This window comes from Passer montanus, unplaced genomic scaffold, assembly GCF_014805655.1.
Source record: "Passer montanus isolate IOZ18808 unplaced genomic scaffold, ASM1480565v1 scaffold42, whole genome shotgun sequence".
Taxonomy (NCBI): domain Eukaryota; kingdom Metazoa; phylum Chordata; class Aves; order Passeriformes; family Passeridae; genus Passer; species Passer montanus.
Window position 1 is genome coordinate 1,774,508 of NW_024369041.1, and position 121,896 is coordinate 1,896,403.

Genomic DNA, 121,896 nt, shown 5'->3' on the forward strand with positions numbered 1-121,896 from the left:
GCATGGCCCCACAGAGGGGCCCTGAGCAATAACTGCAGGCAGATTCCATGGGACAGCTTCTCCAGGGGTGCTCTTCAGTTTTGGCCAGTGCCAGGCCATGGTGTGCCAGGAGAGGCCAAGCCCTGGTGCTTCCCTGCAGCTGCACCTTGCTAACAAACACTGAGCTGGTTCCTCCTCGCTCAGGAGAGTCAGCCCAGTAAGCACAGCTTGTGAAAAGAAAATCTGCCTGCAGGATTAGTTGTATCTTGTGAAATCAAGCACTTGTGATGGTTGTTCCTTTTAAAGCCAATTCTCATCCCTAAAAGGATTCTGAGATGCAGTTTCTTGCCAGGCACTTGTGCTCCCATTTGCAGACCGAACCTCAAGGGCTGGCATCAGAAATAACTCCATGGCCCATGGCCTAAAGCAAACCTGTACTGAATCCTGTTAAAAACGCAGGATGTGTGCAGCTCCTCTGGAGTTGCAGTTGTTTTCCTGCCTCTGGGTGACTCGTGGTGAAGAGCAGCTTCTCTTTCAGGAGTTGTGCAGCCTGTTCCTGCAGCTGAGGGAAGTTGGGGAGAGGTGGCAGCAAAACACACCTGAGTGCACATCAGGGCCCCCAAAGCCTCTCCTGAGGCTCCAGGAGATCAGAAAGCCTAGAGAGAGATCAAAATCTGTGACAGCAATGTCAGTGTTGAGAGGGCAAGAGAAGCATGAGAGGTTGTGTGATTCCATCTGAGAGGCTTCAGGACTTTGTGGTTCTCTTTCCACACCTTTCTATCCCCTGCTAGGTGCATGTTTCCCCTCCATGGCACTAGAAAGTTGCAGGCAGGAACTTCAGGGATGGGGAAAAAAATGGAAACACAAACCTGTCCTGCAACCACAGTCTTTTTTTCCTTTTTTCTGTTGGCAGCATCCTACTACTGCCTTGCTGGGCTGTTTTCCCTTTGGGACTTCTGGGGTTTTCACTGTTTTTACTCGTCTGTCATCTATGTCTTAGGCATAGTCCATTTTAACTCTAGAGAATTGTTTAAGACAATGCCCTGAGGAATTAGTTCATCCAAGTCATTCCTGAGCACAGCCAAAGAGCCTTGAAAGTGCTTTCCATCCCCTGCTAGGTGCATGTTTCCCCTACATGGCAGTAGAAAGTTGCAAGCAGGAACTTAAGGGATGGGGGAAAAAATGGAAACACAAACCTATCTTGCAACCACAGTCTTTATTTCCTTTTTTTCTGATGGCAGTATCCTACTACTGCCTTGCTGGGCTGTTTTCCCTTTGGGACTTCTGGGGTTTTCACTGTTTTTACTCGTCTGTCATCTATGTCTTAGGCATAGTCCATTTTAACTCTAGAGAATTGTTTAAGACAATGCCCTGAGGAATTAGTTCATCCAAGTCATTCCTGAGCACAGCCAAAGAGCCTTGAAAGTGATGAAATGTGTTTGTGTCATCTGTGAATGCACTGATATTTATCCCTATTATCCTTCACATTTTCAATTCAAGCAGCACATAATTTATCAGCTCTGTTGTCAAATGCTGCATGTAATTGTGTTAAGTAGAAAGCTTGGTGGGAGAGGAGAGAGCAGATGGGGGGACATAACCATTCACTTTTTCCCAGGAGAATTGCAGAGCAGACCTTACTTTGAATTTGGTGGCCATCTACTCTTTTCAAGTACTCCCATGGCACATGTTGTAAAAGTGGAGCAGTATATCAAATGTAAGAGTGTAGTTCAGCAGGGGCAGCACAGGTAAATGTCTCACTAAATGATGCAGAGCATGAGACTGGAAATGCTTCAAGGGTTTGCCAAGCTCAACAGTTGCACAGCAGCCCCTTGCTCATTGACATCACTCTGAAAATGAGGTCCCTTGGATACAAGATGGCAGTGCACTGCAGTGGTCTTCTTCTTTCAGTATCAATATTATGCTACTTTGAGTAGAATTTAGTTTAGTTCTTTTAGTCTCCTTCATGAAAACATGTATACAACAAAGTTAACAGATGGCACCACTTAGAGTGGGGATGTCAGCTGCAAAAGAAGCTGGAAAAAAGCTACTGACATGCTTTAATTTCTGTAGGAAGACAGGGCTCTGTCTATGTTCCCTGGTTGTTCTGTATTCAACAGCTGTGGAACCACAGCAAAGACCTGACAGTCAGATCCCTTAATGTGCTTTGCAGAGCTGCTGACACACAGGGAGCACACCAATAAAGTATGTCTATGAAAGTAGCAAAGGGGACAACTTGTGGACAAGGGCCTCTGCTTTATTCCCCACATTAAGGCTATTGCAGCCTGTGTGACAGTTGATTCTTCTGTGGCTTCTCCCCTTCTCCATTTGTCATTGTGACCTCTGGTGTGTTAACAGAACAGTCCTTTGGAAAGTGTTCTTGCTTATGTCTTTGTCAAAGACGCATGGACAGATTCTCACCAAGATTTTTTGCATCTTGTAGGCCTAAAAAATGTCATTGAAAACATGTAGATCTTCCTGTTAGCTGTTCTCTTTCACTCTGGAGGAGCTGCAGTGCAGGGAGCGTGTTAGGAACTGACAGACATCTTGATGGGTTTCCCTGGACCTGGTAAACCTGGTGAGGAGAGAGCCCTTCTGCAATTCTCTTTTTCCAGCACGCTTAGTAAAGTACTGAGGAAGTACACTGCTGTTGGAAGGAACAGACTCATTGCCTGCAGTGTGGGGCAGTCTAGGGTAATAGGGAAATAAATCCTTTTTCTTTCTCTTTTTTATTCTTTTGATCATGAATGGAGATATGGAAATTGCAATAAAACTCTGTGCTCCCCCAAGGTGCTTTGCTCTTAGGAGGAGGGAATGTTGTCATCTGGAACCTCAGCACCTTAAGAACTTTACCATTAAGCCAGGTCTATGAGTGGGATGTGTTTAAAAAGAGGAGATTTCTTCAGTTTGGTTTGGTGTCTGCCAAATGGACAGACACCAAACCAAACTGAAGATGTTGCTCCAGTGCAGAACAGTGCTGTGCTATTACTCCATTGGTAGAAACTTCTAAGGCTTTGCCTTTTCCTCTGTTGAATGCTGAATCTGCGCTGTGAACCTTAGCTGGCATTGCCTGCTTGAACAGGACAAAACAAGGCAGCTACTGAGCTGTCACAGGTTTGGGAGACACCAGCTCCTACCACCCACAGAACCCTTCAGCCAGCCTGGCAGGGAAAAGCTTTTCCTGCTGTGATGAAACCGTGCCCCATGCACTGACAGCCCTGTGAGGGAGAAGTTGTGTGCTGTGGCTTGAAAAGAAAAAAGGGAAATAGGCTGTGGTCTGCTCTGGTGTGTCAGCCATTTGGGAGCACTAACAGTGACACGTGCCTGTCTCAGGCAGAACAGGGGGTGTGAGGGATTTGAGCAATAAGGGTTGTCAGACTGGTAGCTGGATGTCAGCCCTCACTCTGCCAGAAGAGTAGCTTGTCCCCTGTTAATAGATTAGCAGAAATTTCTGTGCCTCTCTAGCATATTAACAGCAGTTTGCCTCTGTTTTTCTACACAAATAGATTAAGCTTTAGCTGTGCTCCTATCAGACAAATTTTCTTTGCCTTTTTTTTTTAAATAATCATCAGATATTCTCATCAGTTTTGTCCTACAAGCAAAGCTTTGAAAAAACCCTGAAGAGCTGACTGAACAGTTGCTTTTCTTTCAGCATCTGTAGCTGTTTAATATTTTGCTTGTCTGTCTCTTCAGGTGCACAGGGGAGAGGGAGCTGCTCTCTCCAGTCTGTATCAAGACAAGCAGAACTTGATCAGCTGGGGAGAGAGGACGAACTGCCACAGCAGTGCCAGAATTTCTGGCTCATGTTCTCGAGCTCTGCTGTTCATGTGTCAAAAATTGAAAGTGTAACTGGGTGAATAATCCTCAGGCCATGAAATTCGTAAGTGTTTGGGTTTCAGCCAGGTATTTAATGGGGGTTTTGTGAGTCTGGTTTTAAGTCTTCCTTCCATTTGACATGGGAATAGTGTCATTTATGCAATTCTGCAAGTGTGGAACCAGGCAGTGCTTTCTATCATTGCTACTTTATTTATTAATTTATTTAAGTGTTATGGTGACCTGTTACGTTTTTTGTAAAATCAGAGTTTTGTAAGTATTTAAAGCAAACTGACATGCGAAGGAGCATTGTATATTGTTCTGGATACTCACTACCACAAGCTAAATGGACTTACATTTGCTGAAACAAAAAAAATCCTGATACTGCTGTTGTAATATAAACACCTGCTATGGTGAGGTCAGGCATCAGTGACCCCAGTGACAGAGTTTTCTTTAAGCAATTTTGCAAAGAGTGACTGTTTCTTTCATGCACAAATTGCTTTTTGTGTTAAATTTCTGCTTAAGAGCCTCATCTAAAGTCAAATCACTACAATGCCACTACATTGGCATTGTCTCACAAACTGAATCCTTTGTTGGATTTAGTATCTCCTATAACTTTAGCCTAATACTTACCTCTTGGCAGACCCTTCAGGCATAGCCAGTAATGAATTCAAGAGATATTTCATGCCTGAGCCAGGAATTTATTTATCTCATTTCTGTGCATCCACAGAGTGGAAAGACAGGGTACCAACAGGGTTTCTGGCTGGCATGTACTGAGAATGCTGTTGAAAACATATCCCTAACTATTTTATACATCTGAATCATGTGCAACAACTTACTCTAATTGTGTCTCAAAATGTGTCTGACCTTCTGTGGTGAAACTGTATCAGCATGAAATGAATCTTCCTTGGACAATGGTGACAGGAGTTAACTGTGCTTGGATCTTTTTCTTTTTTTTTTCTTTTTTTTCTTTTTTTGACAGACTTGCGTACCTGGATTGAGGTTCTGGTGACGCTGTAGGCTTTTTGTGTGATGTTGCAGAAATATATTAGTATTCATGACCTAACCTAGAATGTTATTAATGCTCTCCTGCACTCTGCTTGCAGTGTGAGCATGTAGACAACTGTCACTAATTCTCCAGAGCCAGTAACCCAGATTTAGTCTTGCAGAATTTGCTCTTGCACATGGTAATAAAGCATGGGAATGATATCTGGCTGTGGTCATCTTAGGTATAAAAGCAGTACCAGCTCTTGGAGTCTGAGCTACAAGTTATTTCCATGAGGTTGAAAAGGCTGCCTAATTTTATTCCTCCTTATATAGAAAAGAGGAATAATAAGAACAAAAGCTTTTGAAAGTAGCAGGTGAAGTTTATTGGACATTTTTTTCACCTAAATCAGTGACTTCTGTAGTAATCAGATGTTGCTCATTTGCTTTTTTCTTTTTTATTATTATAAAAGTATTGGTTTGGTGTTTGTTTGGTTGGGTTTTTTTTAATCACAGCTGTGTCAGCCCTACTTCCACCCCCTCGTTCTCTCAGCAGTGGATGAGAATTTGCTGCAGTGCATTCTGATAGCCTTAGTGCTTGTCCTTTAAGTCAGTTCTGTGGTTAAACAGATACTTTGAAAAAGCTGACAGACTCCAAAGAGGATGAAAAATCATCCCAGTTTTCCCTAGGGAAATAATATCCTTGATGTAGAGTCTGTGCTACTCAGTTTTAGTCCTGTATCATTTTTGTGCTGTCCTATTTTTCCCCTCTTAGAAAGACACAGGGATCTTGCCAGGCACACAAACTACAAAGGGCCCTAAAATGCATCTCCTGTGTGCCAGGAGAGCAGAGTAAAATACTGCAGCTTTCTGTGAGAGTCCATTTTGTACCACTGGATTACAAGAGAGTGTCACATAAAATTTATTTCTATTTTCTGACCTAGAAAGACAGATGAATAATGTAAGATTGTCATAAAAAAGAAAACTACCTCAAGATTTATTCTTTAAAAGAAACAAATACTATTAATTTCTTCCTCTCTGCTTCCTTCTTCTTGACTAGCTCCCTAGCAATCACTTCTAAATTTCAGATTTGCATTTCTGCCAACTTGGCATGCTATACAGAAACAAAGCTTTTCAATAATATATGTGCTGTGCCTGCTCTGAAAGCATATTTTGGCAAGGGCTTTTCTAACTCGAACTGGTATCCACTGTCAGAGATTACTTTTCTATTACTATTTTATTTCAATACAGCCTGAGAGAGGCTGCTATCCAAGGTCCTGGAGAGCAGGCAACTGCTTCCTGCTGGAATTTAGGGGCTGTCAAGGAGCCGAAGAAGCAGCCCTGAAAATTCAAACCCTGCATGCAAAGAGCAGAGCTTCTCACTTGACTGTACTCCAGTGAGGTTCGGAGCTGTTGTCCCTCGGGGCTTCTGGGGATTCATGAACTTGCTGCATCCCAGAGAAGCTCGGTGCTAAAGGTCTCTGCTGCTGCTGATCACCCCTAAGGGCAGGGCTGGACACTCAGGGCTCTTAGGACCGACATCAAGAACCTTTCCATTTCCAGCACTCCACAGGGAGGGTTTTTAAAGAAACAACAGGTTCCTATTGATTTCTGCCGAGCCAAAGACAGACTGTGGGCCAAAACTATTGGTAGTGAGAAATCAGTAACTAGGGCACCCTCACTTCACTTCTACAGGGAGCATACCCACAGATGTCAGTCCCATGGGTGTAGCCATGATATTTTATGAAAAATCCTTTGCTAGGATTTTTCTCCTGTTCTAGCTGAGAAGCCTCAGAAAAGAAATGTAAACAATAACCATGTGATAGCTGTGGAATGTGTTCAGGACATTGTTTACCAACAGGTGCATCTGTGATTGGTCCATGTGAGTTGCTTCTACTTAATAACCAATCAAAGATGCAGCTGCATCAGACTCTTAGAGCCACAAGCTTTTGTTATCATTCCTTGCTTTTTCTTTCTAGCCTTCGGATGGATCCTTTTCTCTCTATTCTTTCAGTATAGTTTTAGTATAGCATTTTAATATAATATATATCATAATATAATAAATCAGCTTTCTGAAACATGGAGTCAAGGTTCTCATCTCTTCACTCATCCTGGCACCCTCGAACACAACCATAAACGGGGAGGTTTTTAATATTTTCTCTGATCTGCTGGATCACAGAAAATGGACATGACATGGCTTTCTTGGGTTGTTTTCTTGGGTGGTTTTCTTGGGTAGTTCTCTTGGGTTTTCTTGGGTTTAAGTAATCTGAAATTATGATGCACTAACTGGTTCTTACCAGAATGAATACAAACTGTCTCTGGGATTTACTCCACCCTTAAAAGCTTACCATTCACAACATGCTTTAGGATATTCAATTGCTGAATCATTTATCCTAAAAAAATAGAACCATAGGTTCTACAGCCTTAGTATTAGTCATGGGTATAAAACTGTAAAAACCTATTTTAGAAAGTGTTTGCATCACAACATAAAATGAATTTTCTCGGTATATTGATATTTGTGCCTATGTAATTCTGTGAATAATTTTGTAGAAAGACGTGAGAGGGTGAGTGCTTTTTAGGAATTTGATGCTAAGAGATACAAAAACTGCATTTTGTTAAAAGTAAAACAATAATTAAAGCCTGTTCTTCCTACAATTCTCATGGCTTTGTTTCTGAAAGCCAACCAAAGTTAAGAATTTCTGAGGCATTAAATGCTGGCGGTTAAAATGTATATTTTTCTTCTATTGTAAAGAAATACATGTGAAAGAGAAACTTCAGAAGGATGAGTGTTTTTTAGTAAATCTTACTTCGGAATGAACATTCTTTCTTATTTTGAGGTTTGGGAATGTTTTTGTTTCCCCGTTAGATTGTTTTTTTACTTTTGTGACACTGACTGTGTACTAACACAAACTGATGATATTCCAAATGGCACATTTTTATTTAGAAAGCATTGGTAAAATACTTCCCATTTTAATATTTTTTTTCCTTCATTTTCATAAGATAGAATTGCAAATTTTTTTCAGGATTTTTACATAAAGTGATACAAGCTGCATCACAAAACAGCTTTCCACTGAAAATTTAGAGAAATTGGTGAAAAGCAATGCAATGTTTCAACTTCAGATTAAAACCCAGTATTTTTATAATTAGGAAAATAACAGTAAAAAATGTATGACCACCATCATTTACCAGGATCAGCAATCACTGTAGGTAGTTTTTTGATTTTCTGCTCCCTTACTCTATCAAATAGTTGCATTTGAATATTTAGCTCAGCTCCTTTGATCTCTTTCCTCTATTCATCTCATGTTTCTGTCTGTACTTCCTCACGTTGGCACATAATGAGGAATTATTTATAGATAATCTAATCTTTCTCAGTCTTGTAGCCACTGTGAGCCTGCTATATTGCATACATTTGTTGATAACCTACAATGTGATTTATTTCAATGCACCTAAAGCCATCTTCACAAATGCAATTCACTTACAAAAAGATGTTCACCTGCTTTGCAGAATTGTTCCTCTCAGGTACTTTTCTCATTTTGACAAGCTTGAACAACAAAACTAAAGCTAAAAAAGTAGCTGTAGCAGCCCCTCCATTGTGACTCTCCCTGAAATACCAGTGGTTCATGTTTTTAGAGTTGTGTTTTAGCTCCTCCACAGACATGCTCTTGTTGCATGCCTTCCTCAAAACTCCTTCGTTTCTCCATGTTTTCACCATATATTTGGATGGTATTTACAATACACTTGGTGCATTCTCAGTTGCAAGACTGTGGTTATGATCTGTGGCAATAAAATGGGATAAGCTTATGCACATTTGTGGAGCAACTTGGTATGGCTGGAACATATGCAGAGCACACGTGGAAGAATGAGACGAGTGTATGGGAAACCAAATGCAGCAAGGACTAATTTTGATATCTTGCTTATTTTCCTAAGCCCGCTGGCATCTATCTATCTTTCCCATAATGTTGGCCCCACTGACAGAGCATTCTCCTGTTAACTATACTGCTGTACAGTGAGTTTCCTGCTTATCCCAGCTGTCACATTGCTGAAGTGTCCTGGGATATGAAGCTGTCAACTTGCTGTGTGGAGCCAGACCCATGTCAAGCAGCTGCCACCCCATATTCATAACCTGTCTTGAATCAGTCTGAAGGCTGCTTGCCTAAAGGGATACTCAGAAAGTCCTTAAATACCCAGCTTTTCTTATCTAAAAAGAAGTTCTTGTAACTTAGAGGTATCCCCTCAGGTAGGTGTGTATTTAAGGGCCTTTTTTTCCCTTCTTCTAACATATCTCAAGTTTGCAGCAAAATCCGTATTTCACCAGGCATGCATACACCCAGTGCACATCCAATCTTTGACCGTCTGGGTGGATGCTGTTAACATTATTTATACATTACCAGACACAGGCTGGAAGCAGCAAGATAAAAGCTGTGTTTTATGAGTGCTCCCAGAAGCACAACCCTCAGTTGCATAATTACCTGTGGCATCTGCTGGGAGACGTGTGTTACGAAGCAGTGGGAGCTATTAATTTGCACACAACTGCTACTCTGGCTTTCCCCCATTTGTCAGCTGACCACGGCATGCTCAAGAGCCTCTTCCTCACCTAGAAATCATCCCTGCTTTCTTCTGCAGCCAGGCACAGGATGAGCAGCACCTGTTGGGAAGGCAGAGGAGGGAGGTGGAGGTGTCCCACCGCAGGTGTCCCACCGCACGTGTCTGTGTGTGCAGGAGGGTAACAGGGGTAAGAGGCTGCACAGCAGCACTTGGTGTGTGCCTGTGTGTGCAAGAGAGAGGCAGGAACAGGCTGAATGTATGCTGCAGGCTTCCTGTTGGCCTCCTGCAGTACTAGGAAGAATTGTACGTCTTTAATCAAGCACATAACGCTAATTAATAATGAGGAAGGCCATCCTGCCTAATTAGGGTTTCCCTGCTGACCCTGCAGGATGTTACTTATGAACCTCATCAAATCTGCATTCATTCACTCAACAAAACATTGTTCATAAATAACTTCTATTTTTGCCTGATGCTTCAGCTGCCTACCTTTCTCTTCCCAATGCATCTTTTCTTGCCCTCCTCTACAAATATAATGCCAAACAACACCTATTTCTTCCACTCTTCTAAAGTAAGCATTAGTCTAAACTAATGCACTTAATACATCATTTTTGTTTTTGCAATGGACAGGACAACAAGATTTGCATTTGAGAGGAAGAAAGGCTTTCTGACAGTGAGGATGATGAAATAGACATCTTTAGGTAGGTAGTCTCACCAGGACTAAAAGGCTTTAAGGACAGTTTAGATTATTTTTCCCCAAAAGTGCTGTAAGGTGTAGTTGAGTCTGTTTGGGGGCAGGAACTTAAACCCGGTGATCATTCAAGATCCCTTGCATAGTCATTATTCTTCAATTATTCTAGCACAATAAATTCTGCAAGCTCAACTCACTGCTTGCCACTGTTTCCAGTTAAGTTTTTTGGGGTTGGGGGACATAAATAATTAAGAAACCTGATGAAAATTTTAGTGACACTTTTAGGTACCTCCAGGCATGAGATGAGGTACTAAGCTGTAGCTCAGCTTGAGAACATAATTCTGCACCTCTGAGAGCCCTTCAGCCATCAGGGCATTCGATGTCTGAGCTTTCATGGCTCCTGGTAAGGAGCTGTTTCACTGGGGCTTTGCAATGGCAGTGCCAAGAAGCAGACAAGGCACACAGCTCTCACACCATCTCACTGCCCTGCAGGTAAAGGACTGAGGTCCCTAGTGTTCCTCTCATGCCCCTTAGATAATTAAAGATTTCAAGTATGTTAAGTTGTGTTAATTAGCAACCAGTCTTCCTGCTGCAGAAATCTCTTCAGGAGAGGCAGTGATTTCAGACTGCAGCACTTCAGACTGCTTGCTGTATGTGCTGTATGCAGAGCAGCACTTACAGCAGATGAATGTTATATCACCGTGAGTGTGATGTACTCCCCCTGTCAAATTTCAACCCTGGTAATTAAATTCTTTCCACCTACCTCCCCCTTCCCATTTCAATGGAGAGAGGTATACTTCAATTCTTTTTCTAAATATTTATGTAGGGTTACAGGGGAAAAACTAAATGCTTCTTGCTGTCCGTTCCTCCTCTGGTTACAGCTGAGCAGTGAGTGTGAGCCATCTGTATCACTGTATTTGAAAGGTAAAGTGCTTTGTGAACTTTGGGAGGTGAAAAGCATTTAATACCAAATCTCATCCCCAAATATGTTCAGTAACTTCTTAGAAAATAATGTCTGCTCTTAATCTTGGTGGAATAATATGCAGGTCTCTAATATACACTATAGGTCTGAAGCAAGACAAGATGCAGGTAACAAAAGGTGAGCCTGGGCAATCAAGCCCAGCAACTCATCAAAACTTGCATAATGCCACTGCCTCTCCAGGTTCAACTGGTTTTTCGTTGTTTCTGGATAATTTTTAACTGAATTTAAGGCTTTTCTTGAGTTTCTTCCAAGGTATTTCTAAAGCCACTGATGTTACGAATGAACAGAACGTGCTTTCAGTACTTACTTTTCTATATATTTTATGTTTGGGTTTTTTTTTTAATGAGCCCAAGTATCTACAAAAGGAGAAGCAGTCAAAACCTCACATCCAAAGGAATTACAAGAGAAGAAATCCATCTTATTCTTGTATAGAATAAGGCCTAGTATACGCCTATTCTAGGACAGAATGGTGGTGTTTCGTTTTTAAAGCTCTGTTTTTTTATGAAGAGCTAAAGCATGCAGTTAAGGAAAGAATATAAGCAGATTTGATTTACCAGAGAGCAGTTAGCAGGGATGCCAGCAGCTTTGCCCTGCAGGCTGCATCAGCTGGCACAGCAAGGGACACTGTGGTGACTGCAGGGACATGATGCTGACCTGCCCATGCCTGCAGCCCCTCTGTGCCACTGGCTGTGGCTCTGTGCTTTGGTGTCTGCTTCAAACTCTGCTTAATGCCTCAATGTTTCCCCAGCTGGTAGGACTCAGTGTAAAAGTGCTGGAGAGTTTCTAGAGTTGAATCAATAGTCGCTATTGCTGCTTTCTGCCAAGACTTTAACCTTTTTTTGAAGCAGTTGTGCACAACGTTAATGAGTCTCTGCAAATAGAAGCCTGTATTAAATTGGCACTGGAGTTTGTGCCCTGGAGTTTGTTCAGACACTAAACGCAGCTGAAGGGAAAGTCTGAGTATTATTCTAAAATGTTAAGTACCCAGAATTTCCTCTCTTCTTCAGCTGATGCACAGCAAGTCATCCCTTCTAAATGACCCTGTTATCTTGAGTTAGAGGCATTTAGTGTTATGACTCAGCCATTACAAGCTGTATCTTTCTAATTCATTTCTCATCTTCCCTTCCACTCTGAGGCCAGCTGATGGATGCAGAGACGGGCTTGGGTGAAATGCTGAAAGTGGCTCTCAGCATGCCATGGGCCCTGCAGGAACTAGTCTTTACCAGGATTGTGGGCTAAACTGACAGGCCATGTGCATGTTCTCTGTAGTGTGCACACACCTCACACATTGACCCCTGCTCAGTATGTCAGTCTTTCTGGTATTTCTGAGAATTGCTCGGGTTACTGAGCAAGATGCCTGAAATGATGCTTTGAGCAGTCTTCATACAAAAGGTTTGTTTAATAATCATTACATCTGAAGTCTTGAATGACATTTCAAGCCTTTCTTGCCACATCATCTGATTTTAGCTCTGTTTGCTTCACAGACATAAGATGCAAATCCCCACAATATGTCTCTACAATTAAATGGGAAGTTACCAGAATTTTATTGTTGATTTTCTTCTCTGCTACCTCCTGGACAAAAGCCACCCTCAAATTGTTTCTCTCATCTGGTTGGTATCAGCTAGGCTGACAAAGTAAAACCATCAAGATCAGAGAAAATTATAAAAGCTTAAGGGAAATCTGAAATGTGCACATTGCCTGGAAAAAAGACAAAGCACATTTTCCAGATCACTGAAACAAGTGAGCATATTCCATAGAGGTTTTGTTAAATTATGTATTTAAGAAAAAGATCCCCTCACCTTGTCAATTGGATGGAAGGAATCAAAAGGATTTTAGTCTGAATGTGGGGCATGGTATGTGGATTATTAAATGCAGAAAAATGTAAAAGACTTTGTAGGATGGAAAACCAAAATGTGACAGGCCTGATCCTCTGTGGCACTCAGGCTTCTGCAGGCACTCATGGTTGATTGGGAAGTGTCACAACAGGGTAGTGAGGGGACAGGCTCTGCTGGGCAAAGTGGACTGGGGTGAATATTTCAAAGGGTAGAGCAGAAGGAGGAACGGATCTTCCAGCATTGAGGTGGACATGGAAGGATCTGCTTCTATGGACCTACCAAATTTGTTCAGTACTGCCTCCATGAACACTGGGGCCTTCCTAGTGGGATGCTGCCTGCTTTTGGCTTCTCCCATCTTCCCTAGCAAGATGAAAGGGAAGGAACCTGATAATCCTGAGAGCAGAGGTGCTGGGAAAACAGAGGTTGTGCATTGTGCTGGCAGAGATTGGAGCTGTTGAAGATGGAGCCAGCATGCTGGCCATCAGCCTTGGGACTTCTGGGCTCCTGGATGTTTGGGGCCTCTCCAGCAGATGGCTTTCCTCAGTAATTGCAACATTAGGCACACTTAGTAGGGAAGGTGTCAGGCTGGAAAAGAGGACTGGAGTCTTCATATGCCTGGTTCCTGACTGCTGAGGGGACTGCCTGAATGAGCCAGAGGTGTGGGGGCAGCTCTGCCTCCTCCTGTTGGCAGGCTGGGGCTGAGCTGAGCAGCAGCTCTGTCCTGAGGGGCTGCTCTGTACCTGCATGGAGAGGGTAGCAGCCTGGCAGGGCCACACTAACAGGGGTGAGTGCTTGTGTCCACACCACTGGCTGAGTGAAGAGCAAATGTTAGCTCTTCCAAGGACACAGGAGACTTTTTGAGTTCATGAAACACAGGATTATAAAGCTATCAGTGTAAAATAGTACAGTTTAATTTTCTGAAATGCAACCAGGTAGGTGGGGAGATCAAATTTTGGTCCGTTTATTCTCTTACCACCTAAATCCCAGTATTTTAAAAATAATCACTTAAGTGACATTAAAATACACTTCCAGGAAAATATTGATAAAGTTTCTCACTTCATGTTTCAAGATTTTCTCATCAGGTTGGGTTGTTTTTTATAACGTATGCAGCCTGAAGCAGAGGTGGGATTTGTTACCTAAGACTTATTCCAATTGAAAAGGATTTGGCAGTGGTATGTGTTTGAACTTACTTGTTTTTCAGAGATTTCTCTACGTTGCACTTCCTCTGAGGTTAAGCTGCCAAATAGCACAGCTTGGGCTCTTTTGCTGGTTTAGGAAAGACAGGAAAAAGTTTCCCCTGAAGACCATTAGAGGTTAGATCTCTTCCTCTAGATTTAACTTGCTGAATTCCACTCGTACAGAAGGAAGGAGCTTTAGTACTCTTGGCAGACAACTGTATTGTCATTAACAGCTCCAAATAAGCAGTTATCTGATAACACTGATAAATGACTGCCTTGGAGGGAGTGTGTATTTAAGAGGCATTACCTCAACTGAATTAGAAGGTTGGTAAGAATGCCCCTCCTTCTGTGCCAGTGGGACAGAAGGGCACCCTGCATCTCAGCTCTGCTGTATGATTTATGCTGCTTCACTATAACATGTTAGAACAATCATAGAAATATCTCCATGCTGCTTGCAAACTGTTGGAAGGGGTACACGTGGGAAGGGGAAAAGGATGCACATTAGTAATGTTTTTATAATGTGTTTATTATTTTGCATATTTAGAAGTATGGGGTTTTAGAAGCTTGCCAAAGAAATTGCAAGCAGAGCTCCATGGTGATAATGTTTCAAAGCAATCAACATATAAAGCCCACTTCAAGTTTTACTTTGGTGTAATGTTGGCATAGGGTCACATCTGAATCCAGATACAGGTTTGGAACTTCCCTAAACTTCAGGGAAAATTAGATCTGAAATTTGCTTTTCTCATTCCTCACTATTTCTATTGGAGCAGTACCAGCAAGAGACAATTGCCAGTGGAGAGGAAGGAAGTGTGTCTGACTCCATGTGGCTAGATCTGAGCATAAAGAGCGTTAACATTTAAAATCAGCTCTTGAAATTTTTCCTCTCCTGCTGATAGTAGATGCTTGTCAAAACCAAAATTCTAGACTGGTGAAACTCTCCGCATCTCAATTGTGTGATGAGACAGTCTATGCAGTCAGGTTCAGATTGCTCTCACATTTGTGGCATGTTTTAGACACATATTTTTGCTGCAATCATGACTTGGCAACCAGTGCTATCTGACAGGTTATATGAGAATGAGATTGAAAGCTTTTTCATTTTGTATATGTTTACAAGAGCAGTTACACTTTAATAAAATAAAATGTTTTATTTTGCTTCTGTATTCACCTGTACAGACATTGAAACCCAGCAATTTAGTAAAACAGTCTGGAGGAAGATGGGTTATTGAATTTTATCATGGAACATTACATAGTTTTCTGCCTCTGAGGTCACTGGGTATGATGTGTAAAATTGGGGTCTCTCAGGACATCAGGCACTCTTTCTTCCATTCTTATACCTCATTTGTATAATGGGGGTTTTTCTGGCTTTGCTAAAGCATTAGTAATCCAGTTGAGTTCACTTAAAAGCTCAGACTTTCCCAGAAGAATATTCATCTTCTCAGATGCAGAAAATCCTGCATATCTTGTGTCATTAAACATCCTGGAGTACTTTCAGACAGAGTAGGACCATGGTCCTTTTGGTTTGGACAAAACATGGGTCTGACATCCAAATTTTTTCAAAGAATTCAAGGAGTTAACAGGGTTTCTTTTTGTATTTCCCCCTACAGAGTCTTGTTATCAGCAGAGACAAACATAATTCTTGTTCAGTGCTAGTCGCTGATTCTGAGAGGGCTTACACATATGATTAGATTTCAGTGGAGCAGCTTGTGTATAGATTTAAACTAGAATTTGTTGCAGGGCTGGAACTATTGTGAATAAGATGCATATTACCCCTGGGATCATTTGATGAAAGGTGTTGTTATCTGTATCACTCAGATCAGATATGTTGCTTTTACATGAGTGCTGTGGTGGTAGTCAATTCATTTCCTAACATTTAGAATAAAAGATACAAACCCTGGATGACCTGAAAAGAGAATCAGCATATCACAGGCACTGCATGTAGATTCCTCCCTGGCAGAGCTGGCTGATAGGTATTTCATGGAGTTAAATGTCATACATTTTTTTCTGTGTCAGGGTACGGTTTGCACACAGATCAGGTATTTTTGATGTTTGTATTCACATGCACTGCTTAAAAGTTCTGCCTGCTGACTGTTACAGAGCTGAGAATTAGCTGGCTGGCCAAATTCACACAACCTAATTTTTCTTTTGTGCTGCCCACCACCACTGGCTATTGCTAGATGTGGCAGAAGTGTCAAAATGCTCATAAGCAGCCACTGATTTGTGGCCAGAGCAGGAACACTATGGATAGGCTTGAAAAATGTCATCTGAATAAAAAAGCATCTGCTGCTTTCCTTGGGAGGTAGTGCAAAAATATTGATTTATTTTCTCTCCATGCATTACAGAGATGGAAGGAAGAGCTGCTTGCAGCTCTTTTCTCACTGGAGGATTGAAACTCTGAGAGCCCAGGACTGAGGCTCTCATTTGCCTCAGTCTGTGATCCCTGTTATATTCTGTGGGATGAACATCACAATCAGTGAGCTATCGAGATGGGCTTAAGGTTCTTGACATTCCTTGAAAGAGCACCCCAGAGTTTCCTTTGTGGTAGTTTTATTAGGAATATGCTATTTCTTCAGAAAAAGGCTGAAGTCCTGAGCTTATTCAGGATTGTATGTTTTGCATTTGGTTTCAGTTGAATCAGAATTTCACCCAAACTGGTCTATATGTGATGTCTTTGTAAAGCACCCACCACCTGAGTGATGTAAGGTGTGTGTTCCTCCAGGAGCATGTGCCACATTTTGTACAGATTTGCCTGGTTCCCTCCTCATTCCTGCTGAGATACTGCTGTTTGCCTTCACAGCCAGCCATTCTATATAGAGCTACAGAGAAGCTGTATTTAACATGCCCTACAAACAGCACCACCAGTGGGTTTCACCCTTTTCAAAACGATGCAGAACTCTGCCAGAGGCTGAGGCTGGATGTGTCTCAGGGCCAGTGTGTGCACACTCCCATAGGCAAGGGATAAAAGTAGCTGTTGCTGCAGCCTAACCCATCTGTGCTGGTTCAATCTCTACCTTAGGAGCAGATAAATCTGTTAATGGCTATTTCTCCCCATGGCTGAAATGAGAATGTAGCCAGAGAGTTCAGATGCAGCCACTTGTTTTGTAGACCTGTAATGTGCATGCACAAATCCCTGCTCATGTGTGCTGGGCAGGAATAAAGCCCTAGTGGCAAATAGGATAAGCAGGGCAAAGTCTCATAACCCTACACTTGAACAATTTTGTGGACAGAACACCTGTCTGTGAGGCACATCAGCACATAACTGTATTAAAAAGTCACCACCACACATCAATGACCTAGTTTTTCTTCATTTTCCCTCTAGTATAACTGTGTATATCAAACTGAAACAGTAAACTCTAGGAACTTTATCTGTGGGTTTAATATGGCATATATCAGTTTTGTGCTATGAAATTGGAGCATGCCATACATCTCAGTGAAGACCAATAAAATATCTTTTGTATCTAAGGTAGGAAAAAAATATGGAAAAAAATATCTCTGTAGTACAGTGAGCTCTGCTAGCTAGCTAAAGGATGTTGGGATAGTTTTGACTGCAACAATGAGATTATAAAAAACATTCTAAAGTAAAAACTTCTTACCACCACACACTGCATGCTAAGGGCCAGGAGTGAACTCTGAGAGCTGCAGAATTCTGTCTTTGTACTGCTCTGCCATTGATATGTATTCTCATTAGAGGGAAAGTGATTCACCCCAAGTAGGATGTCGACAACTTTGCTCTTTCCCACACACTTTCTTTGAACTAAGAGCTTTTTTATTGTCAGGGTCCCTCAGGATCATAGTTTATGAGAAATCTCATGCAAGTTCAAAACCTACTTGAGTCTTTTCTTGGTGCTGGTACTGAAGCAAGGCAGGTTTCTTCAATTATTTAATTTCTACTTTCTACTAGCAATGACTGACTTCATTTTTTCTTCAGCTGTTTGGCATTGTTGCACCACTGAAACCCTGGTATTGCAGGGTCTTGGTTTGGGGTTTGCTGTTTGGGGATTTTTTTCCAAGGGTCACATCAAGGATAGCTCAGCATCTTGAAAAGCAACGTACTTAGCAGTTTACCTTCCCCTCAGACACTGAATGAATAAAAACAAATCTAGAAAGACATTTAATTCTGACACCTAATGGCATGCCAGACACACACTACATACCTGATAAAGCAACAGCCACAATCAGGTGAAGGGGATGGGTTTCAAAATGAAGGTTATTTACTGTTCTTGATGTTGCAGAACATCACCAAATATTAATAGAGACCAGTAAAGAAACAGTATCACTTCCATCACGAAAATGAAAACCAAGTTCATTGCACAGTCACATGGCTCCCATTAAGGGCTTAATAGAGATTCCCTTTACTGCTGGATCATGCTATAAATAAGCAGATGGTGGTGATTTGGGGTCCAAATTATTGGATTTACATACAAAATGTCTTTGGATAGCAGGAAGAAGGTTGAATAGCTTTAAATTAAACAATAAAAGCATACTCTATTAAAAAAAAAAAGAAAAAAAGATGGAAGCAAGAGTAACAATACTATCAGTAAGAAAAGCTCAAAGCCTGCAAGCTTGCAGTTCTGGCAATGTTTTAAAGCTGAGTGAGATAATACATAGTTAAGATTACTCAAATATAGTAAATTGAAAAATCAGTGGAGTCTTGCTGATTTATAGCAATAGAGTTTTGCTCTTATGCTCTTACGATTTTATTTTCAAGTTAAGACTTCAAATATATTCATTCAAAAATATTTAATAAGCTCTAGCTATAAGCCTATTTTGGATGGTTTTGGTTACACAGCTTGCATCTGAAATTTTCTATAAGTAATATTTGCTTTTAACCTACTTTTCAGTCAAGCTAATGGAAACCTGCCTGCCTTGATTTACACCCTCTGAAAGATTTGTGCCATAAGATCACTCCTGCCTACTGTTGTAACATGGTCCTGCCCCAGCTCTTACAGCTCCTAAAAGCACACACAAATGGAAAAACTCATGGCAATGTTGCCTACCTGACTGACTTCAGTCCTGAGCAGCTGTGTACATACAAAGAGCTTTGTGGCAGTGAAAAACCATGTTACACCTATGCCTTTTGCTTCTCTGGATTAATTGTGTCCAGTGTGGATGTCTCCTGGATGCTTTTACACCTAGATACTGGTACAGTGTTTTGTGGTAGGCTTCAGTATGCCCTGTTTGAGAGCAGCATGGGCTGTAGCACATGGAGCACTTGCCCTGGAGCTCATGGACCCGTTCAGCTGCCCTTGAATGACAAACTGATCTTCCAAGAGGGACAAATGGGAAGACAGCCACACAACTGAGAGAGGATAAGCCTGCCCAGCATCCCTCTGCAGCTCATGGCTAAATACCACATGTTGTTATAGAGGAAGGTTGCTTGTAGCAGCTTATGTTCTCATACAGAGGATAAAACTACTTTGCCTGCTGCAAACGTCCTCCCAAGCATGAGCCTTGCGACCTCATGAGAAGGGACAGTGTTCCCTACAGCTGCTGTTTTCATTTGGGTGGTTAAATTCCAAATGAATGTAAACTACTGGAGGGGAGCAGAGAAGCTGGAGTTTGTCCAGGTAAATATTGGCATGTAATAATTGCAAGTGAGCTTGTGTTTGCTTCTCTGGGAACGGTTCACGAATTCGTGCACAGGCTTTGCTGTAGCCACAGCTTAAATGCAGCTGTCTCAGGGGAAATATGGAGGTTATTTAATAGTGCCCAGCAATGACACAAAACAACTTGGGGCAGGAGGAGAAGGCACCATATTAAATTAAAACTGCACAAAGCAAAATTTAGGGAGACAGAATGTAATTATCCAACTTGGACCCTGGCCAAGGCACTGATGCTAACACCTTTATTATTAAAAAAAAAGGAAAAAATGTCATGAGAGCCAGGAAAATCAAAAACACACAAGACCTTGCTTTCAGTCCCTTTTCTGAAAGATGGCACCTCAAGTATCATAGTGCCCATTAGCACTATGCCAGGGTATTGATTCAGTACCTACTAAGAAAGAAGAAGGCCACCCACTGAAGAACATGCATAATTAAAGCTGAAAAATGAGCTGATTCTCTGTGAAATACAGAGTTCTCCTAGCAGTATTTCCCCAGGAATACACCATCAGGGAGAAAAAATAGTTTGCACTTCACCTCCAAGAAATTTTGCAAAGGTCAAGCACTAGAGCCAGCTGGGTGCATTATTTAGTGACTTGGCCATTTTATAACTGAATATTTAATTGGGTTTGTTTTTACAATCAACTATTTCTGCTCATGTTAAAAGGAGTTATCACTAAATCCCATTTCTGCTGTGGTAGACAGTGAGACAGAGACAGCCAAAGGAAACAAATATAAGCAGTTGTCCTTGATGTTCAGCAGCTTCCAGCTCCTTTGGGTTCCTTTAGCAATTCCCAACTTCCAGTGATTTTCTCAGTGTTATTCTAGGAGATTGCCACAGAAATCAGTATCCTTATTGCTGCCCAGCAGTGTTCTGCACAAATACTCCAAATTACACTGGGAGGTCCTGAAGATACATCATCAAATACTTGCAAGGTTCCATGGGTTTATGGGACTAGGGAAAGGGAGAAAATGAGCTGAAGGCAGATGTGGTGGGAGCAGAGTTTTGTATTCTGTGACTGGAAGTGACCCATACATTTACCACAGTTATGATTTCAGCCATGGACTCAGATTCAATCTGGCTGCAGCCATTTACCCTTTACAGACTGGCTGTCTTCCTAAAGGAAAATCCAGAGAGTTCCCCTTGATCAGAAGTTCCACAGTTGATTGTGAAATCGTTTGAGATGTTAGGGTCTGTGTTGTACAGAAGTCCTTTTCAGGATGCAATTCAGTAAACATGTGTAAGATGGCTACTCAAATACATTTTTGACCTTCACCAGTCCATTGTGCTGTTTTGCTAATGGGTAGATCTAGAGTTTTAGGAAAACAGACACAGAAGGTATAGATAGCCTACCTAAAAGTAGCACATTGGCATTTATTTCATGTTCAAAAATATGGACATTATTTATCTCAATTCCTTGCATGTTTGCTTGGTTTCATTTGGGTTTTTTTGCTACTAGAATATTTCAGCTTTCCTGGGTGCATGCTGAATTATTTGTAAGATTGAAACTGCAGAGCAGAGTCTGCCTTTTATGAATGAAGACTATTAAGCACATTATCTAGTTATACTAAGTCTTCATGGGCAGCAGCTTCTACTGTATGGCTTTTCTATATAATATGCCCTTCAGAGCCTGTGCATTTACCAATATGATTTTATGGGTATCTGTAGTAAGCTGGAACATTTTAGATTAATAAATTACATAGCAGCATTATTATGTGCAGGTTGTGTTTGCTCCACAGTTACAGCAAAGAATGACTTTCCACTGCAAACCCAAAAAACACAGCTGCCTTTATATAATCAGAAAAGCTCTATCCACTTCAAGTAAGTAAAAAGTCATAGCACACAGGACAGGAGAATAAGAGGCTCTGTCCTTGGGCCTCATCTTAAATGCAGAAGTCTACACTGAGTTGAAAGAATTTCAGAATATCACAAATACAGCCAGAAAATACCACAATATCTGAAAAGAAAATTCTGAACTTAAAAGTATTTTTTGCAAGCATACATTTGCATGGGTCCTGCATGAGCAGGTCCTTAATACTATTAAGAAGTCTTGTTTGAAAAACCACTGCATGTTTCCAATATTTATGATTTATCATGGATGAAAGGTGTTTCTCTCCACAGGACTATTTCTCAACTTTTTGCAGCTCTTATTTTGATCAGTGTGGAGCACTTTGCAGATTCCTTACCTGTGGTGTCTGCATGAAAAGAAATATAAACTGTTAATCAATCTTCTTTACATAGAGTTTTCCTTTGTTAATGAGTAGAAAAGGCTAGAATGCTTTTCCCTTAATCATATAGTAATTTCACTAATTCCAGCCTTCTTAGTGATCATACTACAAACCACAAAAAAATGTACTTTAGATTTCTTATGAGACAAAGAGAATACTGCTCTTCATTAAGATCCCAGGCGCTACCCATTCTGAGCAAGGATCATTAAAAAATGAGTGAATATGTTTGTAACCTTCTTGGCCAGTAGCACGCAATTACTGCATGTGTATAAAAAGAAAATAATGATCTGATGCTGCAGCATCACCATCAGTGCCAGAGATATGGATGTACACAGTGAGTTAGGATCCATTTTACAAGTTGTCATTGCTCTGTTTGGAGCCTGGATGTGCAGGGGTTTCTGACAGCCAGTTACAAAAGCAAGCATTGGCTCATACCTCTGGATTGGGATAACTTAGCTGGAGTTTCATCCACAGTGGAGACTCACTCCAGTCCTCCACAGTGCCTCTGCTGTGGAGCTCTTCTGGCACACCCAAAGAGTGTGCAGGAAGCTCCCCAGCTATCAGTGCTTTTCACCCCACATTAGCACTGAAGGGTTGAGAGTCCCAAAACTGTACCTTTCCTCATCTGAGCTCCAAGCTATGCTCCAGCAGGTTCTAGCAAAGCCACCCACAGGGGGCTGAGCTTTGAACCACAGCCAGCCACTCCTGCTGCTATGTGGGATGGCCACAACGTGGCCTCTGAACTACAGAAGCAATGCTTTTACAGAGCTCCTATGTAAGAAGATAGTGACAAAAATGATACCAAACATTTATATATTGGGATTGCTGTAGAGGCTTCTTCAAGATTTTTTTTGTTTTATTAAGTTCTTTTGCAGAAGTATTCAATACTTCTTTTGTTGAAGAGGTACCATGTTGGAAAAGGAGATAGATGAGGGTACAGCCTCATTCACAGTTCTGAATGACTGCCTTGGCATCATGCTCAGTATTTAGAGTAGAGGGAAGAAGGAGGAATGGAGGGATATTTAGAATGATGGTGTTTGTCTTCCCACATGACTGCTGGGTGTGATGGAGCCCTGCCTCCCCAGGGATAGCTGATTACCTGCTTGACCATGGGAAGCGTTAAACTAATTCCATGTTCTTTCTTTCCTTGCTTGTGTGGCTTTTACTTTCCCTATTAAATTGCCTGTATCTCAATCCATGGGTTTTCCAGCTTTCACCCATCTTACTGTTTCCCCAGTCCTGCTATTCCAGAAGGGAGCAAGTGGCTGTGTGGTTCTTGGCTGACGGCTGGGGTAAAACCAGGACAAGGTTACTCCACACCCAAAGAATAGCCCTGATTCAGCTGAAGTTGTCACTCCCATAAAGAGGAAAATACTAGCTTTTCTCTGAGTCTTGGGATTTTGTTATTACTATTGATTTAATAATCACCTTTTCAGATACTGTGGTGACAAGAAAAAAATAATAAAGGGGTAGATAATAGGTAGTATCCAGCTCAGGATTTTATCTGAATTCTTTCAGTCTGTTCTAGAGTGATGCAGCAAGATAATAATACTGAGTTCAGTGCAACCCAGTGTAATAGGGTGGAGAGTCAGAGCCAGTAACCTTCTCATGGTAGCCCTAGTAAGTACTCCAGTACTCACTAAAACAGGAAATCCCTCCTTCCCTTCTTTCTGGTATTTTGTATCTTTTAGTTATGAGCAAAAATGTAAAGGGCTTTGGTTGTCTTATTTTCCCAAAAGGAATGATTCTATAGAAAACATCCATTACTGCTTACTCTTTAACTAGATGTTATTCCCAAGTGCTGTGTAATCATTAAGTGAGCTTTAATTTAACAAGTGTGCTGCTCTTAGCACATTTTCACTTATGTAGTAGTAAATTAACTATAACAGATTGTAACTGTTCTCCATCATTTAGCAATAAGTAAATCTTCCCATAAATATCTTTAAAACTAAAGATATTTAGTTGCACTTGCTCACCATTCGTTCTTATTTCTCATCACAGCTTAAGCAATATCCATTTCAAAGAAAAGATTATTTTTCATGCTGAGGTTCAAAATTTCAGTTCATTTGCTTTCTGGTTACTGGGAAGGAAACTGCAGCACCTGAGGTATGTCTCACTTGGCCACCTCTGGGAGATGAGCAATGCTTTGATAACAGGGATGGGGACACTTCAGTGGCCTAAGTGAATTCGCTGGATCAATGAGGCATCGTTGCATTTCCACAGTGATTTCTTTCAGTGTCTCACAGTTTCACACTTTTATAGCACAGCTTTTGCTTTGGTAGTAATCAGCAGCAAGTCTCTGAGTGAGGACAATGCTAAGGGCCAAATCCCAAAAACACAGTAACCAAACAAGAGCCTGATATTTAGAGGAGTTCTCACCTTTTTATCTGCAGCCTTCTGAGTCTGGATGTTAAGTCAAGCCTCTATGCTTGTGTCTAAAGGGGGAAAACTCCTTCTGAAAGACTGTCCTTATGTGACACCACTTCTCTCTGTCCCTATTCAGACAGGGAATGACCACGATTAATTAGAATAGCTACTAAAGTAATTTCTTGAGAACAATGATGATATTTAACTTCAATATTGTTTTCTCCAGGGCTTTGCCCTGATCCTTTAGGATTGTGCACTTCAAAGGGAAAAAAATGGATCTGGCACTTACATTTCTGCTAGGCTGACATTGTTGGTTTGCTGCCAAAGAGGCATATCACAGAGGCACCAGCTCAGGGATCTCAGCCACTGAACCTTGGTGCTAGCCTTACAAGAAATCACTTCAATGGTGACATGGACTATCTCTGTCCTATTTGTCCTTAAAGTTACAGAAATGCCATCCCAAGTTAAGTTAAATCAGAGCCTTCTCATGACCCTTCAGACTCAAACTGATGCCCTCAGCTTGTTTCACATTTCACAGCCTCAAGCAAAGTCTTAGAGGATGAAAATTTTGCTTATAAAAATCCTTCTCTATCCTTACTCTCCTATTGCCCCCTGGATATCACAGACCTCTTCACAGGACACTAGCCTTTCTCTGGAGTTTTCTGTATTGTGGCTTTCGGGTTTTTGGTGTTTTGGGCGTTTTTTTTAAGGGCAAAAACAAACATGGCATTAAAAATAACTGTTATTGTTCCGACCTCTGGAAAAAAATGGGTCTGCATCTTAAAATAACTGAATTTTCATTTGAAATCTGTTTAACCATAATGGCCTCTTGTCGGTATTCTCACTCAGAAATGTTCTTCCTGTTCTTTGACACTTCTTTTTCTCTCAGTTCATGGGGACTTCAGTCTCTAGCAGAAACCAGCAGAGAACAAAATAGTTAAAAGAGGCTAGTGGAATTTGAGTTGCACAGGGGTGTTACATTAATTATTTTTCCAGTGAGTCCATATGTTCTTCTAAATATACAGAGTGATGGCATTAGATGGGTAATAATCAGTGATTTCTCTCAGTAGTTTTAGCTGAATTGTGAAATAGAATTGTTCCCTGGAAGCTTATTTTCACTTGGCAAAAGCAAATACATTCATTAGTCATGCAACTGCAAAAGCAAAACAGAACAGGAATTCATCCAGCATTTTCAACACTACCATTTTTTAACATGTAGAAACTGATCTTTTCCTTTATATGCATCATCAAAACAAAGTCTTTCTTTTGGAATTTGAGAATTTTTTAAAGGGAGGGTGATTTGGAAGTGGCCACTGTCACAAGAAAATTCAATAAATATTGCTGAATTTAGAACCTGGATTTCTGTCTGCTTAAGGATTTTATTTTGTCAATCCATGTTCTTTAGATATTTATTATTTCAGTTCTTATGCTATTCTGAAAATGGAGAGAAATATTTGTAGAGCATCATATTTTTTCAAATGTAAACATTTTTTATTTGTAAACAATGCTCCTTAGAGTCTGTAGAGAAAGGCATGTGGGAGCAAGTCTAATACAAGTTATTTTACTCCTGCACCTCCATAGCATAACCTTGTTCTAGGTCATGTGAGGCCTCTGTTTGTCCTGTCCCAGTGTATTAAACTATGTCAGCAGAGGTTTGATCTCTATTATGTTTATGTGGCTCAGCTTAAACTTATATAAGGGCAAGCTCTTTAGGACAAGCTTCTCTCAGTAGTGGTGCTTGTTTTACAATATTATGAGAGCATGTGTTTCCCTCTCAGTCTTTTCGCTGACAGCCATATGTCAGGGAGTGCTGCAAGCAGATAGCCCAGAGTCACTGCAGGTGTCCTGGTGATAAGACTCTGTTATGACTCTGATTGTAAAAATATTTGAAATTTTCATCAGATGTGTAATATTAAAAGTGTGCTGCATAGATTATGAAAAGAAAAATGGAAAGTAGCTGAGTTGTTTAACACCTTAAATAAAAGGACAAAAAACAGGTGGATCAAAGAAGCCTAAAAAGCAAGTCAGTTCGCTCTTTTTTCATCAGATGTTGCTTGGTTCCCAGGGGGTTTCATTATCCAGATGGAAAGCACAGGGCTTGTTTATCAGAGAGCTGAGGCTTACACTGAAATGACAGCCTGTTCTGCAGTCCCCTGGGATGGTGTGGGCAGAGCCACGGGCACAGCTGAGCTCACTGCTGCCTCACCTTTGGCTGGGATCCTTGGAAACTCTGGGAGCACAAGTTCAAAACTTCACACTGAGCTTCCTCAGCCCTTCACTGAGAACAGGGCCTTTGACTGCAAACCCCTTTTGCCAGCCTTTGATTTCCTGTCTGCACCATGTGGCTGCTATCAGTTTACAAACAGATAAAAATTAAAATTGGTTTATGAACTGTTATTATTATAACTGAGCTCTGCTATTAGCTAGGTCGAAATGCTTTTATATATTCCACACCTCTGTTGCCCTTTGAGATTTTTAACTGTTGTTTTCTTGTACATTAATAATTTCCTTGTATAATTGTTCCCAAGAGAATGAGCTGAAAGAATTATGAATTAATTTGCATCTTTTAATGTACTAATAAACTTTGCAAGTGGAAAATTTCACTCCATCCAGGTGAAAACCAATCACTTTAAATCAAAGCTTACTGAATTTCAAATAGGTTTTTTTTCAAGAAGTTGGAGAAGAACAGTGCTCTGCATGTTAAAAGCAATTAGAAAGCACAAACAGCAATTTCAGACAAAGCCCTGGGTCATTTTTTGCTGCAGCATAGATGTTCACAGGCACTTAGGAAAATGAGTATTTGTTGTATTTAAACAAAATGAATAGCAATTTCTTGGAGGTTGAGAGGTCTCAGGCTGTAAATGTAGATTTCACCCTTTCATTGAAAAATATTTTTAAACTATTTTAGTGGTTTTTATTGTCTGATGTAAATAAATAATTCATGGTATAGCCTCTAAAACAGGGTTCAAGAAAAATAAATGTCCTTTTTATGTACAATTTATTCAAATAGAATTTTGAGTGAACAAAATGTTCTATCTCATGTATTCATTTATAGCCAAACAATGTCAGGTCCTTGTTCACCAAAGCACTCATCTTCATTTATCTCTGAGCACTTGAGAAACCAAAGCTCCTCTCCCGAGTAACTAAAGAAACAAGTTCTGAGCTTCTACTCTGAGTTTAATACATGGGAGTGTTACTCACATAGTTACTGACAAGCTTAAGCTATCTACTGAACTGGTGATTTGACATCCAAATTTATTTACCTTCATGTATTATAGCCTTGGTAAATCTGGGGATAGAAATGCATTCTCTAGCCCCCATTCTCCAAATGAGACACAAAATATATAATCAATGGAGAAGACAGGTCTTGATATCAAGCTTCTGATTTTGGAAGTTTATTTTAGTAGTTGATAAAGTTAAGCATTAACATTTGACAGGACAAAAGGCATTGGTTTAAATGGCTACAAACTGTAGAGGCCAGAATGAATCCCAGCTGGTTTGGGACACAAGGGACAGTGCAGAAGGGGAAGGGACTGAGGAAGGACAGAGTGAAAGCAAGGATGAAACATGGCAGGTTTGGCAGCGGGCAGAAGAGTGTTGGAACTGTGACCAAGGGGAGCCAAAGGAACATCACAAGAGGTGAGCAAAGGCCAGGTGGGCACGTGCTGGAAAAGATCCAGAGTAAGAGGAAATGGGGGTGCCAGGCCAAACAAGGGGTACTGCTAATAAGGCAAAGGGGGCTGCGCCTCTTCCCTGAGGGAGCAGATGCTGATTAGAGTCATAACTTCATCAGGATTATTGATATGGTCATAGAGAATTAAACCTACAAAAAATTGTTCAATGCAACCTGGGTGATGTTTCCTCTCAGAAAACAGAAAAACAAATTTCTAAAACATGGCCTAAATATGAACAATCAAAAAACTGAATGCAGGAGTTTTTCAGCAGATATGGATGTTTAGGCTTTTTATCCCCCTTAGGGCTTTGAAGAACATAAGCTTCTTTATCAACATAGCCTGATATGATGCTCCTTTCTTTAGCATGCCCAAGAAGGAAAACACTGTATCGACTGAAGAAACCCCCAACAGAACCTGTTCCTCCCACAAAGCTCCCAGGCACGCAGGTTTCCACACATTCTACCTGAAAGAGTTTTTCTGTTGTGAGTTTGAAGTTTGCAGAGTGCTTGCAAAGGAAACTTGTGTGTGCTCAGAGCACTGTTTGTCATGAAAACACTGACAACAGCAGAACACCCTAGCAGTATGAAAATACTCATTTTAAACAACTGCTGTTTTTATTATTTGAGATGCCTTGTTTGATTTTCAGTCCGATGCAGAGACTGCAAACAGTTTGTTTTCCATTCTTACATTATTTTTTTATACAAATGTATATATAAATTATTTTTTAAATGTCTGTAGTAATTAATGGATATTTTTCCTGTGCTCAAAACAGCATTTTTACACACAAAAATATCCAGCTATCCCTTAAATAGCCCAGAAGACACTATTTGACACCACAAGTTTCTGCCATGATGGATTCATTTTATTTTAGCAACAGATAAAACATGTAAAATTCTTTATAGCAGACAACCTTTCTCCAATTGCAGGCTTGAATTACTTTTGTTTAATGTAAATATATATTAAAGTCCTCAAAATACACAAGCTTAAACACAAATTTAAGTCCAATGCTTTTTAAAACAAACAAGGTGAAAAATTCACAACAGAAGGGAGGGAAGACACCTCAGAGCCAGCACAGTTCAGTACCACGGAAATGAGGGTGCTGTCTACTTGAGATGTTTTGAGATCTGGCCAAATAATCCAAGACCCTGAAAATTATCACACCTGTAGAAAAAACAGGCACTGCTTCGTTCCTGGCACTGCTCTTTGTGCACAGATTCCAGCACGGAAGGACTCATTCTTCCATGGTAAAGTAATACTCTATTTAATGGCTTTTTTTTCTTGCCAGGCTTTAAGAAAGTCATCAGTACTGTCTCCCCAAACTCCCTCCCCACTGCAGTGCTAAATGATATCTAATCTAAAGTGAGAACACGGTGCCTAATGAATATTCATTTGTCACATGAATACCAGGAACAGATTAAGTCCAAAAGTCCCCTGTAATCTGCTGGGAGGGATGTGGAGTGCTGGAGTCAGCACAGCCAGAAAACCTTCAAAATATTTTTCTTCAGAGCTAATTTAAAAACTTCAATGGCAAAGTTTACCCTAAGGAGAAATGGTGCTAAGCACAGATTTATTTCTTTCCTGCTGATAAACACAGCCATGTGAATGACTGAGATGTTTTTTCTGGCAGGAGGGTGCCAAGCTGCCAAGTTAAAAGCGTAAGCTTCAGAACTGACATTGACCCTATTTATTAGCACAAGAATGGGCTTGCTGCAGCTCCCGTGGCTTTCCAGGACTGCAGAGAGCTAAATGTAAGTTTGCTTTTGCTGTCCTAGTGCAGGTGGCTGGCAAGGCTGGGAGCAAGGTTGAACACACCCCGTGGTGTCTCCTGGAAGATGCCAGCATTATTGGGGTCCTCACTGTCAGGGCAAGGCAGCACAACCCCTTCAGAAACGATTTCCCTCTGAAACTTTATTTGTTGAAAACACATGATGTTTCTCCTACAGGACTTGGGGGGCAGAGATGGGATGAGTCTCTTTTGGAGTCAGGCAGTCAGACCAGCTCTCCCCTTGGGCACTGCAGCTGGAGACCACCCTCCCTTGAGCCCTGGCATCAGCCCTTTATGGGAAGGGCACTGCTGAGCACTGGCAGGGCTGGCAAGCAGGTGAAGAAGGGCTGTTCCTCACCTGCCTCCTGCCTGGAAGAGAGGCAGGCTTTGGAGCCTGGCTTCACCACACTTCCAGGATACTCAAGTCCCCTCATAATGGCATTTTCTGATCTTGCGGAATTCCTAATTAGAAGTTAACCCTCTAATATCAAACTCTATTTGACCTTCTCTAGAGAAAAGTAAGATTTCCAACACATGCAAAACATGGCCTATTAAAAAAAAAATTTACAAGATTTTTACATACAAGTAAAAATTTTCAGTACAAGTTTTCATGTTTATGCTTTTGATTACTGAGGAATTGTTCATCCATTTTCAAAAGCCAGCATCTTCACGAGGTTTCTTTTTTTTTACTGTTATTTTTGTTGCTTTGAAAATAACCTTTTTTTACAACTGTGTGCTGTTTTCCAAACACTTCTTATTGCTGCATATCAGTCCTAAAAAAGCCAAAAGTGCTTCAGATCTTTCAGGAATCATCAATACTTTGTAGAGACTCATAAAATAGCTGAGGCTGGCAGGGCCCTCTGGAGATGATCTAGGCCAGCCCTCCTGCACAAGCAGGTTGCTCAGGACTGTGTCCAGTCAGCTTTACAGGAGCTCACCACCGAGGAGAAAAGGAATACCTCTCAGCAGACAAACTTCTGTGAGAAGGTTTCTGCAGCTGAGTTTGCTGCAGGGTGGGCCGTGGGTAGATTTGGGTTGCTTCTGACAAAATTATCTATTTAAGAAACAGTTTGGGGGAAAGCTGGGATGAGTATCTTGTTTGAAAGTCTCAGGAGAGTTCTTTACATGATTATATGCTGTAGTAAAAGAGGTAAGTTTGATTCCTTGCATAAATTATTACTATTAATAACTTAATTATAAATTTAAATATTAATTATTATAATGAATCCTTTAGTACCTAACAATTATAGAGTGTTACAAACTTTGAAATAAGCACTACAAGTCTCTAAATAAACAACATATTCATGACCTGAAACCTGACTTTTTTTTTTCTTGTGTTGTAGGAGACCTCAATACGATAGACACCAAAGCTCTGGATTTTCACTTACACCAACTGAAAGCAAACAAGTCTCAGAGTAAGTAAGAATCAGATCTCAAACCCCAGTAGGTCTGGTCTCCTCTGATGGAATTTCCACCCTTCTGTCATGTATTCTTCTACGTATTGATTAAATTCAAATTCTTCCTCATGATCTTACATGCTGGCGCACTTTTCAGACCTCTTCATATCTGATCTCTGTTATTTTGACTTTCATTTTGTGAACTAGCAGGTCACTGTATTTCCTTTCTTATAGTTTAAACAAGGAGGCTCTGAGACACAGAAAGGCTAATCTCACATTTCTCAAAAGCTTATCTGTAACTCTTATTCTATTTCTGGACTTAATTCTATATTCAACACATCTTTTTATTATATTTGTCTTTGATCCTGCTCAAGACCCTTCACAGTCTGTTTTACTGGGCCGTGAAGAACCATGGCTATATGTAGTGTTAGGGTTGAAAGAAACTACACAGCTGTGGCTGGAGAGCAGAGCTGGAAAAGGGCTCACAAAACCAAATTTGCTATCAGCTTGAGGATTTGATAGTCCAGGGAAGTGCTGCTCTGTCCTTCCTAAGGCTCAGTTTAGGATTCTACTTGGAAAATATTTCAGAGGTCCGTTTGGAGTGAGGCTGGAAGGAAGCTGCTCAGCCCAAAACGCAATGTTTAGCCTGGGGACGGCTGTGGAGCACCCCTGCAAGGCCGGGATTAGAGCCGGCAGTGTCCACTTTTGTAATTTACGTACACAGGGCTGCTTTTTTGTAATTTACGTACACAGGGTGCTCATCCGGCACGTGAGCACCAGCCATAAGGCATGCACGATATTCACAAGGAAGAGAGGTGTGACTCCAGAGGGGTTACAGAGGGGTAGAGCGGTGCCCTAAGGGAGGACAGGCACAGCCCCTGAGCTGTCTGACACGCTGGGAAGGCCGAGACTGAAATGCCCAGGGGCAGAGGCCGTGAGCTGGGTGCAGGCACGGTCAGGGGGCGGGCAGGGTAAGGCTGCACCCCCGGAGCACCGAAGGCTGCCCGGTACGGCTCCATGCCCGCACTCCCCTCACGGCCTCGGGCGGGCCCGCCCCGCGCGCCCCCTGCCGGCGCGCCGCCCGCGCGCTTCCAGAACCATCGCCGCCCCGGCCGAAGATGGCGGCCGCGCAAAACAGCCGGGGAGGGCCCGGCCCGGGCTGAGGCGGGCGCCGCCCTGCCGGGGCTGGGAGGGGTCTGTGCGCGCTGCGGGGCGGCAGTGACTCCCCAGCGCTACGTTACGCTACTGCCAGTTAATGTGTGGGAGTGTTGTTCTGGTTTGAGCTCTCGGCTCTCCGCCCTCCTTGCTCTTGGGGAAACACTGAAGGTGCCTTGCTGTAAATGCCAGTTTCCAAAAAGGAGAGTTAGAGTCTCCGAGCTGGCCCCGTCGGTCCCCGCAGGCTGTGTCACCCCGTGGGAGAGCTGCGCTTGGCACGGTCCGGACGAACCTCGTGAATCCTTCCCGTTCCAAAAGCAGCATTTCATAACTGCTGCAGAGCAGAGGGGCTTGCTGGCAGCAGGGTGGTTGTATGCTCAGTCACCGCTCTGTGACTACTGCGAGCTGTGCTGTGCGTGCTTGCTCCTCACCCGTGTTTAAACCTGCCTTTCTTTAGAGTGCTCTTAGCCTATGTTGATCACTGCACACATAAGGTGTGACTGGGCATTTGAAACAGGACAGTGGTAGTTGGGGTGTCCCGTGATATCAGGGGTTGTATGCAATTGTAATTAAAGGTCGTTAAAGTGACCCAAGGCCATGGGGTTTTTTGTATGATGTGCACCATTTGTGGCAGTTTTCATGCCACCAGTGGGACACACAGGCTGGTTCTGCTGGTGCTGTCACTGTTTTCTGGTCACAGTTGCTTAGAATGATCTGAAGCTGTGTTCTGGGCTGTGACCTTGACTGAATGCTGTGCCCATAAAGCTAACTGATCCCTTAAAGGATGGCTTAAAATCTCTCTCTGACTATTTTCCACTATACATCTTGTGCCGTTTCCTCATTTGGATTTATACTTCTATGGAGTTTTAAGTAAATTTGGGGAGCAGAGTAGTCAGGCAGTGTTGTGACTCAAAATGCAAGTTAGTTGCTGAAGTAACTCAAACACAAGGTCTTGATTTAATTTGTGCATATGAAAAGTGGAATATGCTCCTGTTTTTGAGTAAATTGTGAGAGAGGAGTCTCTGATGGAAGACTTACACAGGTATAAATACAGGTAAAGCAAAGTTAAACTGTGTATTTAAGAAGGTTTTGCTTCCTATTACAGTGCCTCGGTGATAATACTGTTTTTACTACAGATTTTCTCTGGTTGGTTGGTTTTTATTATTTCTGTTGCAGTTGAGAGTAAGTAGTTAGTGTGCCTTGTCTGAAAACCATGTAACAAAACAGCAAAATACATTTTCTTGTGCATTGCAGGAGCAGAGTGTGTTAAGCTATCTCAGCAACCATGCTGGCTGCCAGGCTGGTGTGCCTGCGGGCACTGCCGTGCCAGACCATCCGCCCCACCATCACTCAGGCTTCCCCAGCCTTGAGGAGCTCCAGCATCAAAGCATACAGGCTCTGGCAGCCTAGCCAGGTAAGGCAGTGCTCTTTCTGATGGCCCTGACTGCACATGTTTTAAAGGGGTCAGTGCACTTTGCATGGAGTACCTGATGGGAATGAGCATGAGCGTTCTGCTTGTTTGAGGCACCTGCTCTAATTTACTGAAGGAAAAATGTTCTTCAGTCAAAACACAGCGGTTTTGGAGCAGAATAAGTGAAATCTTCTGTTTCAGTGACTGACTTATATCTTGAAATTAATGAGCAAAAGAGGTGGGATGGACAGGCCTCACTAGGTAAGGTGGGAGGAGCAGAGATTCTTGTCCTGACTCCCTGTTCCCAAGTTAGGGTCTTAAATGTAACATTAAAATAAACAGTTGCTTTTCAGTTATTTTAGTCCCAATATATTTTTGAAGCTGTAGTGTAGGTTAGAGCAGTTTCTGAGCCACGGCAGGACAGTGACAGATCTAAGCAGCATTTTTAAAAACCACACTGTCATTATCCTGAAACACTGTTTGCCCTTTATTAGAGAGGATGTCTGACCTGCAGCTCATAACTGTTAGGGGCTGTTGCTCTTCTGCCATCCTGATAAAAGTGCTAGTGGCAAATTCTTCACCCCTTTTGTATTTTTCTCTTAAGCTTTCTAAGTTTGTAGGTGCATGGTGGGTTTGTGTGTCTGGGTGAGTTTTCTAGCATTGGGCTGGATTTCATTACTGCCAAGCACAACCAAAGTGAAGGGCTCTGGTAAACCTCTTGAATTGCAGTGCTCTAGTGCCTGATGAGAGTAATGCTTGTAGGTTTTGTATTTTAGTGTTGAAACAAACTCACAGCTTGAGGTGAGTCCTTGACTGCTCAGATGCATTTTTAATTTAAAAATTCCTGTAAAAAATGCTAAGAAAACATAAAGTTGTTTTTGAACTTTAAATATGAGTGTGTGCTCTGTTGCTCTTGCAACTTACTAAGACTTTGAGCAGCATACTATAATTACTTGAAGCTTGTTGACCTTAAAAATCTTGAGTTTCTAGGCCTTCATTCAAGGTTTGTTCTATAAATCAGGGTTAGACTTGAAAGCAAGAAATTTGTGCTGCTTTTCCAGCTTTAGTGTCTGTAAAATAGCACAAAAGTATTGTGCAGAATTTTTTTTTTATATTGAAGTGTTTGTGCAGAGAGTTTTGGCGTAGAAAGCAAAAGGCTTTTTTACAAAACAAAAAAATAATGATGATGTTTTTATATCTAATAGAGAGGCTTGTGGCAGTGTTTAGTACAGTGGCACTGAAGTAGAAGAAATGCAGTCTGAATATTTCAGCATCTGGAATTCACTGCATTGGTGAATTTGGTTCTTTATGGTCAGTTGGTTCTTTACTTCTAGAATATGTGAATGTTTTTCACAAAGGCTCCTCATCTTTAATGCTTATTTGTTTTCCTTGGGCACGGTTGCTTCGTATGTATGAAGGTAAACACAGATTAATAAGAGATTAATTAACAATTTTAAGTGTAGCAAGTAGGTTGGTAAGACTATCTTCTATTTTGTTTCATTAAATATTTCTTATGTTATTTCTGAATTTAACAGAGTTATGCCACCAGAGCAAGAATGGGCACAAGGCGTGGAAAACTTGGCCAGGAAGTGAAAGAAGCAGCATTTGAGCCATCTGCAGATGCTGCACTTAAAGGTAGAGGAGCTCTGCTTAAAATACTGAGAATCTTTCAACCTGAAAGAAATATGTTTCTCACTACTGAAACTGGTAGTGAGCGGACTTGAAATGAAGTGAAGCATTTAGAAGGAGGGGTGAAGTGGAGCAGTTATTGCAGATACATCAAAATTCACGTGAGGATGTTGTTGACTGTCCAAGAAAAGGCATTAATGGGAGTGTGTGTTTTGATTTCTTTACACAGCTGATCGCCTGGGGAAGTTCATTCTTGCTGGAGGGGCTGCTGTTGGCCTGGGAGCCCTGTGCTACTATGGAATGGGCATGTCCAGCGAGACGGGGGCTATCGAACGGGCTGCGTAAGTAAGAGGCTTTGCCTCTTCAGTGAAGCAAATCTCCTCTTTAGCTGCTGTCACCCAGTGTACACTCAGCTTAGGTTTTTCTAAGCTCTGAAGAGTAAACCCCCACCTGTGTCTCTGCAGGTTTTTAAAGCAAAATTACAATTATTCATCCTTAAATGGATAGTAGTAACCTCAGTAAGTTTATTTTGCTAAATCTAATGTGAAGAGTATATAAACTTGTCTTATGAGGTGTGCTCCAGATAACTTAGGAAGTGTGGTCTTCTGGAAAGCATTGCTGAGACCAATTTCCCTGGTGCTCTTATGAGACTGTTCATTCAGCCTTAATACGGATGTAGAAAAAGTCTTCATTAAGCACAGTATCTTGACATAAGCTTTGATATAATAAACATGTTCTTAAAACTTTACTGACTTGCTTCTTGGTCAAAAAAAACCCTGGCTAATGGCAAAACTGTATAGTTAGACTTGAAAGATGAGTAGTAATAAGCATGGGTTTAGGAGAAATGTGTGGTGGGGACATTTTGCTTTATTTTGCATTTGTATTTGGAAGTTGCAGTCTGCATTTATGCTGAATGTGTGCCATTTGTATCTATGAGAAGTTTGTCATAGATAGAACTATGTCTATGAGATAGGTTTTTTTTTCTGCACAAGTCTTGAATAACAGGTCAAAAGAGCGAAGTGGGAAAAAAATCTATGCACTCTGTTCAAATTTAGTGTTAGTAGGGACAGTTTCCTTTCTATAGTGTGAGCAAATGATACTGCAGAAACTCACGTGTAGGTCTGTTGCTATTGTTAGAGCTCTCAAAATGACGTTTGTGTCCTGTGGTGTCAGATAACCATGTGCACTATGACTCAGCAATTTGTGAGCTGCACAGCAGGCTGCTCAGTGCCAGTACACAGTCTATAGACCTTTTACCTGAAACCAGCTTGTTGTATACACACACCATTCCTTTATTTTTTCTGTAGTTAAAAGCATTTTTACTCTGTTTTCCATGCATGCTTCCTGCTTAGAATTGAATTATAGTTAGCATTTGTAATTTTCAGTGTTTCTACTGAGTGAACATTAGATTAAATCAGCAAGATGTCAGTTCAGTCCCCGTTGTAAAGTAAACTGATGGCAGAAGTTGCTAGACCTCATCATTATAATGAAACCTCTTTCAGATCCATGGCTATGAATGCACTTAACAGCTTGGTTGTGTTTTTAGCTGCTCTATGTTCTGAACCTGGTAACTGCACAGCTCTGTGTGACTGCTTATTTTTCAGTATTTGGCCACAGTATGTGAAGGACAGAATTCATTCTACGTACATGTACTTTGCGGGCAGCATTGGCATGACAGCTCTGTCTGCTGCAGCAGTGAGCAGGACTCCTGCACTCATGAACCTCATGACAAAGGGCTCCTGGCTGGTAAGCTTTGTTGTAAAAATAAAAGTATTTGCTGAGGAATGCCACTAAATTATGGTTGATACTAAAAAAATCTGAAAAATTTAACTACTTGGTAGAAAGTAAGGCAAAACTTAACCTACCTTAGTGTCCTCATCCATAAAGACTATTCAGGTATCCTGATGATACTTTATGATGTAAGATTTGGTGGTGATTCTAGTCACATTCTGACCCTGACATGTGTTACTGTTTAGATGGTTTGTCAAAGATAAACTACATGATCAAAAACCACTATGTTTGCCTTACCAGCTATATATATGCAAGTGAGAACCTCTTAGAAATAGCTACCTAGAGAAAATGGCACAGTTTCTTTTGCTGTCTGTAAATAGAAACTGAGGTCCCTGTGCATTCTTACTCTGCCCTGTGCTCTGCCATGCAGCACTTCAAAAGCTGTCTCTGTTTGTCAGGGCTGAAGCAATACTGGTAGGCTTAGTATGCATTCAGTGTGTTAAGTAACAGTTAAATGCCAGTTTAGGGAGATGAATTTGATCAAGCATCGTTGGTGATAAAAGTTGTGCATTTCTGACCAGTTTGGTACATGTTGAATGATTCTGCTTGGAATCATGAGTAAGAAGAGGCACTGAGGTTAAAAAATCATTGGTAGCAAAAGCCAGTAAACTAGTGTTGGTTTTGGGTGGAGAAATGTACAAGAAAAGAAGGAGGGCTGACACATCTCAGGTACCTTAATGAGAGTGAGGGGCGGAACCATGGGTTTCCCTTCTCTTACTTTACACAGCGAAGAGAGTTACCAACTTCATCATTAAATTTGGATTTCTAGAAAACTGAATAAAAACAGATGAAAATTACTGCAAGCTAAGATCTGCAAAGATTTGACTGTAACATTGCAGGAGTATAATCGATGAATACTCCCTCCAGTTGTGAATTAGGTGCTGCTTTCAGAATCAGTGTTGACTTTTAGACTAGGAGATGAAAGCAGAGACCATATGTCCATCTGCTAACTTGAGCTCTGTAATGCTGTCTCTTCAGGCAATTGGTGCAACTTTTGCAGCCATGATTGGTGCTGGAATGTTGGTCAGGACCATATCCTATGAACATAATCCCATAGCTAAACATGCAGCGTGGATGTTGCATTCAGGTATGTGGTTTTAGTCTTTGTTGTAGAGATGTCTGTGCTTCAGTGTGACCAAATGCTTACTTTAACAAAACTCTGCCTTTAAAGTAAATTTTTGTATATTGCTGTAGGGAAGTTGAGGCTTTTCAGAGATCAGAGAGAACTCCTGAATGTCACGGAAAGATGTCTTAAGTGTCCTTAGCAGAACTCTGTTTTTTTTCATAGTCGTCTGAAAGTCATGCTCAGGTTAAACTTCAAGTATATATACTCCACACTGAAAATGGAACTAGATGGTTTCATGGCTGCTTTGGTTTTGTGACTGCTTTCTAACACTACCACTTCTGTAAGTGCTCTTGCCCACAGTAACCATTCTTCAGCTGTGCAGGATTGGAGGTATTTGAAACCTGACTAGAAAAATGAGATTTTATTATTAGTTTACTTTGGATCTGTACTCACAGCTAAAATACCTGATGGACACACATCTCAATTTCTCACTAAGGATACCTACTTCAAATAACAATGGCTCTCATTTTTCAAAACTGTTTTGATGGAAATATTTTGTAGTTCAGAAAAGGCATGTGGATATTGGGAGCTGGAATCATATTTGCCTCTCAAGAGCTAATATCTCTCCCAAGAAAAAAATATGTTTTATGGTAGTGATTGTTATTAAGTGGTACAACCTAATGAGATATTACTGCGCTAGATGCACGTTTCCTACAAACCTTTAGGAAAAAATCTGACTTACTTGCCTAAATAATTGTTGTATCAGAAATCTGTCCTGTTTTTCAGTGTTGCATGTTCCTAATGCTGTTGTGTAGTTGATAAGTCCATGCTAAATCTCTTCTTCGAGCTCTGTTATGAACCAATCAGTATGTTGACTTTTTTTAGTCTTTTTTCCCAAGATGAGTTCCCTGAAGTGTTCTAGTGCTAAATAAAAGTACATAATGGAATTTAGGTTTGCTAATTTATTGTGCTCCCTTTTAGAGAAGAGCACAGTCAAGTGCATTGGTGTTTTGTAGTATGTGGATTAGTTTGAGCCATGCCATCTGGCTGGAGATGAAAATCAAGTGAGTTTGGCATGTGGCATTCCAAGTCTTACAAGTGTTCTGTTTTGCTTTGCCTAGGTGTCATGGGTGCAGTGGTGGCTCCTCTGGCTTTCCTTGGTGGACCTCTGCTGATCAGAGCTGCCTGGTACACTGCTGGAATTGTTGGGGGACTCTCAACTGTGGCCATGTGTGCACCCAGTGAAAAATTCCTGAACATGGGAGCACCACTTGGCATAGGCTTGGGCTTTGTCATTGCTTCTTCAATTGGTAAGATACTGTTTCAGTACTGTCATACGGTGCAGCTCACAGTTGCAGGCTGGTCTGCCCAGTGAAGATTTGCCTTAAATACAGCCTTTGCAACTCCAGCACAGCAGAAAATGTTCTGTCTTATTTGGTCGTGAAAAGGAATGTGAAGTTACGGTTCTGGCACATGTTAGTCTGACAAACAGCCTTGTATTTTAGATACTGCCCATGAGTAGGGAAGGCAGTAAATGTGATCTTAGTTCTCGATCCACTTGTTTTCTTTCATGTGTTTTAGTCATTGTTGTAGTCATAGGTACTTTCACCTGAAGAAAAATGAACAGTTCCCTAGGGTGTTCAGAATGAACAGGTTGTACATGTGACATGTTCAGTGTGCATGCTAAAGCTCTTGGTATCAAACACACACCACAAAGTGAGAAATGAACACTTACTGGAAAACGTTTGCTCCAGTGAGTGGAGTTTGACCTACCTCAGAGTAGCAGATTTACCTTTAACCCCTTTGTCCATTCCTCTCCAGGATCCATGTTCTTGCCTCCCACCTCTGCTTTTGGCGCCGGGCTGTATTCGGTAGCGGTCTACGGCGGCCTGGTGCTGTTTGGCATGTTCCTGCTCTATGATACACAGCTGGTGATCAAACGGGCCGAAACTCTGCCCCTCTACGGAGTGGTTAAATACGACCCCATCAATGCGTAAGTGTTCCCTGTCTCAGGGCCAGTCTCAGTGTCTGGGCAAGAACTTGCCTCAAGTTAGATTGAAGTATGCTTTGAAAATAGCCTTTTGTTCATTGTTCAAAAGTGTGTTGCTGTTGAATGTGAAGAATCCCAGGGTTTGAAAACAACAGTGAGAAAATAGCTACTGAAGTTAAAACTGAAATCAGCGTGAGAAACAGAATTGAGCATGTGATGTCACATGCCTCCAGCAATACATTCTAAAATGTATTTTTGTTTCCTAAAGCATTGTTGGCAGAATTTATACCTGCTTTCTGAAAATAACTGTCAGTATCAGCTGAGACAAAAAAAAGTTAATCTTCCCATAGTCATTTAATAATTATTAGTTTTTGTCACTAAATAAGAAAGCTGCAGTGGTGTGTGATAGGGAAGGAAGGATTGACTCTTCAGTAAAGACCAAGTCTGACTGAGAAACAACTTTCTCGTAAATGTCTGTCTGATGCTAGGTGATTCTTACCTCCTTTGGTTCTGTTTTATTCTAATTAAAGTAGAGCAATACTGATGTTCTTGAAAATTCTTGGAGATAAACAGGTTGAAGTTCAATATAAAAGCAGAGGCTCCTGTATGAGAGCAGGATACTCTCTGTTAGGATTTCTGTGAATAGTTCTTGCTGGCAGAGGTGGTAGAACAAACCACAGGTGTTCTTTGACATACAAAGCACTGAGGGCAGTCATTGCTGGGTTTTGTAAAGGTAGTTCATGCAGGCTCTTAATATGAAGTATAATTGTGTGAAACCCAAATAATTCTGTGTCTGTTCAACAGCAGTAACTGTAATTTCTTGTTTCCTAGATGCCTGGGTATCTACACTGATACACTGAACATCTTCATTCGGGTGGCCACCATGCTTGCAGGTGGTGGTGGTGGCAGGAAAAAGTAAACAGAGACTCAACTTTGCAACTCTCTGACAGCCAACCTAGTGCACATATTAAATAAACATTCATGATTAAAGCAGTAATGCTCCAAGTCAGAATTTTAAAGCATTTCAGCATATTGGTTCAGTGCAATGTGATTCAGTCTTAGTTTTTCTTCAAACACTTTCCAGCTCTGTGTTTAAAATAGTCTGAACTGCTTCTTCTAATTGTACATTATATTGGGAAAGTAAATTATTTTTAATATATGAATAAAATAGTCCTATCTGCTTTTTAAGGGGTTTGATGGCAGTTCAACTCTTACTTTATTTTTTGTTTGGTTTTTTTTAACTGTTGTTGCATAGTAAAGAGTAATTTTTGAACTGGTATCCAGTAGGCAGATAGGGGTACAAGCTACTTCATGAAATGCTGCTTAGATGCATCAATTTTCTGTTAAAGTTCATAAATTTTCTTTTAGTGGCATCTTCAGAAGAAGTGAATAAATTGCGTATGGCCCTAACTGCAATCATGACTTTGACCTGGGCAGAAATTTCAGAAAAGATTAAGCAGGTTTTGACAGGTTAGATGACCAAAAAGTGTAAAGGAGATAAGATATGGGAACTATGCAGCATTTGTCCCATATGAACTTCAGTCTCCTTCTGAGTACACATGAGAATTCCTTGCTTTAATGTTGACTGGCTAGACTAGCTAGTTTATTTTGATACTAGATTTATAAGACTGTTAAATGGCAATATAGCTGTGTCTTTCTTCTGGTGGCTAAATTCCTGTACTGCAGATGAAGGTCTGTCCAGAAGAGCTCCTAGTGGTCATCTCTTGGAAGCTTGTACAATTGGCCCAGAAACTGGGAATTCAGGATGGCATGCTGTAAACCCCAGGATCATAATTTGTCCTACTGTTGTGTGCATTAGTCTGTTTAACTCTTCTCCAAATTGATTTATTAAATGTCAAAAAGAAATGTTCCCTAACAGTGAAATTGATTTACCAGTAAGAAATTTATACTTTCCAGACTCTGTTGCTTTATGTTGGAATAAAAGGGGAGTTCTTGGGCCATGAAAATTTTGACCTCATGTCAGTAGGTCATATTTTCAGTTTCTGGCAAATATGTTATGTTTATGTATTGACCTATGAACAATAAAATTCTAGCCTCACAAGTTGACTACTCTCACTTTTCCCCATGGTAATAGAAATATTTTAGTGCCCAGTTTGGTGAAGAGTACTATAAATATTTTTTGTTTATGGTTATAGTTTCCTTTGTAAGAGAGTACATATTCCTCTGTAAAAAGATCTGCAGAGATTATTCTCAGTTTCATTGGCTAGCACCTTTTTGGGAGTGTTTCCCAGCTGGAAGTTACTGGCTACACATAAAGTATTTCTGTTAGTGTAACCTGTTGGCCACTTATTGCAGCCAGTGCTGCTTTTATGTCTGTCACACACTGTAGTGTTTTTTGACTCTTCAAACAGAGGGAAGAAAGAGTGGATTGGGAAGAACCTTGTTGCAGCTCCTTTGTGCCCAAAGATTTAAAGGCACAGTCTAGTTCCTGGCACTGTTACAGCTGGAGGGACATCTGTAGTTCTTAGAAGGAAGAAATCTTTGGATCATGTAATTTGTAAGTAGCCTGTTCAGAGAGCTTTATATTTTTAAGCAATTTGATACCCTTAATTTCTTCTTTTACTGCAGCCAAAAATGGCACTGTGCTCGTCCTCAAAATCTGAAATGTACAGGGAGCTGTCTTAAAATTCTGACATTCATGCTTACTACAAAAGCAAACTCAGGCAAAAGACCTTTTGTCTAGATTCTGGGGCTGAAGTTTTAGAGCTTGACTATAACCCGAGGGATGGATTCTGGTCTGTTTGGAATAGTGAGGTGTGGAAACCAACACGCTGATTACGGGAGGTGTTTGCGTGAAAACGAGACCAAGAGGAAATTAATAACCTTTTGAGAAATACTGCTTGGAGAAACATGAGCATCACATGTGCTAAGTCTTGTGCAAAGGTGTGACTTGGCTTCTGTGGATGACATTACAGCACTAGCAGTATTTTCCTAGTGTTTGTCTCCAAATGAAGAAAAAAAAAATTGATTGAGTACTTTATGTTTGAAGTCTTAAGTCAAAAAGTAAGATCTGTCTTAATTAAGACAGCTCTGATTTGGTGGGAGATGGAAATCTAAAGCCAGCACTACTGTCAGTGACTCCTGGCAGACCTATTTACAATTAGGAAACTCTGGGATTTTTTGCAGGTCCAAGCGTGACTCATTGATAGGTAAATTGAATTTGCCTAAAAATTCCCCACCTTCTACATAGTAATGCCTTATTATGTGTCAGAGGATGTTAAACACATAAATACTGTGGTTAGTCCACAATTTAATTAAATTCTGATCTTTTCTACTGATTATAACTGGTTTCTACAGATTTTCATGATGTTTCAAGTAATTCTCCTTTTAAATTATGACCTAAATAAGCAGCTACATAATATTTAATCATTTACTTCAATTTTATCAAGAATATAAAGCAATTATTTTCTGAATAAAGTGTTCTTCACTGTGACGTAGTATAATTAAGGAGGCCAAGTCCAGCTGACATGTATTTTAAGTTTGCCTAGCAGACTGCAACATGAAATTTAGATCTCACCTAATGAAATTATTGAATGTAATTAACTTTTGCAACTTTCATCCATCTTGCCCCACCTCTGATGCTGCTAAAAGCTGTAAGGTAATACACATTTACCTTTGTGAAACCTCTATAATCGTTCACCTGTAATACAATAGCAGGGTGTGCCTGATGTTAATTGAATTTATGTTACTTGAATTGGTCCCAAGACAGATTATTCCTTCCTACTCCTGCTGTCATTAAAGAATAGAACATTTTTTTAAACTCTTCAATATTTGAAAATAATTTAAGAATACAGCATAATTTTGCTTGAACTTCAGTTTATAGCAAACTTGGAATTTAGAAATTGTTGCCATAAGTTCACTTCAAATTTTGAAGTAGACCATCTGGAAATAAAAAAAGGAGAATGCATTTAAATAACCCCTCAGCAGAGTATTTAAGCAAGAACTGGATTTTTATTTCAGTATTCAACCGTCTCGGTGACCTGCAGTCATCAAGAAAGAGAGATGGGGAAAGGAAGACAGGCTCTTGCAACACAGGAAACAATCCATCAGTCTGTGGCAGCCGTGGTGGGGGTGGCTGCTCAGACCTGGCACCTGGCACTGCAGGGCAGCTGCTGCAAGGGCACATCACCTTGTGGCGCAAGGATTGACATCAGGCTCTAGCCCAGCATTCACTCACCCCATTTTTCAAATACCACACAGAGCTGGCAAACACAAACCCAGCATGTCTGAGAGTGATGGCTTTTAGTTCTAGCCACCTCTCCTTTGCCAGTGATGAATAGGAGTAGGTCCAGAAAATACCATCTTTGCTAATTCCTTCACTCAGTTTTGACACCATTTGGTGTGTGCCTGCAGTCATCATTAAGCTTCTGAACAAATCTTTAGTACTGCTGTAAGGCATTTCTTTTATGAGCTTGTGCGCAGGAGCTAAACCTTTGCTGCAATATAGTGGTGTTTGTTTTTCTTTGTATGAATGAGCAACATTAATACATTATGTAGTACATAGTTACATTTTGTACTCTTGCTAGTGAAGAACACCAAAGAGAACTACTGAAACTGTTTTTTAATTATCAGTTTCCTTTAAAGAAAAAGCATGACATCACATTCTTGTAATGTTGGTCAACAAAAATTGAAGTGGGATAGGGAAGAAAACTAAAAGCTTCTAAGCACTATCAGAGAAAAAATTTAAATTTTAACTGGAAAGGTCAAGAGTAAATATAACTATGAAAAAGACTAACTTTACATTTTTATAAATTGTATCATGGTCTGCATATCTATGGAAGTACCAGACTTCTTCCTGGACACTAACTCAGCACCACTGCACTGGTGAGATAGCAGAGGCATGATAATGTACTTGTGTTGAGGTAATGGCTTTGGTGTTACAGGTCTTCCCTTACTACCTGCAAGTGTAAAATCAGCATCATCCCACCTAGATTGGACATGATATGTTGCACATCTACAGACCCTACCAAGTCACCTTATTCCTGACTGTTGTGAGATCCATTCAGAGATGAAGATCTCTTTTTTTTTTCCTAAGCAATGCAATACGTCCTCATCCTTCCCTGTCTTTTCTAAGAAAAATGATGCTACAAGTTAAAAAAACCCAGCAGGCTGAAAAACCAAATACAAATTGCATGCCTTGTAGCACTACATTCTTTAAGGACTTCTGAAGAACTTGTAGGAGCAAGAGCCACTGATCAGATTCCTCCTCCTGCCCAAGACAATGTAAGAAAACAAAATTCCCCATGTGTTTTACAAATTATATTTGAGTCCCAAGGGGATGAGAAGCTGAAATGCAGAAATCTCACTCTGTTTATGTCTCATACACAGATGGATTCATACAGAACTTGGGCTCTTAAAAAACTTCAGCAGAGTTCCCCTAGCCCATCAAATTTTCACCTGAAAGTAAAGCCATTGCTGCTGAAGTCTTTTTTCTTTTACTGCTTCCTAGTCACATAAAGTACAACTGAGGTGACCATAAATGCTTTAGTGGACAGACTGTGTTCAGTGCATTGAAGTGGTGCCCAGTAAACTGGATTGTGGGATTTTAGCAAGCTGACAACAATGGAACAGTCCATCAGCAATGGGACATTCTCCTCAAATGTCTCTCTGTTGGAGGCGGCAGGAAGAAAAGTTGAAATTCATACCATTTTAGAAATGAAAAGATCTTTAGCCTCTAAATTCCTTAGTTCAAGTTCTGGACTTTTTTACCAACTATGTAATAGTTTGTATGAAACAAACTTGTTTGTATGAGTTGATTAGCATATCTACAATGTACAGAATAACCAGAAAGAGGTGACAGTGGCCAAGTAACAGCATTAGGACAAAACATTCTGTTATCTCTGCAACCACCTCCTATCAGATAGCAGAGACAGGGTTTATTCATGTCTTTAAGAAAGAGATTAATATGCAGAACAATCTCAAAATCTTTCCAAATGCCTAGGGGCTGACATCTGCACAGTATTTTCGATTTTGGAGGCTTTCCAGCTGAAGTAAACACCTTATCTATTCAGGAGAAAGAGTGAGATGCCTGCCCAGACATCTGTCATTGTACCCTCTTCACTTCCTCTTACCAAGTTTTCTGGAATGAAGCATTGGGAGCATTGGGCAGCCAGACTAGTTGCTTTTGCAGAAGACCAGACAGACTTCATATTCTTCTGTCATCTTTCTGAAAAACAAAGTGCTGAGTGAAACAAGGACGAATCCTTTAGAGCCATGGTAAGTGGCAAGAGGGATAATCTTCCATGCTTAGGTGCCTGTTGTTTCCCTACTTCTGGGAGAAGTAACATGCAGTGGGAACAGATCTGCTTCATGGTGGGAAGGTTACACTCCATAATGAGAAGGTTACACAGCTCCTCTCATCACCCTGTCATGGAAGTGTGAGCTCTGGCAGATTACCTGTCAAAAACAGTCTCTTAAATCACATCTTGCCTGAACTAGAAGACTGGGCTACCACAAAGAAATGTTTCCATCACACATAGCACACTGAACACTGTGCCTAATGTAAGTTTTTCTGGCCTGAACCCTTGCCTCATTTCATTATCCTGTTTAGAAGCCTACAGCAACCAGATAAACCACATCTAAAGCTTGAAAAACTAGAGAGAGAACACATCAACTAAGCAGGGAGAAAAGGAGAACATCTGTTTTTTCACATTTGCCACATTCCCAGCAGGAGGAAGGTTAAAACTAAGCAAACGCAAAATAAAAACAGCTTCCATTTTAATAGCACTATCTAGCACAGTGACTTGTGAAGAGAATGGAGTGTACACACAGAGTCTGGACACCCTGAACAGCACACAGATTCACAGACACACCAGCTGGCAGCTCTGCAGAGGCTTTACTTGCAGGCACAAGGTAAGGAGTGGCAGGACACTCATTGAAAAAGCTGTGTCAAAAATGGTTTAAACCTTGTTCAAGGACAGTCTTCAAAGTGTTTATCAGCTCACCATAAAACTGCTAGAAGAAATTATAACGTCAGTCTTGTCCTTCATTCTGATCCTTGTTAGTATATCCCACATGTTGTCACTCCTGCTTCTGATACAGTGACTGCTACTGCAGCCTTCAGCTTCTACACTATGTTCCCTCCTTCAAAAACAGACATGCTCCTGGATAACTGTTGGTTCACCATAAGTGGTCTATATTGAATTAAATTAACTTTGTATCCTTAAAGTTCTTAAATATTTCCTGCCTTCTCACAGCTCAAAAGTTAGTTTCATTTAGCTCTAAATTTAACAAAACCATTTGCTCCAACTGTGTTATTCTCCTTATGTCACAAACAGCTGTTTAAACCTGGTTAGAAGAAATTTTCATATACAAAATACAGATTCTTCTTAGAATGGCATGACCTTTAAAAAGTATTAGTGAATCTTATATTAACATACCACTTCCAGAAATAATGACTCTGAAGATTGCAAATTTAAGAGTTTTGGCAAGCACAAATGGAGACTCTGGATCATGCCTTAATTTAACATTAAGAAATAAAACTACTTTCTTTAAGATATTGAGAGACATCCTATGTGGCTTTTGAACACCAGGTATTAATGTGAACATAATGCAAGTCTCAGGATGCATCCCTTATTTCCCTGGATGATACAGAAATACCTCTGCACTCAATTTCAACCTTTTTTTCAACTGGAAAAATGTACAGCAGCTGCTGCTCATTTAATAAAATTCCTGTCCTACAGAAGACTATCATACAGATGGTTCAGACTTCCAGCTGACAGACCCTAAGGACACAGGTTAGCAGGCTATTTACTAATATGTGGTTTTATTCCATCTCCTGTCTCCAGCCATTCCCTTGACACAGTTCTGTCTCATTGTTTTGTATAGTCTGTAACCTTATTTGGTAAAGACTTTTATCTCAGGACAAGTCTAAAGATTATGCTAGGTCATTGCTTCTGGTCTTCCATTTTCAGTTTGCTTAACATTTCCTGTACCATTAGCATTTATAGAAGCATATGAAACAGGGCATTGAGAATTACAGGGTTTAACCACAGCAAAGATCATCTTTTACAGCCTGAAATTTAAGATATAAAGCACAGGAATTTCTTCTGAAAGTATTCAGTTTAGGAGGAAAAATGTCTTCCTTAGCTACGTTTCTTCTCAAAACTGGTAAGCAAGATACAGTGCATGGACCCCAATACCTACTCAAAAGAATCTCTCAAGGTTTGCAACTACACCTCTCAATTGGTGAAAATAAACAAATAAATTGCAATATCCTCACCCCAGTAAGTTATATTGATAAATTCATGCAGTATTTTAGTTTTAGAAGGTTTTCAGGTTTTCTCTTTCCATTCCTAGAGCAGCCTGACAGTAAGACAGCACAAACTCCTCAAACAGATGCCATCCTTGAAAAAATTGGTGCTTGTTCCTATCAAACCCCTCTCTGGGGCTTTTGGGTGTGCAGTGATGACTGTACAGGTTTGCCTCATTTCCCCTCATAGTAGCTGGAAGGCTTGGATTGTTGTAACAGGAGACCAAGTAGCAGCCTGCCTCTTCCGCACAGAAAACAAGTGGGGCATTCAGGTAGTACACGCTGGTTTTTTTTTGCTTGGGGTGATTGGTAAAGTCACAGTGCAGTGACTTAAAAAAACAAGTCTTTGTAAATAACTTCCATTGCCAATATTATGTTGTGAATATTTCAGAAGAAAGATGGGGTGTTTTGAAGTATATGTTGGCAGCACTTTTTGTTTCAATGAGCATAGTTGGAAATGTCAGTAGCCATTACGTGATGAGGTTCTGTTTTGCAAGTCATCTCCCATCTTACCTGGTTGCTTTTCTGTATTCATTTTTTATTTTGTGTCATGCACACGAAAAGAGAAGGCGATGCTTCTAGTTTAGGCTAAAAATACATGAAAAATTATTTGGGTATCATTGTGGTCTAACCCCAGCTGGCAACTAAGCCCCACACAGCCATTCACTCACTTTCCCCAGTACATGAGCTGAAACTTTCTCAGAAAGTGTGATGCAGATAAAATACTGTACTTACCTGGTGAAATCCTTGCTTCAGTGCTACTCAGACAGCCTGATGGAATGTTGCAGAAAAATTACTCTCCTACCAATCCTTTCTTGTGCCTTATTGACATTTCAGATTTTCTGCAAACCTTTGCGAGTAGGCTGACCGGCTCCATTTTACATTCTTAGTTTATGTTGGGATTTATGTTATTTGATTCAGTCCTAACCAGCAAAATTGTTCAGTTTAGAAGTACAAAATAAGGACTCACACCCACATGTTTCAATATTCAAAAGAAGCCTGAGATCATAACAGCAACATTGTTGTCATTCATCTTTCTCTGCATCAACTGAACTGTAGAAGTCCCTCCTGACCTGCTCAGCAGGGAGATGAACTAACAGCCTTACTACAGGCTGAACAAGGTGTGCCAGTGTGAGGCAGGGCTTTCATAAAGCACTTTGAAGGTAATACTATCTTGTAGCAAGTTTTGTTAGTGATTTCATTCTTGAACCTTGGTAATGCTGGCCTTGGCAAACAAAAAAGGCTGTCAGGCATTAGCAATCTTCACCATATATGGATATTGCTAGGTAGGACTGCAGAAATAAGCTTTTGGGGCTAAATTTGGTAGATAAAGGGGTGACCCAGTTTGGAAGGCTGCTGATGAATGCAAGAAACAAGCTAAATCCCAAACCTGAAATAGAAAACCTCTAAAACAGGTGCTGGGAGCAATATTTGTGCACCAGAGTGAAGCCTTTTATCCTGCTGTAATTCCAGGTCTGGGTGGCTTGCAGATACTGCTCCCACCTATTAAGGCTACATAACTTTTAACATATTGTGTTGTTAGAGACCCAAATCTTACCAGATTAAGCTGAGAGAATTGAATGCTCTCAAACCTGGACTTTTTGCCTTTTTTAAGAGACATGGTTCTATAGTTGATCACTCCTTAAAGGACTTTTTTTTTTTGAAGTACACTCTGTGAACCTTGATACTATGTTGAATTTGATGACTTCTTAATCTTAACTGTTAGCTGGAATCTTCACAACTTAATTATTCAGATATAATGGAAACTGAGATGTTAATACTAAACTCAGAAATCTGCTGCTTAACCAGCTGTCTTGTTAATTATGGTAACAACACACTGGCAATTGCTTTGATTAAAACACCCTGGGTTTGGTTTGCCTTTTCATTCCCCAATCACTGTCCATACAGATTCAGTTCTGCTGTGCTCTCTCCCTTGCTAAGCGTGCAGAGGAGCACACCAGGTCCTCTGGAGAGGCTGCTGTGAAGCACAGGACAAGGACTCTGCCTCAGAACATCCCTGTGTACTTTAATGCTTCAAGCTCCTGTGTAACTGGTAAGGAACTCTCTACGCTCCCTCATTCTGAGTAAATTGCTTCTTGAAATAGGAAGTGCTGTTTCTTTTCATCTGTTGAGGTACAATACAAAGGCCAACTCTCCACCCATTCTGAACATAACATTCCTTTGGCACTGTCTTATAAAAAGCTGAGGTTGTGCTGGAGGAGACCAAGACACTCCTTCAGCCTCCTCAGAAACGTCTCGTGACTGGTTGGAAGGATGAAGCTCCTGGCACTTTGTGGCTTTTTGTTTGTCTGTCTTTTGTGCCTCAATGTCTTTGTTGCAGAAGGTACAGTACTATAGTCTTCTAATACAGCTTTCTCTTTTCCTTTTCTTTCCTTTTTTGATATAAAATGCTTATTTACTATGTCGATTTTAATTAAAGGAAACAAACAGAGCTTGACAATGAAAAGGAGGATTGAGCTTAGAAAAGGACTTAGACTGCACAATGTGGTAGCATATCAGTGCTTTGGTTTGTACAGTAGTATTTCCTCTGCCATAGCCTGGTGCACAGCATGATTAACTTTTACCTTAATCTGTGTTCTGAAATCTGCTCTTCTGAAAATACATTCTCTTATATTTTCCCAGTAGATAACCAGCCATCCACCAATGTAAAAATAGTATAATTTTCTCAGTAGTGGGAAATGTGTTAATGGAAAAAGCTTCTACCCTTATGAAATAAGAGAACATGAATCTGGTTAACAGAGTATATGATAAGTTCTTTATAGAACAGTGAAACAAATCAGAGTCTCTTCTCACCTTCAATCAGTCTAAACTTTGTTTTCCTTTGTTTTTTTGTTGGTTGGTTGGGATTTTTTACCACTGATAATCAACATTTCATCTGAAGTACCTTGAGGCACTTAGTTACCATTTTGCAGTATTCCAAATTCACAGAGCAGTTAAAATCCTGAAAACAGAGGATTTCCCATCTGTCTATGGCCACATCTCTGCAGATGTCCTTGTGCATTTGCAGAAGGACAGTTCAGTAGCATTTTTAAATTGAGAGGTGCAATCTAGAGTTACCTGTGCAGATTTGTTTAATATTGTGAATCTCTGAGACTCATCATGATTTTTCACAGTGTGTATTTTATACAAGATTTAGAGAACAAATGTGAGATAAAGAAAAACAAATAAGCTAAGTGTCCAAAGGTCAGGAGCAGCAGACTTGCCATGCTTGATATTTTCTAGAAACCTTTCTAAGAATAGTTTTATGTGTAAATATGAGCATGGACAAACACGTGGTAGCTGTTTTTCTAACTGGTTAAGTCAGCTGCCCAGTTTTGTCATTTACTGGTGTCTGTGCTGGTAGAGCTATTTGCCAGAGGAGTGGTACCTGAAGCCCTTCTGCTCTCTTTGCCTTTTCTACTTCTTTTTATTCAGGTCTTTCCATAACACTTGAGAAAGACTTTAGGAACAGTGCAAGGGGAGTTGTAGAATTTCTAGAATGTTTTCAGGAGCATAAAGGAAGCCTGTCCAGGAAGGACAGGAGATGGCCCTATCAATAAAACACAAATGAATACCTGCCACTTCCCATAATAGTGTTTCCTCCTTGTTGATGTGCATGGTACTTCCATGAGTCACAAGGTGGGGAGGAAGCGTGCAAAGGACACTGTTCCTTATCTGTAAGCATAGATGTCAAAGTAAAAGTGTCTGGGTGTGCAAGATAAATGTACTTTGCATGTTAAACCTGTTACATCAGAACTAAATTATGGTGGTATGATAGCTCAGCCTCCATCACCAGCCTGGACTGTAAACTGTGCCTCAGTGATTTCCAGAAACATTGACCATATGTTAGATTTTGTCGAGGAGAAATCATCTATCTCTGTCCTTTCTGCTCCACCCCAGCTCCAGAGTAAACCCTTTTCTCCCCCCTTTATTGTGACCAGCACTGTGGTCAACTGCAGTCAACAGCTCACTGTGTGTGGTGGGAGGGAATATTTCAGTGGCTTTGCCCATCCAAAGCAATTTATTCTACATTCCTGTGCATCTGGACACAGAGGTGCTCTTTTTTTCCTGTTGGTAATTTTTTATATTTTCTTAAGGTGGTGTAACTGTAATCGTATTGCCTGCCAGTGTGACATTTTGAAGGATAAAGAAATCTTTACAATGTGTATCTGATGCATCTATGAGTAATGATGGAAAAGAGCAAATCAGTTCCTGTTCCACACTAGGGACAAAGCTGTGCAGGGATCTATAAATCAGTCATGATAATCCTTTGTTTTACAGATCTCTCCACACAAGAATGTCAGTGGTAAATACAGTAAGCAGAATGTCTGTGGACTCTGACACATTTACTGTATGGGTACAGTTATTTGCATTACCTGTCTCCACTGATAATGTATTATTTTTCACCCTTAGGGCAGAAGGGTAGAAGACGCTGCTGCTCAAAAGCATCCCAACTCAACAAAAATGCACATAAAGGTAAAAAGATTTACAGTTTCATTAGATGAATTAGGTAATCATAAGAGAGAAATCACAACATTCTGGATTTTTTCCATCTGTAAACTTAACAGAATTTTCTATGCAGGTAAATATTAGCTTCAATGAATCACTGAGAACTTGTTCTCCTTTTCTTAGGAAACTTACTGAGTCTTTGGATTGGGAAGAAATGAGATTAGAAGAGATTAGAACCCATTTAACGCCCATTGTATAAAACAATCAAGATAAATGTGATCAAGTCTGATTAAAGGAGTGTCAATGTTCCTCATTGATAAGAGCAGTTGCAGAAGTGAAATATTATCCTGGCTTTGCCCTGCTGTATTCCATCACCATTCATCTGTGGCTGTATTCATCTTTGTTTTGAGAGATCAACCAAAGCGTGGTTCTGTAAATTCCCAAAAATCCAATTTTTGAACCCACAGCTTTACCAGGAAAAAGAATTAGCTCAGATTGAATTTGTTCTAAATATGTGCATGTAAAGACTGTGCAAGTACATCATATCCCTGGTTTCAGTGAGACCTCAGTGGGAAAAAAGCTAAACCATGAAAATGTCTAGGATAAAAGGATTAGTATGCTCTTTAGAATCTTAGCATCTTAAATCTTAATGTTTCTAAATTCAATGAAATGTCTAGCTGATAACTTCTGTTAAACTCTAAAGATAAAGAATTTGACCTAGAATAGTTTATTTCCTATTTCTAATCTTTTAATCATAAAATTACTAATTTGAAGTTCTGAACAAATTCATTCTAGCTGATAAAATATCTTAAATGCTTTATTACTTTTTATATTTAGATAACTTAGGTGGAAATCTTTGTGTTACTCCACAGTTTTCCTTTAACTGGAGCCTTTCCTTCCTGTCCAGTCTCCCAGTGCTGAATCATGGGCTCTGTTTTATAGGCAGAGTCCCATTGGTACCAGGAGCAGTGAACAAACTGCAGAATTATTATGGGTCAGGGGTTTGTAGCTGTCTGGGGCTCCTCATTTAATCAGCAGGTGTAGTAGCAACTGAGGACTTGAGCAATAGCAGGTTCCCAGCTGGCCCACAAGGCCTGGGCGGATGTGCAGTGCCAGAGGTACAGAGGTGGCCTCTGTCACTCCTGGCCTGAGCTGGATTGCACGTGCTGCTGCCTGCCTGATCCTGCACCTTTTCCACATTACTGAGACTTCATGTGATCAGCACATGAAGTGCTGTTACTATTCAATCTGAGTACTTTCTGCTATCTGACAAAATTGGGGGTGTTTCAGTCTTTTTTACACGCAACAGGCATGAAAACTCTCTGCTAAAAGTGCTTGCAAAGAGAATGTTCCTTTGAAAGCAGACTGCTGTTTCCTGGGGATGAAGTCCAGTGATGCTGGTCTCACAGAGAAGGTGTTGTGCTGAGGGGGAGAAAGGAGTACAAAGGAAGCACTCCATTAAAACCTGTAAATTCATCACAAAGATCTCCTACAGACGGAATCTGAAATGCTTTCCTGTGCTGCAAACACAGTAATATTTTACGATCTTTGCTTGTCCCATTACACTGTGTAGAGTAATGTCTCGGAGCATTCCAATATGCTTACTGTAATCATCTGCTGTCCTTACCTGCAGCCAAACCTTTTTTAGGTCAGGGGTTGTTGTTTATTTGCTTCCATATAAGGTGCATCTTTCTGCTGCAAATTACTTCCTCAGATCTGCTTGTATCAAAATGCTTGATCTGAATTGGTTTCTACTCTTATTGAAAGGCAGTTGTTAAAGCTTGGGCCTAATGCAGCAACTGCCCAAAGCTGAATTCTTCTGTTTTAATGTGCGGTCTTTGACCGGAATTGTACAATGTTGGCTTTGTTTTGTATTGTTGCTATGAGATGTCTGGGTGACTTGTGCTGGCTTTTTTAGGGGGTTATTACTTGCTTTATAGTCTGCAGGAAAAGCACAGGGACTGTTTTTCAGCATTGCTCTGCACTGTTCTCTGTGCTGGGCAATTGCCATGGGCAAGCTGCAAAACCACTTGGAGACCAGCTCAGTGTGGCTTGAGGAGAGGGTTATGTATAACCATATATAACCAGACTGGTTACTTCTTTTGAAGCAAAACCACTGATTTCCTAGAATGTTGTCATTCCAGCAGAAACAACTGCTGTCCCTGAAAGCAGATGCTTCAAGCCAATGTCAATCTATGGCTTCTGTCCAGGAAAAAGGGAGAATGTGATGATAGTAAGGGGAAGATACTGTTTAATGTGTCAGTTGAAGAATTCAAGCTCTGGAGAGACAGTAGCATCATCCTTTGTCTATGAAGACCTTCACCTGACTATAGAAACTTCCAGCAGCAGCAAACTTGCAGTGATTGAGCACCCTCACTAAAGGGAAAGCTGGGAGTCAGTGACCTCCAGCAACTAATGAAAAGGGGAAAAAAAATTGCCATCACATTCCTGTTTATTTTCAGATCACTGCTAATCTAAGCCTGCCCACTCAAACATGGCTGAATTTCAGATACTAAAGTTTTGTGCTGTTCTTCACACTCCCAATTAAACAAATCTCTCAATTTTCTCTCTTTTTCATGTTTGTTTTACAGGTGCAAGTTTTAAAATTGCTCCAGTGGAAAAAAGGAGACCTTGCAAGCCTTGTTCTCCGCGAGTCCCTCCGTTTTCTGGACCACTTCCACAGCTAAAATAAGCAGACTGAGAGGAGGCTGAAAAGCATCTGCCTACATGCACAACCAACAGTGCCTCACTGTCTTGAGGACCCTCCTTTCACAGACAGGACATGAGTGTACATTGCTTTCTGTCTGGAGAAAGGCTTCATTACTTTGTGTTAATTCATTCCTTCATTCAGGCACCTTTGATAGTATTAACCTGGCAGAAAGAGTCTGGCAAAGCTGTCTGGCTGTCACCAGACTTTGTGTTTGTGGAATATTCTTCTGTACCAAGCAGGGATTTAGCTCCTCAAGTAAGAGAATGAGGAAAGCTGGTTGAAGAGGTAGCTGAATTGTACTGGTTTGCATTTCTAAATGCCTTTTAGGCATTCCATTGCCTAAAAGGTGGTGAAGGGTTGATGCTTTTGTTTCTAGTTATCAGTATACATGCATATTTAACCTTTTCTTCAATCATTTATTTTATAGTAACAAAGGTGTTTGTTTATATGATCATCAATCATTGATGATTTTTCCTGCAGCTCTCATGCTTGATGCTTGCAATCCACTTGGAAGTAAATTTCTACAAATGATAAAAATATCATCATTTACAAAGGGCTGAGGAACTAGATAAGCAGATTATTAAAATAGTGGTGATTGGCCAGATTCAAGTAAGCTTTTCAATATGTCTTCCAAGGGGGCTAAATCTGACTTTAAAATCAAAGTGGCCTGGTTTTAACTGCCTTAAGAGTGTCATCAGGTGGTTATTGAAGAGCATACTGAAAAGATATTAAACCTAATCAGATTTCATCTGTTCCTCTGAAGCCAGAAGGCAGCTGTTCTTTCAAGACAGCAGAATTGTGTGATCACCTCAACAAACAAAGCTTACTGGAGCATGAAATAAATGCTAAGAATAATACCAAAGGGCTGAATAACAGAGAAACTGAAGCACCTGCTGATACTTTAGCCATGTATCATCTGTCCTTTCCTAACTGTCCTCTGTGTTGCCGCTATTTCTCTGCCTGGGGGAGAGTCCTTAAAACTGAATTACTTGCTTGTTCATAAATTCAGTTCTCCTTCTAGTGAATATGAGGAGGAGTAGAAACCTTTTCTGCTGCTGGGTAAATTGCAGATTGCAAATAGTAATTTTTCTGTCAGTCCTCATAGTACTACTCTTTCTGTTAACATAATTGTCAGTATGATAGAAATGGTTTCAGTGCCCTTCACAATTTGGGGGGAGTTGAATGGGAACAGTCAGAGGTCTGTTGTAACTCACACAGGCAAATGCAATTCCAAAAGGTCAGGTTTATGGGCACTTGCTCAGGGTCCTGCTCTTATTGAGAATGTTTCTATTGTACTGAACAATTGAACCTATTCCTGGCTCTTCTGTGTGCTTGCTATTACTTTATTTTCATATTGGTTTTGAGAGTAGGTAGATCTGACACTCAGCTTCCTATTTTTGAAGACCTGACCATGCATAGCATTTTTTATATCAAGGATAAAGGAACTGCCAGTCCTCCTTGCAAGACCTCTGAATCAGGAGGTTGATGAAGGAACTGTGTTTCACTGTTCAGTTGCTGATCAGGGGGGCAGCATATTTTATTTCTATTGTTTTGTGGAGCTCACAGAAAAAATCTGTAGAATATTAATGACAAGTAAATGTAAAAAATATTTTTGGTATTGTTTGCAGCAGAGTTTTTCTCTGTAAAATATGGCCATGTGTTTACAAGTCTGTATAAAGCCTCACTACAAGGTTTGAGGATTCTCTTTTCTAATGTGAGTTTAAGGCCTTTTATATCTGAAAAATGTTCCAATATTTTCCTCTTTGCCTTACACCCTCCAAGCAGCATGCTCTAAACTCTCCAGCCTCCTTCAGGCAAAATGTTCCCTCTGATAAAAAAAGCATAAGCTGTAGAGACCACTAACACAATTCTTACAGAAATATTCTGTGTAGAGACACAATTTGTGGTGATTGGGGTGGGGCTGTGGCAGAGCCTCATCAGCAATGGGCACAGCTGTGAGCAGCAGGTGAGCAGCACTGACAGCAATGAGCCAGGGAGTGCGCAGGGACACTGACCAACCACCAAAGGGAGCAGAGGGCACACAGGGGCAGTGCATCAACGTGAGGGGATAAAAGGCTGGGCTGAGGAGCAAGAAGGGCAATGCTTGCAGCTCCTTGTGGAGTGGAGTGATGTTACTCTGTATGGGCAGACACCTGAAGCCTTCTGATGTGGTATGGTGTTACTGTGTATGGGTGAATGTCTGAGGCCTTCTGAAATTGTGTGGTGATGCTCTCTCTGTGGTGGCTGTCTGGACTGTGGCGTGTGCTGTGACAACTCTGGATCTCTGGAGAGATCCCAGCACATAGTTTAATGTACTTTAGTAGGCTTCAGTCCCTGGTTGGGGGCTGTTCCAGCTAAAGATACTACTTGTCTAAAGTCCTAGCCTTGGCTGAGCAGACTACAGCAGGAACCTCCAAATAATTTCAGCATGGATTGTGACTGCTGCCCAAATGCTTTGTTGCTTCTTACAGAGGTATAGAATGTTGTTGTGTCCTCTTGAAAGTAATTCCTCAGCAGACTTTGACTCTTATGTACCAGGCCATTTCCCCATGTGCTTACAACAGAGCTACCATCTGATCATGGTTTCACTTACAGGCATCTGTTGTTTCTTTGTATTTTCCTTTCACTTCTACATGTATTTGTCTGGCATTACCGGAAGAGAAACATATTTGTTCAGTGGCTTTTCAAAATACACAAGCTGTATGCTTATATAAAGTACATTTATCTTGTCCAAGCTGACAAATGCATTTTTTGTGGCTGTGTTTGTGTGTGCAGTCGGCTGTCAAGCAAGTAAATTGCACAGGCTTTAAGTTGCAATAAAGATGTTTTTGAAGTGTCTCTATGCCTGACAGAACAGATGCTGAATCCTGGTCTGACCCTGCCAATTAAGTGAGGCAGGTGCCTCCTCACTTTGTTTACAGCTTAATACCACCAGCTAACACCAAATCGGCCTGTTTTATTTGGCACTGACTGTGAATTGTCAGGAGCACAGGAGAAATGATCCCTACTGACAGGATTCTTGGTTTAGAGGCAAGTTTTTGGGATATCTTTTCTAACTAGGTAGTAGGAGAAATAAAAATCTGTATTCTTTATACAAAATGTTATCGCAAAATCTGTAATGGGGGCTCTTGACATTGGCTTTTCAGCTCTCTAGACTGGCTCACAACTCAAGGGCCTGGGTATCCTCAAGGAATTCATGATTTTGGCTCTAGAGAAGTTCTGTTTATCTAAAATGTGGACTACAGGGGCAACTTCTTGTGATCCCATTTGCCAGGAAAACTACACTTCATGAGAAATGTCATCTCAAACAATAATCTCAGCTGGAATATAAAAGCAGAAGGATGTTTCTTGTGTAGATACATGGCTAACTCTTGCCAAAACTGAATAGAAGACTCATGGTGGCTTCAGTATTCATTGGATCAAGTCTGAGGACCTGTTGCCTGACTGTTTTGTCCAAAGTTATTGCTAGATAGATTTAGGAAAATGTTGTCAGATTGTGCAGGCAGGTCAGATGCATATGCATTTTTTACCAAAGTTTTTTCTGAGGAGAATTTGTTCAAAGCTTGTCTCTTTTGTCCCTCTTGTAGATTGAGGGGAAAACCCACTTATACGTGTCTTTTTTACTTCAGCTGTCACTAGATATAAGCAGTTATCTTTACCATAGCTAAGTGCTCTGCAGGACTAATTTTTTGAATTGCTGTTGGGGAGCAAGGAGAGCTCCCTAATGGCAAGAGCAAGGGTGTTGGTTCCAATCCACGTGTGCTTTCAGTATTATAAGACTTAGAGCAGCCATTGGATAATCTACCTTGCTTTTGAACACATGACTGTTCCATCATGCTTTGTCTTCTGATGTTAGAGCAGGGCTCTCAGTACTGAAGGAATTCCCAAGAATTACTCCTGTTTTCAGTGTCTCAGTAGTGGATCTCTGCTAGAAACATTCAGGATATGGATTTGTTCACCTTGTCATTCAACCTTTGTGCCAATATCTGTTTCTGTTTTTAACATGTACTGACTGTGCGTATATTTAAGTGTGAGGGATTTAAGCCCACGTTTCCAGGCTGATATTCCACAAGGGAGCTAAGGACAGATTTCCTATAGGATAAGCACCTTACACTCACAATGCCATCTGGTCAGGCTCTGAACACGCTATCAGAGAAATCAGGTCACTATGTGCCTGTGAATGATCCTCAGGTGAACGTGACTAGTCTGGCTTCCGCAGCCTCACAGCCACAACCACCTCAGCTGATTTGTGGAGTAAGGAATTTACAATTAAAAATTGTAAAGCATGTATATTTTATTCCAGCAGGAATAATGTTGCAGGTATGTTTTATTCCAGCAGGAATAGTGTTGCAGATGTGTTTTAATCCAGCTGGGATGCATGAGGGATATTTCCACCAAAGACATGCGTACGTGGTGATTGCAGGTTTAAATATATATTGATCCCCCAAGCCCACACCTCCCTGCCTGCCCATTCCCTGCACAGAGTCTTTGGTGGTTGTGGGTGGGTTTGTTTGATGAAGTAACATCATCTTCCTTGATGTTCGCTGCTTGGCAGTGGTGGTTTGGCTTTCTCTTATGTCAGTTTGTCCTGGCCAAAACCAGGAGCCTGGTTCATGCTGGCTCCTTGAGCAAAAGGTTCTGCTTTATGGATTTCAACAATACCTGAGTCTTGTTTTACTAAGTTTTGTCTTTATGGCCTTTACCTAGCAACTAAATTGTTATATGTTCTGTTACAAGTTGTCTCTACTTAGCAGGTTACATTCCTGTAACAAACTGTGTTCTGTACTGTTAAATAAGCTATATATATTTCTCTTTTCCTCCACCTGCCTAAGTACATTAAATGCTTCTAAAATTCTGAATTTTCATATACATATATGGTTCCCATATCACAGTTCTCCCAAGAAGCTCTCACACCAGGCTCAGTTGGCCGGACACTCAGGCTGCAGCTGGGATGTTCCTTTAGGAGCTGATTGCTCCCAGCTGCTCATACAGCACAGGCACTCAGGGCTGATGATTTACGCCTGGTCTAGGAGGCACTGGGACCCCAGCATTCAAAGGTTCCACCACACAAAAATGCCTGTTTGTTCACTGCCCAGCAGGCACCTGTGCATGTAGGGTCACAGTTTGTGGTGATTGGGGGTGGGCACGGCTGTGAGTAGCACTGGCAGCAATGAGCCAGGGAGTGCCCAGGGGCACTGACCAACCTCCAAAGGGAGCAGAGGGCACACAGGGGCAGTGTGAGGGGATAAAAGGCTGGGCTGAAGAATCAGAAGGGCAATGCTTGCAGCCTTCTGGAGTGAAATGATGTATGGGTTGAAGAGGCTGGGCTGAAGAATAAGAAGGGCAATGCTTGCAGCCTCCTGGAGTGGAATGATGAAATGATGTATGGGTTGAAGCCTTCTGAAATTGTGTGGTGACATTCTGTGTATTGTGGCCATCTCAACTGCAGCATGTGCTGCGACACATACAATCATTTAACTGCACTGCTGTCACTCCATTTGTGATGTGTGCTGCAGTCACAGCAATGGTTGCATCCTGGCTAAAGGAACTCTGAGTGCAAAAGCCAAAGAGCAACAGGGTTTCCCCTCAAGCACCTGACAAGCAAGGTGCTGCTTAGGTCAGTGAAGAAGAGTGTGTTTCTGTTGGGTTTTGTCATGTTGTTTGGTCTTCAGCACTGATGCCAACCTCAAGGAGGCAAAAAGATGTATTCCTGAGGCATCCTTTGGTGCTCGCCTGGTCTCTGAAAAGCAATTCTCTGTAGCATTCAAATTGTCTCCCAAAACTGAGATGCACTGGAAAATGCTGTCTTTGCTAGGTGGGTCCTCCAGACAAAGCTTCCTGTTTGCATTGTCCCAGAACCCTGTGTCCCAGTCAGTGCCAGTTGTGTGATCTGTTCACTGAGCAATGCTAAAACCTATTTGCATCACAGATTTCTTCCCAAGGGATCAGTATGCCTGTATAGGAAGATGTTTTCATAAAAGAAAAAAAAAAGTGTGAAAAAGTCCATCTGTTTATGAATGTTATCAGAGAAACAGTGAGGTGGTTGAGAACAAGACTCTGTATGAGCTGAGATAATGCAGCAGTGTGTTCAAGTCCCTCTTTAAAGGATTCTTTTTGACTCAGTGGCTTTCCAGTTTTTAACTTCCATTACTTGGGAAACCATAAATGATGGCAATTGTCACTGTGCTCTTATCTTGATGTTGTTTGAGTGTACCAAGGTTAAACAATTCAGCATTTTCCTTTTACTTAGTTAAATACATACCAATACTGCTGCTTTATTCTGCACACATCTTCAGGAGCATGGTTGATGAAAAGAGAGAAAGCACTCTGTGTGTCTTGACCTTAACCTCGTAAGCTCCACCTTTGATAGTCTTTGAAAGGAGCTCCTCTTAAATTTCCATTTAAGTCAGGACTCAGCAGTTTTTAGAACAGATCCTTGAGTCTGAGCCGTAAAGTCAATCTACTCTTCATAATTTTATTATAAAATGTGCTTTGCACTTTTTCCTGTCTTTTTGAACAAAACTTTCTATTTCCTTCTCCAAGATTCTTTCCATGCTTTCTTTTGTTTCTAACATGTCAAGTCTTCCTCCTTGTTAGTTCTCATTGAATAGAAAATTTATATTTTGCCTCTTGGCATGATGGTCCCTCACCTCTTCTTTGTCTATGTGGGATCTCAAAGAAATTCTGCAGGTGAATTTCCTCAACTACTGAACTACATTAATTTGTCTCCATGAAAATCTGTCCATGAGATTGACTGGAGTGTATATTTTCAAAAAATATCTTGTAAAATGGGGCTGCATTGCTTTTTTTTGCTTTCAGACACTAATTTTGTACCAAGGACACTTAGAGGATTTGAACATCTCTGTTTCAAGGCTCCATCTTAAAGCCACAGTATGAGAAGGGATTTTTCTGTCATTTAATTTGTATTTCAGCATTCACTGCAGTAACTTTGGACTGTATAATCTTAGTTAGCAGATGTGGAAGTCTTTTCTCAAATATTTTATTAATTCCTCAACATCTATTGTTGAGATTCTTGCTATGTAATTCTCTTGATTTATCTTATTGATAGATTGTTAAAAAAAAAGCCAAGTAAGTACAGCATTTTGAGCTAAAGTACTAGAAAGTGTGGGAGGAGATGGTGAGAGCACAGTGCTCATAGGCAGAGCTAGTAGGAATGAAGAGACAATATTTAGGATCTCACCAGGTTAAACTATTTGATTTGAGAACCATATACACACAATGATTTTAGAAATCTCTCCAGGCAAAGAGTAGATAGCTGATGGAAAATGCAAGTGGGAATAGAGCAACAGTCTCATGTGTTTTGGAGGTAAATTACTTCAAAGCTGAGTATTTAATATTCTTGGAATAGAAAATCTGTTGACACATAGCTTGTTTTCTAGGTAAGGACAAGCACTGCTTTGGTATAAGGCTGCCTGGGTACTCGGGTTTCCTCTGGACACAGCAATCCAAGGCAAAGGCTGGTGTGTGCCCTGGCCAGTGGGATCTCCATCCCCTAACAAGGTAAGTACCTTGTCACTTAGTCCAGTATGAGGGTTGCTGACTTGTGGGATTCCCTTTGGAGAATGGTTTAAGGCACACACCTGAATTCCCAAGAGAGATCATCAGAAGAGCCACCTGCAGTCACAGTGTCATACATTTATGAATCATACATTTATCTGAGTGAAATCCAGGGGCTGCATCACCCCTGTGGCCAAAGTGCTGCTGTGGTTCAGAGCTGATCTCTAGCAAGGGCTTTGGTTCACCTCAGTCTTTGCATTCATGCCATTCCTGTCCTGAACAGCTGAGTCTGGTCAGACATGGCAGTGAAAGGAGCATGTTTCATTTTCATACATCCCCTGGTTCAACAAGTCATGTTACAGTCTTGTAAGCAGGACATCCACACAGGGATATCCATGGCATGCACACCAGCCAGGAGATTTATGGGGAGAACACAAGTGCTTCTTTGCTCTGCCTAAACAAGTATCATTATTTTTCTCAGCCACACTGAGTAAACTATAAAATCTTGATTTATTCATTATTCACACCCCAACTCTGAGTTATATGTATAATTTTTACAGGCAAAACAATGAACAATACTACTTCTTTCATAAATAACTTGGACTGCCTGTCTGCTGCTAAATGGCATCCTTCACACAGATCTGTGTCATGCTCCACAGCACCACATCCATCACAGATCACGCTGCTGGACTGAATGTAGGCTATCTAAATATACCTGGATATTCTAGGGACTATTTGTTCATTTTCCATCCCTGTCAAAAGAAAATGAGGAGAGTGATTCGTAGCTCCAAAGAAGCAAAGTTACTGAATTGTAAATGGATTTTGCAGTGGTCTTTAAAAGCCTCTAAGCTAGCAAAATGGATAGTAGGAACTTTAATTACTTCGCAGTTGCAGAAAATGTTCCCCTTTTCTCAGTAACCTGCAGCACCTTTTTTTGCAAATGCTATAAAACACTTTTTGGCAGACTAAAACCAGGAGAAGCTGTATCTGAGATAAGTTCTCCCAGGATTTCCCGAAACCTCTGCTGCCACCCACAGTGAATGACCATAACTCATGATAAATCATGGAGGCAAATGCTCTGATATTTTTGGTGGGTAGGCTAGCATTTTTTTTGATGGGATGAAAGTACCATCTTTTACCTGTGTGGAAAAAATGCCCACCACATTTTGTTGGGAAAGCACTTTGTTGTCTGTTTTAAAGCCACTGTGGAAATGCTAAAACTGGTAGATATTGGATGTTTGCACTCCCTCTGTTTTCCTGACATTGTAATTTCTTAATTCCTTTGGAGATAAGAACATCATAGCTGAGTGTTCCTGTTCTTGTTATCCAAAATGGGGGTGGGGGGTGTTCAAACCCAAGGGGCTCAAGTCGATATAATGCTTGTAGTCACCTCTCTAAATCTTGCTTTTTCTTTCCATGAATTGGGAATGTTTTCCTTCTTCTGCTCTGTGGCTGTATCTTCCTGAACCAGTTGAGTTACAAAGTCTTTTCATGCTGTGTGTTTTATCAGACTAATTTTTTTCTGATGAGGGTGATGAAGTACTGGCAGAGGCTGCCCTGAGAAGCTGTAGATGCCCTGTCCATGGAAACATTCAGGAGCAACCTGATCTAGTTGAAGATGTCCTTGCTTGTTGCAGGGCTTTGGACTATATGCGCTTTAAAGGTTCCTTCCAGCACAAACCTTTCTATGGTACTGCCCAGGTTTCACCATTCTCCTGCACACTGCTGAGGTTTAGCATGGCTGCTTAGTGGAGCTGAAATATAAAAAAGGATGCATAGACAGCTGAGTTACAGCTCATGCTGTTCATTAAATTCCTTAAACCAAACAGTACAGTGTTGCTTTCAGCCTGGAATTACTGAACTAAGAGATGTTTATAAATTTAACCAAGGTCATTCATGATCACATCAGTATCTTTTGATTACTTTTATATGAATTTAATGATCTTGAGCTGATTATTTAATGATCTTGGGCTGACTGTGTGTGCTAGATATGAAAACCCCCGTGTGTCAGAACTGTAACAATAAGCTCATTTTCTTTTTAGAATGTTAAATTCGTTCAATTAATTGCAAGAAAATAAAAGTGAGAGGAAGAAAGAGGTGTTTATTTGTTTGCATGTTAATGTGTCATGACTACTAAAATTTCCACGTCATTTTAACAAATTTGCCTTTCCTAAGTGATGAGAGTGGGCTGTGGGGTGATGCATAAACTCTCATTTAGGAAGTGGCATATTTGTTCTGGCAACTGGGAGGATCAGAGTTTAGTGATAATGGCCAAGGACTCAAGCACACATCTCTGATTAGAATTAACCACCTAGATATAGGACTGATTCTCTTTTGTAGTTCCTACTGAGCAATGTTTGACCTATTGCAAGTCTGTTTCTCTCTCACAGCTGGTAATTCAAAATGTAGAGAAGGACCTTGAAGACTTTTGAGGAACTTTAGTCTTTTCTCTTCTCTCCCACCAAGAAACTAGGTTCTTGCAGACTCCCCTGTTCCTATAGTTTCTCCCAGCAATCAGACAGAAGGTATGGTGCAGTGCTATGAAAGTGTAAAATCTGGGTCATGTAAAATTCTTCACCACCAAAACTAGTCATCTGAAATGTAATCAATAGCTGTTCCTGGATTTCCAGCATCATCTGTATTCTGTATTAATGGAAATTGGTGGAGAGTGATGATATGCCCCAGTACAAGTCATCTCTCAGTCCTTTCAGGGAGATTTTTAGGAGGAGAAATTATGTTGTTTGGGCTGGCAGGAGTGTTTTGTTTGGTTCATGGTGGGAGCTGTGTGATTAACTGAGTCTCAGCTCTGGTGAAACAAGAGTGCTCTGAGCCCTCCCAGGGCAGGACCACTGCAAAATCCAGCCAGGCAGCAAACACCCAGGCAACAAGTGTGATCATTACATTTACCTTACCTCGGCATTCCTGCTGCTCCTAAGCTGTTTGGAGATCAGCTGAGACAACTCATGCTCACACCATGCTGTGGGACTTGCTACTGCACTGACCCTTTGGTGTGCAAGGGACAGCCCAGCTGGGGCCAGGGTTGTTAGGGTGTCTGTCTTACCTGTGGTTTATGTCATGGTCCCTTCCTTTGTTTTCAAGCTAAAAAACAACTTCCCAATCACTTTCAAAGATGTGAGAATAGAGAGAGTTTTGAGAACATTTGACTGAGGTTCATTTCTCTCTGTTGCAGAATTGCATGAGGAATTCTGAATGAAGTGTGCTGTGCATAATGCCTCCAGGTATCAATGGTAAGTCCCACAGCCTGTTATAGCATGTGATTTACAAAGAGAATGCCACAGTGTGATTTGGTGTCTTTCTGCACATGCTGAGGTTTATATAAAGGGTGCAGCACTTTCTATGTTGTATTTATTGACACGCACAAATGTGCACACAAAAAATGCTGAGTACTCCTCTCCAGGGTAATGCCTAATGTCGTATATACCCCAAATTCAATAAGCATATAAAAAAAGTAGCTTGAGCTGTTGTTATATGAGTGTGAACTTTATTACTTATCAATACTTGTCCAGAGCATAGAAGAGAGGAAAATGGAAACACAAAATCTGAAGACAGCACATAGTAGCTAAAAAAGGAAAGCAGGACAGCAGAAAATAATATCTGTCATTTTTTTCATTTTATTTTTCTCATGATTTTTAAATTGCAAATGCATGTAAGCATCCAAAAGCTGATCAAAATGCAACTCATGAAAGCCTCCCATTTATATGCCAAGCAGGCATGGCCCAGGTGGGCAGCTCTAATGTGGTTGCCCTGAGGTGGAAGGGCCACCCACGGTGTGGAAAGAGTAATTTCCCTCCGTGCCAGCTCAGTCAGTGCCCTCTGCTCAGCCTGTCAGCACAGGTGGCAGCAGGTGCCAGCTGGGATTCCAGTGGCACAACAGGGCACTCACTCCCTCAGCTGTGAACACAACTCCCACTGCCCCCACCCCAAGCTCCTGGTGGCATTGCTGTGCAGTGTGAGGGGCTGTGCTCCTGGGAAAGTTTAGGTGCTGTTTTATGTTGGCACCTGCTGCCAGTTCTAGTCTGGCCAACATTTTAGGCTGTGCTTTGGGACTAGGCTCAAGAGCAGCTGTCTTTGTGGGACCCACAATTCCCCCATTCAGGGTTGTGTGAACAGAAAAAGTGCAGCTCTTGGTAGTTGGTGAAAGCCCCTTTCTTGTCAGCCATATTTTATTAAGGAGGATTACTAGTCTTAAGCTTAAGTATTAGGGCTAAAAAAGTGAACATGGTAGGGCCCAGGGTTTTCCAAGATTCTCAAAGGCTCAAAGAGATGAAAGATAACAGGGCAGGAGCTGGCCTTGTGGGTGGCTGGTGTTGTGTCTGGCCCCTGTGCCCAGCAATGATCTGGTTTCATGTTCCCCTTTGTCTCAGGGGAAAAAAAGCACCCATGGCTCAAGGCATCCCAGGGGGCTTCTCACTGCACAACCCAGAAGTTCTACAGCCATGCAGTTGTACACCCTATTTCACCTCAGCTGTGCTCAGAGGAGAGGAAGTCTGAAAAATATTCACTGCATTATTGTAGCAGCCTTCAACATCTAAACTTAAATTGTATAAAAATTCAGGTTGTCTAACAAGCTCCGGTAGATATTGCTAATCAGTCACCCAAGCTTCTGTTCTGAAGCTATTGGAATCTTTTCTGGATGTTTTTTGTACTGAATAGTAAACAAAACCCTGGGAAACCAGTTGGTCGTTGGTCCAGATCATGTGGGTATATTTGAGATCAGATGGGTATATTTCATTTTTCTTTTATGTTTCTTGTTACTTGATATGCTAAAGATGTACAAAATAGCAAGTTTCTTGTATATAGAGAGAGGGATCCTACCATTCCCAAAAATGTTGGGACAGAAGGTATTGCTTTCCTGAAACTCCCTCCTTTTCTTCCAAAGGAGAAAATTCATCAAAATAAGCCTGGATCCATGAGCTGTGTTGGTTTTGATCAAAGTATATTTTCTGACAGAAAAAACAACTCTGTCACATGTTGCTGTGTTAGGTATGGATCTGACTGTGCATAGACACATATTAGCTAGGTTTTCAAACTGTAAGGAGATTAAGAGCTCAAACTCATTGAAATTCAGGAGGGAGGCATTTTGCTTCCTTGGAGATGCAGGCCCTAGAGATTCAGATCCCCAGGGGATGAAACCAGGGGAACAGACAGCTATTAACTTTGACAACAGCTCTCCATCACTTGTTCTAGGAAAATTCTCTCTAGAAAAAAAAAACCAAAACATATTGTTAGTTCTGGGTTGAGGAGGCAGATGAGAAGACATTTAGGTGCTATTTATATTTTCTTTTGGGCACCATGCAGATCTATTTCTGTGATTTTGTCAGTGGTTTAATACTATTTTTGACAGAGATGGGATGATTAAATCTACAACAGGGACTAAATTTATATCCATCTTCTATATGTGTATCTGCTCCCACACAGTTTTCAGCTTTGGATCCCCATATCATGAATTTAAATGCACTAAAAATACATTTGTTTTTCATAGTTGCCTGCTGCAGGTTTCCCTGAGCTTTACAGGCCACTGCTGCAGTCACAGATCAGTTCAACATGGAGCTTTTGTAAATAGTGCTCTACAAATATAATCATACAGAGCCAGAACAAAGGTCTGATCTCACAGGAGATGGTCAGAAAGAGATCAAGATATCAAAGAGCCTACCCCTGATTGAACTTCCAACCTTCTGGCAGGTCATAATGTAGTGCTGAACTGAACCAGGGTTTGCATCTGTGTCATGACATTTGTTAGTCATCAGCAAACCCAGTCTTCATTAATTTGTCTCATGCATTTGCAGCCTTCTTTTGCTCTCTGTGCCATTCTCTGGTAAATTCCATTATGGGTGATGAGTTTTGTTAATATTGGCCCAAGAGTTTTGCTTTTCTCCTTTGGAGAGCCTTACAGCTGACCTGTTCTGCAGGCAGAGGTGTCCTGCCAGCAGCACTGTGGATCCCAGGGGATCTGCAGGCACCCACAAGCCCTGTCCACAGCATGGGAGCAGCACAGCACTGTCTGCAGCAAAGGCCTCTCCTGTGGCCCCCTCCAGCATTTGTCAGGGTAAGGTACACTATAAATGTGTGACAGGATCCAGCTGTCAGCTCCCTCTCTAGGAAAAATATACTGGAGCTGCCCAGCCTGTCCCTGCCCTCCATGAGTGATGGATGAGAGCAATCCCTGGAGCCCTGCCCATCTTCAGCTCTGCACCCCACAGGGCTGGGAGGGGAGACTCTGTCTGTGGGCTCATGCCTGGGGAACAATCACCTGCTCCCTTCTGCAGCTTCAGCAAACAGTGATAAAACATGGGTGACTGAGGGAGCCAAAGCTTCCTCTGCTGCCCTGTGTGAAGCTGCTTCCTGCCTCTGCACCTGCTTGCAGTGTTTCCACTGCATGTGCCCCCCTCACCTGTGCCACTGCAGCCACCCAGCCTGTGAAGCTTCTGCCACTTCTTAAAGCACTGTCATGGGGAGCTCTTTGACTGATCAGCTTCTTGGACATGTCTTTCACTCTGGCCCTTAATTAACCCAGAAAACTCCATTAACACATCCTTAAAGAGCAAGTGCTCTGCTGCAGGTCAGGTTTAAACAGCTCAGCTCCAATGTAAACACCTCAGGTCTTGGCAGCCAGGTGCTGCAGGATCGCAGTCACAGAATCACCTGAGCTGGAGGGGACCACAAGTGTGTATGTGACCATTGAGTCACATACTGCCACTGACGGAGCTCCTTTCAGACAGGTTTGTATTTTTAGTTATGTATGTTTTTATATGTATTTTTCGTTAGTGAAAACACTTTCTGTATGTCAAACCAAGCAATTTGAAAAAGCTGTTCTGTTAACTTTTTCAGTGTGTTGATGGTTAAACACACTTCTCAGTATGTTGGAAATTTCCTGCTGAAAGTAAAAGATGCTTTCAGCAATTCATGCTGTTTAAGAATTAAATGATCAGGCCAACTCATAAAAAGAACATTTTGACTTCTGCATTTTTAATATGCAATGTTGTGTATTTTTTTGCTATCATATGTGCTTTCTTTTAAATTGTAACAATAATTTCTATTGTTTTTGCTAATACTAGATTTTCTTCTTTTGTAGTTTCTCACGATTACCAGAGCTAAAATGAATATAAACTTCTTTTAGCTCTTAAAGCACCTTAGAGAATTAAAGATAGAGTTCAGAAAGAAAACAAATTTCTACTTTGCCTTCTCCCTGACTTGTGTGTTTGGACAGAGAAATACAGTACTGAAAGCAAAACATGAGAGTTACACTGATTCCTCCAAATCTTGTCTCAGAGATGAGTCCCACAGCTCCCTGCAAAGTAATTGGTCTAATTAGGTGGTAGGAAGGAGCTTCTTTAAATTCCTCAGAAATTAAGACGTGTCATCCGCTTAACATCTTAGCATCTGTTACTGCCTCTTCCACATTTCTCTGCTACATCAGTCTGAAGGGCACTTTCCTGGACATTTCAGAGAGATAAAAAAATAAAAATAAATAAAACCAACAAAAACCAAGCCCTTATAACACAGAAGAAGTTGGCTCTTTCTTCAGTGGGATGAAGCATGTAAGGCATTTCACCCCCTCCTTATTTCTCAGTTTGGTGCATGTTTGCCTGGGTGAGTACAATAATCACTTTGTTAAGTAAAATATAGGAGAATACAAGCATAACCTTAAATCCTGTAGTTATCCTTACTGATTTGGTAATGTTGTTCTGAAATATTTTCCATGGCAACTGGTCCTTGTGCAAATGTTACACTCTGTGTTTATATATTTGCAGTTTTGTTTCAAATTGGCTATTTTGAATCTCTAACAGTCAGTCAGTAGAATGACAACTAATTGTTTTTTGTTTTGTTTTTTTTTAAACTTTGCTGTTGTCTGGCAGCAAGTAAGTATTTAATTATGGCTAATTGCTCATGTAGTAGGCATAATTTTAAGGCAGGATGTGCTTAGAACACTGGGTAAGGTACCGAGGCACTGAGAAAGTTTCAGGCTTGTATGTGTAGAGTAGAGGAGAGGTGTTCCATCATTGCAAGCTGAACAAGTTCATTTTTCATTGAAGCTGTCTGAAACTGGTTGAGTTTTTTTAAGGGAGATCCTGCTATTTGTTTTGTTTCTGTTGATTGGGAGGTTTTTTATATACTGTCTCTATTTCTTGCTGCGTAAATATTGGCACAGTGGCACATAGAAGTAATTTTATTAAAAATATCTATACAGATACAGTTCTGAAAGTCTATTGCAGCAACTGGGTGTGTTATGCACTCCTAGTATTCCCTAAACAGCTCCTGTTTACTGAGAGTCAGGTAACTGAGACAGCCAAATAACTGTCACCTACAAAATGCTTTTGTTTGGCTTCTGTTTTGTTTTAATTGCAGTTCAGGCAAATTATGCCCCCTATTTCTTTGATAATGGAGCCAGAAGCACAAACGGGAACATGGCACTTCTCAGCCTTTCAGAGGACACGCCTGTTGGTCAGTATTAAAATTTGTATGTTTGAACTGTAAACCTGGAATTGCTTGCTCTTATGTTTAACGTATATATTTTCTTGTAGGTTGTTGTTGTATGCTGTGGTCTTACATGTTTTTCTCTCAAGCTTTTAATTGGCCTCAATTTAAAATGACATGTTTGAATTGTAGCTGCAATTTAAAACATGAATTCTAGCTCCCTTTTTTTTTTTTGTGCAGCAGTCTATTCACAGCTTCAGAGCACAGACCTTTGGGGTCAGAAATAAATTTGTGGTGAGAGGCTTCTAACAAATTCTGTAAATGCTTATGTGAAGAAAGCCTAGTTTCTAGTAATTTATCAGCCTTGATAAAAGCAAGCTGTACATTGAAAAGTAAGGGGCATGATTTTTTCTAAACACATTTTTAATATTTATGTACAAATGGTAGAAAATGTTTCCACTTGCACTGAAAATTGTTTTGTCTAAATAACTGATGTTTTTTTAAAAGGTTTTGTTTTGTTTTGTTTTATTGAAAATTCAAAAATTGATACAGTTTTCATATTTCAGCATTCTGAGGCAGGTCTATTTGTGCTTCTTTTAACGGTAGTTACACTAAGAAAATTAAATAAGAACAAAAAATGATGTATAATCAATATTTTCTGTGGGGGGAAAATAATCTCCTAAGACCTGAACAATTACATAAATAAGTGATGTTCATCATCTTTACTTCAGACTTTGCCCTGAGATTTTATTTAGGATTTTCTTCTGTTCATCTGTAGCTTTCACAGGCTAAATCAGAAAAATATTTAGTTAATGCAAACTGGGTACCAAAGCACCCCTTTACTCACACAGAGAGATGTGGCTGCCCAGGGCTGCAGCCAAACACCCCTGCCAGGGCTTAGGCAGCTGGGGAAGGCCAGGATGAGGGAGGCATCAGAGGGCACAGCCTGCTCTGCAGCCTGACATTGCCACCCACGCCTTCTCACAGCAGACCAAGGTCACTCTGCCTGGGAAGGAGCTGCCTGGGTTTGCTCAAAGTCCCCATTTCTGACCCAGTGGTGTTGATGTCATCCAAGACCCACACTGGGCCTGCTAGAGGGTGGGGAGGGGGGTGTTTGGAAGCAGCAAATTCTCCTTTACCTGCTCAGCTTGAGAAGAGGAGGGGGTGATGGCAGCACATAGTGTAGTAATGACACACCTTGACAATTAACTTAAAAGGAGCTTGCTGATGATGCAGCAGGAATTTGCTACAGGCTTGGTCAAGCTTAAGTGGAAACCTCAGCTTGAAGGCCAACAGTAATGTAGTAATGTAGTGGCACTTGCAAAAGCCAGAGCCAGACCAAGGAGCTGCAATTTTTGCTGTACTTCTGCCTGGATTCTCATGGAAACCACGCTTAGTTCAGCCTTGTCAATCCCTACTGTTCTGCTGATAGCTGGAGTCAGATGAGCCAGTGGAATCACTTGTCCAAATGTAGACAAGGCTGTAATGCCAGACAGCCACAAAATGGGACCCCAACTCAGTTTGTTTGGGGTGGTGCTTGCCAGCTCTGCCACTGAAACTGCAGGAGTACAACTTGCTTGCCATCCAAGTCCCACTCCCTGGTGTGCTGCCAGCCTCTGCCTGCCACCACTGGGAGCCTCCAGGCACCTGCATGGGGATGAGGAGATAAAGATGGCACAGAGCCACAACATGAGCAAAAACATCCCTCCTGTCAGGACTGCAGCACCACATGGTCTCTCAGATGACAGCACTCCCTGCAGCAGTGAAGTACAGCAGTAATTTCCACTGCATCTCATCTGGTGCTCCAGCAGCCAGAAAAAAGGACAGTGTGCCTCAACAAACAGCAAAACAGCAGTGTGAGGGATCAGAGCCTGTGTTAGTGTTCTCCTAATTAGCCCCAGTAAGAATAATGAGATATATGTGATGGGCTTCTGTACGTGCTTTTGTAACATTAGCAACCAGACTAGGAACACAGAGGTCTCTGGAGAGTTTGTGCTTTGCTTGCAGCAGTGATAAAGCTCAGGCTGCTCTTTCTTGAGAACTGCTGTGCTTTCTGCCTACTAGCTTCATCCAGAATGTGCTTACATGTGTTTAAATTGGCTGGCTTGTACTTCTAATTTGATGTGTAAATGTGCTTTAAAAGACAAGAGAGAAATAGCTTCTCTCTGAAAGCTCCAAAAGACCTGTAGAAACCCTTGGGAAAGAGAGATAAGACCTTACTTTTGAGAAGACCACACAGCTTCCAGTACTTCTTTGGGCTAATTCCCATAATACCTTGACAAACAGCTCTAAGTACTGCAAGGTCCTCTCTTCTGGAAGCACTTTCAGAAGTTCCATTGGAACATGGCTGCTTGGGACTTGCTTAATGCAAAGTGCTGCTGTCCAAGTCAGCGTAGTCACTCCTTGGGGAGCCTTTGGCACAGACAGTCACAGAGAAGGGCACAAACAGCACTGACACTTCAGTGCTGGGTGTGCTTTCAGCTTTGTACAGGGCAAGAGGATCAGAGTTCAATTATACCACTGCCAGAGCTCCCTGCTAAATGGCTACCAGGCTGGCACTTTTCTGTGGCACTGCAGGGGAGAATATTGTTCTTCATCACTTGCTCTGATCTGCTCCAGAAGCAGGAGAAGGAATCTGGTCTCCCATGTTTATGTGCAGTCCCAAGCATCCACATTCCTCCAGTCATCTCTCAGGTTGAGCAGGATGATCAGTGACAAAACAGGGGAACTAAAACTTCCATATGTTTGATTCTGGATAGCTTCACTCAGGTTTATGTGCTGCAAAAATGGACAGGTTGCTATTAGATCTTTGTCCTTACATAAAGTTTGGAGTCATGGGCAGGATGCTTTTCTTGGCAGCAGCTGGTGTCTGATCTGTGCAATGCCACAGACAGCAGCTTTAATAAACCTTCAGAAATTTTACAGTCTTTGACCCTGCTGAGATTGCAAATGGTTGGCAAAGTTGTATGTGTTAGTTTTATTCCCAGACATCTGTAGGCAAGGGACATGAAACATTTGGGAACACTGAAAGAATATGAGTCTATGGACAAGTCTGTGTGTGGCTGTAGAAAGAGATATTGCATCTCTACAGCTGTGTGAACACATCAAATTTATTACCATTCTCGTGTCATCCTTAACTTGACCTTCTTTTCCCTTGTCCAGTTTTGATTATTTACACAGGGCTCATTGCATCTCTGCAGCTGTGTGAACACATCAAATTCATTACCATTCTCGTGTCATCCTTGACCTTCTTTTCCCTTGTCCAGTTTTGATTATTTACACAGGGCTGTAACTTGTGTACCAAGTTATCATAAAACCAGCATTTCTGCATGAATGCTTGAAGGTACCTGCAGATTCCCAAATCCTATTTATTGCTGCAGGGCTAGAGACCCCTCAGAGTAAGAGGGGCCAGAACAGCAGCAGCACTTTTCAGTGCCAGATTTGAGAAGAATGGGAGGAGCTATGAACTGAAATAGCAGTTGGTGTTTGTGGTTTGGTGGGGCAGGTGGGTAATTCGCTCTTTGCATGTGTACATACAAAATGTGCATGTGCTCCTAATCAAGGTCTTAAGGCAGGAGTGGGATGCTATTTCAGGTTGTTTGTTTCATCTTACCTCATAATCCCTGTAAGCCTCATGGTGGGGACAGAGTGGGGCTGGGAACAGCTGCAGAGCAGGGGATTGAAGCATACTCAGAAGGCCTAAGTTCATTACTCTCTCAAAGCCCAAACATCATCAGTGCTCTGTAGATCTCTGTATGATCTCTTTGCATTTCCCTTTCTGTTTGTTTTTTTTTCCCTTGCCCCCAAGAAGGCACTTCTCCCATTAAAAGCCAGTTTGCAGTGGCAGTTCTTCGATCAAAGCTACAGCTGCCACCTCCTCACCACTAGGTGACTGATCCCTTCAGATCCCCCCATCCTTCCAGCTTGCCCTGTTCCTACATGCTGCTTGTCTCCTTTCTTCCCATCACTCACAGCTGACTGAGGAGAGCCTTCTTGTCCCCTGTGGTACCTATCATTCTTTCCTTGTTTCTGTCACCCTGGTCCACCTCTAGAAAAGCTGGGAGCTGCCAGAACAGCAGTGTTAAGCACAGCCTTCTGCACCCCAGAGGCAGTGCCAGCATGCACAGAGCAAAGCCCCCTGCAAAGCCAAGCACTGCACAGAGATGCTCTGAGGACTCACAGGTGTTACAGCCTTCAATTTTGTTTAGATTCTTCTGACAGAAACTGCAGATACATCAGAAAATTGCACTCAGATGGTTTCTGCTTGGAGTTGGTTGCCATGGGTTCTGCAGGGACATATTGCTGCTGTCTGTGGGGTGATGGTCCGGGCCCCGTGCTGAGCCCTTGCTGTCATATCCCATCTCTCCAGGACAGGCACTGGGCATGTTTTGGCTGCTGCTGATGCTGCCATGTCTCTGCTTTGCCAGCTGGTTGGTGCACCAGGGTGCAGGGAAGGAGCAGAAGTCACCTGGGCATGGTCTAGAAGGAGCAGGAGCAGGCAGTGAATGGGGAAGGGGCTTTGGAGTAGTCATGGTGTGTGTCCATGGCCTCCAGGAGCCTGTGCTTGGGGTGAGCTTGGTGTGAAAACAGCTGTCTGTAGCTTTAACTGTCCATCTCTTCTGCTGGGGAAGTGGGCCCTTGGCTGAGAAGGTGGAGAGAGACTTGTGACCCTGGGCAAGGCTGTGACATTAGGAACAGAGGTGTCCTGTCCTGGGACCATGGCCACTCATGTCCCTCTCAGCATCTTCTTAACAGTTGTCAGCTGTGGTGGCAAAGGACTGAGCATGAATCCAAAATGTGCTTGGCTTGTTTAAGTGACAGGGGAGGGATCTGATTGCTGAGTGTTGCACAGCAGAGGGGGAGAGCGTGTCTTCAATGAGAAAGCAAAATCAGTCCCAGAGCCCAGGGCAGAAACTGTGATTAAATTTGAGTCAGAAATTAAGTAAAATGGAGCAATGGCATAATGAGACAACCATTCAGCCAAGTGGCAGAGCAGAGAGCAAATGACTTTTAAGATGGAATAGGAAAAACAGAGTGAAAAAGCCTGGCATGGCTCCTGGGAGGAAGCCACAGCAGGAAGCAGCAAGTAGTGCCCCAGGACTCCCCTGTCCCAGCCTGCTGCATCATTCCCTGGGTACTCAGAATATCCAGCTCCTCTAACTGTGGCATTTGCCATATCCTCAAGTAAAGACTCTTCTATTCCCATATTTTTATGACAGGGAGAGGGTATTTATTTGGTATCCTCTGGTAAGATTTTATCTGTCTTTTTCATTTATTTCCTTTTCAGTAAGTAGAGGCTGCACACTGAGAACAGATTTTTAATTGGCATTAACACTGTGGTGAGAAGTGTTCCTGGGGGTGTTAATGATATGGAGGGTACTGTGAAGTGAAATTGCAATTTGGAAAAAATAAGGAATTATAATGAGTTAGAAAATAAATTTTGATCCACAATCTAATTTAAAAGGCATGTGAGTATTTTGTATTATGAAAAACGAAGTATGAGCTTTAGCTAAAAAGCAGAGTCCAGTGTAAAGATCAATGAAGTCCATCATTACTTGCTCAGAAAGCTCAGTAATCTCAGTCTGTACCAATATCAATGTTTCTACTCACATTCAGCAGCAAGGAAGTTCCTGTTTTCCTTATAAGAAAATTCTAAGCAATGTAGGAAAGGAAACTGAGATTTAAAGAAGCAGCCCAGGTTCAAATGGGTTCACATAAACTTCCAGTGTGTTGTTCTCCAGCCCTGTGACCCCTGAGGAGTGGTTTGCATTTGTGTACTGCTGGTATTGGTATTTCAGGGCAGCCACAGCAGACACCTTGTGCCTGGTGGTTGCTCTCAGGCTCTGAGACAGCCCAGATGTGGTGTCCATCCTGTTTCTCCACAGCACAGAGAGCACTGCTCTGCAGCTGCTGCAGACATCCACACAAGCTAGAAACAGGCATGACACTGTGTCAAGTGCAAGGGACAGGAAAAGGTAGTAAGAAGGGCAGAAAACAACTAAGATGTAGAGACAACTAATAACCAAAAACAGGCTGCATTAAAGTACTATATTTATAAGGATATCAGTGAGATGATGAGAATTGACACCTTAAATCTCCAATTGGACCCAGCTGTGATATTAAGAAAAAGCTTTTGAGAAACAAGAAGTAAGTCTGTGCTAGTGCTACAGAATCCTCCAGTTTTCAAATTTCTCTCTCTTATATAAGTAGTTGTATCAGGAAGCAGGTGTCCTTTCAGAATAATATTTTATATCAGTCCCAGTTAGTTCCTCTCCTTTAATTTCCTTGTGTTTACAGAGTTGTTACAGCCAGGAATATCTCATCATACTGCTCATTGTCTTTCCCTAATAATTTTCAGGGATCACAGTTACAGATGTGTTGTCATTTTCCATTCTGTTTTGTGGGAAAAGTACAAGAAAAATGTGGAAAATGTCTTGTAGTTTTGTGAACTGTTTTGCAGTTCACAAAATTATTGATTATTTGTTGGCTAGCTGAACCAGCTCATAACAGGATCTCTTGTTAGTGCTCTTGTGGGTGCATTGGTTTTTGCAATGTACAAAGGTGCCCAAATACTTCCCTGATAATTATCATATGAGAATTTACTCCTGAGTGAGCACAGATTCCACATGGTTTAGTATAATCTCTTGCTATGACAAGAAGACAGTCATGCTTTGCAAATATCACCACTGATGGCTGGATGTCCCATGGCCACTAAGACCCCTGAGCAGCTTCACAGTTTGAATGCCAAGAAAGAAGCAAATGAGGTCCAAAAGGTTGCCTTGCAAAACTGAGGAAACCTTTGAGAAGTTGACCTGTCAGTGGTGTGGGCAAAGCTCTAGAATGAAACATAAACTTACAGATCTGGTAGTGATCTATGAAGAGAGGAGAGGAGAAAAAATTATCACTTTTGAGTACTGAATTGAACATCTGTCAAACTCAGGGCCAGAGTAGTTCAAGACTGGGACTCTTAGTGTTCGTCCTTAACTTTATGCTAACTTTTTAATCAGGGATTCTTCCATCCTGTATTTGGATTGCATGGATGAACAAAACTCACTAGTAACCAGTGAGTCACTTGCTGCAGCATTTCCAGTGCAGAGGGCTTTGTTAGATGTAAAGCAGTTTCTGTGCTTAACCTCTCCAACCTGAATGTGTCAGGTAACTTACCCAAGGCACAGCAGATGGGAAGGAAACAACAACAGTGGTTTATATTTCAGGCTCAGTTAACTGGTGTTTGTAAACTGCTTGAAGTTATTTAGATGAAGGTGTTAAAGCACAGTAGAATGACAGACATGTAAGTTTAAAAAATAATGCTAATAAACACTCTCACCATCCCTTGAAAATATGGGTGTTATAACTCCCCCAGGAATTATCATTTATAATACACAAAGTCACTTGAGTGGGAAAACTGACACCAACTTCTCAATGTATAAAAATAGAAATAACAATCTTTCTCCAGCTTCTGAAGGAAATACATTGATGAGTTTGAAAAATTTAATAATTGGTATGAGCATGAGTGGGTGTGTCAAGTAAAGAATCTAATGAGAGAGAGGTAACGAGTGGGAGTGCAATAGGAAAGAAGACTTTTGCATCAATTAATTCTGAAAGTGGGAAAGTATGAAATGTCCTTGCACCTCCCGAGTTCCAGAGCTCAGATCTAATCCTGAAGAGAGGGAGATTGCCAGATTTTCTGCATGCTAGTTTGCAGTTCTGACGTTCCTACAAAGAAGAGATCTGGGAGGGCCTTTTTGTGCTGTTGAGGTTGTCACCTATTTGTACAACAGCGTCACTTCTGGCTCACCCGGACTGAGAGCTGGCAAAGAGCTTGTCACCTATGTAAACCCTTGGGTATGAACAGTATTGACCTGGGTGCAGCTCCACAGGAAAGGGCCTAAAGTGACAGAAACCAGCACTGATAAACTCCATTTAAACAGCTGGCTGAAAAGTTGCCATCAGGACTGTTGAACTGTCTGCTTATCCATATTTCCCAGTAAGTGGGCTTGATTGACAAAACCTTTTCCTGCTGCAGGATAGCCAGGTTCCTAAGGAACAGACCAGTGAAACACTCACTGATTGAAACAACCACAGGGAAATGCTGTTGAATATCAATTTTTCAGGTACCCACGTGTACACTCTGAATGGAACTGACCCAGAAGGAGATCCTGTCACATATGGCCTGACCTATGAAGCTGGATCAAGGCGTTACTTTTCTGTTGACAAGAATCTTGGAAATGTTACTTTGATCGAGGAGCTTGACAGAGAGGTACAATCAAATGGCACCACTCCAGGTGTTTGTGGAAATTCTTTCAGTTTAATTTGATCTGAGGCTTTGAGGGACAAAGCCAGTTTATTAGCCCCGGAAGCGTGTAATATTCTTTGCAATTCTAAGACATTATACTTCACCCCTCATGTTGCATTCCAGCTGACTTGTGCCACTAACATTCCTATCAAAATTTTCAGCAGTTGTCTGTCCAGCTTTTTTCAAAAGAGAAGTATATTCTTTATTTCTTATCTTCCCCCACCCACACCCCATCAAGAGCTTAGGGGCAACTACAGTCATTAAATCCTCAGACAGGGGACCCTCCTGTCATTAGGAAGAAGTAGAGATTTGTGTGAGCAGTGTTTCAGGACACTCCTCTAGTACATCATGCTGGTCAAAAATGCCTAAAGCCAGCCTTATTCTGGGAAGCAGAATAGGCATCTCCTCACTGAGAAGCTTACACTATATTTGGTAAACCCTTTAAAAATCTGTACACTGATACAGACCAATTTTGAATCAAAGTGCCATTTTGGGGAACATTTCTTGAAAAAGGTGACTGATTTTTATGAGCACTCTAGGAAGAAAGAGGGATTACCAGAGCAACCATCTCCTGACAGTAGCCACAGAGGGTTCAAGTAGCTGGAGCTTCTGAGGAGTCTTCCTGGCCTCTGCTGGGATTGCTCTGTGATATTAGTTGTTACTTTCATCTGCCTGCCTAGACAGGTTTAAATCTGCAGTCCCTTTTCCAATCAGGAAAAACACCATCTCTCTTACAAAAGAATTTTCTTCATTTACAGAAGGAAGATGAGGTTGAAGTTATTGTCAGTATTTCAGATGGCCTGAGTACAGTAAGTATTTAATTATGCTGTAACTTGTCAACTGTCTTTCCTCACATACCTACTCCTATTAAATTACCTTAAAAGGACCATCTCATTTGATCAGAAAACATAATCTCATTAGAGCCTTACCTCCTGTTCCAAGAGCCACTGAACTCACAGTTACTCAAGTCTCACTTCATCTCCTTGCTCAGCTATTTGAGGATAATTACAATGAAGTGTGAGCTGAAATACTGACTTAGCAGCCTGCAGAATTACAGCAGCTTCCTATGAAGTTTCACTGCCAGCACAGCCGGATTTGTGTCTAAGATCTGGAGGCTTTTTGGAGAAATGTGTGACATTATGGGAACTAGTGTTGGGTGCCCAAGAGCTGCCTGTCCCCACCCCCACAGTGTTTCTCTGGCATGATGTTAAGAAGATTTGCTTAGGCTAAGGTGGTGGGGGGTTTCTTGTCTGCTGCTAGATAAAGCTTTGCTCGTGTCTAATTAAGGACTTATCTGAGGCACTGAGCCTTCAGTCCTGTTTCCACAGATTTTCTTGGCATTTTTAATTTATGGACTGATGCTGTCAGGGCCAGGATGGCAGTCTGACAGTAGGAGGATGAGGGCTTCATCACTAGAGGTACCACAAAAGTGGGACCCTCTTCTTATCTACAAGACTGGATAAATCTAGAGCTCTTTCTCATCTCAAATAAATTAATTGAGATTATTACAAAAAATGTTTGGGATGTTCCAGCCTCCTACAGGCACAACTGCCCTGGAAGTCTCTGTAAAAAGGACATAATGGGATTCATAAATAATGGGAGTCATAATATGCTCTTCATATTCTATTCATGCTCCAGGTTTCTGAAAAAGTCAGGATCCTTGTAATGGATGCCAATGATGAGAGCCCAGAGTTCATCAATACACCTTACATAGTCCAAGTCCCAGAGGTGGGTGAAGTTCCTTTGCATACTGGAAATAAACTTCTATAGGATGTAAACAGGGGCTAATATGTTTTCAGTGAAATAACAAGTTGTGCAGGACAGACTTGCATTCTCTTGGTTTAGGGTTTGGGTAGATATTTAATATTCACTGCAAACTTGGGGAATAAGTCTGTAGGTATTTAAGGTGTGCTATTTTTGGGGTAAGTTCCAAGATGTGAGTCAATGTGAGTTTTTAGAATTGACTACAGGAATAGGATACAGCCAGTCTCAGCTGAAATGTTCTGTTATTTTTATTTCACAAAGTGTTTCTTCTTGTTTTCCAGTTTTAATCTCTTCCCTTCTGCTCTTTGGTTCCCTCAGTGCTTTTACATTCTTTCTACCATCACTATCTTTCTGCCTCCCTGCTTGCTCATTTTTAATTTCTTTTACCTCACCTGGTTTTCCGTTTCTGTGTGACTCTGCTAACTCTTTCTGGTCACAGAACACTCCCTCCAGCAGCAGTATCTTTAAGATTGAGGCAATAGACAAAGACACGGGTTCTGGAGGAAGTATCACCTACTTCTTGCAGGTAAAGTATTGTCTGTACCTTCACAAATCGTCTCTCATTTACTGAGATTTCAGAATACAGATTTTAAAATATTTTGGGGGTTGAGTGCACTTCTAGTGCCTATAGGGACCAGTTTTGTACCATGCACAAGAAAATAAACATTGGCAGAAGGGGTGTTGTCTGATTGCAAGCAGCCAAGGGTGATCCAGCAGGCAGCAAGGGGAGTTGGAGTTGCCACTGACACTCCTGTGCTTGCCAGCAGGACCCCCATGGCAGGGCTCTTACTGACACTTCTTTTGGAGTGACAGGGAGAGCAAGATTAGCTGGTAATCCTGTATGCTTATGGGATTTCTAAAACATGAAATAGCTTTCTTTAGGGAGCAAAACACACTGGAAACATAAATGTGCCCTTTAGTGTAGCAGGCTGGTGCATAATTGATACCTTGCATCACAGTGTGAAATGAGAGACACTAAATCTTCTCCCTGCCAAAGCAGTGACTGCCTGAAACCATCCTCTCAGCTGCTGCCCACTGGTGAAGAACTGAAAGGATTCCAGATTTAAAGCTGAACTTCTGTATTACAGATCTTCTGTATGCCACAAGGGCAATTTTTTGCATTATGTCCTTCAAATTCCTTCTTCCTACGGGCAGTTTCATCCAGGTTATCTGCAGTTCCCTTTATTCAAGAGGAAACATGAAAAAAAACCAAACCAAAAACAAAGCAAATTTATTGCAATATTTAATTTTGGATAAGAATATGGAGACAAGTGAGAAGATATTTACATAGCACTAAAGCTAATCCTGTTAAGAGCTTGGGTATACTGTGAAAGAACACCTTGAGTGTCTTGTTGAAATTTAGCTTTGGTTTCACAAATTATGATCCATATTCAGGATTCAGTTTTTTACAGGGCTTTTTCCAGAGAGCTGATAGTCTATGAACCAAAGGACAGCAATTTCAAAATTCTATGTTTATAGAATATAAATATAATTATGTATATTTATAATAATATATCATTATTTATAATTATATAAATAATTTTATAGTATATTTGTGTGGCAAAAAGGATAATAAATATGTGTATTTGTTGAAAAAATCTTGCCATATCTTTGGGCACAGTCTCTGAGAATTCTCAAGTTGCACAGAAAAAACCTTTCCATAAGTATGATAAAGGCAGGTGGTGATGTCTGCTGAAATAGCCAAGATTATCTGACTATGGCCATTGTGTCTGGATACAGGAACAGAGGTGTTTTTACAGGTATCTCCAGTTCAGAAGAATGGAGGAAGGCATTTTTTAGGCCTCTTTTAAAATCAGATGTCCTTTAGATTTTGCTTGTACATCACAAAAATCACAAGGCCACCACTGTGTTTGACAATAATCTATACATGCAACCTTCCTGCATTTTTTTAAACCAGTAGAACTTTGAAACACTAAGGTGTAACACCATTTCTTTTTTTCTTCCTTTTCCCTTCATCTTTTTTCTGTTAAGTCTCCCTACCTCTTTCCATGCAATTAACTGAGTTAACTAAAAGTGTAAGTTTTCACAACGAAATACTAAAAGATCAAAAAAAAAAATCTACATTACAAATAACTGATTTATTCTGAATAATGAGAGATGTGTGATTGGTTCATGAATTGTTCATAAACACACAGAGGTGAAATTCATCAAATACATTATTCACCCCAACCGTATCATTATTCTAGTCTTCTCCCTTAGCAGATGAAATAAAGGATGAATCCCTATGGCAATCCTATCTCCATATGTGTAATCTCTGGCTGGTTCTTTTCTTTTCCTCTAGAACATCCACACTAATAAGTTTACAATAGACCGTCACAGTGGTGTCCTGCGCATCAAACCAGGGGTCACCCTGGACTACGAGAAATCAAGAACACATTTTGTTGTCGTTGTAGCCAAGGTAAAAGGCTTTTATGTGAGGCCAGAGGAGGTGGGGTGTTGTGCTTGAGTGGGACTAATTAGTCTGAGTACAAGTGCTGCTGAAACATGAAGGCAGCAGAGTTACTCCTGCTGTAACATCTGGAGGTGTCGGGGGTAACGCGGAAAGGTGGGGGAGGAAAGGTAGCAGGTGTCTGCTGCTCAACAACATCTGGAGGATTTGGGAGGGGGTTCCCCACATTTCATTCATGTTCCCTGTGCCATGGGACTCACCTAGAAGAGAAGGGTTGGTGTGTCCAGCCCTGCCTTCAAGAGGCATCAGCCTGTGAGCTCAGGGCTCCTTATGCTGCCCAGCTACCACCACAAGGACAGACCCCTGGCAGGCAGACAGGCCACAGTCACTACCCATATTAAGACACAGGGCACACCTAGATACAGCACAAGTGATGGATTTCTTTTCTGGAAATATCTGTGAATGTTTCTTTTTTTCACTTCCTTGCTGCCTCATGCCAGGAGCTTATTTAAATCCTGCAAATATTGCTGCACATCCCTTCTTGCCACTCTCTTTCCCAGCAGTACTGTACCTGTGACTGCACATGCCAACAGGCACTAAAAGCTTATAGATTCTGAAGTCTCTCACAATCCTGTGGGGACCTGTCACACAGATTCACATGGATGGAAAGAGGGCAGTTTTGCTGTAACTTATGGGGACTTAGAGTTGCTCATGTTTTTTAAAAATGTATGGACCTTTTAATGTACTTTTAGCCAAGGTTCATTTGAGGAGAAGTAACAAAATTTGGCTTAAATTCTACCTTTGGGGCAGTAAGGAAGAAAAAAAAAAATCAGTTAATCTTTTAAAAAAATTGGAATTTTTAGAATAAGAACTGCAGACATGTTGAACAATTCACACTCTTACACACCAGCATGACTACTGACCTACAGCCGGTGCTCTGAGACTGAGGGTGTTAAAAGCTTCTGAAATAGCAAGTTGTCTTCCTAATTGGCTCTGCTGTACCAGTCGTGCAGAGCTGGTTGTACCAAGTCCCCAGAGACTGCTTACACAGTGTGGCTGTCTCGCAGGTTTTGGCTGCACAGCTCCTCTGTGCTTGCACTTTATCACATTGGAGTTCCTGGGAGACTTTCAGCATGTACACTGTTTATTTCCCTCCAGAGATGCACTACCTTGCTACTGTGCACTGCCTTGTGTTCATGACAAGACTCTATGTGGGATGAAAAGTTGTGTACCTTGGTCACTAACTTTTGTATCAGTTTCTAGCATTCTTTTTTCCTCAAAAGCCCTTGAATTCCCTGTCCCTTCTCTAAAGATTATTTATGACTGCATATATTGGCTCAATCATTTTTAATATAAGAAATTACTTATGAGGCACTGCAAGCTGTCTTCCTAATCAGAGGGAAAGCAGGACAAATGGAAAAGAGAAGGGACTAGGGCAGCACAGCTTAAATCTACACGTTCAGAGAGGGAAAGGATTCCTGGATCTGTGCTTCTGAAGGCTCATGAGGTCCATGCAATGGCTCAGCTGATTTGCAGGCATGCTTCAGCAGAGGCATATGACAATGACTTCTTTTCCAGGACGGTGGTGGGAAGCTCAGGGGAGACAACAAAGTCTTTTCAGCCACAACAACAGTTACTATCAACGTGGAGGATGTTCAGGACACTCCTCCCATGTTCATTGGGACTCCCTACTATGGATATGTCTATGAGGACACGCTCGCAGTAAGTTCTGGTTTTCATACGTGGGAGAACATGTACAGCCTTTCCCATCTAGCTCAATATGGCCCTAAGGTTTCTGGCCTAGGCTTTACTGGAAATAGGACCCAAACTCTGATTTGACTCCTAGGTGAACTGAGCTGACCAAATCTCACACTTGTTCTTCCTTATGTCTACTGCAAATTTGTCATGCAAGGCTTCCTGTTATTTTCATTGACATCAAAAAGGATTCTGCCCATTTGTATTGGTCTAAACCCAGACAGTGAGTAAGAGCTCTTCTGTAGCTCAGAGCTCCAGAGGCACTTGGCTGAAGGCTTAGGCTGCCAGTCACCTCACCTGAACACATTGTGTTTAAAAGCCTTCGTGTGTCTGTTCACTCTGTGGTCTCACAGTGCTTTTATTTTCTTGGTCAGATCAGTCTGCTACCCACAGTTGGTTGTACAAGGTGCAGACAGAATTTATGCCCAAATACTCAAGACTCTCTGTGTTGTCCCATGGATATCACCTGGGGAGAAGCAACCTTGACATCCCCAAAACGCAGGATGCTTTCTGCTCAGTGATGGCTGGTTAGGCAGGATGGGCCAGGAAGGCCTCCTAGGCCTAAACTCAAACAGATTATCAGTCAAGCAGGGACATAATGAGGAGAACCAGTCATTTTCAGCCATGTATTTTTGAAGCTACAAACTAATGAATTTTCTCTATATCTAAGCAGTGGCATCATTGTGTATGGATCAGCTTTCACCCTGATCCATAAGATTTGATTAAAATTTTCTTCATATATAGGACAAGAAATGGTATCTACCCATGAAATTACCCAACATTAGACTATTGATCAGTTTAGCAGTGTGATTGCACTCTGCTCATTTGAACTTCCCTTGAGTTGCTGGAAAGATTGTCTTACCTTTCTGTCCAGAAATGTGCACTGCAGCCCATGCATGACTCTATACTGCAGTTCACTGCAGAGGCTGTTACATTTCAGCAGGGCAGAGAAGTAATGCTCATGTACTTTGCAGGTGTTTAAAATGAGTGATATTATGTGTATTGATTTATTCTGCATAGTTACATATAGATCTTGAAATAACTATCAGGTGCACACAGGAGTTAGTGTTTACTATGGAAATGAGAATCAATAAATGTTAATTACATCCACCTTGAGCTCATAACTTACACCATTATGATACAATGATGGAAGCACGAATCAGTCTTCGCTGTGTGGGTTTTGCCATTACAATGAGCTCCACAGAGAAAGAGGCAATAGCTGATTTTAGTGGTGTTTGTGCATTTGGTGTTAATTTTGTAAACTTGCTTCTTTTCTCCTTGGTGGAGTTGTCAGGATTTACAAGTACTCTGTCACCTTCAAAGGGACTGCACTGCATTTTGCCCACTAGGCAGATTTTATTGCTGCTTCCAGCATAAACGATAATAAACACAGTTCTGTATTTCCAGTTGCTTTAGCAGAGCCTTGCTCTTGTTTGAAAAATTCACTCAAGGGTTATCATGAAAATGTTCCTTGTTGCCATTTGTGATTCACTGACAGTTACTTCAATGTTTCCTGGTTCTGCAGCCTCAAACAGTAACGCTTTAGTTCAGAGGCCTGAATTGTACAGCTCATTGCCACTTGGGTGAGCATTTTAATGTGACACTGATCATCCCTCTGAGCTGATAGGAGCAGTCACATGAGCAAATGCTCCTCAGTACACAAATTCTGTACGTATGGCCCACAGCCACGTTACTTGTGCAGAAAGACAGACAGTGAAGGTTTAAGGGCAGTTAAATCACCATCATTTTCATCACAATTTTATGCCCTAGATGTTCTGTGGGCCACGTTTCTCTTTGATCTCTGTTTGCTTCTACTGCCTCTCTGAACTTAATTAGGAAGGACCAAAGTGACCCAATGACCTCTTGGCAGCTGCCTGTGTCTCAGCACACTGTGTGGCCATGGGACACAGGAGCCTACAGAGAAGCAGCCAGAGGGAATCTTGGTAGTGCTCCAAACTAAACTTTGGGTTTCAGATTGGCTGCTCCAAATCCTCTCTCCACATCTGTGGCTCCAGGCAGGTGTCCTTGGCCACAGCTTCCAGCCATTCCTGTGACCAGCCAGCCCCCAGGGCTGAGGCACCCGTGGCCACGCAGGGTCTGCAGCCATTTCACACCTAGAGCAGTGGGCACTGGCCCTTTCTGTGCTCCCCATATGGCACAAGCACAAGTGCCCACTCTGCCCCCAGTGCTTCACTGCAGAAAGACTTACAGGAGTTCAGTTTATTAATGTGCAGTTGCAATTTCACTGCTCTAATCTCGGCACACAGACTCTGATTTCCCATTTCTCCCCAGGGCTCTGAGGTCCTTACTGTTGTTGCTCTTGATGGAGACAGAGGAAAGCCTAACAGTATTCATTACTCCATCGTGAATGGTGAGTAGGCTTGTTTCATATGAAATTTGAAGGGCACTCAAAACTCCATCTGGCATTAAATTAGAACAGAATATGCTAGAGTTTAATAAACCTGAGACAAAATCTCAGGAAATAATGTCAGGTACCTCAAACAACTTCAGGGCCCTGTCTAGCAGAGAATAGCCAAGATTCAATTCAGTGAGTTTTAGTATCTTTTTCACAGAACTGTGCTTGGAGCTGTTAATGTTGCTGATTTGTTAGGCATCAGTAGCCTGCTTGTCATTTCAGAAAGTGTAAAGGGAGATGCATTCACTCTTCTGAGCATCTCTATCACTTAATGTGAGAGGTGAGATAATTCATTGGGAGACCCAGACATGGCATTTGGAGAGATATTTTTATTAATACAGTGATGAAAGTTGCTAAACAGTCAAACCTCTGATTACTTGGAAGAAATTATATTTACCAGTGAAGAGACATTGGCTGTACACTGAAGTGGAAGAAAACAGATGTTACCAGAAGATTAATGCCTTCCATGAGCTATTCTGAGAGTGTCTGTCACACATTTTTTAATAGCATGAATGTGAAACTTAGTGGAATTGGTGATTCATTAGGTGGTGAAGACAACAGCTTAGAGCAACTAAACTCCAGGCTACAGCTTTGGGGATTTTAAGTTTTATACACTCTCCCTTCCAAAACAAGGCTTCTGTAGCAACTGGGCACCCCAACTGTCAGGTGTGAAAGATCCCGAAACATCCTAAGAGAAATCTGAGATGTAGCTGAAGAGCTGTGGAGTAAGTGCTTCATTGTGTCAAGTGATCTAAACAGCCAGAACAGAGATACAGCTGAGTTTTTGTATTGGTGTGGGATGAGATCCATGCTGAGGTTCCTTCTTTATGTGAGGAAATAAACAGGTAAAAGAAAGGTAGAAACATCGAGGAAAAGAGAGTTGCAGAAGACAATGGATGAAAATGAGAAAAGGTAAAAAGAAAGGTGCAAAGAACAAGTAAGTGGCATGAAAATATGCTAAATAAGGGAGAAATTAAGTAAGGAGAACAAGTGAAGGCAGAAGAACCAGGGAAAATCTCAAAGGGAAGTAAGATTAATGAGAAAAGATACCAGGTTGTCAGAGAAAATAGAGAAGGACCAAAAGGCTTCTCTGGGATAAAAAAAAGGTAAGTGTTCAGGAAAGAGTGGGAAAGGAAGATGAAAGGGGATAACAGATAAGTAGAACAAAATATAACTTAATGGGGAGCAGGCTTTTCTCATGCCCATTAACAAAGGGCTTTGTTTGTGTGAAATGGAAAAGAGGGGAAGGGAATATGCTTTTAGTGCATAGAAAGTTGAAAAACAGAGAACAGAAGATTGCAACAGGTTTCTGCCCCTGCACCTCAGACACTGGCATTATTTTTGACAAGCCCTTATTCCAATAACGGCAGGCTGGGATGTTAAAGGACAAGAAAACAGAAACAGCAAATAGGCAATTGTTTGTTCTTAATAAGCACGTGTTATCCCAGGAGTGTGGAATAATGATAGGAAATGCCCAATCTTCTGAACATGCTGTCTGGAGGAATACACATACTGCTACATGTGCTCCAGGTTACCCGTTTCCCTGGGATAACTAGACAATAACATGAAGTATGGTGGTTTGAAACCACTATTGACTTAAGCTTCTTCTCAATCAGAATGTATTTTGCAGGCCAATGTATCTTAATAATTGGGTATTGTGAGTCAATATCTGTTCAATGTTGTGTCTAGAGTGCTTTAATGAAGTTGCAGTTATTGGAGGTATTAGCAGAAGAGGATACTATCGGATGGTTTAAAAATCAGCATTGGAAATGAGTTTGAGGAAAAGAACAACAACTGGGCTTTCAGGTCATCATCCTTTATTTCTGAAGGCTTGATCTCCTCCTACATTTAAAGGGATTTCTTCTCTTTTCCTTTCAATGGTAGGCTGCCACAAAGCACAGGATGTGGCCAATACTTTACATGAGGCAGCATCAGGGCTGCCCTTCCTGGGCACCAGCCTGCCCTTGGCTGTGATGTGAATCCTGAATCCTGGTGAGACACTGCAGCCTCTTTGCAAGCTGGCATTTGCTTCAGCACAAATACACCAACCTCAATAGACTGCTGCCTGGAACTGGTATTGTCTCCAGATCAATGGAAGTTGGGTAGCAGCAGCAAAGTCAGCCTGCAGCCCTGTCCTGCCTCTGTCAGACTCTGCCTCAGTTCAGAAACCTTGGGGTTTACCCCAGATACTCCAAAAAATCCTTATTGTTCAGGAAAGCCTTGCAACAGGCTGAAAGCTTTTTTTTTGACAACTCAATGTTTAAAACCAGAAGACACTTCTCCAGAGATGCTGTCTGAGGGAAGTGACTGTGTTTCTTTTTGGCAGGTTGTCAGGCTTCTCACCTTAGCTGATATTAGTGAGAGAAATGTTCTTGTTTCTCAGACTTAATTAAGCATTTGCTAATTACAATGACAAATGTCTATTTTTGTCTAAACCAGCATATAAAGAAGGCAGCATAATAAAAACTAATACCAAACTTGCATGCCTGGATGCTGAGGCTTGAGAGGAGCCCAAGCAGGATGGGAAGAGGAAAATGCTGACATAAAATGTTGCCCATAAGGGAGGAACTTCACTGTGCCATTCCTGGGGAGGAAGCCCTTTTAGACCCTCATCTGTGTTTTCATCTCTCTGTGACCAGTCATAGAAATCCTTCATTTTTGAAGAGTGGTTTCAGATCTACTGATACATATGGATACACATATGGACTAAAATGTGCTTAATGAAGTGTACAGTTGATTTGCCCATGTTGTTCAAAGAAAGAAAGTGTGGCATGCAACCAGAGCATCTTGTTTTCATTGCAGGAAGTGAAGGTTCATTTGAAATCAGCAACACCACTGGAGCCATTTCTGTGATAAAAAGCCCAAATCAGCTCAAGAAAGAAGTGTATGAACTAAAAGTTAAGGTAGGTACTGTGGCCACTTTAAGACTATTGGTCTAAAGTGCCATGAGTAAGCATGATTGTCTAAAATTGTTCAATTTATAGTTGGCTTTACCTGTTTCAGAAACTGTATCTGAACAGAGTGCCAAATAGTATAAAGCAGCACTAATTGGTTTTGTTGAGATGTTGGGATATTATTGTTGGGATATGTAATATCTCAAATTACTTCTTTCAAATGAAATTTCATCTCTCAGGCTAGAGAATCAATGTCCTTTACAGTCCATAGATACCTGTTCTCTGTGTTTCCAGATTTTATTGCTAAATTAGTGTCTTGACACCTCCATGTTATGAGATAGGTCAAATCTATGACTGGTAATAGGACTGGGAGAGATCATGCAGTGTCATGTCAGCACCCACTCCTGAGTCACTCATCAGCCACACACAAATACGTGCTCACACCTTGATGAGCCAACACCTCCATGAGCCAGTACTCATGTGACAGGCTGTGTTATTTTAAGCAGTTTCTAAAGAAAAAGTGTTTAAAAATGTAGAATTACATTGTGAAGACTGTATCAGTTTTCTTCAGCACATTAGAACTGTATATTATTGTTATGGCAAGGACAATACTGACTTAAAGGCAGCTTTGAGGAGTTGCACACTGCCAGAATCAGTGTGTAGCTCCCCCTTGCTTGCTCCTGGGCTCAAGCAGGGCAGGTACAGGTACAGTTACCTGGGAGAACACAGAGTTCTCATGGGCTGAGTTAAACTCCAGCACCATTTCTTCCTCTATCAGCTCTGCTTCACTGCAGTCTACTACCACTCCCCAGATGCAGAATGCATTAAAGCCTTGCAGGCTTTTCTGATCTCCTAATTATGTATGTAGTGACCCAGAGCTTATGCAGGCTGCAAAAGCTGCTAGAGGAACCAAAAGGGTGTTATATCACCCAGAATATACAGTGACATATTCCCAGCACCTCAGTTGCCAGACTAGTCTCTTTGGAGAAAGTGCCTTTGGTTTGGAGCCCTTTGAGCAAAAAGGCATGTTAGATATAGCTGTTGGGACAAAAATACGAGCCAGTTTCTGTCCTGGCAGAAGCAATGTCTCAGGTTCAATCCAGTGAATCAGGCTGCGTGTTGCAGTTGTTGAAACCCAGACAGATTTGATCTTCTGGTTCAGAAAAATACCAGCTAGGTTTGCCTGTCTGTCTAAACTATATGCACCTTAAATAAAGCTCATCTAAACACCACAGCAGAATTTTGAATTGGAGACTAAATTAAAAAAAAAAAAAAAACCACCAAAAAAAACCACCAAAAACCCATGCACTTTTTCAAATATTTAGCTAAATGCCACAAGTAGAGTTTTTCTCACAGTATTAAAGGCTGCAGTCCTTGCAGCAATGAGACAATGAACTGCCTGTGGTACCACACTGTCTTCTTTTTCTATTCTATCAACACTTTAGGCAAGCAATTACCTTACCACTATTGGATTGTTTTTAGAGAACTGTTTTCACCTAGAGTGAGTTACTAAGATGACAAAATTAGAGGGAGAATCAACTGGGGCTCTACTGGGAATGGTTTATTACCATAATCTTCTAATCATCATAAACTTAAGCGTGAAATGGACTGAGGTTTTAGAGAAATATAAGTCTATGAATCTTCCTACAAGTTAGAGTGCTTTGTACATGTGGAATAATACCTGCACTTGAATCTGAAAAAGGAGAAAAATGCTTCATCATTCTTTTCTTCCTCTTGCCTGCTGCAGGCATCAGAAGTCAGTCAGGAAGGTGACATCTCTGAGCACACATTTGCCATGGTGACCATACGGGTGGTGGACCTCAACAACCATCCACCAACGTTCTATGGAGAAAATGGTCCCCAGAACAGGTTTGAGCTGACCATGTACGAGCATCCCCCAGAGGGTGAGATCGTACGGGGACTGAAGATTACAGTCAATGATTCAGATCAGGTAAATGGAAACTATGCAGACTTTCAGTTTTCCTGTCCTGTTTTCTTAAAGACTAGAAAGAGCTCTTGGATGGAGAAATGTCATTTTAGACATTCAACTGTTTCACCTGCATTCCCTAAAAGCCTAGGACAGATGAAGTAGTGGTAGGGTCCAGTATCACAGAGAGACTAGATCCAGGAGCTCAGTCTCTCATGTACTGTTAGGCCAATGGGAAGGGTGGTCCTAAACCTTGCCAGGTCTTGTGGCAACTGAAGTTGAACAATCCTTGCGAACTTCCCTGACTGCTGGTTGTGTTCATTTGTTGCCAGTGTATTGTCTGAGAACATACTCCCTTTGAAGATTTTCTTGGAGTTTCCAAGCCCTTTAGTAACTTCAGGTGCAATTACTGTCTGCATCTTCTTCTGGCCCTTATGTTACAGTCAGGGTCTGCAGTGCATGCTTTGATTAATCATTCCCATTGGAATATTTTTAGGTACTCTTAAAAATTATGCCCAAGCCAAACTAACTCTTACCAGATCAAGAAAAAGGAAAGAAGATTCCATCCATGTCAGCCTGCTGTCTAACTGACCTGTGATGCCTGTAGGTACTATGGCAGTGGTTGCTATAGGGACCCCTAAGCTAAAAACTGTATGAATGACATCCATCTGAGTTAGCCTCTGGTTAGGTAGTGACAAGAAAAAAGCTTAATGCATCTGAGAATTGTATTACTATTGGAAAGAACTCTCTTCTGTAACAGTGCTCAGTATTGTGCTGGTTTGATGGTATTGTACTTTATCAAACCCACTGGCTTCTTCCCCCTCCCTCCTGCTGCTCTGAAGCGAGCAGATAAATGACTGCTTTCAAAGCAGTGCTATGTCTATCCTGCTATTGTCATGGGGGATGGTGCTGCAGAAGGGGAGAAACAAAACCCATCTCTTTAGAGACAAAATATATATCTAGGCTGACAAAATATTCAGGCTGCAAGTTAGGCTATAAAATAAGCAGAAAACACTGATAAATACACTGTATAGATTTCTCAAGAAGCTTCCTAGTACAGTGTAAGGCATCACTCATGGGGGGGTGGGTTGCTTTTCTTCTAAGGCAGAGAACGCAGTGTTTTTCCTTCTATCCGAGATGATTCTATAGAGAAGAAAATTAAACATGTCTCTGTCTCTGTCACAGCTGCTAGAGACTCTTTCTTTTGGGGAGTGGATGATCCAAGTGAGGAGGAGGAGGAAGCTGTGGTTAAGGTCTGGTTTAGGCCTACAGATTGATGGAAATGTCATGCTTACTTGCAAAAAAATTATACAGAAATTTCTCTCCCAGACCTCTTCAGTGTGGCTTAGGACTGAGTGCTGCTGTTCCTTCAGTCATTCCTGTGTCCCATGGCTGTCTGCTTGGAGACATGCAGCAGCATGGCTGGCTCTGAGCAGATCTGGGTTCAGTAGACATCAGTGGCAGAAATCACTCAGCTGTTGGAGGGAGCAGTTCTGTCCCTGTCCCATGCCACCCTTCTAGTCATGTACGGTCCCATGTGCCACACACTTTGTGTACTGTCAGACTGTCCACTCTTCCCATCAGCACTATTTTCCATAGCCCAGCAGCTCTGGCTTTGTTGGATTTACCACCCAGCAAAAGAGAGCCTGTTGTCATCTCTGTAGTTGGGGAGTGGGTTTGTGTGACCAAAAAACACAGACTGAGTTTGGATACAAGGTCATTCTGTTTCCCTTAAGGGACTACTGCTGAATACTTTTTCTCTTGGCATGAACTAGGGCTGCTCAAGAACTGCTCATAACAAGCTCTCCGGGGATACAACTGAAAGTAAAGTTGTCCTGTTTGAAAGTTATTATTAGAAATTAATAATCTCAAGATTTATGCTACAGGCAGAATGTGGCACCAGGCAGGCAGTGAATCTGGCTGTTTGTCAGTGTAAACATGACACTGAGAAACTGGTGAACCCAGAGAGTTTGGTGAGGTAGGCTCAGCTCATTTTCACATCTTCCCTGTAAGGCAGAAATATGAGAATCCCCCTTTCATCTTTCCTCTTACATGCTCCAGTTTGGTTTAAAAGAATTAGCCTGGCCAGCTGGCTCTGGCACACTCTTCCCAACTTGCATACAAGTGATGATAACCTTTCAGATACTGCTGCTTCCCATGTTCTCTCTGGCTAGAACGTTTATCTGTGTAAGGGGATTTGCTCTCTCACTTCACCTGGAGCTGTCAAGTGTGTGTCAGATTTTGTCCTGCACAAGTGGAGCTCCTCTCTCCCCACAAGTGCATCAACTTCCAAAAGATTTGGTGTTTTCATCTCTGGGCTAGCTTAATCCAATCAGTGAAAAACATGATACTCCACATCTCTTTGAAAATTACCTTTGTGATTCTGCATCTTCATCATGCAGAATGCATGAAGAACAACTCACACAGCATGTAAGTTATTAGGACACAGATTGGACATGGGAAGTGTACAAGGCCAGGCTGGATGGGGCTCTGAGCAACCTGGTCTAGTGGGAGGTGTCCCTGCCTGTGGCAAGGGGGTTGAAATGATCTTAAATGTCCCTTCCAACCCAAACCATTCTGTGAGACTGGGTTTGTGAGCATTGTGTTGTCCTTACTGGAGCAGTTCAGTTGTGTTTCCTTGGTAGGAAGCAGGAAGAGGCAGGATTTCCCTGCCAATATGCATGTGGTGTCATCTCTGTGTAGCTTCCAGTGTGTGGCACGAAACCCAAGGCTGCTTGCCACAAGACTCCTCTCTTAGCCAGGCCTGCTGCAGGGTTTTTCCATTATGACTGAAAGAATAACCAAGCTTGTCAATCTATTTTAAGAAAAGCTGTGTCTGTCTTGTGACTAGGGCTGGAGGGATTATACAACTAAGCTTCTTAGTGATCTCCTGCCCAGGGGATGGAGAGCAGAGGGCTCTTAGCAGTAAGGCTTGTTCTCATTTTATGTAGTTTGAAGAAACAGAGCAATCTAGGCTGTAAGAAACATGACATTACTGAAAACAATCAATGTCATATCTGCTTTTATTAACAGGGAGCCAATGCTAAATTCAACCTCCGTCTTGTTGGACCTGGTGGCATCTTCCGAGTGGTTCCTCAGACTGTCCTGAATGAGGCTCAGGTTACAATAATAGTGGAAAATTCTGCTGCCATTGACTATGAAAGCTTCAAGGTGTTAACCTTCAAGGTACTTCTGCTTTCCATGTCCTCTCTTTCAGTGTATGCAGTATGAGTAGGATGGCTTTTGTATCTGATGTGATTTAGCTTCTTAATCCACCCAGAGCTGTCTGATGCATTATCAGAGACATGATAGTCCATGCAAGGGAAACTCATTTCTGCCACTGGTTCACCACCTTCACAAGGTTTAATGGATGCATCTGTGGACTGATTTAGTCCAGTCAGTGCAAAATGTTGATTTTTTTGTGTCTCTCTGGAAACTGTACATGTTGGTGGCTCTGAATCATTCTAGACTGAACCCTCAGGGTGCTATTTCTGCACTCACAATGATACATTCAGAGGATGAAATCCTAATTTCTCTGCAGCAAGAACTTTACCTACTTAGTGCTAAGTAATTTGATTCATGATCATGCTTTTGGATGTTGGCAGCCTGAAGACCCCAGCTGACTGGAAGATAATTCCCCAAAATTGCTCACTGCCTTTGTCAGAGTCTATCTATCTATATAGCCATTTGCAGGCTGACCTGAGGCTCACCCATGCTCTAAACCAGCTCTGCAAGAACCAGTTTCATCCAAAAGCTGGAACCTTGCATTATTACCTTCCCTGATGGATTCTTTGGCTCATCAACAAGATAACTAAGTAGTCTGGTTTTCTGTCAGCTGCCTGACATGAGCGTAGATGTTTCAGTTCTGATTGCAAAGAACTGCATAGACAATCCCTGTAATCATTTTAAAAAACTGCCAAAACAATCTAGCTGAACATTAACATATGTATCGTAACATACAGAGAGGAGCATTTTTTGCACAGTCCAAAAGCCAAAATTCCACAATTTTGTTCTCCCCCTTGCTGTGTGGTTTGCTCTGTGTCCTTAGCAAGCTTCACTTCAATGTGTCAGGCCTCTTCTTGCAATGTTGCTAAGCCATTTTGAGCTTTACAGGTTATAGATGCTACAAAAATATGAGGCATCATTACTGCATTAAAGTGGAAGATTCTGAAAGGGCCATAAAGTGCTACTGAAACTAATTATAACAAGCACACATTTATTCAGGTTAAACTACCAAAAGACCAGTAAAGGAGTTACACATGGCCTCCTCATGAATGCCAATAGAAATCAAAGTAGTTAATGTGATTGCCATGAACACCAAAAGAATTAATTACCAGGAAAAAGGATATATATTTTTATAGCTTAAGCAGCTATTATTTTGTTTAATTCTTTCTACTGGAGAAAGACTTTTCAAAATTATTTCCACTGGAGACTATAAGACTTGGCTTAAAAAGTGCAGCCTTTTTCTGGATTCCAAAGGGAGAAGGTGCAGATGGATGATATGGTAGCAATATATGGCAGCAAATACTTTATAAAGACCTCATTGCTGGCTTCACTTTCCTGCAAAGTTCAAATCCCTTCCTACCCAGTTTTAGTTGTCAGTGTAGTCATTCTGGTTAGAATTTTGGATGAAATATATTTCTATTTAATGTGTGTCTCACAACAGCTTTGAGAGGTTATCTTCAGGGTTTTGGTTTTTTTCTGTAAGCAATGATCCCTCTCCTCTAGCTCATTTTTGAAGAGTAAAATGCCAGAGAGTAATTAAAGCTAATTTGTCTAGAAGATACACTGAAATATTTTCTGAAGCAAAGGCTGCTAGAGAAACCTATCTTCCATTTAGTGCTGGCTCTTAAATGTAGGTGGTAGTCAGGAGTTCCTTCATTTTCAACTGTCTAAGAGCTGAAAAGGGTTTCCCAGAGTACTGCAGCTATGGTAATCCACACATCTCTGCAGTCCCTCTGCCACAGGGGCCAGATATTGCTGTCCCACCTTGTTGGGGGCTTCCATGCTTTGGGGGCAAACCTCCTGCCTCCATCTCCTTCAGATTAGAGCACATCCTGCCTTGGCAGGAGCTTCCAGACACTCACATCTACAGCCTGGGACCAGGTGAGGCTGAAATTATCATCAGCTGCCAAAATCAAATTCTATTTTAAAAATTTACCTACCACTTTTAAGACTGCATGTCAGTTTGCTCTTCTGGCACCTAAGTATGAATTGTTGATATGTAGTCCCGTGAAGCAATAGTTTTACACTATTTTTTTTTTCTCTCTGCATGAAACAAACAATACAGGTCTGCATAAGACAGTGCAGGCAAGTAAGCTGACAAAATTTCTTCCCTGAAGGAAGATGTTGTCAGCATGTTGACATAGCAGGACCATGGCTGCTTAAAGGAGAGGGAATAAAAAATCAGTGTGGAAAACAAAGTAAAAATACTGAGCTTTCACAAGGTATACTGAGATGGACTGATTGCAGCAGCAGAGATGATTTAACTGCAGATGTTATAATTTAGTAATGGCTCCATATGCACAATCAGCACTCAGGTTTTACCTCTGTACTGCTTTAGGAGCTGAGATTTCTCATGAGGAGGTTTTTGCTGATGTCTGCATGGCTGTCCCTTCAAAAATTTCTTGGCTGTAACACCACCTGAGACTCCCAAACACAAAAGTTAGCACAGCAATGGAGTGACCAGGCTCCCCTTTTGGAGCAGCAGTGTCCTGCAGTAATTGCAAGCAATCCTTCGAGATCATTTCTTCTCTTTTTTTTCCAAGCATTATAAATGTGCACACGGCAGACACAGCTCTAGGAGATGACACTGAGATAGCCTTTTCCCTGTCTACTTGAACAGCTCCTCACCCTCTGCTTTCACCTTGAGGTGATACAAATTGTCCAAATCTGGCAGAGCAGAGGCCGGAGTGTGTGTCCCCCAGGCAGTCGCGGATGTCCCTGCTGGGGAGCATCACTCACATGCCCTGTGGCCCTGCACACCCAGGATGAGCTCCCGCAGCACCAGGGGAGCAGGGGGTGCTGGGGCAGCCCTGCTGCTCCTGCCAAAGCTCACTAAGGCACCTCTCTTTGTGGGAGCTCCTGGGACACGTCTTCTGGTAATTAAAACCCCTGCAGCCAGATTTCTCAGCTGAGCCTCTTAGATCTCAGTTCACGTCCTGCTCAGTAGTCTATTAGTGGTGTGCTGTCTTCTTAGAGCCCTCCTGCCTTGTGTTAACTATGTCTCTGCCCACGCATGAAAACCAAACATTAGACCATTGTTTTTGGTGTTAGCCATTAGGGCTCAGCCCCCACAGAGCCCAAGACTGATGGCTTAGTGCTGATCCTGTGTGCTACAGACACTGTGAAGGTCCCAGTGTCTCTCAGTACCCATTGTTGAAACTGCTCTTTCTGGCTAACAGAACCACCACACACAACCTGAGCTTGCTGCTGTACCAGCTGAGGCATCCTACTGATGCTCCCCAAATCCAGTAGATTTTGCTCAGTAAGGAGCAGATAGATACAGTAAATACTCAGTTTACTCTATGCCATTGCCTGTCCTTTCAGATGAGCAGTTATAAAAATGTGTGATGTCAAAGAGCTCTGTTCTTCTCAGAGACAGTGAGGCAATTCAAAAGCCCTCATTTTATCTGATTAAGTCCTAATCAGCATGAGGCAACAAGGGTAGAAGTGCCATGAAGTCAGTAGTAGAAGTCCTCAGAATCTCTTGGAAATGGGATTCTGCTGTACATGCCTGACAATCCAGCATTTGGGGTGGGAAAAATGCTGCTTCAAAACAACTGGTTCCCTCATCTTTTTACCCTGTTTGGTGCACTTTATTGTTCCTGACTTCTTTCTTGAGGAAGAACTTTCTCTACAAAAGATCACAATTAAGTTTATGTAGTTATTCAAAATAAATCAGTGCTTATGTTTCCCCAAGTTCTAGGAGCTGAATGGGATGATTGTTTGTTGGCTTCTGTTATGGTTTTTGGATGTGTGTTGGTTAGTTATGACCAGTCACATCTGTCACATGAAGTCTAGTATGAATACACGGGTTTGAAGGCCTCTTGACTGCCCATCTCAAGCAAGTACACAAAAACAAGCCGAGGACACATGCTGACCTGGCTCATCATCTCCCTAGTTCTGAGCTGTCTGGTCCAACCAGACTATTGTGCCATGGGTGCCATTGTGCCATGGGTGTAGAGGAAGTTCCTTTAAGAGAACTAATAGCTGCTTTGTAGTGATGTCTGGTTTTTCTCTTCTTAGCTTCTTGCAATAGAGGTGAACACACCGGAGAAATTCAGCTCGACGGCTGACGTGGTGATTCGCTTGCTGGACACCAATGACAATGTGCCCAAGTTCTCCTCTGACTACTACATTGCCAGGATCCCTGAGAACTCCCCAGGGGGCTCCAATGTAGTTGCTGTTACAGTAAGTTTCATTTATCTCTTAAGAAATGTTCTCTTTTCTGGGTGTCTGTGGAAACAGTTCAAGTACCTTAAAAACAGCGGACAGGGCAAATAGCAGATCTTACTCAACATTTGACTTCTGGACCAAACTCCAATTCCTTTCTAGAATCAACCCAAAAAAGCCACTTTGGGAAAAAGTAAAGTTTCAGACAAATATTATTGAGAACAACAAGGGCCATCTGCTTTTAAGACAAATCACATGGCCTCGGAGTATTAAGAAAGCCTCAGCCAAATCAGTGTCCAGTGGGAAGATTCAGTTATGGCTAAGTGGAATTGGATTTACTGGATTTGTTTGCTTAAGTATGAGTAAAAAGAAACATGATGGCTGCTTAGTAGGTATTAGTCTCCTCCTCTTGGGAGGAACCTGGCTGCTAAAGGAATAATTAAACAGTTAATGAGGGCAAGAATATAAAATTAAAGTGCTTAGGACTGGGAAAAAAAGATCCCTATGTATGTATCTTCTCACGGTGGGAAAAATATGCTTATAGATTTTCCAGTATCTTGCATTTTCATACAAAGAAAGTCAGGGTATTACACGGGCCTTGAGTGCTGGAGGAGCATTTCCAGCTGCCTCTCTCTAATGAAACTACTGAGACTGGAAACAGCCCTCATGTCACAAAGCCAAGAAATCTCCTGGCCACCTGGGCCTTGGTGGGGGATGCAAGTCACCTTGCAGAGGCCACACAGGTAGGGATAGTGGAGGCAGGTTGCCAGAGGTCTCCAGTACAAGCTGGCAACAAGCAAGAAAGACAAATAATCAGAATAATAAAGTGCTGAAGGCAAATTTTAGCAGTGGAAGAAACAAAGAACTGAAACATAAATAACAGAGAAAAGGTTATTGCATGAAACTAAGGAAATATATTAGAAACTCTTAAACATAACTATCTTTGAGGTAAGAGAAATAAAAACACTCTAGGATGTGGGCAGCAAAAAAAATAAGAGATTTAAAAAATGTTTGCAGAAGCAATAAAACTTCTGAGCTAAAGTGCACAGGAAAGTGTAGCTGAAGAAGCCCATGTAAAATTTAGTCATGTGCTGTCAACTCAGTACTTGACCCAGATTCACAACTATATGTGAAAAACTAAGATGTTTCAAGTACTCAGAATGGCAATTCTGGAAGAAGTCCCAGGTATGCAGATGTTTTAAGTGAAGTTAGACAGTACCAAACTAGGCTGCAGTCAAAATCGTGGGGTGACAGAATCTGACAAGCTCATGCCAAAGAACAAAACTACAGCTACCAGTAGGGCTGCAGGTGTGTTATGTTAATCATGCAGGAATCAAAGACATTGTTCCAGTTCTCAAATATTTAAACAGGAAGATGAATGAATGAGCCAGCACCACCATGATTTTTGATGGCCAGATACAATGCTATAACACCTCCTCAGTGCTATCAGAGGAGCAGGAGCTTATGGAAATAGCTGCTACCAAATCAATAGCTTTCCTAAGCCTGAGCTAAGAAAGGAAGCCAACAAGAGTATGAAGCTAAGATATCATCTGGTAACAGTATCTGCATTATTAAAAGTCACACAGGCACAAGAGTGATTAAAAAATAAAGAAAGCTGAAATACAATGTATGGATTGAAACATTTGTTATTCATTACTATAAATTGACTCAATTAAACAAGCAGAAGCTTAAAAATACAATATATAAAGTAAATAGCTTTGTCCAGGGAATATTCATTAATGTTTAACTGATAATTAGGAAGGTCTGAGAGCTGGCAGTGTGTTCATGTCATTGAGATTATCTCCATCTCTATCAGAGGAGGATGAGGTAACTGTGGATGCATGGGGCCACCTAGCGTCACTCACTGTGCCACAGCCCCCGGGCACCAGGGACAGTTCCTGGGGCTGGCAGGATGTTTTCTGTTGTGCACTTCCTAGGTGCATATTTCCTCATGCGGTTTCCCACTAAAAATGTGATGGCAAAGAGAGTGAAAAGTATTTGGGCCTGTTGTTAAAAGAAGAATGAAACAGTTCTTTTTCCATTTTAGTAAAGTAAAACCTTCTCTTTTTTTTTTCTTAAGGCTACTGATCCAGATTCAGGGCTTTGGGGAGAAATCAAGTACTCTATCTATGGAACAGGAGCAGATCTGTAAGTAACAAGTAAATAAATAAAACTACATAACCTCTAAGCAGAGTTCTGAAATAATTTTAAAAGAAAGCTAGCAGACTAATTCTTGGTCTGCTCATTTCCAAGGACATTTATGCCATGTTATTTTTGAGTTCTGTGAACTACTACTGTGAAGCTACTCTGATCATTAAACATCGACTTCATGAACTCAAGGAATTCTACCCACAAACCCCCAGAGAGATACAGAGCAGCTAAAGTATCAATACACAGGATTTGTTCAATCACCATTTGAAAAACACTTGTAAGAGAAAGAGAGATTTTGGTCTAGTTGTGAAAAGTCAATTCTACTGAAAATGAATCTCTAGAAGGGTTTTTCCCCTCCCCTTTCCATATAGCTTTACAAATAGCTCTTGTCAAGATAAATCAGGGAAGACAAGATATTCAAGGATATACACTTCAGCTTTGGAGGTCAGCTGCATTGGGTGTTAAAAGCCTTTCATACATTTAAACATAATAGTCCTGCATGAGGAAAAAGGGAACCTGATGCTTACTTGGTTTGGTAATAACGCCTCCCTCCCTCTCCCTGTCTTTGGGGACAGTGCTGGGGGTAGAACATCTTGAAACACTGGCTCCTTCACACCATGTCCATCCTAGCTCCCAGACACGGCTGGGATCAGTGACATGGCTGTCACAGATATTCCTGCTGGAGCCTGCATTCTGCAGGGCAAAATGCTGGAAATGAATGAGATTTTCAGATACTCGCCTCAGGAATCTTTTTTCCTCTGTACATTATCCACCTGGAGCTAAAGGTGAACTCTTCTTGTTAAGGTGAAAGCTGTTTAGGAGGCGAAATCAAAGTCCAAAATCCAAGATGTTAAGGGTGAACCTCTTCTGTAGCCAGAAGGATACACATTTTGGGAGTATTTCTACGATGGATTATTTTGAGCTCTTCACTAAGTCTTTAAGCTAGCTGCTAACTGCACAGAGAGAAGCAAGAAAAGGTCATGTCATGCAGGCAGACCTCCTAGGTTTAGAATGTAGCAGCTGGTGGAAAGAAGCTTGAGAAAGTTGTTGACAAAGGATTTAGGGGGAAAAAATGTAAGCACAACTTTATTCTGATTGGCATTATGGGGCTGCTCAGATTCACTGTTCTTATGCTGTTGAATGAAGAAATTATGATGTGAGCTTTTCTTTTCCTTCTTAAGTATTTTTGTTGGTTTTCCTCCTGCCAGAATGGCATCGCTCTGCAAGGCTGGATTGATTTTCTAGCCCTGGCACCTCTGGATGTGCTGAACACACAGTTTGATGCAGATAGGAGAATTTCAACTAGAGGCACGATGTTTCTGTCTTGGATATCACATCAGTGGGTGTGCAGTTGCGTGGGCAGAAAGATGAGTTTTACTGGAGTAGGAGAAATAGTGTTAACTGTTGAAGATGAAAGCAATCTGATGGTAATCCTACTTTGGTAATCTAAGCTGCCAGTGGGTGCACTTCTGTTCTTCCACTAAAATGGGAATGATGAGAGTGCTGTCTGTGTGGTAAGGGCTGGGCTGGGAGATGAGGAGGCAGCACAGGCACTGTCTCCTACACAGCTATTCCCACCTCCAGATCTTGGATTTCATCAAAACTTGTATCTGTATTTAACAGGGTTATAAGAACAGTTGAAGATTCTGCATTGCTAAATGCCCCTTTTGTAATCACTCTCAATTGTATTCACAGTTGGAATACAGAAAATATTTTGCTACCCTGTACACTGATCAAAGGAAATATAAAAGCTTTCATCTGTTAAAAGCACTACTGCTTGGAGCCTACAGTGGCAGTCCATTTTAAAAAGACAGTGTTGGTATCTTCTCTATAAATCCAAACTTTGGACTGACACTTTTGACAGTGTCTCTGTAATTGCAAATGTGTAAAACTGAACTTGCAACAGATAAATCTGAACACCCACTCCATTCCAGAGTCAGTCTATGAAAAAATTATTATTTTTGGAGAGGATAATTTGCCCTGTATTTTAGGAGATTTAAGAGCAGATTTTTTTCCTACCCATTCTGAGAAGTGAAGCGCTTGAATATGATATACATCACACTTCCTTTAGACATTTAGGTGACATAAATCAATCTTAATTTATGCAGGACATAATCTTTTACACTGTACTTTTAAACTGGGGAAAAAAAGAGTAAAATTAGGTTTAATGTTTTTCCTCTTAATGTAAGAAAATCACTGTGGGAGAAGGCCATCACACTGAGCATTTACTGAGGACAAAGACTTTTAATGGAAAATGCAGCTAAAATGGCACAAGAGAGAAAACTATGAGACACTGATAGTTCTCTGGTTTTCAAGCCTAAAGGAGCTACACAAAAAACAGGTAGAGTCAAAGATTTGGAAACATCACCCGGAGACGAATTAGCTGAAGAGTACCAGTGTCTGGGCACAGCATTTCAGTCTTTACAGCCTGGAGCAAAGCTGGGATCTAAACACACATTAAGTGACCAAAAGTCTCCTCTTGCTTCTTTTCCAGGTTCCTAATCCACCCATCAACAGGTATCATTTACACCCAGCCCTGGGCTGTGCTAGATGCTGAAGTGAACTCCAAGTATAATTTCTATGTGAAAGCAGAGGACACAGATGGGAAATACAGCTTGGCTGAAGTGTTTATCACCGTGCTAGATGTCAATGACCACTCTCCAGAGTTCAATGAAAACATCCAGGAAAAGACGATGATCATTGGGTCACCCGTGAAGATAGAGGTGAGAGATGGCACAAAGCAGAGTGCTTTGGAAAAGCCCTGGCTCTGCTGTTTACTCTCAGGGGTCATGATGAATGTCTGAAAGTTGCCTTTTCTTGCAGCTTTATTTTGCACATCCACTTGGATGTAACAAATGGATTAAAGTGTAGAATTATAGTATTTACTGACTGCTGAGAAGGAGAAATAAATTCTATAGGCAGAATATAAAGTCCTATTACAGTATTTGAACAATCAGCTGGGGGATGTCCTGGATTAGACAGTGATCATAATAAGCCCAAACAAGATAAGTGAATGAAAGTACAGGGTTTTGAACACATAACCTTCCTGACACCCCTTTGTGTTCAACCACACAACGTAGTTCCCTTCGTTTTGAAGAACTGTATCCAATAATCCAGTGCAGAACAGTAGGTCAAAAAACAATTCCCAGGCAGAACATCCTATGTTACACACATTTAAATGCATATCATGAGGCCTGATCGCACAACGCCTAATGTTAGTAGAATAAATACCACAGCACAAAAATTAAGGCAGCTATAATTTATGACATGGAGCTAATCCCATTGTTCTTCATCACTTCACATTTGTCCTCCACACTGTGTGAGAAGCTCCCAGCTGAGGACCGTTTGCATTCTATAGATAGGTTACAGTTCAGTTTTACGTCTGATTTTGTTTCATCTCAAATAGAAGTAATTTGTAAAGAAAGGAGCCTAGTCCTGCTGTTTTTTACTAGAAAATGTAGCCTAGCTTCCAAGATGAAATGAAAGCAGCCCAGTCATGGCACAGATACTATCAGAAGTGAATGCCCAGAAGGTGTTTGTCCTCAGGCAAAGATAAAAACAATAACACCTTTGTTTTTCACACTTCCCCTACCAGGCTATAGACCAAGATGCAGAAGAACCCAACAACATTGTGGATTATTCCATCATGCAAGCAGACCCGGCCAATGTGTTTGACATAGACCAAAGCACTGGGGAGATCAAGCTGAAATCCTATATCCGATCTCTGGACATCATCCACAACATCACAAACAATAAAGACTGCATATGGTCATTGGTGGTCCAGGCCAAAGATCGAGGCTCCCCCTCCTTCAGCACCACAGCAGTTCTGAAGATTGATATCACAGAAGAGGTAAGCAAATGTTTTAGAAAAATCCTTATGGGAACAATCCCTGAAAAGCACCAAAGGGTAGACATTGCTTGCTCCATTTCTGAGACCTTCTTGCCAGCTCTGTTTTGCAGAGTATTTCTATAGCCTTGTGGTGAAGTTGGATTCTGCAGCCACAAATGTGAAAGATATTTTGATCAGAAATATTGCAAAGGTACAAAGGTAGGAGCACAATATAACTGGGAGATGAGTTTTTTGTTAGAGATTGTTAGATATTAATTAAGGTCTATAGACGTCTGAGAGTAAAGGCAAATCCCAACTGCTAAATTTCTGCTTTTTTATTTTCATCCAGAAGAAAAAAAAATCTCTTTTCCCTTACAAAAAGTGAATGGAAAACAGCTGGGGTCAGAGTGAAATAAGTCAGAGAAATCAACTGAAGTGACATGGGAAAAGTGAGAAAAAACTTTACAGAAATGCTTTAAAGTACACAGAACTTTGGATGGGAGTTTAATAATTGCAGTATTATTAGCAGATGAAACAAGAAGACTCTAAAAGAGTCTTGCACATGTAGGTTGAGATTTTCCTTAGTCCAGCTTTTAAGTCAGCTGGAGAACAAGCAGCGATTTATGGTGTGCAGCACGCGCTTGCACGGTTCTTATTTATTGTAACTGCCTTGCCATGCCTTTAACTAGGTACCAGCAGGGAGGAAATGGGCTTTAAAGCAGATGAGAAACACACCATTAGCCTGATAGTCTCTAGACCACACACATAAACTGGGCAAAGATGCAAAACTCATCCTACAGACTGCAGCTGCCTTCTTGGTTTGGTCACAATGCTCCCACTGCTCTTAGGTCTGTTACAATCTTTGTTTTCTCCATCTCCTCTTATTCCACTGATACTCCATGTGAGGCACATTCATATGATAGTTTGTGTAGACAGTTCAGAGCCTGCTGGACTGCCAGGGGCCTTGGGTCTGCCCTAGCAGGGCAGTGGCTGGCATGGGGCTGCCTTTTGGGGCTGGCCAGCCCTGTGGGAGAGGGCTGGCCTTGCTGCAGCAAGGCTCTACCACGTGGAGCTGGGGGACTCTGCATGCAGGGTGTCTGTGGTAAGTCTAGAGCTTTAGCTGTTCTTACAGGTACAAAGGAAATGCACTGCTTAGCTCTTGGATTTCTCATGGAAATGAAGTTTTGGTGGGTTTTATACAACCAATCAGAATTACTGCCCACAGCCAAGAGTGGGAGTAGTTGCCCTCCCTGCCTCGCTTCCAGGCTTCTCCCAGGCTGCACATTTCAGGAGTGTGTGGCAGTGGGTGGACCCAGGCCCAGTCCTCAGGCACATCCCTGATCATGGCCACAGCCTCCCCTTCCCTCCTGGGTGAGCTGGAAACCTCTCTGTCAGCATGTGGGGCTGATGGGTGTGAGTGGAGAGAGGGTGTCCCACACCTCCCTGCTGGGGGACAGCATGTCCCTGAACCAGCTGAAGAAGGACAACTAGAAGGAAAACAAAAGTAGCTGATACTTTGGGATAAGGAGTTTCCTGAATTTCCTTCTGGTGCTTGAAGCAATAGCAGTACCTGATGAAAGATGGTGTCTTGTATGAAGTCCCCTGTCTGCTCCCTTTTCTCCCCCTCCAGGGGTATACATTTGGCACAAGGTGAGGGAGAGCCCTCCTCATAAAGTCTAAAGGGGAAGCAGAGAGCGTGTGATGACATGGATTTCCTCACACACAGTTTTTTTCCTTCTTCCAATGCTCTTCTTGATGCCAAGTCCCAACAGAGAGTCTGAGATAGCAACAGAATCTTCTTTCTTTGAGTAGGTTTCTTCAGCAGCATCTGGGCTACCAATCTAGTGTCATATCCTCCATAACCTTTTGTACGTCTCTGTTACTTCTTCCATGGCTTGTAATGATTTGAGTTGGTTGGGTTGGGGGATTTGTTATCCCATAGCCTCCCATCTTTTTTGCAGAAACAGATTTCAGTTTGCAGGTATGTGAGAATGCAGTGCCAGTGTCCAAAACCCTTGGTCACTGCCTGTGTCCCAGGGAGAGCACGATCACTGCTAATGCTTTGTGAAGAAAACAATCTCTTGGTGTAGGCATATTGCATACACACTCTCTCTTTCTCTGAGGCTGTAACAAATGTGCATTTCATCCCTCAGTGCTCCAGCTGTACAAAGGCTCTTATTTCACTGTTTGGTGGGCATTTATGTATTACTGATTTTGGATAAGGAGGATATTTTTGAATGCATCCTCTAGAGGTTTCCTGCAGTGTTAATCACAGTAAGTAATTAAACAGGCATATTTTCTGATTAACGTTTACCATTGCAATTAGCACAAGTCTGTGCCCTTCGAGATGGATGCCTTGTGGCTAAGTTCAGCAGTATTGCACATCAAAAGGACCTTCTCTTGGAATAATACAGTGCTAAAGGAATCCAAAGGCCTTTTAATTTAACTGTGTCTGATTTTATGGAAATTGGTATTGAGGGGCATCTGTTAATATCCTATCCTCTCACAATAAATAAAAAATACCCTTTCACAGAATAAAAAAACATATGCTAGAAAAGCCAGTCTTTTCCATCCATATGTCTCACTCAGAAATCTGTTCCTGCCTGATATTTTCAGAGAAGGCTCATTCCTACTCCTGTTCTTGAAAGTTGGCCTGATGGGGGCATCCCTCGGCCTCTTGACGACTCCACTGAGGTTCTGCAAATGTAGAGGGGGTGTTTATTTACACCTCCTCACAGACTGAGGCTTAAGTCCATATTTAGACAGCATAATCTGTAGTTCTTAATAGCTTTGACCACTCATTTAGACTTCTAAATATAGCTGGTGAGCCATACTGAAGCTTCAAAAATCTTTGAAGTAACATGGAAATCTTCTCCTCTCATACTAATGGCAACCATGGGAGCTGTGGTTGCTGGCACTGAACAGCCCTTGCCACATATGCAGAGCAGTTAGCCTCTTCTTTCCACAGTTTTGTGGACTTGAAAAAAATACTGGTTTGATTTGAGAAGTCTTGCTTCATGCTGGTGTTTGTATTGCGAAGTGATGCAAACACAGCCTTCATATACAGTGACAGAACTGAGCTTTGGGATAAGCACTGCAGGGACAGCTGGTGTTCTGTCTCGGATCAGGAGTCACTTCTGAAGCAAATCTGATCATCCCCACATGCTGTGGGATGGCCTGTGCCTCACCTAGCTCCAAGCACACAAAGTGAACTTCTTTCAGAGGATAGTGTGTTTTGGGAGCACCCCTAGTGTGCCTGGGCACCAACAGGCAGTCCCTCCCTGCAACCAGGCTAGAACAAAAGCCCAGAAACACTGAATGTGTGGAAGTGGGCTCCTCAGAACCAGCAGGTTCATTGCCAGATTGTACAGATCCACTTGCTCAAGTTAACACAGTCTGAGTTGTCTGTAACACAGTCATTGAGCCAAACATTTACCATCTAGTCCAACTCCAGCACTGCCAAGTCCATCACAAAACCATGTCCCTTAAGTGCCACATCTACAAATAATCTGCAATAGCTTGGGCTCTTAACAGGTTTGCCTACTTACTTAGACTCCTAAATATAGCTGGTGAGCCTTAGCTGCTCTTGTGATTGAAGAGCTCAACCACATTGCTTTTGGGTCCAGCTTCTGGATACTTGGCCCATGTGCTCTGCTCACTGCAACCCATGCATTAGGAAAGGCTCTTGAGAAGCTGCCACAGACAAAAAAATCCCCCCAAAATCAGCAGAGCATTATCTTCTGTGAGCAGTGGTATTTTGGTATTTTAATTCCCTTGATGACTGGAGTGTTTCTTCCACGTCCTGGCCCAGAGAAATACAACAGCTTTCATTTAATCATGTATCTGCTTTTATTTTATGTACACCAGAAAAAGCAGTACCCTCCAAAATGCAGAATGCCTTTTAGGAAAAAACAACAGCTTCAGCAATTGCAAAGTGGCACTATTTGTTGAGCTGGCTACGTGGCACTGCTGGTAATCAACACAAGGACTTGATGTTTTAAATGTGCACTTCCCACGAGTCTCTCTGCAGCCTGGCTAGGATTATGACATTCCTGGCCTGTATTGCAATTTATTCCTTCTATTTATCCTGCCAGTGTCATGGCTATGACAAACAGAAACTCTCCGACTCTGTCCTTACAAAATGTCTGATGTTTTTATGCAGAACAGTTGTTGTCCAAGGCTAATTCCAGGCAAAGCTTTGTATAGTAGAGGTCAAGTAACTAAAATAGAGGCTGAACCAGCTAGCTGTTAATGGGTTTAGTTTTGGTATTAATCATCTCTTCATCACTGGAAGCTCTGAAAAGATGCCAGACTTTCTGAGACCAGGCAACTGAATGAAGCCAAATGTCACATCTCCATAAATTTTTATCTGTTCTTACCTCTGCAACTGTAGTACACAGGCAACATGTACTTCTGTCTAATCTCATTTATTCAAGGTTTTCAAATAGCTAGTCAAATATTCTTCAGCCATCAGTGCCTTCCTATAAAATAGATCTTGACAAAACTTGTAACAGGTGGACTCAGGTCATGCACTACTTAGCAGGGTTTATCTGACACTTAATTCATCTGACTTTCACATAAAGTTAAGTAAGCCAGGGCAGAATTTCTATCATCTGATGGGATTTAAGTACAAAAAAAAAATCCATGTAATGAAGCAAAGCTGATGTGAGTCTAAGCTCCACCAAAGCCATGGGCTGCTTTGCTTTTGGTTTCTAGTTCAGGTCCACTCCTAATTAAGTACTGGAAGAACTCTCTGTACAGCAAAATGATCAAGATTTGTGCCTACCTGCCCAGTGACATGGTCTGTGAGTTTCACTAGCATTTCTTTGCCCTTTTTTGTAATGGGACACAGGGTAGGAGTAGAGTGGGCTTGATAATGTGTTTGAGATAGCTTGTGAAAAAACAGAAATTAAGACAAGGAGGTGTTTATTAGCTAATTTACATGCCCCAAGTTTGTGGATGTGACATTAATGACAAGAGATACTCTGAAGCACACTCTGAGATACTCTTAGTCATCCTCCCCCAAAGACTGGGGAGGGCAAAGAGATGGGCATCCTAGATTAGAGTCACACAGGGAACTCCATCTGAGCTACAAGTCAGAGGTTCAAGTCCAAGCTACTGACAAGGTTCTCCTTATACACACTGTCTTTTATACCTATTTTGGCATATGGTGACTACTGCTCCAGAGGAGTCCTTTTCTCCCCATTGACCAAAAGCTGGAAGCTTAGACCTCTAACTAAAACACATCTCACTAGACATGCAAAGTTTGGGTGAGGAGTCCCTCATGTAGTCAAAGACAGGGGACTAGGGCACAGTGGACAGCCCTGTCTTTCTGCAGCCACACATCACTTTATGACCAACTCTCAGTAACCAAACCTGCGTGTGAATGTGCCATTTCTGCAGGCTCTCCTGGCCTTACACTGTCTGTTCAGACTCCACCTGTATTCACAATGAACTCTTGGAAATGCAGTCCAAGGGTAGGCTACCACGCCCTGAATAAGGGTGATCTGTGTGCCATTCCTCTAGGCTTTATTCCTCAATCAGCCAGGTGTTTATATGTGCTTCCAAACTTCTTTTACTGTTTCTGGATTCAGTTTGACATCATTGCAACTGCCTCCTCTCCTGTGCCTAGTTCAGCACTTAGCTCCCTTTATTTTATAGGCTCTCTATCCTGTGCACATTTCAGCCTAGCTCCTCAGCTGTGTTTATAATAGATACTGGCCTCTTTCCAATATAACCATGTGAGGGTTGACCATGTCTCTTATTTTTGATATTTCCAGATCAAGTCCAGGGTAAAATCCTATATTTTAGGCCTCAAGAAGCGTCCATGGACAATATATGGAATATGCATGAGTGGCGTCCTTTCCACCATTTCTGTTACAATGGTGATCTCCACCATCATGTACTGGAAAAGTGTGAAAAGATCCAAGCTCCACCCACAGGGCAAAATCCGCAAAATTATACGGGGACCTCCGAGACGCACAGTGTGCTGAGCTGGAAAGTGAACTGGCCATTCATTTGTCCTTAATATGCCATATGTAGCTTCTGTCATTGCTGATTTTCTTTTCTTTCTATAAACAAAGCTCTTTAGCTCCACTGATCTCCCCTACCTCAAAGAGTTTTGTTACGTCTGTAAAAGAGTACTTGAAAACAGAATGCAGCACATACCTGCTAACTACTCATTTGTACACTGACATTTTATAAGCAGAAGCTTTCTCCTAATCCTTTTCAATGCCATGCTCAGTAATTGAGCCAATTATTTTCTTGCTCCATTCTTGCAAGTTAAACACTATGGTGGCATGCAGGAATCTGCTTTAATTTGGTGGCAGTACTTCTGTAAGCTTTTGTGTTCAAGTCATCTACCTCACAGCACTATAATGTTTACCCAGTCTCCAGCCCCATCTAAATTCTCCACCCCTGGACTGGCTGTGTGACTCTCTTTTTTTTTTTTAGAGACAAGTTCCATCAATCAGCTCTACTTGTAACATATTTTGGACAAATGAAATTTCTAGGTCACTGTCTGTCCCCTGGAGTAAGTCATGTGTTTTCTTTGTACTCCTTTACAGACTCTTCACAAAGGGCCTATGGCCGCCTTTTTGATGCAAACTAAAGATAACCCCATGAAAGCCTTAGGAGTGCTAGCTGGTGTCATGGGCATAATGGTGCTGATAACTATCATGATCTCTACTGCCATGTTCTGGCGCAACAAGCGGTCCAACAAAGTCATGCCGGTGAGAAGGATCATAAAAAAGAGACAGGTGCCGCCATCCCGGACAGTCAGGATGGAGTGGCTGAAGTTCAAGAGGCCCAGCAACGCTGCAGAGAAGTTTGTCGTCGAGGAAGACGTGAAGAGCCTGCACAATGAGAACAGCAACAACAACGTCCAGGTTGTCCCCGTGCCGCCGGCGGCCCCCCTGCCCCCGCCACCCCCCACCCTGGCTCCCCGAGGCGATGCCCCGGCGTGGCGGGTGCCAACCGTGTCCGGCTCCCTCACTCCCAAGCATGTAATCAAGCCACCGAAGAAGAAAGGTCACAGCAGCACCCACAACGCCCTCGTGTCAGAGCTCAAAATGAGGTTTGAGAAGAGGAACGCAGCTTTCGGGGAGCCCCACATCTAGGTGCTCTCAGCAGCCCCCAGAGACTGCAGACTGTGGCTGGGCATGGATGTTTTTACTTGCTGTCTGTTCCCTGTGTCTGTCAGCACCCTGTGAACCAGAGCAGCTTCTCGCTGTGATAGCCACCCCTCACCTTCTGCAATACCATTGTGACTGCTGTTCCCTCGGCCGTGTCCCGTGGGCCCTCCCTGCTGTCTGACCACGGTGCTGAGTGTACCAGCCACGGTTTCCCCAGGTGAACAGGGACTCAGGTGGCCCCTGGTTTGGAGGTGTCTACCCAGAGCTTGGGTTTTCAAACAAGATGCTCTGCAGCCAAGGCCCTGGTGGATGCTTCTTCTGACCTGGTCTGGCAGGTGGGTTTGAGGTGTCTGAAAATCCATCACTTCAAAACCCAGACCCATTTCTGAAGGTGTTGGCCTGGCTGTGGCAGCAGCACTGAGTCCAGGTGCAGGTCTCCTACAGCAGTGGCACTGCTCTGCCCTGTGCACAATGTGCTTTGCAACAGCTGGCGGAGCAATGTGCTCATGGCCTGAGTCCCTTCATCCCCAGAAGGTAAGCAGGCAGCCTTGGAGAAGTTCTTCCTTTTCCTGCAGCTTACGCTGGGTTTTGCCAGAGCACATTGACATGATGCTGTGCTTTGCTTCTGCCCTGGACTTGCCTGCTGGGGAGGGATGGGAGGGGCACCTCAGCCTTCCCTGGACCAGCAGGGGCAAGATTTGAGCACAGAAGTTCAATAGCAGCACTCAGCACTGCCTCCTTCTGACACTGTGCCCCAAAAGAGCAGGAGCCCAGCAGGAGGAGGACATGAATAAAAGCACTGGGAAGACAAGGTAAAACTGAGAGGTAAATGATAAGTGGAAGACAGAGACAAGTGCTGGAAAGTTGCATATGTTGGTCAGGGAAGTGTCTGGAAAGATCATGTGGTGTTGTACACTGCCAGCAGAAGGTGTCAAGGAATATATTTCATCACCTCTCCTGGCTTGTTGCAAAAGGAGGTTTCCATAAAATATTCAGGTTTTTCTTATCAGTATTTTTGAGTGAATTAAACAACATGTAATGGGACGGGCCTAGCAGGGCAGCTGACAGGGGTTTTTTTCCTGTTATGTGACAGTAGTAAGGCACCAAGAGCAGAGCACTTTTTTCACTGGATCTACCCCACAGACTCCCCCTCAGGTTTGTTTCTGAGGAGATGTTTTTCAGCTGGGCCTGGCTGTTTCCCATCCCCTGAGGAGAAGGCAGCACCAACTGACTGAGCTGGCTGGGGAGCAGCACCCTGCACCCTCTCTCTGAGAGCCAGCCCTGCAGAGAAGATGTGCTGTCATGATACCAGGAACATCAAGGGGGGAAGCACACTGTGTTATTTCAAGGGGTTCATGAGAGTTCTCCAGCTGTCATTTCAATTGAACCAGCAGACCTGGCCCTCAGGATCTCCTCTCACTCCAGGAAGTGAAATAATTCCCCTTTTTGCACCAGGACTTCATCAGTTTAGGAGATAGCTGGTTGAATATGAAATTATGCACTTACAAGGAAAATCTTGTATTTTGTAACTTCAGTTCAATCTGCCTAGAAGCCATAGTGCTCATGTCATCCGTGAGCTGAGCCAGCAGCTGTAGCCAAGAGGTCCAGGAGAGTCCCAGCTGGGGGCCATGGCAGGATCGCTGCTCCCAGAGTCTCTCCTGTCACACCTCTCCTTTTCTCTACTGTTTTCTTGCTTATCCTTCCTCCTGGGGCACTGTGATGTGAGGCCAAGTTCTCACCTACCCAATCACCTCGTCTTTGTCCCCTGGCCACAAGCTGGCCGAAGGGAGGGGACATGCAGCCCCTGACCCCACTCCTGCTGCCCTGTGCAAGCACCTGCCTTCTGATGGCTGAGTGTCTGCAGGTTCTGCAATGTTCCCCCAAGTTCCTGATTTATTCCCCATTCCACTGTCTTCCCAGTGTTGTGTTACTGCCAGTATTCAGTGTTCATTCTCTAATGAGGAAAGCCTATAAAGACCATTCAATTAAGTCAGATTTAACAGGAATTACAGGCTTATAGTCTTAGAGATTATATTTAAGAGGCAATAAAGATGTTTTATTACTATGTTGTGAGACTCCTTCCCAGTTACTCTGTATTTCAATTTCAAAGGGTTTTTTTAATAAATAATTTTTTTTTTAAATCTGCAAAACGTGCTTCTGTGCTTGGTGTGCTTCTGCTGGCAACGATGCCTTGTGCTCACCTGTTACATTACCAGACAGCCACAGGCAGCCAGGCCCCTTTTTAGGATGACCAAATGGGCCCTTCTGTGGGCTGTGAATCAGGAGAGGGGCTGTGTGGCTTTTGGACAACACCAGGCTGGAAGGAGGGGCGGTGGGAAGCAGGATGGCATTGGCACAGGCTGGGCAGGGTCACAGAGAGCCCCTGGCTGAGCTCCCATGGTACAGCACTCTGCAGCACAGTCCCAAGGCAGGGAGGCAGCAGGGCCAGTCTGATGCCAGTGTCCAGTGTCTGCAATTTGTTATGAACAAATCCACATGGTCAGGAAAAGTTTTGTCTTTCCTTGACTTTTTCCTCACTGATTCAGCAGCTCTCTCCAGTCTCTGCAGTGTGCTGTTGTCCCTCCCTGCTGAAGAAGGCTGTTCATTACTGAGGGTGCTTTGTTATTTATTCCCCCTCGCCCACAGCTCCGCACTGCTTTTCAACCAGCACCAGCTCATGGCTCACTCTGTCCTAGCTGTGTCTGTGGGTGCTTTCCCAGGACAAGGTTTTCCTGCTCGGCCAGCTGCTGCTGCCCCTTCCTCACCACTCCAGACTCCTGTGACTTGTACTGAAGCTGCCTGGCCTTCTCCATCCCTGCAGCCACACCCCAGAGCTCCTTGGAATCCAGGTTTCTTTGCAATTTGTGACTGTAAAAGGCCAGAGATGAAGCAGAGGACCTCTGTGTATTCTGAAAATTGGTCGTGTTTATTGCTTTGACACTAAAAGATTGACAAGACTAGGAAGTCCTGTGAAGTATTAACAGTGAGAGTCAGCAATAACAAAACAGAGCTCTGTTCAAAAGCTGTGCAGAAGGAGGTGCTGGGGGAGTAATCATAGGCCTGAGGAGAGACAGCATGGAAAACACACACCAAAAACCAAAATACAATTAGAAAGTCAAGCTACCACAGCATGAAGCTCACAATAGCTGGGGTGTCTACTCTAGATTTTTCTTTTTGAGACAATCTTTAACACATATAACAAGTGCTGTGGGTCTATGGGCCACATGCTTTGGTTGTGCTGGAAAGCAAGAGGTCAAAAATAGAAAAATAGTAAGTCACATGTCCTCAGACCTCTGAGAATCACAGCACTGAGCTGCTTCACAAGCGGGAGGAAGTTGCTTTTACATGCATCTTTGGGCTTTTTTGCCTCTAGCAAAGAGGCGAGCTTTGGTTTCAAAGCAGCAGGATAGGCAGGCACCTGTCTGCATTTAGGGAATGTGCCTGGCTTGCATCTTCAGCTCCCAACCCCATTCTCCACTATGTTCTCTGCCCCTGTCCACTTGTCCCACCAGCCTGGTTCAAGCACTTGCACTTTCCCTGTCTGTAGTACAACCAAAGCTGTGAATCTCTTAGGGCTGCGTAAACCTTAAAGAGAAATAAGAAAAAAAAAAAAAAAAACCCGAAAACAAAGCAAAACAAAAAACCCACCCTCAAAACCAACACCTCTGGTGAAAATAATTTTTTCTCTAACTAAAATAAAATCTCTTCATCATGTTGGCCCAATCCATTTGCTGTCGCTGGGCTGTGATGGCAGGCGTGCCCAGCTCCCTGTCCGTTCCCAGGAGAACAGACACAGGACACAGGAGAAGCTGGCGCCTGGCACTGGACAGAGCTGCGGACACACATAAACAGACACACCTGTGTGGGGGAGTGAGGGGACACTTCTGGCCTTTGGCCACAAGCATTACTATTGGTTCGGGGGTTGTTTTTTGTCAGTGTTGGTTTTCTCGGTGCGTCAGTGTGCGTTGCTCCGTGACAGTGCCGCAGGGACAGCCCGGGCACCTCCATTCCCGGGGCTCCCCAGCCTGCTGGAAGCGGCGGTGCTCCCGCGGGCAGCGGGCCAGGCAGCCGGGCAGCGCCTCGGCCGTGCAGGCGTACATGCCGGCCGGCACGGCCAGCACCATGGCGCACACGATGACCACGATGTGGATGAGCTTCTCGCGCTGCTCCATCTGGCTGACGTCGCTGCCCGTGACGAAGACGACGCACTGGCCCTTGCGGGGAGCCTGGTTGCGCACGGCCACGCACACCTCGTACTTGGTGGCGGGCAGCAGGTCGGTCACCGAGTACGTGTTGACGCCGGGCCCGATGTAGATGGTGTCCTTATGGGCGGCGTCGTAGCGGCCCACGAGCAGGGTGTACCAGGTCTCCCCCGGCTCCGCCGCCGCCGCCGCGAACCACTCGAGGGTGATGCCGTACACCGTCTGCTTGGCGATGCGCACCTCCACGTGCGCGCCCGGCTCCGCCGCGGCCGCCCAGCCGCGGGCCGTGGTGGACGCCCACGGGGCCACCACGCGGAGGCTGATGGCCACCGAGGCGTTGCCCAGGAAGTTTGCGGCCGTGCAAGTGTAGTTGCCGGCGTCCGCCGGCCGTGCCGCCGGGATCAGCAGCTCCGAGCGCACGGTGTCCTCGCTGACGGGCTCCGTGGACACTGCGGGCAGAGGTGAGCGCGTCAGCAGCGAGCCCTCGGGCCCCAGGGCCGCTGTGGGACGGGACCCGCCCTGCCCAGGGACACAGGAAGGGGATGTGCCAAACCCCACGGAGCTGGTAGCGAAGCCCTGTCTGCCTGAAAGGCAATGCACGCGTTGGGACACCCGCTGCTGTGGGAGAGGCCGCGCTGCCCTTCTGCCATCGGCGTTCCTGGGTCGGGCAGCCAGGAGAGGCACTGAGGAGGCACGCCTGCATTTGGGGCACACGCTCCATCCTCTGCTAGCATTAAGTTGTCAAAAGGCTCAGACCAAAATAGGTGTATGAAGCTGGAAAGTGTTGGGCTGGAAGTGAAAGGCAGTTTTAAGAGCAGTGTGAAACCCTGTCATCTGCACAGACAGAGGTTTGTGGTTGAGAAGAAACTGTATGTAATTAATCAGCAGTGCTTGTGGAAAGACACACCAGAGCTGCAATTGAAGCACATATCAGCCCAGGATTAAGGGCTAATGCTATCCTATTTAGTTAGCTGGCTTATTAGGGACACAGAACCTGTGTGCTGGCTGCCTGTATATCTTACTTTACCTGATGAAAATAGCAGCTTGTCCTATTGAAGGCTCTTAGTAAAAATAAACATGAGGGAGGATGGATTGGGAGGAAGAGGAAAAGGTCTCATATTACAAAACCTTTCCTAAAGAATATAAATAAGCGACACTTCAGGTAAACAACTACCTCTGTTTCAGTTCCTTCAGAACATGGATGGACACAGACAGGAAACAGGGCTGCACAGTTTTGTGGTTTGTGTTCTATTCCTTGACGGAATACATGGGAATAATGTAGGAACATACAAGTCTGTGTATATGGGTGTGGGCTCATAGAAACACATCTTTATGGACATATAATTATACAGAGTGTGTGCATATATATATGTCTATATAGTGTATGACATAATAAATTATGTAGTATATAATATATAGTAAATATACATGCATATTTATATAACTACATTTTTATTAAATATGTACAACTAATATAAGATTAGTAGTTCGTACTATCATGTGTCATGAGGAAAGAGCTGCTTCTTAAAATCCACAAGTATGAAAATCGTATAAAAATGAGACCATGCTCTTTTTATCTTTGGCTGATATCCTGCATGAAGCAGCTTCTTCTGCTGGTCAGATGTGCTTAGATGCAGAGGATGATTGAGATCATTTGGATTACAGCCACAATAACTGTGGTGCTCGAAAGGGGCTGGGTTGCTGTGGTGGCTATGATGGCCTGCAGACCTATGTAAGTAGCATAGTACAGCATAAATTTTTAATTAAAAAAAAAAATGGAAGAAGAAGGAAAAGCTTTGCTTACCATTAAATGCCCTTAAAAGTTTGAGTGCATAGGTCCACCAGACGGCCGGGGAAGGGCTGGCTTGCACAAAGCAGGTCAGGGTGATGTTTAACCCTGCTGGGACTGTCAGGTTGGTGTCAAGGGCTGAGGTCAGGGGCTTCGTGCAGCTGTTAAGCTCCACTTCGTGAAAAAACTTCCCTGTCCTGAATTTTGGGCCTGAGCAAGTTAAATAGGAATTCATCAGAATAATAGGTGGGCCCACAGACTTGATGAACTGGACAAACCCGCGCAGGCGACAGTCGCAAATCCAGGGGTTGTCATGGAGGGCCAGCACGGCATTGGAAATGGCTTCCAGCGGCCCCTCCGTCCTCTGGCTTCTCTGGTACACAGGCCAGTTGTAGAAGACATCCCTGGATATGATGGTAAGCTGATTTGAGGATAGATCTAAGTAGGTCAGGTTGGGCAGGTAGCGGAGTGCGTGTTCTGGAAGGACATCCAGCCTGTTGTGCTTCAGATCCAGGATTTTCAGAGTCGGGGTGTCTTGAAATGCTGTCCATGGCACCGAACTTAATTTGTTCCCTTGCAAGCGCAGCTCCTTCAGAGCTGGCAGATATTCCAGGCTCTTGATGTGCATCACTGTGATGTTGTTAAAATTGAGCCACAGATACTCCAAGGCACTGACGTTCTCAAAAGACCCACGAGGCAATTCTGTTAGGTGAGAATTTTCTATTCTAATTTTCCGCATGTCCTGAGGGATATTTGCAGGGATCTGCCTCAGCAGTGCTGACATGCAGAGCAAACTCCTAGGGAGGAAACCAGAAAATTTTCCAGGTCACAGACCACGTTTGAGGCCAATAAACCAGTTCCTTATGCAGGTCTACAAGCAAATAATTGTAAGGTATTGTATATAGGGCATGCATAAGCCATCCATCCATCCATCCCTGGGGTTTACACCAATTTTGCCATAAAGTATGCAATTAAGTCGTAAAAATGACTATGTATGTAACTACATATCTCAGGGAAATAAGAGAAATCTCATTCTATGCTTAAGACAGCACAATTCAAGTATTAGAGGTGGCACTCCAGTCTGCTTGGGTTTGGTGCTCACATCATCAGCAATTTCCTACTGGGGCTGTCTGAGCCACTTCACTGGTGCTACAACAGGGGTAACAGTGTTCTTACCTTCCAAAGCTGTCCTGGGAACAAGAGCATCCTGTGATGCAAGATGAAACAGATGGGTTTATCTTGTGGAAGGCCAGAAGAAGAAGAAAAATATGACAGACAGGGTCCATATTCTCCTTTAAGAAAGCACTGTGCAGGGGTTTGCACCAAACATGCCAACAGCCTCCAAGAAGCAAATCCTATTAGCTGTAATCTTCCTTGACGCAGAAATAAATCCTGCTGGGGACCCAACCCTAAGGAAGACATACAGTGTGGTTCTCAGTCTGTGTCCAAGTGCAAAAAACCACCCCCAGGATCACTCCTGGCATTTCTCCTCCAGCTGAGGGGATTCTGACAGAGATATTTATTTGGTTGGGAATATGAAGATGGAGCCAAAACCACTTCTTTTGCCAAGCCCTTGCAAGTAATTAACCAGGCCAAATTTTTTTTTATTTTTTTTTTTTAGTTCTGCAGGGTCTGTCTCTGTCTCAAATATTTTAATGACTTTTATCAAGGCAGAAAGCCACGGTAAGGGGCAGAGTTCAGCTATTATTTCCACAGTGCCCCACTGCACAGTCCATCCTCCCCCAAACTGGGGTCTTCCAGCATGGAGGCATAAGCATGGCACCATTTTCCTCTGAAACACAGCTGTGTCCAGTCCATGGGTTTCTCTGACAAGAGTCTCTAGGAAGTCCATCTCTTTTGTATAAATACAAATTTTCAGTGCTATTCTCTGGCTTCCCTCATAAGACACATGCTGCCTACCTTTATCTTGAAAAACTGAGCCGTTCTGAGAAGGGATTTTGAGTAACCAAATTTATTGACCTCTTTTAATCCAAAACAGCAGGTTTCAGTTACGCTTTCCAAGGAGTTCTGCGTTCTCCTGGGGCCATCTAGTGTGGATGGGCTTCACTACAGCCTGCACGGGAGCACTCCTGGGAAAGGGCTGCACCTCCCTGCCCTGTGTGTGACGCTGGGTCACAAAGCAAGATTAGCCTGAACCTGCTTAACCTCTAACCTATGGGACCAAGATAGAAAAATATTTAAAGTGTGGCAGCTTAGAGCTATATGTCGCTCTCAGGATTGTGCTGCTTTCAGCCTGCAGAAGACACAGGCTTGATTCTGCAGTGATTAAATCAACAAGAGCTTTTATTTCATGGCAAATCAGCAAAATGAACTGGTGGGGAAATTTCAGGGGACTGATGTTCTGTTTCTGTCCCCCATGCACAGGGAACAGGCCACAAGGAATGGGCCTGTGGGGATGCTGTTGCTGGCAGTGCCTCACACCTAAGCACAAGCATAGGGGATGTTTATGGTTTGGCT

The 121,896-nt window shown here is 42.2% G+C and overlaps 3 protein-coding genes across 6 annotated transcripts; 2 read left to right on the forward strand and 1 right to left on the reverse strand.

Annotated features, from left to right (window-relative positions):
- The first annotated feature begins 32,547 nt into the window (after positions 1 to 32,547).
- GHITM (growth hormone inducible transmembrane protein) lies at positions 32,548 to 42,134 on the forward strand. Its single transcript, XM_039719598.1, has 9 exons — positions 32,548 to 32,679; positions 33,440 to 33,599; positions 35,132 to 35,231; positions 35,455 to 35,566; positions 36,830 to 36,971; positions 37,995 to 38,103; positions 39,204 to 39,392; positions 39,904 to 40,075; positions 40,904 to 42,134. The coding sequence occupies exons 2-9, from the start codon at positions 33,471 to 33,473 to the stop codon at positions 40,989 to 40,991; spliced, it is 1,041 nt and encodes a 346-aa protein (XP_039575532.1). The 5' UTR covers positions 32,548 to 32,679; positions 33,440 to 33,470; the 3' UTR covers positions 40,992 to 42,134.
- Positions 42,135 to 42,286: 152 nt separating this feature from the next.
- Positions 42,287 to 115,540, forward strand: CDHR1 (cadherin related family member 1). Of its 4 annotated transcripts, none has more exons than XM_039719593.1 (24): positions 42,287 to 42,590; positions 46,105 to 46,309; positions 50,253 to 50,397; positions 52,758 to 52,820; positions 55,385 to 57,674; positions 62,904 to 63,024; positions 66,212 to 66,269; positions 68,952 to 69,088; positions 71,389 to 71,484; positions 79,572 to 79,717; positions 80,512 to 80,562; positions 81,392 to 81,481; positions 81,957 to 82,043; positions 83,820 to 83,936; positions 85,506 to 85,649; positions 87,975 to 88,053; positions 90,901 to 91,001; positions 92,740 to 92,943; positions 95,953 to 96,105; positions 100,168 to 100,332; positions 102,395 to 102,462; positions 104,960 to 105,188; positions 106,061 to 106,315; positions 112,861 to 115,540. In XM_039719593.1, the coding sequence occupies exons 7-24, from the start codon at positions 66,232 to 66,234 to the stop codon at positions 113,410 to 113,412; spliced, it is 2,712 nt and encodes a 903-aa protein (XP_039575527.1). In that variant the 5' UTR covers positions 42,287 to 42,590; positions 46,105 to 46,309; positions 50,253 to 50,397; positions 52,758 to 52,820; positions 55,385 to 57,674; positions 62,904 to 63,024; positions 66,212 to 66,231; the 3' UTR covers positions 113,413 to 115,540. The 4 variants fall into 4 exon arrangements, with proteins under 4 accessions (XP_039575527.1, XP_039575528.1, XP_039575530.1 ...); XM_039719594.1 differs by having other exon boundaries at positions 50,286 to 50,397; XM_039719596.1 differs by lacking the exons at positions 42,287 to 42,590; positions 46,105 to 46,309; positions 68,952 to 69,088 and having other exon boundaries at positions 47,696 to 50,397.
- A 1,819-nt stretch (positions 115,541 to 117,359) lies between these two features.
- On the reverse strand, positions 117,360 to 120,704 carry LRIT2 (leucine rich repeat, Ig-like and transmembrane domains 2). Its single transcript, XM_039719600.1, has 3 exons — positions 120,595 to 120,704; positions 119,434 to 120,215; positions 117,360 to 118,129 (listed from the first exon to the last, which is right to left on the reverse strand). Exons 1-3 carry the CDS (start codon positions 120,702 to 120,704, stop codon positions 117,360 to 117,362), a joined length of 1,662 nt encoding a protein of 553 aa, XP_039575534.1.
- Between the last annotated feature and the right edge of the window lie 1,192 nt (positions 120,705 to 121,896).

Excerpts from the sequence above, each read along its gene's own strand:
- GHITM (XM_039719598.1), top strand. The coding sequence starts at position 33,471 with ATGCTGGCTGCCAGGCTGGTGTGCCTGCGGGCACTGCCGTGCCAGACC. Across the intron at positions 35,232-35,454 it reads TGCAGATGCTGCACTTAAAG|CTGATCGCCTGGGGAAGTTC; the intron begins GTAGAGGAGCTC and ends TTCTTTACACAG. Across the intron at positions 35,567-36,829 it reads GGGGCTATCGAACGGGCTGC|TATTTGGCCACAGTATGTGA; the intron begins GTAAGTAAGAGG and ends CTTATTTTTCAG.
- CDHR1 (XM_039719593.1), top strand. The coding sequence starts at position 66,232 with ATGAAGTGTGCTGTGCATAATGCCTCCAGGTATCAATG. Across the intron at positions 71,485-79,571 it reads TTCAGAGGACACGCCTGTTG|GTACCCACGTGTACACTCTG; the intron begins GTCAGTATTAAA and ends TCAATTTTTCAG. Across the intron at positions 85,650-87,974 it reads TCTATGAGGACACGCTCGCA|GGCTCTGAGGTCCTTACTGT; the intron begins GTAAGTTCTGGT and ends ATTTCTCCCCAG.
- LRIT2 (XM_039719600.1), bottom strand. The coding sequence starts at position 120,704 with ATGGACCCTGTCTGTCATATTTTTCTTCTTCTTCTGGCCTTCCACAAG. Across the intron at positions 120,216-120,594 it reads TCCCAGGACAGCTTTGGAAG|GAGTTTGCTCTGCATGTCAG; the intron begins GTAAGAACACTG and ends TTTCCTCCCTAG. Across the intron at positions 118,130-119,433 it reads ACTTTTAAGGGCATTTAATG|CGGCCCTGGGGCCCGAGGGC; the intron begins GTAAGCAAAGCT and ends CCCGTCCCACAG.